Here is a 144179-nt window from a genome sequence, read left to right as displayed (position 1 = left end):
AACACTTACCACTCCTCTTACTGACGTGGAAGCTAAGCCACAAAGAAGTGACATAATTTGCAGGCTGGGACTGGAGTTCAGCTTCTACCTCAGGCATCAACCTCTGAATCAAATGATAGGTCTGCCCGAGAAAAGTACGCCCGAATGCCAAGTGTCCCTCAGTGGTGTGGGTCACCTCTGCTATGCCCACCCAATTCCACACTAACAAGACCTAGATGGACCTCATTAAAACAGTAAGAACAGTGTATATTTTCTGTGATTATTTCTACTTTTGAATGAAAATGATCAAGGGCCTAACTGAACATTTAACTTTTGCTTTCTTTCTTGTGTTATTATTTTGAGATTAATTGACATATAATCATTTTCGGTTTGATTCGGCAAAGACTTTTTGCAAGAATAAGCGTGTTGAGCTCAGATCGAGGTCCTGGAAACATCAAATCGATGACAAAAAAAAAAAATACCTCCAATCTTGAGACGCTCACTCTCTAAAACTTGGGAAGACAGGTAAATTATTTAAAGAGAAATAGTTTTCATTGTTGGTGACACAGAGTGCCGAAGCTGGATACTGAACTGGAAAGACCACACCAGGGACTCTCAGCAGGGGTCGGCAAACTCCTCCTGCAAAGGTCCAGATAGTAAATATTTTAGACTCCGTGGGCCATACCGTCCCTGTCACAACTATCCAACTTTGCTGTTGTAGTGCGAAAGCAACTGTAGACAATACATAAACAAATGAGCATGGCTGTGTTCCAATAAAACTTTATTTATGGACACCGAAATGTGAATTTAATATAGTTTTTACAGAGGAGGAGATATTAATCTTCTCTTTTTCACCAACCAATTAGAAACCTAAAAACCATTCTTAGCTCATGGGTCGTATAAAGCAGGAGGCAGGTCAGATCTGGTCTGTGGGCTGGAATCTGCTGGCCTCCGTCTTCCAGGCTAACCTGCTCAAGGACCCGGGTTAGGAATAAGGGAAATGAGGCGAAAGCTGGGACCCGGGAGAGTCAAGGAGCCTTGAAGGGTGGTGACTGGATGTTCTTGTCCTGCAGAGGATGGTTCCTGATTGTGGGCTTGGGTTGTAAGCCTCGATATAGGTCTCAGTGGGTACACATTATTTCATTTCATATTTATTATTGGAGCAAATCCAACTTCCTTTCATCACTTATATTCAGAAATTCTGTAACATTTGGGGCCCTTTCATATGCAAGTGACAAAAATTTAATGCAAATTGGCTCAAGGGAGGAAAGAGGAATTGATTAGCTCACATAAGTGGAAAGTGTGGATGTGCGTGTATGGCTTCAGATTGAGCTGGATATAGGTACTAAAACAACATCTTCGGGGATCAGTTTCCGGTCCTCTCCATCTCTTGGCTCTCCTCTTCTCCATCCCGGCCAGGCTTCTTACCATCTCTGGACTTATAGCATCCTCCTTGTTAACAACCACAGCAGAAAGAGGCAGCTTGTTCTCGGTGGGACCACACGAGTCCACACTGTGTGCTCATTGGCGTAGCTCAGGTGGCAGGTATATCTCTGGGCCAATCACATTAGGGCCATCAGAGATGAAATCCTGGCTCCATGTCTGCATCTCTAACTCTGCCGTGGGAGGGGGAGGAGGAAGGAAAATCTTCCCCAGAGGTATGGACTGAGGGCAGGGAAGGGTTGGACAACACACGAATATGAGGGCATGCTCTCCAAAGAAAAAGTGGGGGTGACTGTTGGACGGGTAAAAAGCAAACAGCAGACAAATGCTTTCTTGGGAGGGAGTGTGATACAGTGACAAAAGAGGCTGAAGTGGGCATGATGTGAAGTTTATCCGAGCAGGCGGGAGGAACCATGTGTGCAGACTTCATTTTGTTGCTCTTAACAACAGCCCATGGACTGCTGAATGTGATACCCCGGCGCATCATCAAAGGGACTCCAGGCACCCCGTACAGGAGAATCCTGGTTCCTTTTGGCAAGTAAAAGCCAGAAAAATAACACACTCTCATCAGGTAATGCTACCATCCATAGCACAAATACTCCTTTCCCACCCTGAGGTACTCTCTGAATAAAGAAGGGCTCGTCCCAAGGAAGGACGGTTGGCAGCTGTCGCAGAGTGGTTCCCTAAGAAGCAGGCTCTGAGGTGTGGCTTACCGTGCAGGATAGTTACTAGGGAATGCACTTGGGAGCCAGGCCTGTGGGCAAGGGATCAGGTGGGTTGGTCCGCAGGAGGGGTCGGGCTGCATGCAGCCCAAGGTCTCACCCAATGTGTAGGAGGTTCTGGGTTTCAGGGAACTGGGTAAGGCCTAGGCTAGTCAACTGTCTCCAACAGAAGCAGTCCCTAAAGAAACCTGGGAATGGAAGACTGTTGGCCAACAACCTTCCCCAACACCTAGGGGAACTCGCTCCTTGTCCCTGAAGGGGCTGTGGAGCACAGCTTCTGGATAACATTTGTGTGGGTGCTTGAAGCAAAGTTCACACACACACACACCCTGTGTTCCCCCCATCACTTTGATCACGTCCTTCCAGCATCTACCAACCCTTCAGGTTAGCCGTACTTCATCTGTCCTTTGGGAACCCACACTTCCCCCACCTTACTCCATGGGCTTGGGGTGCACCTGGCTCGAACCCCTGGCTCCTGGGGGGCCTGCAACCCAAGCCTGGCCAATCTGTGCCACTTCATGTCCACCTGACCCTGCCTCCTTTGCCGGGTGGATTGGGCGTGGACGTGTGACCAAAGTCACTCTGCAGAAAGTTGATTCCTGGGCCACTGGAGAAGAGGCTTCTTCTTCCCCTGGCACTGTTGACCTGGTGGGCATCCGCCGGGAGCCACGGATGGCCCCCTGGCCACCACACGGGGAGCGTCCACTAAGTGTGCAGCAGAACTCAAATCTGGAGAAAACAGAGTTTCCTTCTTCCCTTTTGATGATTGTTCTGGAGATACTTTAATTGTGGTATAATTTGTGTGTGGAAACGTGCACCAATTTTAATTGTGCAGCTCCATGCAATGTCACATGATTCTACACCTGCGAACCACCACCCAGACTAAGTTACAGAACATTTCAGCACTCCAGAAGTGTCTCCTTCCACCGATAATGGGCCCAAGGATAACTGCTGTTTTTGAACTTCATACAAATAAAATCGCTCAGATGATGCACGCACTCTTTGTGCCTGTCCTTCGCTCACACGCTGTGCTGCGAGACTCCTCCGGTTCGGGTGTATTTTTCTGGTGACGTTGTCTTCTGCATAGTATTTCCTTCTGTGACTGTGTTCCACCTTCCCTGGTCTACTGGAATGGGCATTCGGGTTGTCTTTGGTTTGGGCTAGTAGAATGAAGACAACTGCCAGTGTTTTCTTGTTGATATCGCATTCCTATCTTCCAGTGGACATAAGCATTGTTATCGTTATTGGGTCAAACTGAAACATGGAGTTGCTTTGGATGGAATATGTGTTTCTTCAGTTCCTGCAGGTAACCACCCAGAAATTCTGCAAAGTGACTGTGCTCAGTTGTGCTCCCTGCAGCAATGCACGAGAATCCCTCTGCCCTCCCCCCCCCCCCGGCCCACAGTGGGCATTGCCAGGACTGCATGGCTGTTGGGTGAGACCACTGGCACTCCTGCATCAAGTTGTACTTGAGACTAAATGAGCCCTGGATTTTCTTCAGTTAGCTCAGCCAATAGATCTCTTTACCCCCTTTCACCAGATTGCACTGGGCTTCCATTTCTTAAAATTGCAAGTGTCCTGACTCACACAACCAGTGATACCTTCAATGAAGACGGACCCAGATCTGGTGTTTGGGACGCACTGGTGCAGAAGGAGGGTGGCTTTTTAGTGGTGTGGGACAGAGATGCCCTTCGTGCGGGGGAAGATGGGAGATGCGGAACGTTGGGAAGGTCAGCCATCTCTATGAGCTTGAGAGTCTAGATGTGTGGCTGTTGTACGTGGCTTGTCTCCAGCTGGATTTAAAGCATGAAGGGCTTTCACAGTCAAATGGAAGTTTCTTACCGAGAGGTAAGAGGGTTGGCCAAGGGGCTGCCCTTGGGGTAATCAGTCAACTGAAAGGCGCAGCGTTGACCAGATGTAAGGCATGCCAAGGAAGGAAGGGCAAACTGGTTATCTGTGGGGTGCTCTCTGTTGGGCCAGGATCCCCAGCAAGGTCACTTAGGGTAGAGTCACCTAAAGTGTGGGGAGCAGGCGGGGGACAGGCTGTCAAGACAGATTCATCAACACAGCAATGTGTGGTGACTAGGGGGGTTTGTGTCATTGAGGAAGATGGGATGAGGAAAGCCAGCCCAGATGGCCAGGAATGCCCCAGGTCTGCTCCTAAATGAACAGGACGGGGTGATCCCAGGGCACGAGAGTTTCCTTCCACCCCTGGCCCAACCTTGCAGGGAGTTAAAGGCACAGGTGAGAAGCACTAGGAGGCTCTGAGTCAACTGAGGCACCTGGTGGCTGTCTGCTCCCCTGGGAGCCCAGTGACTCACATCTCGAGGCTGGGAGCCCTGTGGGGGCAGAAGAGACCCCTTGCCCGCAGGTTCCCTGGCTTTTCCGAGGGGCTGGTGAGCTCAAGCTGAAGGGAGTGACAGTATGGGTGAGGAATGAAATCGCAGCGGCCGTGCGATGCTATAAATATTCGGTTTGAAACAGCAGAGACATTTGAGATAAAAGTTGAATAGAAATAAAAGCAGTCAGATGTTTATTATATGTTGCCATAAAATTCAAGAGCAGCCTAAAAAGGCAGATCAGGATTTGTTTAACAAATAAGAGGGGAGAAGGGAGGAGGCAGAGGTTTGACACGAGGAGGTTGTATGTGCTTGAATTTGGACAGTGACAGAGACAGAGTGGGAGCGATCCAGCCCGCAGACCCACAGGTGGCTGTTACTGGGCGGCCAAGAGCCCGCCGGATGGTTCTCTGGTCTTAAGGCCTTCCAGAGACCTGCAAGTCCCCTGGCTCTCTGCCCTGCCTCCCTGCCCACAGGACAGGGCCAGGCCCAAGGGGAAGGCGGGTGGGATCCTTAGGGGACAGTCCCTAGAGGAAGCACAGAGCACACCGGGGCTTCTGGAGGAGGGGCAATGGCCACATCATGAGGCCAAAAGCACAGAATTCCAGTTTCACCACCTCTTCCATGGCCAGTCCTGCCAAGTGTCATTGGGTATAGAAGTCTCAGAACACCATGGCTGGAAGGGACCTCAGAGGGCCTAGGCTTGTCCAGGAGCAGCAGACTTTGTCTGTAAAGGGCCAGATAGCCAATGTTTTTGGGTTTGTGGGCCATTCTATCCCTCATACAATGACTCTGCCTCTGTAGCTTGAAAGCATTGTAGATGATCATAAATGGATGAGCAGGGCTGTGTTCAATAAAGCTTTATTGACAAGAACAGCCTGTGGGTCAGATTTGGCCTTGGCTATAGTCTGCTAACCTTGTTTCCCGTCTAATCTTCATTTCATGGTCAGAGAGACTCAAGTTCAGAGAGGCAAAGAAGGTTTTCCATAATGTTGCAGCTAGTGAACGATGGAGTTGGGAACCCAGGACTCCCAGGAACGTGTTTGTTGTTATTCCCATCACGTCCAGGAAGTATGGTGTCCAATGAGCTTTTGGCCAACCCTCTGTCCCAAGACCAGCTTGGACCTGGCTAGTTATGAGGCTGAAAGTTCAAAGGGATGGGATGGACGGACAGACATGTGGGACCTGACAGGGTTTGTCCATTTCTAAAATTCAAATTGGAGACCTATTCCTTTTGCTCTACTGAGTTGCTCTTTGCTGTACTTCTGATGGAAAAACCATGCAATGTGACACTCTAGAGGCCCCAATCCCTGGTAATATTCTAAGGATGTTAAAGAATGTTGGGAGGGAGGAACCTATGGCTGGTGACATAGCGATCACAATATCCTTTGAATGTCAATGCTCAGGAAAGTGCAGTACCCCCCAGCAACTCACCAGGTAGGCCTTGGTCATGGTTTTCCTCCTGGAATCTGGTTACTGATTGACATTTTTGGAAGACACAATTTTAGAAGAAATAACATAAAAAGAATCGTGAAAGTTTGAATCATGCTCCCCCCCAAAAAGATGGGTTTGTAACCCAGAACCCATGGACGTTCTTCAGAAAAAGGGTCATTGTGGATATAATTAAGTGAAGGATCTTGGGATGAAGTCATCTTGGACTATCTACATGGGTCTTAGATGCAATGACACTGTCTTGTAAAAGAAGCGAAGATACCCAGGCAGAAGAGGTAAAGCCCATGAAGGACGGAGGCAGATTGTCACAAGCCAAGGGACCAGGGATGCAGGTGCCTGAAGAGGCAGAAGGTCTCCCTCCCTAGAACATTTACAGGGAACCCAGCCCTACAGAAAACATGGTTTCAGACTCCTGGCCTCCTGAACCATGAGAAAATATATTTTGTTGTTGAAAGTCCCCAAATTTGGGGCAGTTGGGTAGCTCAGTGGGGAAAGCCTCTGCCTTGGGCTCAGGTCATGATCTCAGGGTCCTGGGATGGAGCCCCGCATCAGGCCCTCTGCTCAGCAGGGAGGCTGCTTCCCCCTCTCTCTGCCTGCTTCTCTGCCTACTTGTGATCTCTGTCAATTTAATAAATAAAATCTTAAAAAAAGAAAAAGAAAAGAAGCAATGGTGGTGATGCTCCAGCCAGGCCAAGGAAGCCAAAGCGGCCGTCTGATGGGAGGAGAGCCATGGAACGTCCCCAGCCAGAAAGAGCTGGGTCTGAAAAATGGAGGTTCTCCCTGCCCAGCCTTAAGCAGAGGTCAAGGACAAAGGCAGGCCTGCAGTGTGCTGCTTCCAGAACCGGCAGGGTTTTCAATTCCAGAGAGAAGAATACAGAAGACCAGAGAATGCAGAGCCACATGCCCTGGATCCTGGATATCACGGCTTGTCGGTTCCCAGCCTCCAGAACTGGTCCAAACCTGGCAGTGGGTCCACTCCAGCCACACAGCTATCTCAGCGCAGAAACAGTTTCCACTGTTAAATGCAGGACTCTGGACGGTAGTGTTTCTGCCTACGGCAAGAGAGTCTGAAGCTCCATGGGAGAAAGGAGGGCAGAGGAGAAATCAGGGACCCCGGGCATGCCCATGCAGGCTAGGGGAGCCCGTTGCAGGGAACAACAGCAGAGCCAGTCAAAATGTAGTCAAAGCGTGTCCTCAGCATCTGGAGAGCAACAGCCTCCCCCTTGGCCCAGGGCATGTCTTCCATGTTTCACCCCTTCTCTTCCGACCCTGTTTTCCCTCCCTCTTTCCCACCATGTCCTGTGGGAATGCCTCTTTGCTCCAAACCAGATTAGAAGCTCCTGAGAGCACGGTTCGAGACACAAGTACATTTCCATCCTCCTCAAACATAGCCGAGGGTGGGACATGTAAAGCCTGCATTCATATCTCAGTCGTTCGTCCACAAACGGTTACGGAACACCTTCATCCCTACTCTGCTCCGGGGCTGGGTGATAGAACTAGACAAGAAAGTCCCCTGCCCTCAAGGAGATGATGGAAATACGGTTTCAGCACTTGATCATTTCAGCTCTTGGAAGGAAGGAAGGGAGGAAGCAAGGGCAGCAGAATGTGGTAGGGCAAGCAGGCTCGGGGCTGGACATCACGGCTTTGAGTGAGCAACCTGCACTCGGAGGCCCGCAGTTGGGGAAAAGGGCTGCCTTGCAGGTTTGAGGATAAGGAATGTTCCAGGTGGATGCAAAGCCTGGAAAAGGGAGGTGCTTGGTGGGTCCTGGGTCCGGTAGGAGGCCGACAGTGACAGCCCAGAGACCCAGGAAAGCAGGATTGGATGAAACAGGAACGGAGAGCGAGGCACAGCTGCAGGAAGTGGCTGGGTTCACTCTCACAATTTGGGGCTGGGGGGTGGGGGGTGGTGGTGGTCGGATCTGCAGTTTGAAGGGATCCTGGCTGCTATAGGGAAGAATGCATAGCCCAAGGCCAGCAAGGGCACAGCAGAAGCCTCCTGATGGCAGATACCGGAGGCGTGGCTTAGGGGGGTGGCCATGGCGGGGTAGAGGATGGATTTAGGGTACATATTTACGGGTTGATTTTCATAAACTCCTTTTGAGCAGGTCAGTTGGGGCATTTACCCCCATCCTTCTGTCCCGCACCCCCTCCTGGCTGGGTCTTGTATAATTGTCACTCCTCCTTAAAAGGAAAGCCCAGGTTTTCCTTCCCTAACTGGGAGGGAAGGTTCTTCCATCTTGGAACCGTCACCAGGAGGCCTTACCATCGGGAGGTCAGCGCGGCTAGTCCAAGGCTGCTGGCCCCAGCTGGCAGGACATCCTCACCTTTCCTGCTGCGGCTGTCTGGGGGGTACCTGTAGGATCCTGAATGTGAGCAAACATAGGTGATTACCCATTTGGCGAATATTTAGAAAGCACACGTGTGGCAGCGTGGTGCCGGGACTGGGGGCCGAGCAGTCAGAGAGAGAACCTGCCACCAGACCCAGCTTCAAGCCTTGGTTGATGCTCATTTGCCATGTGTACTGGAGCAAAATATTTGACCTTCTCTGCCCTCAATGTCTTCCTATGTCGGATGGGCGCAGAAAACCCTAGTTGGCCAGGTTCTTGTAACGAATCAGGGAGGAACACAGACAGCTGCACCGACGACAAGCAGTAAGTGTGGCTGAGGCGGGGGTGCCCATGGTCCAGTCCTGGGTTTTAGGGTTCTGTGTGTTTGCTCACTCTGTTCCCGCAGCCAGCCCGGGTGCGGGACTGCCGTCCTACAGACCAGACGCCCAGAGATGAAGTTCCTCATCTGAGATCACGGGACCCGTATGTGTCAGAGCTGGGATCCGAAGCTATGCCTTTGGTCCTGGATCTGTGTTCTTGACCACCATGGCCACTGCCGCCTAATCTGGGCATTTACCAAGAGCCCCGCACCTGCTCGCTGAATGGGAACCCGGGAGCTCCAGGCGGGTCGGGATGAAGCTGCCTAAGAGAGGCCCCTCTGTATCTGAAATGTATCCTCTTGTGTAATGAAGGTAAGACGTGCCCCACACTCTATCCAAACTCAGGGCAACTAATGGAGAGAGGAGCATGCCTGCAGGGGTGCAGGAGGAAAGAGAGGAGAGGAGAGAAGCACAGCAGGGGCTGTGACCCCCAACCTCCAGCTAAGAGTTCCCCGCGGCCAGTCGAATCCAGCTGAATGACAAGTGGCCTGGGCCGTCTTCCCAGTTCTCGCCGCCTGCCTGGATGCCCCTTTGGAGCCCTGTGTTCTCAGAACACCGCCGGGGTGAGGCACTGAGGAATCACAGAGCTGTCACCAAGAAATGTCTGTGGGTCTGGGGTCAGGAGAGTGAAGAGAGGCCCGCCTCAGGGGGTGATTGACAGGAGACACTGCCAGGGCTGGAGACTGGCATTTGGGGACAGGGTGGGGGGAGGTGCAGTCGGGGTAGAGGAGCCTGGAGGAGGAAGAAGGGGAGGGAGAGGAGAGCCATGGACAAACAGCTGGGGAGAAAGCTCTGCGAGGTCCAGTAGGAAGGGGAGCTGGCCAGAGAGGACATTAATTTTAGGAACAGCTTCATGCGTAACCAACAGCCGGAACCCCTGGCAGCCCCACACAGCACATCCTGGAGATGGTCACCAGTGGCCACGTGCTGTCCCGCAGCCCACCTCTGGCCGGCTGGTCAGCTGCCACCCCATCACAGAATCGTTAAAGACACACACAGAGCAGTAATTTGAATTTTCCTCTGGCATGCCAGAGCTCAGATAGAAACACAGGGACCTGCATCTGGTAATTAGGGACAGACCCAACCCACGTGTGTCATCCGCCAAGCTTGGGGACCCTTCCTTGAGCACTGGGTCGCTCCAGCTGTAAGAAGTTCTCACTTTAATCAAAAGATGCTTTCTCCCTTGTAGAACACGGACACGACACAAACTTGACATTTAAGGAGAAAACACCTTTTTCCCTTCGGATAGATTAATTAATTCAGATAAGGTGTCTGATTCAAATATCTAACAGATCGCTCATAAATCAGACTTCTGTGGGAAGCCTGTGATTTTGAAGTGGTCTCAAACTCTTTCCTAGGGAGGCTCTGAATAAAACCGGGAATAGATGTGGGGTTGGGGTCAGGAACCTGTGGGCCTTCCTCCTTACACTTCGATCACAGCTTGCCTGCCTTTGATCGAGCATCGGCCCCACTCACCTGCTCCCCCAGGATCTCTGCGGGCTCCCCTCTGCACGGAAACAGCCAGAATGAGGTCTTGAATCTGCAGGGCCCTGTTAGGGTCGCATCTGCTCCCTGAGCCTGCTGTTCCACGGTGTCATCGGAGTCTCCAGGGTCCCCGTTGGAGCAGCCATTGACCGGCCACAGGGCTGGCTTCTACTCCATTCATAGGGACTTGCACAGTCCCGAGCCTGGTCATTCAGTGGGGCTGTCCTTCTCGGGTCCAGGTGGAGAACAGGAGGCGTAATGGAGGGCAGAAGACCTTGGAGAGAACCGGCGTGGCTCTTGCTCCTTTCCCAGCTCCTTCTCCCCAGGTTTGGAGCCAAAGAGCCAAACAATCATGTCTGCTCTTTCTTCAGGAGCACCCAGTGAAATTTTGGTGATGTCACCGGCTGCTTTGGAGAACCAGGGACTTCTCACCAGCTAAGCAAAATGAACAAATTGTAACAATGAATAACCACAACTTCAAAGGCCAATTCAAAGGAATGTAAAAAATGAAATCCTACAGAGAATCTAACAAAATTTCTAGAGTGAACTTTCCTTGCTTTCCTTTCTTATTGAGGTATGTAATTGACATATAAAATTATATTAATTTCAAGTGTGCAGCAGAATGATTCGATATATGTATATATCATGAAATAATCACCATGATAAGTTTAGTTAGCATTCCTCAACATCCATAGTTACAAAACTCTTTTCTTAAGATGAGGACTTTAAAATGGACTCTCTTAGCAACTTTCAAATAGTCACCATACTGTGCATGTCCCATGAATTATTTATTTTATCATTTATAATTATAATAATTATATATAATTATAATATAAAAGTTTGTACCTTTTGACCCCCTTGATCTGTTTCACCGACTCCCCCACCCCAGCGTTCACCTCTGCAGCCACCAATCTGTTCTCTGTATCTCTGAGCTTAGCTTTTGTTCTGTTTTTTAGATTCCACATATAAGCGAGATTACATGGTGTCTGTCTTTCTCTGCCTGACTTATCTCACTTAGCCAAAGGCCCTCAAGGTCTATCCATGTTGTTGCTAATGCCAAGATTTTCTTTTTATTTTTATGGCTGAGTAATAGTCCATTACCACGTTTATTCCATAAACTATGTTTTCTTTATTCATTTATCCATCAATGGACATTTAGGTTGTCTTGGCTATCGTACATAATGCTGCTGTGAACATGGGCATTCAGTGAACCTTCTTATATAATTCCCTCTTATAGGAGCCATTTATTAGTGCTCAAGGGTGACTTGACTCCCTCTGCCCAGTACTGTCCCCCTCTGGGGTCACCTGAACCCCTCCCCCATCTGTATGTTGCCCACAGAAGCTGCCATGTTAGGCCCATGTGATGCATGCCCTGCTCACAGTTTATTGGTACAGCGAGAGACACATGCCCAAGCTGGGCCAATCAGGTTTTTCCTTGAGACTCCTAGAAATAAGGCAGGAAGAAGGAGGATAGTATTTTCTTTTTGAGCTGTGGGGCTGTGTAATTTAGAAACTGCTGGTGATTCTAAATTACCAGGGGCTGGGAAGGGACCTACAGATGTGAGCAGAGAGAGACAGGGGCTCCCAGTCTTGGTTGAATCTCCAGTTGTAGTTACTCTTGAAGTCCAGCAGGACTGTTGTCAGTGGTTCATAGAGACATTCTAGTGTTCTAATATAGCTCCCCTTCTTTTCTTATCCTCATTTGCATTGGATTTCTGTCATTTGCAAGCCAAAAGGGCTTCCATCCCTGAGAAACCCCAATGTCCTGGCCATCTTGTCTTAAGCTGGGCCTTGCTCCTCTCTAAGCTCCTGCTCCCTGATGTCTACAGAACATCAGAGTCACAGAAAGGAATGACACAGTCACATTGAAGGATGTCAGACTCGTCAATGCCATAAGGTATCTCTGGTCACACTTCAGAATAAAGAGAGAGCCTTAAAAGTAACTCATACTTCCTGGTCACCAGCCTCGCTTTACCTGTCCTGCCAAGGGAAGGGTGAGGGAGGGGGCCCCCTGCACTAGGAGGGTTGGCCAGGGAGGTCCTAGCACAATAAAGCTGTTAGGGCTCTGGCTGTCCTCGGGTAACAGAAACATGCTGCCTCTAACTTTGAGGGTTCTGAACTTTGCGTGGTGTGACAGAGTGTCTTCTCTACCTTAAACCGTATGGCAGAGAGAAGAGAAAAATGTGTGTGTGTGGTCCTGTACCTGCAAAACTGGCAGCCCCTCTGGGAAGTCCTCCTTTTAACCACATCCCTTGCTGTCTAGAGCGCCCATCCGGTCTCAGAGAGAGCGGACCCCTCCCCACTGACCCCCCCTCCCCATGCTGTTGTCCACTGTTCCCTGCATGGCTGCGGACCCTACAGAGCTCTCCCTACACTAACCATCGCCCTCACCCTCGGGACTTGCTTCAATTCCCAAGTCACCGCCTGGAAGAAAACAAAAGCCTCATTTGAAGTCTCTCCTGCCTGTTTTTCTTCGAAAGCTGTCCCGCAATGCCTCCGTGAGGACTGGCAGCCCGGTTGAATAGCCCCTGCCGGACAACTGTCAGACTGCTTGAAGGACATTAGGGGGAAGTTGACCGTGTGTCAACGCTCCCCAGCTCCCACTCACATCAAGGAAGTGATACAGCTGTCACTGGGGCTGACGAGGCGGCTGGCAGCACCGACCACAGTCACCAGCCCTGCTGTCCAATTAGATGCAAGGCCCCGACCCTCAGGTGTGCATGAGGCAGGGGATGAGGGCCGAGGTGGACACCCGCGCCCTGTCTCGGTGGCCTTCTGAGAGTCCCGGGCTGCAGCAGAGCCTTCCCTGGGTGCGGAAAGTATCGGGGAAAGCTAACTCTCTCCCATCGGCTCTTCCTTACTGTCCTCCCCCTTCCCTGCCTCCTTCTCTCCTCCTTAGCTCCTTCCCTTCCTCTTGGCCTCCCTCCCTCTTAAGGTGGATTAGGTGACAAAAAAATACCAGAGGAGGACCTAGAACTCATTTTGGCAGACAGGACGAAATATATAAGGTTTGATGAACCACGGAAATGAAAAGCCAGAGGACGGCAAAGAACGCTTAATTGTTCAATTTCAAAGGCTTTTAAGAACACTAGGGTGGTGCCTGGTTAAGTAACATCATTGATTTGGAAACTCTGTTCAGTGTAATAATAAGGGAGACTTGTTGACAGTCCCTGCTCTTCTGATGGAAACGAGGTCTTTCTCCTAAATAAACAAATAAATACACGTGTTTTCCTTGAGTTGGAAGCTGAGCCTTTTCTTTGGGTATTTTGCAGAAACAAAGAAACAGGAGGTGAGGTGGTGGCAGGGACTGGGATTTAGCTGGATGTTACCTTTGAGGGCCCTTGCGCGGGCTCTGCCGGTTCACTTGTAGACAGTGCAGAGTAATTGAAATGCTGTCCAGAGACCTTCCCCTTCTTTGTTCAGAAGACTCTTGAAAGGGACATAAGGATATCTATCATTCTCATCATGCCTTGAGTTTGCTGAAGTCTTTCCAACCCCTGAACTCCTTTTGCTCCTCCCTGGAACCCTGTTGAGTGGTTGCTAGGCTTCCCATTCTGCGGTAAAGAGAAAGTAGTCCCAATGGTAGGGCGCCTTCCCCAGGTGTGTGCAGCCAGTGAGTGCCAACAGGGGCACTTGAACTCAGAACTCTCTCTCTCTCTCTTTTTTTTTTTTTTTTTTTTTAAGATTTTATTTATTTATTTGGCAGAGAGAGACAGGGAGAGGGGGAATGCGAGCAGGGGGAGTGGGAGAGGGAGAAGCAGATTCCCTGCAAGCAGGAAGCCCGATGCGGGGCTCGATCTCAGGACTCTGGGATCATGACCTGAGCCGAAGGCAGACGCTTAACTGACTGAACCACCCAGGCGCTAGAACTCTTAATTCCTTTTCTACTGGTTTTAAGCCCTGAAGGATTTCAGTGTGTTGAGCCAGACTTTAGTGAAAGTTCTAGCTTCCGCTGGTCTTCTATGTTTTTGTTTCTTTGTTTCTGTCACCACCCCCAGGCCGCTGTGTGACTGGCAGTTGTCCAGAGCTCCAAAGTAATAGCCCCTACAAAACCCTACCTAAGAGTTGCCCTGGGGCTTGGGGGAAAGGTGGGGAAAGAGGTTTTCCTAAATTCATCCTTATAGATGCTTGTTGGGAGATCTCATTCAAATCTTGGGAGATCATCAGGTGTTCTGGATGGGAAACCTGAAGGGTGTTTCTTTGTTTGGGAAGCTCTGTATCTCCACCACAATCATGGACTGTCCATTCTCGGATGCACCAGGGCTTATCCTTGGGGCCCCATCTTACCTCCCCAAGAATGCAGTCCTGAGCATCGGTTTCTGAAGACCGCACATTGCAAACCTGTCCTACAGCTGGATTACCATGTCAGTTAGATCATCGTCAAGACTTTGGCCCTTTTCTCCCTTATACACACTCTTCTCCAGCCAAATGGGATCACATGTTTGCCCCTTGCTCATTTTCACCCCCAGGATATGCTCTTGAGGAATTCTCCTGGAAGATCCGTCTCTCCAGCTGTTAGCCCTGTGATCCCCTCCACCTCGCCTTCCATCCAGCCAAAATCGCCTCTTTTCTCTGAGCTTTGGTAACATTTAATTCATACTTCCCTTTGGGTAATTTCCACTTTTCCCCTAAGGCCACCACCATCCACTGAGGGCAAGTCCTGTCTTTGTCTCTTTACAGTGAATAACACCAAGTTTCAGATTTATGTATTACCAATGGCTACTTACAAGTAAGCCATTAGGAGAGTTATTCAGGGTTAATATAATTAAGGATCTATGAATGGAAATTAATAAACATCCTGAAGTTTGAGGTGGACTTTTCTTCCAAGTCTGGCTGACAGCACTGCAGAGTTTCTGGTACACCTCCTGCCCCGGCCCCATGTAGAGCACTGTGCAATTTTCCAGAAGGATCCTCCACGAACCAGTCTCTTGAGTTGATCATAACATCAAAACCTGCCGATCTTGCTTTTTAAATTTATGAATTATATGAAACTTTGTTTTGTTACTAGTTTGCTGTAGGTTTTTCCTCTCCCCTGCAGTATATAGAAGTACATGTTCCAGGTACAGAATTATTGACCTCTAAAAGAAAATTTTTTATTTAAGTCAAAGACATTTTACATTGTGGTTTGAATATGAATTATCCTTGCCCCTAATGCTAAAACCGATTTATACATTATCCAAAAAGTGTTGTGCTTGTATAGTCATACTTCATGGGTGATGGTCTGCCAGTGAATTTGTTCTGTTTAAATGGCTTGCAACATATTATCAAGGTAAATGTAATAAAATTGCTGGGCTAGTGTTTAGTTTATGAGGCATTGTTTTATAAAATAAAACCAAGTGCCTATATACTCATATTCATCGCTTATAGAGTAAACAATACACAATTTATGTGTGTTGCTAGCAACTTGCTTATTTAGTTACTCTTCAATTGTTTCTTCTTACCGACTCTTCCCCCGCAGAAACATACCAGTGGCTGAGGTGAGCCAATAGCTGAGTCCAAATGAGTGACCGTCAGAAAATTTTGAGAAACTTGCCTTCCATTTTTTAAAAAAATATTTTATTTATTTATTTAACAGACAGAGATCACAGGTAGGCAGAGAAGCAGGCAGAGAGAGAGGAAGGGAAACAGGCTCCCTGTTGAGCAGAGAGCCAGATGTGGGGCTGGATCCCAGGACCCTGAGATCATGACCTGAGCCAAAGGCAGAGGCTTTAACCCACTGAGCCACCCAGGCGCCCCTTTGCCTTCCATTTTTTCCACGGCTGATCTCTCTGTTTCGTGATTTCCTCCTTGCCCCCTTAACGCAAGGTGTCTGGTGGGGCCATCTCCCTGTCTCCATCTCTGCTTCTACTCCGAGCCTGCATCAGCTTGCAAATCTCAACCTCAAGATATAATAGGAGCTGAATGAACGAGCCCCATGCTCAGGGACCACCCACAATGTTTGAAGCCCAACCATGAAAATCGTCATAAACGTAGCCTGTATTTATCTAGCACTTTACTTCCTGAGAACTTCCAGAAGGGTTTTGCTTCTTGATCTCACTTCACCTCCCTCAGCCCTACCTGGGAAATTGAATGTGGGATCTCCCCCACTTGCGGGGGATGCCTTTAGAAAGTACACCCCATTGTAGAGCTAGTCCACCTTCGGACAGGTCAGGCTTCCTGCTCCCACCCTCATCAGGACGATGGATGCAGTCTCTAATGACAGAGAAACACAGGTCAAAATCAAGGGTATGAATGCAAACAAGGAAAAAAGAACAAGAGAGAGGGAGAGAGAGATTTTTGTCTTGGAAGCAGGATCTCTTGGAAGAAGAATGGGGCAAAGAAAGATTCCTAGGCATTAAGAATGCTTAATTGGCTTAATTTACTTGCTGTTCCTCTAAAATATGCTTGTTCTGGCCTTGACACCGCTTCTTGATGTCCCGCCCGGACCTTGCATCAAATGCAGCTCACAAACAGGGGGGCTGTATTTTAAAGTGATGGTTTGAAAAATTAACTGTTCTCCTTTTGCCCTGTCAACTCCCAGATGGACAATCCCACCCCGATTAGCCGATTGATTTACTCAAAACACAAACACGAACTTCCACTCTTCTCGCCCCTTCGCCCAACTTGTGCCGAGAGAGGAGAGCAGGTAGATCTCGAATCCGGGCGCCCTTTCCGCCCTCCTCCCTTCCCCCTGGGGATCCTAACCAGGTGAAAGAGGTGCTTGGCTGTCCGGAGGGCGGTGTCCTTTGGGATGCTCAGTAGTAATCAGGAGAACAACCCCAGGCTTTCTGTTAACAACTGGACCCGTGTCACCGTTTTCCCCTCCTCACAAGAGCCATAGCTATTGTCTTGCAGGTGCATCCATTCTGCTGAGCCGCACCGAGCAGGTGCAGGTGTGCAAGTGTCCAGCAGCAGGCTCAGAGCAGGGCAGGGACGCCTCGTTCACACCAGCATCGGAGGAGGTGGTGGACTGGGCTGTGAAGGATGAACTATCCAGCTGCTGGAGAAGTGCTTTGGTTTAGGTTTTTTCCGATGTCCTCCAGCTGAGTGTCTGGTTAGTGAGTTCAGATGTTCTGGGGACCACTGGCATCTAGAATTACTGCTGACAGGAGGACCATGGGAGACAAGCAAAATGAAACAACCCTCCGCTTTGGAGGTTGGTGGGAGATCCCTCTGGGAAGGGTCTGGAGACCTGGTTCTTGTCATTCGCAGCTCTCTGTGGACTTGCCCTCTGGCCTCTGCCAGCACTCCCCCCTGGCTGGGCTCCAGCAGGCTTGATCTGTGGACACAGCACTCTCCTGGGCACAGGTCTGGGCCACCTCCGGGCGTTCCCCACACATCCTACTTTCCAAAAACAGCTGTCCCAGGAACAGGGAGAATGGGCATCCCAAGGAGACAGTGTTAGGGAAACAATGACACCTACAAAATCCTCTTATCTTATAGGGTCTTCCTAAGACCCTTTCAATACACCCCCTTATTTTCTTGGCAGGCAATGTGCTTACTTTAAGAAGTGTATATGTATATAATGTTTTTGTTTGTTTAAACAAATGTATAGATATACAATGATATGTTATTCTTGGCTTGTACATTACCCACAGTGGCTGCCCCCACCCCAGTGAGGTGTGTGAGTTCACAACCCCACAGTATGTCCATGTCAGCTCTGTGATTTAGGGGTGATGGGGGGTGGCTGGTTCTGGCAGTTGGGGGGTCCAGCATCCTGGAGTGCATTCTCCAGCCCCCTGCACAGTGAAACTGAACAGGGACCATCCATCCGGGTGGGGCCGGCACCAAGGTGAGGCAGGGAGGTAGGTGCCAGGAGCCAAGGTTAGGATGGCCATCACTCCCTGCTGAACACTGCACTGGCATGACTCTGAGAGGGAAGGCCTCCTGAGCTTTTGCACCTGAGCCCCTGGCTTGCCTCTTCTGGTCCTGGTCCTGTCCCGTAAACCCTCCAAAAGGGACTCGACTCCCCCCACAGGTTCCCACGGTCCCCTTCCCAGCACTTGCCCCAACCGGAGATGAGAATTCTTTGGTGCCTTTATTTGTTCTGTGTCTTGGTCTTCCCACTGTCCTATGGCACAGTGGAGCCTGGGGTCAGGTCTGTTCTCTTCTGCGCATTTTCCCCGCCCCCTTCCATACATAGCACTGCACAGACATCCCAGGACTTCATTCCCATGAATGCCAAGGCAGAGCTGGGTCCTGGGTCCCTGGGGGAGCACAGTAAACCTGTCTCTCACAAGGGCCAGAGCTGGGTTTGAGAGCTTCAGAGACCCGGGGAGAGGCTGCTTCTGTGGGTTACTCTGTTCAACCTCCCCTAATAAGGGTCAAGCGTGACCACGACCTAGGACTGTGGTATAGCAAAGCAAGATGACAACAGGATGGCTTAGGATGGACTTCAGGAAGGGAAAGGAGAACTTGAGTCACCCCACGGGCTGCAGGGTGGGTCGGGGAATCCAGAATCCATGCCTGATTCTGAGGGCCCCATGCTGCCAGCACTCCTCGAGCAGAGCCCTGGTTCATTTACGGTGTCCCATAAGTACATATAACCATGCTCCTTGTTGAAAGCTCATAGATTCCTCCCCAGTCCCCCGCTGCCTGCACAGGAGACACCAGGGGCAGCCTGCAGATCCCCACCAGCTGGCCCTTCGGGGACACATCTGTCCTTCTGGAGCCGCCCCCAGGTTCCCCGGCGTGCCACCCCAGCCCCACAGCTCAGCCTGAACCACTCCCCCTAACTTGTCTGTATTATGTTCATTTGCTGGGTGGCAATAAATATTAGAATTAAATAAACCAAAGATGGCCGGTGAGGGCTCTGTTAGCTGTCTTTCCAGCTTCCACCGCTGCTGAATGACAGCTCAGCCCGGGAGCCGGCAGTCTCTTTCCACCGAGTAAATTCAGCCTTGGGAAAGATGCACATCAGCTGACTCCTGAGCTATGATGGTCGGCGCCAGTCAGTAAATCAGTCAGATTTTAATTACTGGACGGATGACAGGGTGCGGTGACAGGTTGCAGTCCACGGGAGAGCATTCCTTCAAAGCTGCTTTAAGAAGCGAGAGCACGTCGAGAGGAAAAAGCTGGTGGGCACAAGGGAGCCCCAGCACGAGCAGGGTGGGCCCCTGTCTCATCTCCTTGCCCTCTTCCCGCCCCTGTGCAGGCAGGGGCGGGGGGAGGGGGGCTGCTGAGCGAGCTGGGAAGTTTGCTTCCTCCACTCTCTCTTTCAGATCGGCCCCTTCCCCTTCTTGCCTTTCAGGCCTGTGATTTTTAATAGGTTCCTACAGCTCTTTGCCTAAGCAGCTGTTTCGTGCCAAGAAAGCCACGGCAGATTTGTAAAGTGGCAAACCCTGCTAATTAGTTAGATGAAGTTGCTTTTCTGACAGTGGCCCTGGCTTTGAAGAAGGCAGCATACCTTAAAGTGACTGCACCGGGGAGGCCTCTCCCATCGTTGTCCTCGAGCTCTTCCCTCCTTATTACTGATTCCGTGATAATTACCCTTCCTGGGAAATCCCACCCCAGAGCTGTTCGTTCCAGGCTGGGCTCCCAGCAGAAAGTTTTCTGCCTGTTAGGATCACCCCGGAGACCCCATGATCTCCTCTGGGGGTGCCGTGCTTTCCCCCCAGCGCTGGGGAAGAGGCAGCTGCGGAGTTCGGGAGGTGTGTGTCCAGGGCATGGGAGCAGGGACAAACTAGGAGGCACTCTGGGGACACTGGGATGTGCTGCCTCTGTGTGTCCCTTGGGCCTGCCTGTTTGCAAAGCAACTCTGGGGCTCCGGTGGACTGCAAGCTGCCTACGGACCACGACCACTTCCTCGTGCACGTGACAGAAGTTATGCCTCCCATGAGATAGATGACATTCTGTCTCCTGTTCCACTGCATCTCTTCCCCTGACAGGTTATAAACCCCCCGCCCCAACCCTGACCATCTACTACAACTTCCTCATCTTTTCAATAAGAAAATAGGGACCAGAGAGGGACAGAGATACATGTAAGGTCACCCAGCTAGATGAGGCAGAGCGACGGGTTCCCTGACTCCCACGTCACTCACTCCTATCTAGTCCCGTGTTAATTATCTACCCCCATGATGCTTTGTAACAAACAGCCCTCCAACTTCAATGGCTCAGGACAATAAACATGCATTTCTCTCCCTGGGCCCAGGGCTTGGATATAGCACTTTGCTACAGGCTGGAGGTCAGATTTGGGTGTCTCCATGTGTCCCTCCTCCCAGGGCCCAGGCTGAAGGAATAGTGGCTCCCTGGGGCATGCTTCTCTCATGGCAGACTGCAGGAGTGGGAGAGGCCAAGTGAAATGGTTGCGAACACATACGGAGCCTGAGGTCACGTCATGTGTGATCAACATTCGTTGGCCAAAGCAGTCATGTGACCATGTCCAACGGTAAGAGGTCACCTACACTACCCAGTGGGGGGGGGGCAGGGGGGGAATGGCACATCACCAAAGTCACATCACCAAAGGTGTTATAGCGAGGGCAAAAGGATGGAAAACAGCAATACGAATGGGCGTGTGTTCATCATTTCCCATCACGACGGACTGAGCTTTCCAAAGGCAACCTGGATGGAACAGATTCTTCTCTTCTTGAACGTTATCAGTAGCTACCTATTACCTCCAGAATAATCTCTCTGTCTAGTTGGGGGCCCCATCCGTTGGCCCCTGCCTGTGTTTTTAGCTTTGCTTAACCATTCCTTGAATACCTCCCAAGTTGTACAAAGTTTGACCTAGAGAGCCCTTGAGTGGCCGGAGCTGGGGGTTCCTTCTGGAAGAGTCTCTGACTGAGACCCGCAGCATCCTGAGTGCTCAAAGCTGGGGGTTCATTGGTTGAGCTGAATGTTTACCAGGGATCAGATGAGTTTGTTCTCAAACCTGCTTACACTTGGTTTACTTGTAATTATCCTCACGTAATTTAGTAAGTTGTGTAAATTGATTACATGGGAGTGAAAAAATAGATTTTGTTTTTAAACTAATGAAAACTAAGTTGAATACTTTGGAAAGATGCAACAGATACGGAGTACTGATAAAAATTCCCGTGAGGGAGAATAGAGCATTTGTCTGAGGAAAGACATCATGAAGATAGAGATTCTGCATCTCATTGGTTGTGAAAGTGTCTCCGCTGTGCAGATCCCGAAGCTGGAAGTTGTAACAGTGCATCTGAGGGGCCGCATATGCAAGACTGATGGTGTAGGACCCACTCAAGGCCCCTTCTCCCCAGGCTCTGCCTCGGAAGATCGGCGTTTTCCATTTTTACATCCTTCTACACAAACACCTCCATTTCTACCCCAGCTCACAGAGAGAGACCTTCTAGCTGCATGAACAGTGGGCAGTGGGTTTCTCTAGCATTAACAAATGCTGTAGCAGGATCCAGTAGATTCTACTTGTGGCCTTCAAGGTGCTATGCATTGGAGAGGCCCTTCAGAACATATGAATGGTTAGATCCACCCAGGGTGCAGGACAACCCCACCTCGACTGTTGAGCTTCAACTGTGGTCCAGTCTCACCACGCCATCCCCAAAGCACCAGTCACAGATGGACTCTGCTTCCTGTGTCTACCCAGATATCACGCCTCAGCCTTAGGGAAACCCCACCGTGGTACCATCCGTGGGGTGCCCCGTGGCCCTGTGAGAACCAGCATATGATAAACACATTTTCCATCAAGGATACCACCCCATGTCCGCAAATGATTTCCTCCTCCCAGGAGGGAGCCCTGCCATGCACTTGAACTCTGATTTGCTTTTAGCACTTTACACCCAGCTTCAAAAATTATTTTAATATCAAGACTTCTATTGGGAGAACGTTATAATGGAAATACAGTATTTTACAAGGATTAAACAAAACAACCCACAGTGAACAGGCTGGGGGCGGGGGACGGTTCTCTCTGGTCTCTGCACAATTGTAAATATAATTTTTAATGAAATAAGGTATAATACAAATGATTATTTATGCCTCTTTCCCCTATTCTGAGCAGAGAAAAACCTACCCAGTGTTTCTGCTTTTCTCATTTCCTAATTCCTAAAGTAATTTAACAAAAACAAACAAGTAAACTGAAGGGAATGGTAAAATAATCGGTAACTCTCGAAAGAGAACCAGTTTCTCAGCTTTCAGATGAATTCATTTTGTTCAATGCAGATGTGTTAAATCTATTCATATCCACATATTCGAGATGAGTTATTTTACTACATTGTTGTGCTGTATAAAATGAGTTATTTTGGTGAATTAAATGCTGGGGTGTAATTTTCAAAGGAAACAGAGATTTGTAAATGCAGCGCAATTTATGTCAGTGTTTCAATGTTATTATTAAATATTATAGGAAATCCGTCTCATGTTCCTTACCTTTCTCCTTTTGTCTTTTGTTACGTGTCTGTAAGTTGCAGTGCAGCTGGATGTCCCATCTCCAAAAGTGTCACGGAAAAGGCAACTGTTGCCATTCATGGAATTGTATCAGCCTTCAAAGGACACATACATTCCCTTTGCTAATTATCTTCCCAGTAACTCACATGAGCGCCCAGCTAGCATCCTGGGGTCCTTTACAAACCGCAGCGAGACTGGGCAGGGAGGGACACAGTTAAGTCCCTAGAAGGAACTAGTCCCATAGAGCCTTCAATTTGCCAAGATGGTGGCTCGGAGAAAGTTAAATTAGTTGACTCATGTATTCCGTAAGGAATTATTGAGTGTTCCTTGACTTCTCAAATACTTTGCAACTGAAAATTGGTCTCAGGATTCTGGCTCAGGAAGGCAGCACACGGAGACATTCTTTGTCATTTGGGTCTGCGGCCAACACCACTGCTTCCCGTGAACATAACCTTTCCCACTCAGCCCACACGTGGCCACAGTTCTCCTGAATCCAGCAAACCAGGCCACTAGTACCCATCCAGCTCCTGTGTCGTGCAGATGATCTCTCTCTCTCTCTCTCTCTCTTTTTTCCCTTGTCCTGAGCAACCCCGGTGTGATCCCACTATGGAGAGGCATTTACTCCAATCTGGAAACCCTGAAACTCCTGCCGCTGCTCAGAATAGGTATTGTTTCCTGCTGGGCCAGTTGCAGTTAAGAAAATACACCCCACCTTGCTCCTCGTAATCCTGTGAGGGCAAAGCCACAAATATCAGGGAGAGCTAAGAGAACGGAGTCCACACCCCGTGGGGGGAAAGAGAGCTGGGGGTTTTGTACAGCTGTGCACTGGCTCACGGCTCCCTCCTCGTAGGATGCAGAGGCTTTGCCCCTACGTGAGTGACTCTGAAGGCGTATGAGGTTTCAAATCAAACACGCCCAGTGCAGCACAAACGTCTTCTCAAATTTCAGGTCAGAAAAAACAAATGCTGAAAAAATATTCCATTCCCGAATAATCTCAAAGAAAGCCCTTGATTTTCCCATTTCTTTTGCATCCGACTCGGGGTTGAACGCAGCAAGGAAAGGAGGTGAGGGAGAGCAGAGCGAACATGGAGGGAGAGAAAGGGAACTGGTGGCGTGTCTATTCCAAGGAAAATATCCTAATGCTCTCATCAGGCAGACGAAACAAAAATTAAACAAAGGAAGCCGGAGAGTTAGAGCTAAGGAGAAGTTTCACTCCCCAAACCGAAGACCCAGATCACTGTTGGGGAGCAGAAGGCCCCCTGACCTGCAGCCAAGGGGCTCCCCTTCCCTTTCTGCACCGGCTCCTCAGGGAATCAACAGGGAGGTGGGGAGGCCCGGGCAGCCCCACCTTGTTTCTCTTCTCTCTCCTCTAAGTGGGAGCTTGAGTGATTTGGCGGCTGGATCTGGGAACCTGCCTGCCAAACTCCACCTGCTAAAGGGACCTGCTCCAGCTGTTTCCAAGAGCTCCTCTTCGGCAAGGGTTTATCAGGGAAAAGAGAGCTAATAAAAAAACATGATGAATCAGGAAGCGGAGAAGAGCAGAGCAGCTCGTGGTGATAAGTCTCTGCTCTCCCCTACCCCGGCGGGTGCCGCAGCTCTGCCCAGGGGCCCTCCTGGATGGAGCCAGCTGAGGGGCCAGCACCGGCAGGACTGCACCAGGAAGCCTCCCCCTTGGCTCCTTGGTGCTCCTCTGAGCCTCTAATGCTTCCCTTGCCACCCCCCAGAGAGCAGAGACACCAGCAATGGCAGGCCGGGCAATGCGGCTTAGGGGTACCCCTCAGTAGTTCTCCATCACCCTCCCGTGGTGTGAGCACCTCACTGTCCTCCCCAATTCAGTGTCCAGGCCGCTGTTACCAATAGTGCGACTTTACAAGTGAAAGACCTATTTATACAACATGGTTCCCAAAGAGAGCAAACTTGCCCATCAGCGCCCCATCCCCCTGAGGCAGTGGTACACTCTTGCACTGGAGGGAAAAATGGCTTGCACAACTGACCAGGAGGCCCCTGGGGGTCCCCAACATGATGCTGTCTGGAGGGATTTTCAGCAAGACCTTCCTTACATGCTCTCTTTAGCCTGTACCTCCAGGTATGTCTGGTATGGGCTCAGAAGATGGGGACAACACTGTCTGACTCCTAAGATCAGTGCTTCAGGGCACAAGGCCCCCGAGCCCTCTCACTCATTCATTTGCAAATGTGTTCTGGGCATCTATGAGTCAAGCCTGCACTGGAGGACAAAACGATAGGCCTGCCCTCGAGATACTAGTATTCAGAAATTCACTGCTGCCCCAGAAGTAAAGGAAGGTTGACTTAATAAATATCTTCCATGACATTATTCCCCCAATCCAAGTCTTGCTTCAAATTCCCCTTTAATAACCTCACTATGCACTTGACTCATATATACACATCTTATGTACCCCGTACCCTCTGCAAATCTGTTAACTTCTGGGACGAGAGGCATCAGGGACCCTAGCTTGAGTCATGATATTATAGAACCAGGAGGAAAGCTTTCTGTTGTCCCCACCGCACATGCAAAATAGGAGTCTGGATGAGACAGCTTGTCCATTTGTTCAACAAATGCTTATTGAACACCTATCTTGCCCAGCACTATACTTGATCAGGGGGATGGCAAGGTGAGGGTTATCTACCTTGTCTGCAAGGGGCTCATGTTCAGAGGAGACAGATGCAAAAACCATCCTTGGGAAACTGTATTTAGTGGTTTGCTGAGGAACATGCAGGAAAGAGGGACAGGAATGCATCCTGAGGAAATCAGGGGAGGCTTCCTGGAGGAGGTGAAGTTCTCACCACTGAGCTTTATTACAATTGTCTTTTCATGTATCTGGAGTTCCCTCTCTCTATGTGAGCTCTGGGAGGATAGGGTCAAGGTTAGTGGGGTTCTGCTTGGTATTCCCAACCCTCCATACTGATTCCTTGCTGAGATTTGGGGAAAGGAGGGGTAGAAGAAAGGGCATTTCAGCCAAAATACACATATATGTGTACACACACACACACACACACACACACAAAGCAGAGGCCCAGCAGTCAGACAGTGCAGATTTACTTGGGATCGAGATGGGGAGAGCACTCAGGGACCAGGAACGGATGCCAGACTCCTTCTACAAGCAGCCACTCTGGATTTGTTCAGCAGCAGCACATAGTTTAAAAACTCTGGAGTGTCACACCTGGCCCATTCCCACTTCTCCCAAAACCCACAGGGCGAAAGGCCCCTTGGCACAACCGCGTCTGAGCAGGTGGCATTGTGTCCTTCCCAAGGACCAAGAACTTTGCATGTTTCCGAGGGAGGCCTGTGGCTTCTCACAAGCTGCCTCCCACACCTCTTGAACCACTGGCTTGTTTGACTTGCTTGCTGTTTTCCTCCTGTGAGCACCCTCCCTCCATCTGAAACGCACCACAAGGGGCACCTTCAGAAGACAAGGAGGAGCTTTCCCGTGTCCCCTGCGAAGCCCGGGCAGACCTGGGCCTGGCACAGCACCGCCTCGCCTTCCCCACGTCTCTTTGGCAGGTTTCAGGATTTTCAAACATGGGTAAAACAGGTATTTCCCAAGACGGCTTCTACATATGTGGCAGGGATCTCTTTTTAATAAGGGCTTTCAAAAGCAACCTTCTGCTTCTGAGCTTTGCAAAACGCTGCTCTATAAAAAGTTAGCGGCAAGCCTCGTTAGCTCCCCTCACCATCCGCTTCCTGTTAATTCCGTGATTAAACATTTTGCCCCCAACTACACACGGCATTAGATGGGAATGGAGCGATCCTGCCATGAAACTGTGGGTATCGGGAAAGAGGATTTTTTTTCCTGTTCCCCCTTCTTTCTGCTCACAAATAGGAGATTTACAGTAATTAATGCCATTTCGTTTAATCTATAAATGTTTGAGGAAGTGATGCTATTTGTTCTAAGTGCTACTCTCAGCGAGAAAATGCAGAGTCCCCTCCAATTTCTGACTTTATGCTTAAGAGCTAATGAACTGAATTCTCAGTCAACATTGGCAAAAGATGCAAATGAACAGAGAGAGCCTCTGAAGGCAGAGGGACACGGGAGAAAGAGCTAATTTTACACAATTGACTCGGTAACCTTTTTGGATCAGTGGAATTAGAGACTGATTAATCAGCCATGATTAGCATTTATTGAAGCTTTGACACGGGTGCATTGTTTGCTGTCGTTGTCTTTTTCTCTTTTCTTGAAAATTTTTCTTTCCTTCCTTCCTACTTTCTTTTCCCCCTATCTTGTCTCCTGGGGTTAACAGCTTTTAATACGTTTAACGGCCAGTCTATCATCCTGGATGGGTCAGAGCTGGTCTTTACGGACTTTTAAAATTAATACCAGATAGTTCTCTTGTGAGATGCCCTTGCTTCTGCTGCTGCGCTTGGCTGTTTAATTGTGGAGGTGGCCTCTTGTGGCCACATGCTCCCAATGTTTAGCAAGGGTTGGAAATATGGATGTTAGGAGAAAAACTGGCAGATGGCTGACAAGGCATTTTTACTCATAACACACCAGTAAAACTTTAACTCGGAAGATTTAGTGCGAAAGCGTTCCAGCCAGCAAGCTGCAGCCATATGCAGATTTTTTTTTTCAAACTTCTAAACTGATGGTTTTGCAAAGTGTGCATAAGCAGGCTTTATTGATTATGATGTTAAAAATTGAAAGCGTCAGTATCATTTAGCTCGAGACAGTTTTAAAGGAAAAATGAACATTCGTTTTCATTATGAACTACGAAAAGGCCAGGGGCTGGTGAGGTCCACATTCATTACTTCTTAAATTCCAGAGAGGAATTCTCTCAACTAGGTGTCTCTTTGGAAAAAAAAAAAAAAAAGTGTGCACTTGAAGGATATGAGTCAAAACGGGGCTCACTTATTCAAGGTGAGGTTGTGTGCAGCTCGCAGGAGCAACTGGTTGGCTGGTGTGTGGTACAAGCCCCTGGACGGCACATCGGGGATGGTATTTATAATACGCTCAATGTGTATTGATCTCACCCAAAACTATGCTAAATAACTCAGGCTCTGGCAGGAGCTCACAGAACTAGGGCAGGCCAGCTCAGGGCCTCCGGAACCCACCCTAATTCATCCCACGGACAAGGACGGCTGCCCTGGAAGAGCCAACCACCTTCACCTCCAAGACATCTTTCCTTCTTTGTCTGTCTGCATCCTGCTAAGGAGGAAGCCGCGTCCGGGCCTGGGTGCCCCGGCGACATGGACATGCATTTCTCGGAGGACGGCTTAGCACCAGACGACGTGACATTTCCATCCTCTCCTGATTCAATGTTAAAAATGCCCAAAGGCATTTGTTTCTATTACAGTTTAATGGCTTTGTATTTTTTTTTTTCCCTTAAAATGGGAAACCATCGCATCGCATCGCATCGGAGAGAAAAGAACAACCACCACAACAAAAATAAGAGAATAAGGCCTCGCGGGAGGTCACTGTCTTTTTGCCTCAGGAATCAAAGGAAGGCTTGCTGGCATCTGGTCTGTCCCCTTCCCTCCACGGACTGTGCCTCTCTGTCTGCAAATCCCGGGGAAATCAGGAGCTGGGAGGAGGACTCTAGGGCAAAAGGACTCTTCTCTCCATGTTGCGGAGAAAGTACAAGGGGCTCAGCAAGCCTGGCTTGTGTACAAGGGGCTCAGCAAGCCTGGCTTGTGTGGGCCTGCAGGAGCAGGAGGGCCCATCCCGGCAAAGGCTCTCCCCGGCGGAGACCATCCTGATATTGTTGCCGCTCAGGCTTGGCGTTAGGAGCTGGGACGACTTGCCGCTCCTGGGTTACCTAATCTCAGCAGCCATCTTCCAGCTCCATGTGACGGATGAAAGAGTTTATTTTTAGGAGCACCAGGCCGTTTGATTGCCTTTGGGCATGTAACTTGTCCAAAGACTCCCTCTCCGTCAGTAAAGGGGCGAAATCCTTCTGGGAGCTCCCCTCCGTCCAGGGAGACAGGACACACTGACTCGCGGCGCGGGATTGCACATAATCCAGTTTACGTTACCAGGGTCCGACATCATCCTTCAAGGAACAAACAAGCCTGTTTCTTTGTTCCCTCACCTCGGGGGCCCCCAGGGTTGAAGGGCCTGTCTTCCTAAACCCCCCCCCCCCCAGAGGTAAGTTGTGTGAATTTCCATATCAAGCCTGCAGCCTTGAGGGCAGAGTTCTCCGAGTACCAAGAGATTAAACAGATACTCTTTTCAGGACAATCATGGGTCACCTCTGTTCTAAAGAAAAATGACACTGGCTTATGAGTTTTCTGGAACTCCTGGATGAGTATTAAATACTTAGGTAATTGAAGCAGAAAGAGTCAGGTTATGGCTAGAACCATCCTCCCCCCATCACGAGACAATTCCCTCCTGGGCAGCCGTCTCAGGTAAATCCATTATTCCAAAGCTAGAGAGCATCATAGGGACATTTTACAAGCTTAATTACCGGAGAGTTTAATAGAGAGTCCTCACCCAGTGCCCTGACAAGTGATGAAGTAACTGGGCCAGCATCAGTCGGGTTTTATTTTCTGTAGGGTTGGGCCGTTTGACTGCCAACCAGTGAGCGCTGCGGAGAAGCTGGCTCGGTTCCTGGCTGGGGGGGCGGGGGTCTAAGGCAGGTGGGGCATTAGCACCATCGCCCATGCAGAGCATTGACTTTTTTTGTAGAAACTTAGTCTGGAGAGATGCTCGACCAGAAGCAGCTGTTTATGCCTTATTTGGGCCCCTCGGAGTCCCGGTGAGATGGGAAGCCAAAAGCCTCCTTCCAATGCCTGTATCTTCCAGGTCTGGAAGAGTGGCCCGGATGGGGCATGACTTGGGACTTTTTCTCTGGGCTCCAGATGCTAAACTGAGCCCATTTCCATCCAGTTGGGGAACCAGAAAGTTTTCTAGCTTAAGGGACGACATCAGAACCGGGAGGAACCGGAAGGACCATACAACATCAGAAGGTCCCTCCATGCCCGTCTCCAGGCAACTAGAGAGGTGGGAGGGCACATCTTTATTGGTCCAAAGTCTACATTAACTAATGCTTATTGGATGGTGAATTATAACAGAAACTCTGTTAATGTGTGGGAGAGCTACATGAATATCAAACAAATTCATTCTGATCGGTGCTATTACAGTGAATACCAAATGAGTTCATAATGATGGAACAATGAAACTGTTACCGATAGATTTTATTTCTGTAACAAATCCTCCATGTAAAAGCCCCTCCTGTAGTGTTAATTCTAATATAAGTTTGCATTTGAATATTAGCCTCATCAAGTAAATTATGTTTTTCAATCGCCCACACAGTCACACTCTGGGCAGTGTTCTGTTTGGTTTGGCTTTCCTGCCATGAGGACAAGCCCTGCACCCCACAATTTCCAGTCTGCCTATTGAGTTGGATGACTGCTCTAAAGGGGTCGCATTTTCCTTGGAGTGTCCAATCATTAGAAATTCATTTAGTATTCAATGTAATAACACTAATGCGGCAGGACAGGATGAGTCCGAAATTCATCTTGCATTCATAGAGATGTGATGTACTTTGGAAAAGAGTTCCACTCTAATTCAACATGAGTTAGCCCTAGTTAATGGACACTTTAAAAATAAAGCATTACTAGAGATGAAGGCTCAATTTCTCCTGATGGACGCTTGGAATTTCCTGGAGTCACAGTGATCATGTCGGAGTTTTTCCAGCTCAGTCTAAAGCCACATGGAGTGTGGACACCGGGGCTTCTCTGGGCCAAGGCTTGGGAAGCGGATGCAATTGATCTGAAATGCATTGATAAGGCACACTTATCAATAAGGTATGGAGATAAGGTATGGAGAGTTTGCTGTCCCCCAGATTCTGTGCTAAATGCAGTTCGGGTATCCCTTTAAGTCAGGGAGCTAGGTGCCTTTCCAGCTGATTTACAGCAGAAGAAGTGGGCATTTTTAGAGAGGTTCAGTGACTTGGTTCAGTGTTTTGTAAAGCAACACGTGGCAAGGCCAGGAGTCACACGTGTGGTCCACCTCCACGGCTGCCTCTCGGAACTGTGGCTTACCTCCCAGCATCCAGCCGAGTTCAGGCTCTCCATACATATTCGAATGAATGCACTGTAGAAAGGTGTCCTCTCCGCCAAAGCAATGGCAAATACAGGAAGTCCTTCCCCTGTATTTCAAGCTCAGGTGTGACGTCTCCTGGGTATTTTTATTAGCTATTTCCTGGGACCAAACGTTGGATTCCAGAAAATAACGAGATTTCAATGTCTTTGCACCCTCCTGCCTCCCAGTCCTGCCATGCCACCTACTCATCCCACACACAGGTAAAGAAGAAACTGGGATGCACCAAGGAAGAGCAAACAATCCTATCTGACCCTTTGCATCAGAACTCCCTTCCCACGAGGTAGTTCGCCCAGAAAAGGACCCGGCCATTGCCTGTCATTTCTGGTCTCGGAAAAGACACACCCAAACACCGTATGCAGGACCCAGCACCTTCTCAGTCAAGTCCTCATTAAAATGCACACATGTGCATGTCCAGTCACACCGTCAGAGCATCCTGGATGGAACGTGTGCGAGCGCATGCACACACACATGCACACGCACACACATATGCACATGCACACGCACACACACACACCATCTTAAACCGAAACCCAGACTGGCTGATTCCCAGGCTTACAGTTAGCTCCCTATCAAGAATTAATGCATTATCATGCACACACCATTACTGAAAAATTCTACGCTGTTTTTTGCCAAGTGTTCCTATATAACAGTTTTATCACAAGTCTGACAGCCTCCATAAAAATCCCAGGCATTCTATATCAACAGCCCTCTTTGTACTAAGTTATTAAACATTAAATTTTTATTCGTCATTTGTATTCTGTTATGCAAAATAAGCTCCTTGATAAGATGTGTCTTCTTAATTGGGCCCTTGATGCTTCTTGGATCGGAGTTGTCAGATTAGCTGGAAGAAGAGGCTCTGCGTTGAGCCAGCTAGCTACCAGGAGACCAATAGCTTTGTAACAACGATATTAAGTTAGAGAGGCCAAATGGAGGGCAGCACCAGGCTCAGGTGAGGCTTTGCATCTGTGCATGTCTTATGCTCGGGCTCTTTTCTCCTGGCATCAGCAGGGCTGATGGAAATAGATTTGTTTGTTGTTTACAGCATGCAGCTGTGGGCAATGCTGCATGGGAGTTGTATAAGATTGAAGCAAATTTGTACTGAGACTAAAATATTGAGCTTTGCTCCCGTCAGCAGTCTCTGGAATCTTATTGTCGAAAACTTTATCTAGTTGTAACCTTCCCCAGGGTGATTTTCATTTGCAGCTGCCCTGTTCTGTCCCTCATCTCCTGTCCCCCACCGCCGCCACGGCGTCAGTACTTAGCAGAAGCCAGCCCGGGCCGGAGTGCTAGCTCCTTCCTGACAGGGCCACACGGAAAGGCCTGGCGACGGGGCGGCCATTTTCTTTCCCCGAGCCCTGCCCGGCTGCCTCTCCGCCTGCCATCCTGGGCCCGGCTGGACCGGCCCTGGGGAGGATGCCCCTCGTCCCCCACCACCCCCAGCCTGATGTGGGCTGCCCGAGGCCCTTCAGATACCTGGGGCGGTGGATTGGGGGGGAGAAGGCAACTGACAGCAAATGATTTGTTCTGTATCAGAGTGCATTTGTGTACCTGTCCAGAGATATTGCTAATTTTGCCCTATGAGGCCTGTTTAGGATACTTCAAGTTCCTCTTTGTCCTCAGATACTGCTCAGAGGGAAAGATAAAAGGAAAAAACAAAACAAAACAAAACAAAAAACTTTTCAGGGATCCCAGGGTAATGGCAATTATTCAACAGAGGTTACGTGCCTCCATTGTGAGGTTCAGTTGGCCTAGCTGCCAGGTTGAGTGAATTTTCCCTGGTGGATGCTCTTATGTCTTTGAAAAGTGGTGCGTGTGCCTGTGTCTCTCTGTGTGTGTGTGTGTGTGTGTGTGTGTGTGTAGGGGGGGGACATTGGATCTCTGAGGCACAGGGCGCTAGTCTCCGGTCCTATGCAGCTGTTGACCACTGTACCGGTTAGGAAGCGTTGGCTCTCAGATGAGGGTGGGGAAGGGAATACGGTCCGCACTTGCTGGTCAATTCTGAATCTCCTTGGCCCAGCAGAAGAAACCCCCTCTGGGATGGATTTGCCTCCTGCGCTGAGGAAAGGCCTGCTATCCTGGACCCCCAGGAGGAGGGCGGGCACTCAGATATCTCTGCCTTCGGGGACAGTGGAAGGGCTGCTGTCTACTTCCTCATGGAGACAACGCCCCCAAGAGGGAATGGGAAGAGGTCCCAGATCCTGGGCTGGAGTCTAGGGCCTCCCTGGAGTAGGTCCTCCCTGTTGCTGGGTTTGCACCTAGAACAGGCTCTACCTTCTGGGTCATCCCAAACTGACACGTCTGTGGGGACTGGAGCTTGGCAGGAGCACCGGGGAGATCCTGAACCTTCCAGGAGCCATATCTTCAGTCATGTAGCTCCACTTGAGTTTTCGGCTTTGGTAGTCATTGGTTGGTCTCCTAGAGGGCCTTCTCCAAGGGCCAGTGTCAGAGCCACACTGCAGGGGTAGTGGCTGTGTCTTGGCACCTGTTGACTGGTGTCTGAGGTCCTAGAGAGATACCATGAAAGAGGAGAGCTTGTAAGTTGCCTAGAACAAGGTTCAGGTGCAGCCGTCACTACGGGGGCAAGATTTCCACCCACTGTCCTGTCATCTGATCAAGGGACAAGTGGGAGGGCCACCCTCAAAAATCACTATGGTAGGAACAGATCTACAAGCCAGACCCATGTTTGCCATTATATAAGTCATTATATAAATCATGGGTTTCAAGATACAGAAGTCAACTCAAGCTCATTTGAGCTAACAGATGAAACAAAACATATCACCTCCCAGTGTGAAATCTGGAGCGGGGACATTGGCTTCAGACCTGGCTGAAATCGGGTGCCAAGTAATGCTATTATATCCTGGTCTTTCTCCATCCTTCTCCTCCTTGTCCCTCCCTGTTAACATCACCCATAGGCAGGCTCTCTCCTAGCAGTGCTAAGATGACCTCCAGCAGTGCTAAAGTTATATTTTTGTCTGCTTATAAATCCCAGTGGAAATAGTGTGCCTTGTTCATGAAAGCACCAACCCCCAAATCACAGGGCTGATTCTCATTGGCCCAACCAATCACTCTGACCGGGGGACTAAGTACTCTCAAAAGTGGCTGTTAACTAGACATGTTACCATGATCATTCCACAATAGATACAAATATCAAATCGTCATGCTTACCCCTGAGGCCAATGCTGTGTTCTATGTTAGTTACATCTCAATTAAAAAAAAATAGGGGTATCTGGGTGGCTCAGTGGGTTAAGCCGCTGCCTTCAGCTCAGGTCATGATCCCAGAGTCCTGGGATCGAGCCCCGCATCAGGCTCTCTGCTCAGCAGGGAGTCTGCTTCCCCCTCTCTCTCTGCCTGCCTCTCTGCCTGCTTGTGCTCTCTCTTTTTCTGTCAAATTAAAATAAATAAATAAATAAATAAATAAATAAATGGCCAGAACCAGCTCACGTGTCTGTCCTTAGAACCCAGGGGTGGGTTCAGCCCCAGCACGGATGAAGAGTTGGGGAGCCTAGCTCATCAGTTATCTGGAAAAATGACAGAGGTAGAAGGAGCTGCCACTCCTGCTGTCCCAGTCCTCAGGCTTTGGGGGGCAGGACCCAGCTCCATTTGGTTTAAGCTTTTCATAGGAGGGCCTTTGTTCATGTAGGTCCCTCTGGATGTAAAACCTGCTCATCCATGACCTTACTCCCATTCTAGTTCAAGCCCGGTAAGCTGTCCTGCTCATCCATTGAGGCCCGACTCAAGATAGATTGTTCTCTGAATAGCCTTCTCCTACCTTAATCTGCTAGATAGGCATCCCACGCTTTGCTTCCCCATGTTCATGAAGACAGTGAAACACGTAGCCTGGTATTTTCCTCTGTACACTGCAAACTCCTGGAGTGTTTAATTTACCTTTACATCAAGCACCCATATAGCGAAAGGCCCAGACTACGAGCTCAACGGAGTTGTCAGGTTAGTTCATAACTAGCTAGCACTATGAGCTCGAAGCCTTATAGCCCAGGTGGAAAAGAAATAGAAGAGAAGGGATCCACAGAAGATAACAATTCAAATTCTAGAATCAAGTGTCCTCCACCTTTAGCCTCTCTGATAACATAACAAGATCTAAGAGGTTATAACAGCTACAAAATTAAGGCCCCAAATTTCCACCCGAGGACAAAGAGATTCGATGCTGACTTAGTCCTCAAACAGGCCCAGATTCACTGGGGAAGGGCTGAGCCCTCCATCCCTCTGTCTCCCCACACACAGCTATGAGAATGATAAAAGACAGACATTATCTACATTCTAAATACATATAGGTTAATGAAAAGATCACTATTTTCTGGTAATCCATAATTCTCCCAAGATAAAGGACTCCTTCCTGGACATTCAAGAGCCAATAGCCACTTGGACTGGAGTGGCCTTGGTTTCAGCTCCCGGCTGTGTTTTGACACTTCAAATTTGTAGAGGTCATGTGTGCAGCAGGAATGGCTTGCTAGAACACTGATGATAATATTCCTGGCAGGCTCAGGCGCTGGAAATTCCGGTTTCAAGATATCTCATTATCTGCAGGTGCCATAATGGGAAGCTGAATGCAGAGCTGTCAATCACAGAGGAACATTTGGAAACGCAGCAACCACAAAAAAGCTTTCCCTGACTTACCCCCTCTGCTCAACGGAGGAGAGAAGGAAACTCAAAGACATCGTCTTGAGAGCAGCTCAGTGGCATCCAATGAAACACTGGTGGGCTTGGCCATCTCAGGTATACACCACCCACTTACCACTGGCTGTGAGAAGAGCCTCGGAGAGCACCTGCCTGTCTCCAGAACTGAGGCTCGGGGAGGCATTCCCGACGGCGGTGGTGTGGGTTCTCCCGTTCCTGACCCCTGGAGTTTCACCAGGAAGACCATGCCATTAGGGTGCAGTCACACACCTGTTCCTGGAGTTAGATGCTGCTCTGGGTTCCCTAAACACTGGCCTTCACAGCTCCTCACAGGGGTCAGCAGGTGAGGGCTGGAGGTGCGTAGACAACCCCAGAGAGCTTCATCTACTCGTGTGGAAGGCACTGACCAGGGCAAGGGCCTCGAGGGGACTGGGAGCCTGAGGACCATGGTTCTATGGTTGTTGTCGTTTGGCTTTGCCTTGGAGTTCGTCTTCAAAGAGCCTCAACAATTCTCCAAACGGAACTCGATGTGCTATGACTTATGAAAAGTTAAAAACTCCCACCTGAAAAATAAACATTTGAAAATGGAACCAATACGCGGAGGGGGAACCAATACGCCCTGTCATTTAGCATGGTTTTTCTAACTGCCATGCTCCTGGTCTTCCCTGCTGATTCCCAGAACCCTGGAGGACAAGTAGAATCGAGGGGCTTCTGACTGGGACCTTCTTCTAAAGACCCATGAGCCAAAGCGAATGAATGAATGAATGAACAAATGAATGAATAGTTCTCTCTCTCCTCTCTCTCACATACATTTGTGAGAGAGGAGGCATGAAGGCAGACCCCTCCTGAGTAGCCGGGAGCTACACCGCATGTGGGCAGTTGGGCTCCACCACCACGTGGCTGGCTCCCCAGCTGTCCAGCTTCTAAAGCTGTGGCCACTACTCAGCTCGGACTAGCTCTTGCCAGGAAGAAATGGTTGGCCAGGGATCTTCCAAAGGCTTCAAAGGAAGTTGGAAATTCAATTTTTTACTTAATTTTATTTAAGTTCCTGGCAACTGATTCAGATTTTAAGAACAATTAAAATGAATATTAGGCTTTGTACCTTTTATTTACTGCTTCTGTACTATGAACTTGGATCATTCCTAAATGGTAGAAACCAAGAGTATCACTAGATCATCTCTATAATCACCCATAATTACATCCCAAATCCTTTTAGTCATTCCTAAAAAGAAGTAACTTCAGTTATATGAATGGTTTTCCTTTCCTATAGGTTACACGATTTTTATCCTTAATTGAGTCCTTCCTTCCTTCCTTCCTTCTTTCCTGCTTTCCATCCTTCCACAAAGAGCTGTCTATCTTTGGCTGTGTACCTGAGCCTTAATAGGTGTTGCTAGAACAACGATAAATGAAGCCTTCCTTAAGGAATTCGGGGTCCGGTTGGCAAGGGAAAACAGGCACAGGAGGATATTTGCTGGATGAAATATATGTGCCAAAGACCATGCCCAGGCCTAGTGGGAAGAGGTCACTCCTGCTGGGCTCTAAGAAGGGGTGTGGTTGTCTGAGGGCTGGCCCTCTGGCCCCTGAGAAGATCCCTCTGCTCCTTCTGAGGACACTGTAGGCAGGAGGTAACCACTATGGAAAATGCACAAATGGTGTTTGTTTACTCAAACAGTGATGTTCACAGAGGGCTACAGGTCACTTAGAGTGTGTTTAAGAAAAGGTGGCTGGGTTTGGGGAATGCAGCATATAGCTTGGAAAAGATGAGGCTCTAGGGAAGGCCGGTGGGTAGAGCAGGAACAGGGAGGTGGGAGCTGGGCACATCTTCCCACCGGGCTTCTAGGGTGTGATGGTTAATTTTACGTCAACTTGACTGGGCTAAGGGGGTGCCCAGAGAGCTGGCAGAACATTCTGAGTGGGTCCTGAGGGTGTCCCTCAAAGAAACTGCCATCTAAACCAGTAGACCGAATAAATCAGGTTTCCCTCCCCAACACGGGTTGGCATCATCCAATCCACTGAGGGTGAGAATAGAACAAAAACGCAGACGAAGGGCGAATTTGCTCTCTGAGCTGGGACGACCGTCTCCTCTTGCCCTTGGACATTGGTGCTTCTCTCCAGGCTTTCAGACTCAGACCAGGACTTACGTTGATCCTCTGATCTTCAGACTCAAACCGAATTATACTACAGATTTTCCTGGTTCTCCAGCTAACAGACAGCGGGCTCTATAGCCATGTGAGACAAATCCTATAGTATGTGTATGTATTTCTGTTGGTTCTATTTCTCTGGAGAAGCCTGACTAACACATATGGGAAGGGAAATTAACATTGACCAATGATGAATGGGTAAAAATGCAAGCTAACTGTTCAAGAGTGAGAATTTGGAAGTCAGCTAATGTAGGATAAAGTCCCAACCTGACTACTTACTAACAGTGGGATCTTTAGCAAAGGGTCTCTCTGAGCCCCAGGGTCTTCATCTGTAATATAATCCCTACCCCACAAGACTATTGATGTAATTGAAAGAGATAATATGGGGGCGCCTGGGTGGCTCAGTTGGTGGAGCAACTGCCTTCAGCTCAGGTCATGACCTTGGAGTCCTGGGATCAAGTCCCACATTGGGCTTCCTGCTCAGCAAGGGGTCTGCTTCTCCCTCTGCCCCCCCCCCCCCGCTTCTGCTCTCTCTTTCTCTCTCTCTCTCTCTCAAATAAATAAATAATAAATAAGTTAAATATTTTATTTATTTATTTGACAGACAGAGATCACAAATAGGCAGAGAGGCAGGCAGAGACAGAGAGTAGCCACCCGGGCACCCCTAAATAATAAATAATTTAAAAAAAGAGATAACATGTCAGAGGGTTTAGTCTAGAACCTGGAATGTCACGAGAATTCAGTAAATGTTTTTATGGGCAAACAGAAAGTTCCTCTTTATGTTAAGTCAAGAAAACAAACACAAATACAAAAACAAAACAGAATAAAAAAAACTCAGTCAATTGCCTAGATAGGAAACAGGCACTAAGTAGTGAGTTCTCCATTATTAGACGTGATCAAGTAGACACAAGGTGGCAGAAACTTTTCTCTTTACATATGGCTTGAAGAATGTTATTATAGAACTTCAAGTTCCTTTTTAATTTCCAGGATGCTTAGAAGAGAATCAGGTACTATACAAATGTAATCTGTTGTGTATGCATGTGTAGTAACACATAAGACATGAGCCTGGGTAGCTCAGATGGTTAGGTGTCTGCCTTTGGCTCTGGTTGTGATCTCAAGGTCCTAGGATCGAGCCTCATGTCATGCTTCTGGCTTTGGTTCCTGCTTCACCCTCTCCCTCTGCCCCCCCACTGCTTGTGCTCTCTCTGTCTCTTTCTCTCTCGCAAATGAATTAAAAAAAAAAAATTCTTTAAAAAAAAGTCTTTAAAACACACACACACACACACACACACACACGACAACTGATGGGAATTTTAGCTATTATGACAATTTAAAAAATGAATGAATAAAAAAATGAATGGATAAATGAATGATTAAAATAATTTTAATTCACTTTATTATAGTAAATATTAAATGTATATATAAATAAATATTTTTTATTTTTATTTATTTATACATATTTATAAATAAACTTAAATATCACGGGCTGTCTCCACTACAACCCCGTCCCAATTCCCCAAACAAGGAGATACTGTGTCACATCCTCGTGTGCTCCAAAGAGGGGATCTTCCAACTGCAAAGACTTGGGACCACTTGGACACCCAGCAGTGCCAGCAGAAGGGGACACCTGTCTGGAGATGGCAGCATGAGGGGCCAGGAGGACATGTCCATGCCTTCCCGGTTGCTCTGTAGACATTTCCCTGTATGTTAGTCCCTGAAGACAATTGGCCTGGGTGCCGTATTGGAATGTCTCATGATAAGCCACAAAGAAAGTAATTTAATTAAAAAAAATTTTTTTTGGCTCCCTAGTTCCCACTCCTTGAGCCCTTTGATGCCCTGTCTCTTCCTTCATTTCCATTTTGTGGAAGTAAGAGTAAGCCTACTCTCCTAATTTGAGAAACTCACTGACACTTGGGTGTAATTTGTTGCCACAGGTGTTTGCATGTGCACAAAAGTAAAATCCTAGGCCAAAATCAACTCCAGTGGTTGAATTTCTGGCCAGCCGGGGGCAGAGGGGTGTAAGGAAATCCACTGTGAGAGAAACAGAGCAGGGGACTTTTTAAGTGAAATTTCCCCGTGTGTGTAGGCATCTGTCTGGTTTGCTAACACGCAAAGATTTAAGTTCCTGGGAGACAGATATGAGAAGAAACCATTTAGGGGTTTTCACTCCATCGGTTGCATTTTATTCTGAAGTTTTGAGAAATTGTTCTTCAACTCAGTCTATAATTTGGTCTTGAGTTCATTAACTAGCTTTCACTCACAGGGTGCCATTCGGAAGCTTCCTTGGCCATGGAGCTGGGCCAGAAGGGCACTGGCTGAACCCACAGGCCACGAGATCCCATCTGCCCATCCACCTCTCCAGGTGCATCTTCAGCACGAGCCTCCGTGCCTCTCACCCCAAACTTGCCTTTGAGGGTGGCTCTGCTCTATCCCGTTCCACCTGGAAAGACGTCTTGTGCTGAAGAATGTGCTTCCCTTGCATTTTATCATCTTTATTACTTCTTTTTTGCCTTTTTGAAACATGGGATCAGAGAGTGGGCTCCAAGGTTCCTGCCTTTTACCTACCTGCACATCCTTAAGCAAGTTACTAACATCCTGAACAGCAAAATGAAGGTAATAGTAAGTAGCCTGGGGGGCCACCATAAGATCAAGTGACACTGATATGCTGGAAAGGCCCCAAATACCCCCAAAATGCAAATGATGGCGGTACTTGCCTCCTCTTCTTCCTCCCACCCTTCCTTCCTTCCTTTCTCTCTGTCCATCTTCTTGTGAAGAAGAGTCCGTGGTGGAAAATCCAATGACAGCCAGAAAACAAGCCCAAATGAGTAATTTCCTGCTCCATAACTGATGAAGAGCCTGGACCCAGGGCATCTCTTTCTATGAGTGTGAGACAGGCAACAGCCGGAAAGGGACGCAAAGTGTTCTCATGCAGGCTCAGCACCTCCCGCTCCTGGACCCCTGGCTTCCCCCCCTTCCCTTCCCCGGGAGCAGCCAAGCCCCAGCAGCACAGCTGCATGGGGCCTCCCGCTCAAGACCAGGAAGGGACCCTGTGCATTATGAAAACCTCACAGTGCAGACTGACGACGCACATTTTACTTCTAGATGTTTAAGTGGATTGATTCGTTCTGACAACATTTTCTTAAAGGCTTTTTTACCCTCCTAATGAATGTGAGCATTTGCGAAAGGCCCGTGATTGACAGAGCCACAGACTGACAGCTTCCAGCTTTTCCGGAGACTTTAGGGTAAACCCTTAACGGCCGCCAGTCTGGGCCCAGGTGAGCAAGTGAGGGAAGGGAGGAAGAGAGCCAGGCCCTTTGCTTTCATTTCAGAAGATACCCTGGATTCCCTTGCCAAGGGCTGGGGCATTGTAGCTTTTTCCTGTCTATGTTGCCCAAATAATCTCTTCAGAGTTTTGTGATTTCAAGGAACATTTCTTGAGTCTCCGGGATTTGCATGCCGGATGACGACAAGATGCAAACTAAGTTGAAATGGTCCCTACCCTCAAGGACCTCAGTCGTGCCAAGTAACTAACCTAGAGAAAGCCAGCTGCGGAAGAAGTTTCCCCTGCAGGGCAGCGGTCGCTGGGCTGAGACGGTATGGATGTGCACTGCTCACGGGCAGCTGAGTCTTGAAAAACCAAAACCATGACGAGTGAACAACAATGGCAGGGAAAGGCAATTCACCTTCCTCTCTGCCTTTGCCCGGGTGGGCCCCTCAAGTTCAATGAGCACAGCTCCTCCAAGGGTGAGTTGTCTCTCGTGACTGGGGTTTCAGGTCTTCGAAGGAGTACCACAGCATCACGACTGAACGTTACCAGGTCAGAGTATCTGGGAAAGTCCTGGAAGGGTGCATTAAAATGTCTGGGATTTATAGCACAGCCAGAGAGTTAGCAAGCCTTTCTAAGGAAGAGGGTGCTGTGTGCCCGCCCATGTTTAGAAAGACCTCTCTGCTCCTGGCACGGAGGGCAGATGGGAGAGGGAGTAAATTAGAGGCAGGGCTACCAGAGGCCCTTGGGTGTGCGTAATGGCTCTGTGGACTTGCAGTTTCCTCGTTTTGGGGTGCCCAGGGAAAGGCGGGAACTCAGGGACGATGTCCTAGCTCCTCTCTCCCCACAACCAGGCAGAAGTCAATGAGTTTGGTCATGACCCTGTTGACTGAAGAATTGACAGAGGCACCCAGGAGATGCATCTCCCAAAAGTTTGAGTTTGGTATTTAAGAGAACGATTGGGGCAATAAGGACTTAGATTCTGCTTAGTAGTAGTTGAGTCAGTTATTCAGAACAGAGCTCCCTAACCCAGATCGGGCACATGGGGACAGACGGGTGGTTAGACTCTAGATTGACCCCCTAACGCACCACCACCTCACCCTTCTGTTCTCGTGCCGTTCCGCTATCCAATTGTCTGACCAAGGGGACCAGTCATTTGTGTCTGCCCAGGGTGACTCTGTGTGGGTCACATGGGTTTCCCACCTGCCCTCCTCAGAGCCTGGAACACACAGGTGTGGGGAGGAAGGACTGTTTCCAGCCCCAGTGGTTTACCAGCATCCTCAGCGAAAGGTCTGTAATACTTATTAGAAAGGATCTGCTGCTTTCCCCACGTTTTGGGGTGACTTGTTCTGTGCTGTTTGATCTGAAGTCTGAAATCACCCAGTGCCGGTTTTTAATTTAGAATATTTAATTATGCATTTCATTTGCAGCAATTAAAAAAAAAAGTAACCCACACACTGCCTTAGGTTAGCTCCGGTGACCGAATTGGTATCGAAAAATAAAAACTAAAGAAGGACGGGCAGGCACCCTCTTTGTGAGTCCTCCAAAATGCTTTTGGAATTCGCTCTGCTTACTCCTGACACTCCCCAGTTGTCTCTTTCTTCCTGACGGATGGATGCTCCTGCCACCTTATCATGGTTTAAAATAAGATGGGGTAAACAGCAGTCCCCGCTCCAGACCTTGTGCCTTCATGGGATTTCACGCAGAAAAAAAAGGCATACAAAATCAGGAAGGTGCCAAAGACCCCTTCTACTTTCCCAGGAGAAATCTGAAACCAGAGAAAATGGGTGGGAAGGTCCCCAGCAGAATACCCTGATGGGAAAGTGGCCTTCAGAAGATTCCAAAGGAAACTCCTCCAAGATCCCGAGTGGGTCATAGCCTGTCTCCCAGGCAATACTTCAGAGAGTGACATGACAGAGCCAGTAAATTACAGATGCTTCCAGGAATGGTGCCAGAGAACTTGACATTTCACATTCACTCACACATTGGCAGCTGTCACCATGGGTAACAAAATGCAGGCACTACCTATGGCTCAATAGGTAGCCCGTCCCCCAGAATTTAGAAGAACCCATCTTACTCCCTGACAGCCCAATGGCCAGGGACATGTCTCCAGGTGCAGTGCTGATGAGACATTACAACGTCACTGCACGCATGGAACAGGAACAGGTTTTGTGAGCGTGCAAGTTGAGCTTAGCATAAAAACTAGAAAGCAGACGGCTTTGGACCATGTCGGTTTGGCTCCAGATATTTTCGCCTTCTTCTGTGTGAGTTTTCTCATTACTTTAAAATAGAGCATTGTTGTTGCGGATAACAGAGAAAATTCAGATGAATGAGACAAGGAAAAATTTGCAGGCATCTATAACTCCCTACCCAAATATATATATATTTTTGTAAAACCTTTGAGATACATATTATACAAAGTATGGAGTGGGGCATGCTGTTCCTATACCTAGATAGATAGCTAGATAACTCATATCTGCATGGTAGAAGATAATATAATATATAATATATATAATATGTAATTAATAATAATATAGTATAAGTAATTTGTAATTAATAAATGTATAATACAATGTATACTTCATAAACACGTGCGCACACATATATATATACATCTTCTAAATTTAAGGACCATTGGTCATAAGAAATAGCAGAGTTTTTGGTTAGAGAGGGGATAGCAATATAGTAAATGAACAGAAAAATAGTTTCTACTCAGCAATGAAATTTTTGTTTATCCATTCAATTTCATTCTAGCTTATTCTTCTAAATTACAATTAAAATTATCACAGTTTGAATCTGCTTTCTTCATGTTCAATTTGGCTGTAAATGGTAATGCCCGGCTTCATGGGAATGCTGCTTTTTCAAAACCCACATTGGCAATCTTGATTCTGGTATCTTCAAACACTTTTCTGATTGACTCCCTATCTTTGAAGCACATCAACAGTTATTAGGGTTTGGTCTGCATTTCCAACTTGGTGAAACTTTTAAATAAACTTTTTCTCCCTGAATTCAGACATGCATTCTTCTTGAAGGCAAGGGTTTTCTCTTGAAAGTCATTGGAAGCTTTCAGCCGATAGATGTTCTGTGCTGAGTCAGTCCTCCGTGAGTTAGACAATGGGACTTCTCGCAACCATGAAATGCCTTTGCCTATCACTAGGGACCTGGGGGTTTCCACCCCTATTAATTGCCTTGTCAGGCGTGTGACAGTCAGTCTTCTTTATCCAAGCTAACATACTGGTTTTATCCTTAATCATGGTACCACCTTTCTAAAGACATTTCAATTGGCAACCAAGAGTCCACATTCTGGTTAGCCTTCTCTTTGCAACACTGTTTCAATGCTAATGACTCAGAGCAGCAGTGAGATTTGGACAAACAGATACAATTCCATCCTACAGAGCTAAGTTTGTGTAGGCATGCATAATGACACAGTCCCCCACCGTACTCACCGGGAGTCAGCCAGTTGCTCTTAAGACATCCTGCATGAGTCGGAGGACTTGTTTGAATCCTGGCTTGCCCCTTGCCAGCCCAGGACCTTTGGAAACTGTCAACACCCGTTTATGGTGTTGGTGAGGGTGTCTGTGAGGGTGACATGAGCACAATCATGACGGCTTGGCCTGGAGCCTGCGTATCGCTCAGGAGAACCCCTTCCTCCTCCTCTACCACCACCACCACCACTGCCACTGGCACTCATTTTATGATGCACCTACATGGGCCAGGCTTTGCTCCAAGTGGTTTACCTGTATTAACTTACTAAATCCTCACTCCTGTCTGATAAAGTAGGTACGGTCATATTATCCATGATGAAACCCAGGCGTGGTAGTAAGTAATTTAGCCTGTATTCCTTTTTTTTTTTTTAATTTTTTTTTTAAGATTTTTATTTATTTGTCAGAGAGAGAGGGAGAGAGAGCGAGCACAGGCAGACAGAATGGCAGGCAGAGGCAGAGGGAGAAGCAGGCTCCTGCTGAGCAAGGAGCTTGATGCGGGACTCGATCCCAGGACGCTGGGATCATGACCTGAGCCGAAGGCAGCTGCTTAACCAACTGAGCCACCCAGGCGTCCCTAGCCTGTATTCTTTAGCTAGTAAGTAGGGAACACAGGATTTAACGGTCTAGTTCAGCCCCAGAGCCCTAAGTATGATGCCTAGTTTACTTATATAGAATGTGTGTATTTACATGAATCTGCATCCTATATGCTCATGCATTACACATCCCCCTCCCTCTGCCCACTCGCCCCATGTTCCCGTAGCACATTCACAGTCACGGTAGCCGTGCAGCCTACTGTATGCAAACCGATGACAGTTCTTAGCTGCTTCCTTATTGCTGGGTGCTTAGCTCATATGCAATGCTTCAGTATTAGAACTAATCCTCTGGCAAAATCTCGGTGGCCAAATCTTAAAACGCATCTGTGATTATTAGTGCAAACTGCTAGAAGTGGTATCGGAGAGTCGGGTGGGTGACCATCCACCCTGGTGTCATTTGGACTGAGGAGTTTTCTGGGAAATGGGGACTTCCAGTGTTAATCTGGGACGGTTCTGGGCAAGCTGGAATGGTTGGGTCATAAGACATTTTTGCATCTATGTTATTTGCTAAAATGTTCTGATGCCTGTAGCCTCCTTCCCATTGGTTTGCTATAAAAATGAGGAAGAGGAGGGATTCTGTCCAGATGGTCTTTGGAGAGTTGTCTGTGGGATTACCATGGTGACTCTGGATGACAGGAGGCATTGACTAGAGGCCTGGAGAGGGGACACAGTGAGTCATAGGGACCAGTGAATACAATACGAGGACAGCCTGGACCCTGAGACACATAGTGTCAAAGGGATCGGGACTGGGAGACAGCAGGGGCAACATGGCCAATTCTCAAAGCCAGACCAATGTGGCCAAGGATGAGCTGATGTCAAGACCTGTGTCAGTTTTGAAACCTATGCAGTGGACTTATTCACACTGGATCCCTGTTCATCAGTGCAGTTCAGCAGACACCCCCCGAGCACCTCCTCTATGCCTGCTGCAGATCAAGGGGAACGTTAAGTGTCTCTTAGGAGATCCTTTCCAGGATCCTTGGTGCCCCTCCTGACCAGACACCCAGATCCTCCCCTTATCTTCCTTTAGTCATTCATTAAGCAAATATTTACTGGTACCTGGCATAAGGCAGCTTCATGGGATTTATAGGGTTCCTTGTTCCTGGCTACAAACATTCCTGGGGGAGGGTGGAAAATCTGATCTCTGTTTTGATGAATAAGCCCTTTTGAAACTTAATATCACTTTTAAATATCTCATCTTAAAACATACCTCTCCCTATTAATGGGGCTTCGAAATCAGGCAGCAGGTAGGGGAAATCTGGGGAGATGAAGGACCTTCTCATCCAAGCTGCCACCGTACAGAAGCCAGCCGGCTGTGAGAATAGCCCCATAGCCCCTGTAAGGAAAACGCAGATCTGCTCCTTCCTGCGTCTGAGAAGGGAGGGCTCCAGGTGAGGAAAGACGCTTAGGGTGCCAGCTTCAGGGAGCAGCGAGCAGCTTGTCGAGGGCTGGACCAATACTTCTGCGGCGTCTCAGCATTATGCCTCACCTTCACCCTCCAGAGCCCTCCCTAACACTATGCAATCAAAGACCAGACCAAGAACATCATTTCCAAAGAGCAAATTTCTGATCTTATGATTACAGAAAAGACATTTTATCCTGGTGGAAGCTGCTATTTATTGAGCATCTATCATGACCCAGGAACTGTGTTTAAAGCTGTTCTGCATCAGGAAGGCAGTTGTGGAAATACCTGATTTCAGGAAGCTCTACAAGATAAGTATGGATATGTCAATTTCTACAGCATAGGGATGAATGCCCCTCAGGTCCCCACCATAAGGTAATCGCAGTCTAACCTCGAAGGACTGGTTTCATTTGGCAAATTGGCTTCCTGACTTCCTTCTTCAGGTCTCGTGGTCCCTGAGACCAGGGGACTGCAGCTGCCATTTTGCTTTCCTCTGGCTACCACAGTCCATCTCATCTTGGCCCCAAAGAGCACAGAGATCCCTTCCTTATTACAACTTGTCTAGTGCACAGCAAGTCTCGGGGTTGGATTCTCCACCTCTCACCCGGGAGGGCTGGACTCTGGGCAGAGACTTGGGAAATCCCAGTCTCTCCATCCTCATGGCGTGGATTCTGCCCTCTTGGGGAACACTGAGTGCTACTCAGGTGAGCTCTCTGTTGGCCCTTGAGGATGGGGCTTTTTTACAGACAGGTCATAATCAAAAGTGACTCCTAAGATCCACATGCAGACACTCTGAGGAGGGTTGTGTACACTCCACATCATACCCATCAGCATTCCCAGCACCCTACACCTTTGACTTCAAGGCCACCTAATGCCAGGTGCTGAGTGTGCCTCCTATGGACTGTTGCCCGCCTGTGCCCATCTTAGAAGACTTCAGAGACCATCTCCTCCCAGGCATGGAGGCAGAAGGCTGAGGGTATTAGCATCTCTGAATGCAGCCACAGCGGCTAGAGCCCCTGCAGGAAGTGTAGGGCTGAGTACTGCTTTCCAGTGTCGAGCAGGGGACGAATGACCACGAGCCTGCCACCCGGTATCAACTCATGCACTGTCCTGAGCAGTCAGGGAATTGTGGCACCTCGGTAGGCAGTCACGAAAGTCATTGAGATCCTACTGCATGCAGCATTCTGTTAGTGGTTGCTTATCATCCCTAAAGGGTACAAAGCATTGTTCTATTTTTGGCAGGGAACTGAGACCCATGGAGGTAAAGTCACTTGTTCAAGGTCTCATGGCTAATCAGGGACAGATCCAGGATGCCAGACCCAGGTGTGTGACCACCGTGCCATCCTGCCTTTCTTCAACTTAACGCCAGGCCCCGAAAAGCCTGGCTAATGGCAGAGATCTTGAATCACTTAATTGTGTGTGTGTGTGTGTGTGTGTGTGTGTGTGTGTGTGTGTGTGTTTTAGAATGAGCTATAAATGGCTGGCATTTGAAAATCAAAATCGACATCATCGAAGTATAAAAATAATGAGGTGGGTGGTAAACGGCACATTGGCGTGTGTGAGCAATTTGCACAACGGAGGAATGGGGGCCATTTAGAGAGCCAACAAAGAAATGGCTTCTCTGTAGTCACAGATAAAACGCGATCTCCGGTGTGAGGGGAAGGCAGCTTTTAAGCTTCCTTTTGGATTACGGCAAATAAGTTTTCCTCAAGTAGGAGACTTTCTTACACAAAGGAGAAAGGGTGAATACAATGAGCTTGGCATTCTGGCGCAAATGGTCTTTTCGGGGGGCCCATCCCGGGTACAAGGCGCGTGCTCTCCTTCTGCGCGTTTCCCTGGGTTGGGAAGAGCCTTTTATGGAGTGGGGTCTCCGAGGCTGACCATCGAGGCGGCTTATTATCTCCCAGAAGCACATAATGTCTTGCACCAAGTGACTGCCTTACAGCAAGCCCCTAAATTGTATTTGGACAAAGAATAATTGAACGCTGGACAGAATAACAAATGCCCCGGTCAACTTTGCTTCATGGGTTTATCGTGTTGTATTAACATGATAGAAATATGAATACTTAAATCTTATCTCAGGTATAGTTTATAACTGCATTAATCATTTACTGTATTATATATTTTTCATGTCAGTAAGATTGTGAGGAAAAGATTCAATTTTCCCAGCATAGTCGGAGAGTGTGTTTTAGATAAGTAGGAGGCCAGGATGAAACCACAGCAACGTGGCTTTCCACTGCAGACCCTATAAAGGAAAGGTTAGCATATATCAAGCAACATTAAGGAAGATCCTTTCGGCTTCGGAAAAATAAATCACCAAGTCATCTGATGCCATCACCGTGTTCGCCCAAATCAGATAAACACTTACAGACTTTTTACTTATGTGTGATCTAGCCAAACCCGGCTGGCGAGCCTGCCGTTCGGCCGAGGCGGCGGCTGCTCTGTCCTTCTCCGGGTTGATTGCTGACTTCCGGCGCGTGTCCTGGCAGGTGCGCAGGGCCAGGCAAACGCCGCGGTGGCTGCAGTGGCATTTTCGACTTGGCTCTGGGAGAAGTCAGCACAGTGTGAGACGTGCCTTCCTTCTGAATGGAACGGTTCTTCCAGAAAAGCCATTCTCGTCTGAGCGTGTCGCTGGGGCTATTGCCTCCAGAACTTTGGAGTGTGTTTGCCCAGATAGCTGGGTGGGGAGGGGGCTGTCGTGTCCCCTCTCCAAGTGACAGAGGTGTCAGCGCTTCCCACCTGGCTGCGTCCTTGAGAACTGTGTCAGCATCACATCACATCGACACAGACATTCTTGCTGGGAGACAGACGTATTTCCAAACCGCCGTCTTCGATCCGTTCCGAGGAGGGGCTGCGATAGATGGAAGAACTTTGCTTTTTTATGTAAACTTCCTGAAATGTCAGTGCTCCCCAGCTCCCGGGCAACGTCTTTCTAAAAAGCCTATCAGAGGTTCGTCATGGCTGTTTGTGTCCTTTAAGCCTTTGTGTTTGCCCAGCAAAGTGAAGCAGAGGTCACGACACAGAGTAACTTTTCCTCAAAGTTTGGGGAAAAAAAATCAAAACAGCAGGCCGTAGAATAGAAAGGTGAGATGCAAAGACACAAATCACTTCCCAGTCACAAAAATTGCCAAAAAATAGCAGCTCGCAGCTGTGCACAGCAGGGACAGAAAACATTAAACACATGTTAAATAACAAATAGGAGACTTAAATATAGCTAAAAATGGACCTTATTCTGAATAAATCATGCAAGCTGCATCTTAACCGTCCTGAGAAATGTAATGGATCATGTGAAATCTGCCAAATTTGTATTTAAAAAAAAATCAATAGCGTGTGCCTCTGCTTTTAAAATGACACGATGCTCGGTTCAGGGAAGATGCTCTGTGCTTCCGCTGTCCCCCCCTCCCACGCCCCCCGCCGCCCATAAGACTACAGCTGGATTTAAGAAATTTCACTTTAGTTAAAGACAAGCAAGACATGCATTTGAATAAGTCTATTTTTTTTTTGGTGGATAAAAACTATTTAACATTCACTTTGCACTGCCTTAGCATTTCACAAGATTGTTCCCTCTTTCTTTTGAACATGTGAAGGAGTTGGCTCATCTATTCTGAACCGTTTTTTTTTTTTTTTGAAAACCACAGAAGTTCATTTCTCCGATACTTCTCATCCATTTTTAGCCTCTACTAAGACATAGCCATTGCCACACGGGCAAAAAGGTTTTTATCCCCTCTTCTTCACTGTCTGTGGGAGGGGGGGGGACATTCGCCTTTTATGACGATAAGGCAAAATAAATCTCCAGGCAGAGTATTCAAATCAATCCTGCTGGCAAGTCTCCTTCTCTTGAAATGTTTGCTGCCTATATATTTCTGTCTTCAGATTATTTTCAAGTCCTTTGGCTTGCCTTCAGCACTTAGGGCCATATTTTGGTGTATCCCATGTGTGTCTCTCTTTGGAGATTAACGCACCTCTAATAACAGGAGTGTGAATGGATGAAAGACTCCTTAACTTTGCCTTGATTTTGTCATCGTGGCACATTTTTGCTCCCACCTACACACACAGACACACGCGCGCGTGCTCATGTATGTGCTCACACATGCACACACTTGTACACTTTTTGGTATGACAGTCTGTTTCTTGACGGGAAGGTAGTCTGTGGTCCTGTGCTTTCCACAGCAGTAGAATTCCATTGTTTTCTATATTTTTTGTCATTAGTAATTAGTTGCCAAGGAATTTAAAGTGAGGGGCTGGGTGGGGGGTGCATCCAGGGGGAAGCTGGGGGAGAAAGGGAGGAGCCAGCTCTGACACTAGCCTTTGTGCCTTGCATTCTCTCCCTGGGTTCTATTTTCATTCAGAATATTCATAATACGCTCCTAGCATGAGCAGCAAATATGTGGCTTTGAGGGCAAAAATGTATGTGTGTGTGTGTGTATGTGTGTGTGTGTGTGTAAAGAAGGGAAAAATCTAAGAAATAAGGAGCAAGTAGATCCCTGATGGGGAGCCTCTGTGAGTATGCTTCGCATACCTCCCAGGCTCCTCGCTGTCCCAGTGTCCTGCTTTGGCTTGTACATAGAGCATCTCCCCAGAGCAGAGTGTGCTCAGATGGGGGCTCTCCAAAGTCAGTAAATGCTCTAATGTACTGAGAAGTCATAAATATGGAATACACTGCACCGCTGCTTCCATTTCTTGTATTTCAAGGATATGGGTGAAATTACAGATGGTCGTACAAGTAGTGATTAAAAAAAAGGGGGGGGAGGAAGAAAGGAATTCTGGTTAAAAAGGGGAAAAGAGGAACAGAAAAGGGATGGGGAGGGCAAAGAGAGAAAAAGGAGAGAGGGAAGGAAGAAGGGAGGGAAGGAAGAAAAGAGGGAGGAAGAGAGAAAGGGAGGAAGGGAAGAGGGAGAGGAAGAAGGGGGGTCAGGAGGAAAGAAGGGGGGGGAGGGAAGAAGGGAGGCAGGGAAGACTCACTTTGGTTTAGAACTCACTTAGCTTCTAGTTGCACCAGAAACATTGTTTCTGGGAGAAGGACCAATGGAGGAGCCCCACCTTTCCTACCCATTGGCAGTAGGAAAGAGAGGACATGGGTTTATCTGGCCAGTGCTCTCACCTCCTCAGAGAAAGGTCTGGTCTTCCATGGCTGTGGGAAATCAATTAGGTTTGTTCCTTCGGTAACCTTCCCCCACAAAGAGTTCCCAAGCTGCCAACTACCCCTCACATGTTCCCCAAAGGCAAATTGTTTCTGAATTTTCCAGTGGAGGATTAGCTCAAGAGGCAGCAGCAGAAAACTATTATTTGCAAGGTTGGTGGCCCACCTCAGCACAGCCCTATTTGGAGACTGTTAAAAAAGAGAAAGAAAGAAAGAGAGAAAGAAAGAGAGAGAGAAAGAAAGAGAGAGAGAAAGAAAGAAAGAAAAAAAAAAAAAGGAGTGTGTTTGCAGCAGAAAGCCCCCCAAAGCTGGGTAGGGTAATGAAATAACATTTGAAACGTGGCTTTATTAGGACTCTGTTTCCGACTCACCCCCTCTCCCCCATGTGTGAATCTCCACTAATGCCCTTTTCACTTTTATGCTTTCATTTGGCTTTAATGGTCCTGGGGATTTGGGGGTTTATCTTTTGCTTTGTGTGCTTTTTTTTTTAATCTGTTCCTTTCTCTTATAATATTCCTCCTCTAACTTGCCCATTGTGATTCATTCCTTTAAGATCTTGTTTTATTTTTAAGTCATCAATTACTCAAAGTTGTGGGCCTATCTATCCTCAACCATCTGGACCCCATACCCTATTTTAAAGCATGTTCAAATAATGACAACCTTCTTTTCTCAATTAATTTATGGGCTGTGGGGACCATTTTTCATTTGTTATCATGCACTTCCATTTGATCTTTCATATCTTTCTTCTGCATCTGCAACCATGCAGTATAAATCTTCCCCTCCAGCTTTGTCATGGTGTCCAAGATATATAGGTATAACTCCCTATTAGTTCCACAAAACTGACCTTAATTTCTAAAAATGGTATCAGATGTGAATAAAGTTTGGTAAGATGATTTGTTTTGATTTACTTTGTACCACTTATCTTCGAGTTTTCTTCCTACTTTTCTTTTATCTAATTTAGACAGGAGAGTCTTGCAAGCCGGGTTATGGTGTATCCATTACCTCCCCGCCAAGGCTGCTCCTCCGAGAGATAGGGCTGTGAGATTTTTGGCTGCGGATAATAATAATGTGGCCTGTGGACACGCTGGAGGTTGGTTCGTGTTGTTTCCGATTTTATTCCCGCTGGCCGCCAAGCTTCAATATTTTTCCGTTTCGGAGATGTGCGTGTTTTCAAACAGCGTGAGGAGATCAGGTTATTAGGAATTGGGTCTGACTGTTGCATAATAAAATTAAGCATGCAGATCCAAGGAGCTTGTCTCTTCCCACTGCTCAGTTGACAAATAAGGGTATTGGAAAGACCCAAGCCTCTCCCCGACCATTAGGGGAGGCTGCTCTTGGATTTCTGAGGACTCGTGGTCTACAAAACAGAATGTGTGTGTGTGTGTGCGCGCGCGCGTGTGTTTTGTTTTACATAAACAGACTCTGTCCAAACTAAGGAATGCTAATTAAGCAAAAACCATGGCCAGATGTTTATTAACACTTCTCAGGTTCATGGGATTTGGAGAGTGTGCAGTTTTCATGGACTAATTTAAAAAGGGAAACACCTTTATTGGAATAATGGCCAATTATAATTGCCGACTTTGCCCATTCTTTTCTGTCTGGTGGAGCCGGGGCGGGGGGAGGGGCGGCGTGAGGAGATGAAGGACCAGGCACATCCTGACGCAGCTGGCTGGGGCCTGCACCTAGGTCTGGGCGTGGCCTTGCAGCCCCACATTCGTGCGGGCGGTTGTGGATGCATGAAACACGCCCACGCAGACACGCGAAAGGAACCCTGGGCAGTTGGCGACGCAGTGCCTGTTTTGTTTGGTTGTTTGGCTTTGAATTGCATGGTGGGTTTACCTCGTGCTCTCCTGCCTGCACCGGTACCTATTAGTGTGCCGACAGTCAGAGGGAACCCTTGGCCAGAAAGGGGAAGGTTTCTGGAACGCCGGTGAGCAGGGAGACAGGAAGAGCGGCTGTCAGGCCTCAGCATGGTGACTTCACTCTGGGCCCCAGATTCAAACTGTGGAGTAATAAAACTGAATAGCACCATATAAAACTCTGCGTTTCATAAGACAAATATTGCTCTATGCATTCGTGTCCCTTGCACTATGTTAACTGTAGGAAGAAATGGAAACAGTTTTAGTGACCCCCTGGGACCTATAAAGGCTATTTCTGAGTCTGAATCTTGCTGTTTAATTTAATCATTTATTATATTAATATTCAAATAGGCTGCATCTTATTAGCTACCGCAAAGATGTTAGTATGTCTGAAATAAATACCTAATTATGCTTTTGAAGAGAGGAGTTCTAAAGACTTTGGTATGTTTGTGCTAATAGAACAGTTCATTTGCAGATTTTTCTGCAGAAATCAGCAGTTTGAGGCTTTTTTTTCTTCTCTCTTTTAAGAAAATAAAAACAAGGATTGAAAATACACGCAGAGGTTTCAACAGCAGGTTCTGGTTCTGCCGGCTCCCCGGCAGCCTTGGAATTAGGGGTTTTATTCTCTGCACCCGGGGACCATCCACCTAGGAATGACCAGCACTCTCGGCTCAATAACACATTAATACAATTAACTGTTTTAATCAAACGACCATGAAATTAAATATGTTCCTGTTCAAAGGGGAAAAAATAGATCTCTCCTTGAAGACATAGTTTTTGAACCCAACATACTAATATTTTTAACATGACCAGTTCATTATGTTCTATCTGCATCTCAGTACCCGCCCCCCTCCCCCCCACCCCGCCTTTCTCTCTCTCTCTCTCTCAATTCCCGGTGCAAAATCAAAATCTTATGTAGGTCATTGATTTTTACATCCACAGACAATGGACACCAGCAACTCGCAGAAATCAGACCGTGCTATTTGGAGATGCTGCCCAGAGCATGGATTCACAAGCACTCAGGGTGGGGGCATGGGGGGCACCAACCCACAGCGTCTGGTGGGGTGTGTCTGAGGCCAGAGGCTGGCAGGACCCATATGGAGTCCATTTTCCTAATGCCAAGCATTAGCTTCATGAGGATGGATTATACCGCTGGCGTAATATACACAAACGGCGATGATAAATTCTGAGCTAAATGTATACACTGCATTTGGAGCAGTGGAGAAATTAGTGGTTAAGTGCACAAGTTACAGTCTGAGAAACTGGGAACTACACGTTACTATCTTTCTAAAGTAACTGCCACCGGATTTGTAATCACTCTTGTTTTTATTTTCTGAGATTACTGAAATGGTATGTCTACTAATATCCAATTATCTGCTTCACAATTTTTTTTTTCCCCAGATGAATGTGAGAGCCAAAGGTGAAAGTCCTGAGCCCGTGACCAGGAGACTGCTCCCATTGTCGGGGGCTGTCTCCACCCCCCCCCCCCACTGACCTCCGTTTAACCTTTAAATTGACCTAGAACGAGTTTATTTTCCTGCGCCTCACATGGATGGCTGTCCCTGGAGAGGGGACCCCTCTTTTCCAGGTTGGATAATTACATTGTGGATGAAATTTGCTTTCAACTGCACAGTGCTCCGTGTCATTCCTTGTTGTGGTGACAAGTCTCCTGCAGGCTCCCTTGCACACAGCCTGGATTCCTGCTGCCCTGGGACCATGTCCTTCCTGCTACCCATCACCCATCCCGATCTCGCCAGATGCACACCTGCCAGATATCCAGCCCCGGCAGGCTGGTGGGTGCTGGGTGTTGTGGTGCCCTGGAAAATATGGCGGGTGCTAAGGTGCTGTCCTCAGGAAGCTTCCTCTCTGGCATGAAGATCACGATTGTTGAATTGTGTCTGGTGCCTGTTGCAACAGGGAACCAGTGTCTGCTGGGGGAGAGGGTCACCCTGTAGATGGGAGAGGGACCGCTGTGTGTGTCTAACACCTCGGGGTGTCACGCTCTCTGCCTTTCGCTGAGGAGGCCAGGCTGAGGCTTAAGTGGTAGAAACCCAGGTGTGGGGGTGTGCACAAGGTAGAGAGCCTCCAAATTGAGGGTGAAGCCACAAGTAATTGGCACAACACCCCACTCCTCTCCAGGGACTTGGACAGAAAGCCAGCCTTAGGGTAGAAGAATTCACACCTGACTTACCAGGTGTCGAGGAGGCTGCCCTGAAGGCACTGACAAGCCCATAGGAGCACTTAGGGAGTGACAAGAAGTGGGACTGGTGTCGTCAGTAGATGAGGGAACACACGGGACCTGCTTGGCCTTTGTCCGAACATCAGGCCGAGGGCACAGCACTGGCTCCATCGAAAAGTGCCAAGGATGCCCCTAGGAGTGGGGACTCCTCAGAGCGGCCAGTCTTGACAAAGTTCTCTGTGGGACTCCCCGCCTTTCCCATGGAGCTTTCAGGACAAATGGAGCAAGACTTAAGCGACCAGGAAACAAGGAAGCCTGATCAAAGAGGCTCCTCCCTGCTGCTCCCAGTGGTGCTGACGCCAGGAACGGAGGTGACAGGAACCCCCTTCTTATCCTCCCGATTTCCCCATAGGTTTGGAGAGGGACCAAGTCTCCATCCTCCCACACATCTGGACCCTAACGGAAAAGTGAGCTTATATAAATAGTGGGGTTGGCTGGTGTATCTCCTGTTGGTGGCTGCGCCCACCCCCTGCCACCTGCAGGAAGTGCCTTCCCTCTAGCCTTCCTCGATGTCCCTGTCTCTGGTAACCCCCTCCCACTCCCTGTCTCACCACTATGACCCATCCCAACGTCTTGTTAATTTATTTGTTTGCTTGTTTATTTCCTCTTTCCTGCACCTTGTAAGCCCTTGACTGTTTTGGAATTTTACAAAATGAGAATGCAAGGTGCCTTGTTCACGAATCCTTGAGAATTTCAAGATGGTGACATCAGACCATTCAACCAGTGAGGGGTCCTTCTGCCCCGGGTTGGGGGGGCCTCTGTGTGACAACACAAGTCCTTGTGGCCCCCCGGGAATGACCCTGCCTGGCACACAACCAATGCTCCAAGCAGACTCAGGAAGGGATGTCTCGCACCCCGCGGCCTGGCTGATGGCTTGCTGGGATGAGGAGGCAGAGTAGCCAGCCTAGGGGAGAAGCTCCTGAGGGTAGACTGCCTTGTGAAGTCTCTCCTCACATTGGATTACCCAGCACCAGGCAGAGGGCCTTCTACTAATGAATGAATGAATGAATGAATAAACTAAATATCCAGAGGGTTAAAAGACTCCAAGAAAGGAATGATGACTTTCACTGTGGGGGACGAGAAGGGTCTTCAGGGGAGAGGGGAGCTGTATTTGTAATACTAAGTAGATTGCGTTAGGAGAGAGGTGGACGCTTTGGCTGACGTGCGGGCTGCCGAGCTCCCCCTGCCTTCAGGAGACCAGTGGGGAGCACCCCGCATGGGACTGCGGTGGAAAGCCCAGAGTTCGGAGCCTGCTCCTGCCCTCCTCCCCAGCATGAGCTCAGGCTCCATTGGGGGGTCCTTCTCCAACAGCAGTGCAAGGAGTGGTTACGCCCAGGGTTGGAACGAGGCCGCTCCAGCAGCTCCCTCGGACGGCAAGCTTCTAGAGGCAAGCCCCGGGGTTCCTGTGCATCTTGGCTTCCCCAGAACCAGCAATGAGCTGAGCACTGACTGTGGGCATTTGGAGGCCCCGGCATACCCTGCCTAGAAGCGGGGCAGGTGTGCTAAGGGTTGGAGTGGGATAAGCCAGGAACTGAGGTTGAACATCTCCAAGTTTGCCAGACGCACCTTTGGAGACATGAAAATTGTGACTGGTTGTCATGAAGTCCTGGGTGGTGAAGGGGCAGGTGTCCCCAAATCAACCACGCAGGTCCGCTCTCATTAGCAAGAAGGTGCTACTGGAAAAAAACTTCAGAGTTCTAATTACGTTCATCATGCTAGGGGCAGGGCATGGGGTAGCTTTAATTTATTATTGGATTTATATTTTAAATAAAATCCCTGAGGACACCATCCGATGTGAGTGCCTTTTAGTCCCCTGCACATGGCTCTGGCTTGCAAAGGCCCCTCCAGGCTCACTCCCTGACACTTGTCTGTTTCTTTTTCAGAGGTCAGCTTCCTTGGATGAGCCCATAGTGGATGCTCCCTGTTGGCACCAAAGTGGAACTGTGGAAGCCGGAGGGAGCAGGGTTAGAATCTGGTAGGAGGCAACGGATCACCCTTGGCCCCAGGACGCTGTCGTGTTGTCTCTGACATCCTGGGGTCTCAGGATGCTGCGATCCTGTTGAGTTTGTCTGGTCCACCCTTGGCTGCTATGACCCCATCACTCATTCATCCATTACTCATGGAGTGACCAGGTTACGATGAAGCCCATACTATGTGTAAGATATCGTAATGGCTTTGAAAGAGTTAATGCGCTGTGTTTGCAACCGGGGAAGCTGCTGTGCCCCAGGGTGGGTGACCACTAGAAGGACTATAAGGATGACCATGGACAAGTAGCATATGCGTACGAGGCTGAAGGCAGGCTACAGAGCTGCAGAGGAGTAGGGCCTGAAGGGGGCAATCAGGGAAGGCTTCCTGCATGTGAAAGATGGAACCAGGTGCAGAGATTGCGCTCCGTGTCTGAGCCAGAGGTATCTGTGCCTGGTTCCCCCGGCCCCTGGGTCCAGTCTGGGGTGTACTGGGTGAGAGTAGATGTACTAGGTCCAGTACACCTACTCTCCAAATGGACCCTTCCCACCTTTCACATCACAGTGCTCCTCTCCCCAGGGCTGGGTCCCAAACCCAGAAACCCTTTATGTCAGGGGGCATATTAGACACGGATCGAGGAAGCAATCCTGCTTGGGGCAGGAGGGGGCCTGACCGCTGGGGGCATTGGAAGAGCTGCCCCCGGACCCAACGAACCTCTTACCCAACAGAAATTAGCTCCGATTTTTACAGGTCTCTGTGGCCGGATTCTCTGCATTTAGGTTTATCATCACCGCCCGTCTTTCTGCTACCCACCCCCCACCGCCCCGTCTCTGCAAGACTAGATTAGATTCTCATCAAAAGTCTGGGGGTGGGGCAGAGCATTTATGCAGATCAGTCCACGTTAGGGCAGCGACAGTTAACCCGGTAATATACGCTCCCATTACCCTCCGTGGAGCCCTGGGAGGATCAATGGAAGGGTTTAACTACCACACAACGAAAAAGCATATATTCCTACCGTCTTCGAGCAGCCATCGGGAGGCTGTGTATATGTTTCCCTCATTATTTGGATGTGCCGTTTGAATGTTGTGATCAGTGATTCAGGGCACATGATTCATCAGGAAGACATTTGCTCGGCAGACATGTGAGGAGCTGTCTGCCTCTTCAATCTCACTGACAGGGCAAAAATGCTGATTTATAGTAAATCATTAAAATCTGCTTATTATGGCTCGGCTTGTTCCTCTTCCCCACTTCAAGCCCGCAACTTGATCTGCATCGTGTGTCTTACAATTTTATACCACAGCAAGCAGTTATTTAAACAAGAGAGGAAGGATCCTTAGTCTTTATTAGCGCATATGAAAGGATATTTTGTTTAAAGAAGACTAATTAAGAAGGCAGACTATTTTCTTGCTCGGTTTAAGTGGGGGGGAGGAAAAAAAAATAAAGATTTAAAACGTCTGAGCAGAACGAAGAATTACGGTACTAAAACAATACTTAAAAATGATGATTTGGTACATATTTTAAATCGTCGTAAAATATCAGTTCACACGTTGCCAGAATTATCGGAGGCAGGGGCTTGGGGCCTGTGGCCTCCTGGTTTGAATTGGAGGGAGGCCATGTGGATCTCTCTGTAAATGAATAGCAGGAAGAGGATAATGGTATTATTGTGTTCAACTCCAATATTGTGACAATGGTTACATTGCCTTAAAAATCATTTGGAAAGTTTTGTTCTTTAAAGGGAGAGATGTAAGATTGGGTGGAAACATAATATGGGAATGTGTTGCTTGCTAGGTAAACAAAGAAATAACACAAAGAGGTCTATATTTCGTGTGTGTTACTTACAGTAAAAAAAAAAATTAATTTGATGCCTGGGGACAAAAATCCTTGCCACTGAATTACAAAGAAGTGAATAAACTGACTCAAAATTAATCCATACAGATCTGTCCCCTTAATAAGACTAATTCCAGAGAACAAAGCAGAGCATAATGCATTTTAAATTAAGTTGGAAAATGCATAATTTATATTTGTTTTATTTCTTCATATTTTAACACAGGTGCATTCCAGCATGCTAAGAACCAGAAGAGAAGGGCATGCTTCTGTCCACGGCTTTTTCTTTCTTTTTTTTTTTTTTTACTTTTATAAACCAAACTCACATTTCTTCCCTTGTCCCAAAAGGGAGGGAAGAATTGGCCAGAAAAGATGAGCACAGAATTGGGAAAGTGAATCTTTGTGGTTAGCTTTCATTTTAAGGAAACCCTCCTTCCTAACACAGCTTCCAGAAATCGGAAATAAAATATGGCATTAAGTGCAGATGAAAATCATATTGTCTTTTGTCTCCTGTGGCAGTTTTAGGAGAATCTGGGGAGGGTGGGGAGCGCAGGTGGGGATATGGCTCCCTGTGGGGTGGGTAAGGGGAAGCCTTTTGAGCTCCTCTGCGCCCAGGGAGTCCAGGTGGCCTCGGAGATCACCGGGGGAGGCAGAGAAATGGCTACATTCCCTTGCAGCATTTGGCTGGATGGAAGGCCTGCCTTCCTTCTTTCCTTTTCTCCCAGTATGCCTTCCCTTCTCTCCATGCCACCCCATTCCAGTGGACGTCACCTTGGCTCCCTCCCCTTATCATTATCAAGGGCAAAATGCATCAATGCAGCTTCTTTAGGCTTTCTGCTTCATTCCTTAACTCACTTGAGCTTCCCTTTCTTCTGTTGTGTTTTTTGTGGCTGTCTTTTTACAGCACAAACAAGGCACAGCTTAGAAAGGACAACTGAAACCAAATTACATGTCTTAAAATTGGTCTTTAAGATAAAGGGCTCCTAGGAGAGACCTTTGCGAATGATTCCATTGTTAGAAACATCGAGGTGACCAGAGAACCAGTACCTGCTTAGTCGTCGAGCACCTGCTAGGAAAGAGGCCCCAGACCGCACGGTCTGCATACAGCATCTCGTCCGAGTATCACTCCCTCAAGCTGCGTCTCACCAAGGCCAGCTGTCGGAGACCGGGGCACGGGGCCAAGCCCCAGAACTGAAATTTGACATAGGTCCTTCTGAGTCTGTATTTGTGCCCATCATTCATGATGGGCTCAAAAGACTGACTCGAAACTAAGTCTGCCACAATTTCACATGTGTCTGGTTGGTTTGAAACCACTTGGCATTTCTTATTTCTCAGGACTTTGTAAAGCAGACCCCACATTGTCACAGGACGGGGCCACCAACTGTCAGACAAGGATACGATTCTGGTGATTGTTGAGTGAATCTGGCTTTGGGGGCTTGGCTCTAACCTTTTCCTCCTTGAGATAGCTCAGTACTTCTTTCAAAGCAAACAGAGAAGAAACTGTGGTGCTGAATTCGGGTCCTACTGAGGCAGCACGCTTTGCTTCTGGAAGCTTGTGTGGGACGCTCCTGAAAGCAGGAAACTTCGGCAGGTTAGATTTCGGGCTCAAGTGTATGAGAGTGAATGATAAACTGGGTGAATCTGTATTTGTGTCAAATGTCAAATATTGATATTTGATATCTTTGTTTGGATCAAGTCCTAATTTTCTTTCCTTTTTTTTTTTTTTTTTTTTTGGTGATTCATGCCAATTGTATTTTTGCTTGGATGAAGATGGCCTGGCACCTTCTTGGCTCGCAGTCACTCCTCTGTTCCTATGTCAGCTCTCCTCCACGTCTCTTTTGCAGCACATATTCACGAAGCTTGCAAGTTCTTGTCCACTGTCTGACCTCCCACCACTTTCTTCCCTGGCTCCGCTGTCTTTTCAACACGGTTAATTGCAGGAAAGGGGAAGGAAGGTAGAGCATCTTCAAGCATGGAAGACAGTGATCACGTACTGGGGAGTTCTCCAGAGTCTGGCGGCTGGATTTCTGCTGCGGTCAGAGTTTCCGTTTTGTGTCCACCTTCCACACTTCAGTCTCTTTTATTTCCTGTCCTCACACAATGAATCTTCCTATGTCGTGGCGACCAGGGCATTTTTGGTCTGGGTCTATGCGGGAAGGGTACACATGAGGAGTGGCTTCTGCTAAGCCAAGGATGGTAGTGTTCCTGTCTTCATGTGAATTCTGCTCCTCAACTCATGTGCTCTCCAGACAGGTGTGTGTATCCAGGCCCTGGCACTGCGCACCTTTGCCCGGACCTCCTACCGGGCCTACTTCAGGCAAGTGTCCTGCCCTCCAGAGAAGGCTGATGACTTGCTGGCATCCGCCCAGTGGCTCCACCAGGCCATCAAAAGACAGATGAGATCAAGACGTGGGTGTCATTACTGCAAGTCTCATCTAAGCAAAACTCTAGTGGGCATGGTGTCTTTCCATTTTCTGGACAATTCCTCTGCTTTATCCGAGGCATCTGGTCCATTCAGCTTTCTGCCAAAGGTCAGGAGAGACATCTGATGGTGGACCCTCTCACTTCCATTGCACTGCCCCTTCCTGGGGTGCTTGCACCCTGGAGAGTGACCCTGAGAAAGGCCAGAGCTGACACTGTGGGAAGGGATCCGTGGAGGAATTTTAGCCCAAAGTTGCAGTTGTGCAAAGCTGAGATTTTAAGTCATGGCCACAGAGACTCTTTGGCAATTTGAAGAAATATTATGCACTGAGAAGGATGCTCCAAAGAGGGACAGACTGAAGTCAGTCTCCACTCTGTGCTCAATGGCCTGAGTGAACTTGGCACATTTCTTTACTTCCCTGAGCCTCAGTCTCCATATTTCAGACAAAGATGGAAAAATGTCATGTTTCTTGCAACATTCTTGGCCCCCTGGCTTTTCCATCAATATTTTCTCTCTTTCCACCAGCCCACCTCCTGTCCCACAGGCCTGGCTTCCTGAATGAGCTGGGTCCATCGGCACACCTCTCAGTCACTCCCTACAGGGTCTGGGCCACCGGAGGAGGCCCCTGGCCCTGACCTGGCCTGGAGACACCTCAAACACTGTCCCCTCTCCTCCTCTCCTACTCCTCCAGGGATCTTGACCATTTGCTCCCTCCCTTCCCCGCCACCCACAGCACCTGCCTGTCTCCCTACTTCTGGGGCTGGTGCTCACTCTATTACCTTCTCAATCTGCACACAGAACTGTTTGTCTATAACACCATTCACTCTTGTGGGCTTAACCTATCCTCTCGCTCAATCGCTGTTGGCATATTGAAGATTCCTCGGAAAAATAGGATCCAAGCTGGGGGCCCTTCCTTCAGAAAAAGGCACCATATTTTCCACCATTTTCAGGGGATTCATGGACTCCTGAGAAGGCCACAATAATATATGATATATATGATATATATATATGATATATATGATATATATATGATAATAATATGAGCGATGACATCAACGATAACGGTAAAAATAAGCCAACGCTAACTCCCCATACAACAACAGTGATGGCAGTAATAGTAACTCGCTCTTCCTCATGAGGGTGGGAGCACACAGCAGAGAAAGATAGGGCTGCTGCATAGACCGTTGGCTCACATGGACCCCATGCCCATGTGGCTGATGAGATTTCTTCCGAGGGTCCTTAAAAATAGTTGGTTAATAAGCCATGTTTCCAGGCTGTTTTGATTTTCTTCCCTGTCTCCGTGAATATTTTCAGGCATATTCCAAGGGAGGCCGGGGGATTGGGCACAACTCGCTAGTTGCCATTTGAACCTGAGGATATCTCATGGATGCCTTTCTGCTTTTACTCTGATGACAATGTAGAAATAGTTACTGTAATTGCCCCCTCCAACCCCAACACCATCTGACATAGTAAGATGGAGACTCAGTGGCTATTGTAATTAAGATTTTCAAAAACAGACCTCAGGGAGATGGATGATGGCACTTCTTCTGGGATGTGATCCCAGGGGAGATGGGGAAGGGAAGAATCCATAGGGCGTGTGTTAACAAGGGTTACTTACCACTCAGGCTGCTGGGAGCAAGGCTGAATGGCTTGGAGTGCCAATCTCATCCCCCTCTTCCCCACCAGACCTACTAGATCAGACTGTTTGAGGGGTGCCCAGGAATCTGGGTTTTAACAAAGGCTAAACTCTGAGAAGCACTAGCCTAGGACACACTATGGCAAGGCACCCCAAGGGGCCAGGAAGCTGGGTAGTGAGCCAGCAGCATCCCTCCCTCCCCTCCCAGCACTTTTAGCTTGCTCTGTGCCAACGTCAGGCAGTGCCCAAGGCCAGAGACAATCTCCAGCAGAGAGACACAGGTGCAGATGGGGTGGCGGGGGGTCCATGCAAAAGCTAATGTGAGTGGCCTTGGGAACACTGGTGGGGCACTGATCATGTCCCCTTTAGAACTCCTCATCTATGGCAGCTTCTATGTTTGGGTCCCTCCTTAATTTCAAAGTCTGGATCCACGCACTTGGATGCTCCATCAAGATACCCCCAAACGTAGTCAATGTAGCCATCCCACACTCATCCACTGCTCCATGACTATCTTTCAGCCCAGGACCTTGCATATGCCTCCCAAACCCCCAGTCCTTCCATCAGACCAGCCATGGAGGACTGCCCACTTCACCTTCTTAATATCTGGTGGGTCCTCCACCACGTCTCCCTCTTCACCACGACCCTTTATTTTGACCCTGGGTCACTTCCGCATGGATTTCTCCACTGGTCTCTGTGTGGTCAGTATTTGGCCTATCAACCTGTTTCCTACATAACTGTCACTATGGCGTCTCCTAAGCACAGGTGTGATCATGAAGCTCTTCTGCTGAAATCTCTCCATGACTCCCATTGTCCAAGGATGAGGGCATTATCCTGACCCACCTAGAACACCGTCAATGGCACCCACACCAGTCCCTACAATGCTCAAGAGTCAGGCTCCTCAACACCCCAGGTCTTCATGCCTGCTTCTCCTCTGCCTGGCTTACTGTTTTTGTCATTCCCCATGCTCAGTCTCCTCCCTGGCATCTTACATATCTTGTACTACATGACTATCCTGGCAGTGTTCAGATTCCTCCTAGGGTATTCCGAAGAAATCCATGTAGTCTCCTCTCTTACCATATATCACACTATAGTGTACTGAGTTGGCTCCCTGTCTGCCTTCCATACTGGATTATAAGCTCCCCAAGGGAATGGACCAGATCCCATTAATTTTCAATGGACAGCACCAAGAACAGTACATAGTGTGTAGTAAGAAAGCAGCAATTCATTGAAATGGATGAATAAATAGATGAGCAAATGAAATGTGGTTCAATAGGTGTTCAACCAAAGTTAGTTTCCTCCTCCTTATGTTCCTCTCTAGTCTTGCCATGTTAGGCAACTAAACAGGCCATCTTTCCGAAGTCTGCTTTGAATACTAGATCATGCTATACTACAGCCTGGTCTGTTGTCACCGGCTCTGTCCTGTCCCCCACTTCCTATATCAACAGGCCTTTATGGTACAAATTTGCATTTGAGTTATTTCAATTTATTTCAAAGTTTATATTTTTCATACTTGTTTGTGCAAAATAACTGTCTTTTACTACGATTGATTGTCTATTTTTAAAAATATTTTATTTATTTGACAGAGAGAGACATAGTGAGAGAAAGAACACAAGCAAGGGGAGTGGGAGTGGGAGAAGAAGGCTTCCTGCCAAGCAGAGAACCCAATGTGGGGCTCAATCCCAGGACCCTGGAATCACGACCTGAACTGAAGGCAGACATTTAACAACTGAGCACGCAAGCGCCCCAGGATTGTCTATGTTTAGATGCTGGCATTTCCCCTTGACTGTGTCTGTTTGTCATGACGGTCCTCTCCCAGGATCATAGAACATGTGAACCAGATGGCCACCTTTGCCCTCCTGACTTCAGGAGACCCATGAAACCATTTTCCTTCTTCTTTAAGGAAGCCATGAAGTCTAGCTTGGTGATGTCTTCAAGAGTAGATGAAAGAAGATGTACACAGGCTTCACATTATAATATATATTACATGACCAGAGCACCTGGGTGGCTTAGTTGGTTAAGCATCTGACCCTTGATTTTGGCTCAGGTCGTGATCTCAGAGTTGTGAGATTGAGCCCATATCAGGTTCTGTGCTCAGCGGGGTATCTGCTTGAGCTTCTCTCTCTCCCTCTGCCCCTCCTCCTGCATGCTTTCTCTAAAATAAATAAATAAGTCTTTAAAAAGTATATATACATGACCAATGGCAAAAGTTGCAATGCTTTCCCCCAGGCCAGTATTGGCCTCTTTCTATTCTAAAAAAAAAAAAAAAAAGCATCCTTACAAAGATGCATTTAAATTGATACAGTGAACCCCAAGCTGCCAACTTCCATATTTTCAATGAGTAGTTGGGGTTTACATCTGAATTAATAAAAATAATCTACAGAACACTCCTTTTTTAATATCTAAGTGAAAACATAATGAGGGCTTCTGGTTTCAGCTCTGATATGGAGCGGAAGAACTTGAATGTCATCGTTCTTGTCCCAACAACAATAACAGTTTGGACACACTGGAAATCAACAACTTTTCTGGGACGCATCAGAGAAACACAGTAGCAGGGCAAAGCCACTCTCTAACCTAGAGAGACAGGTCCACCCAGAGAGACAGAGCAACAGAAAACTACTAAGTTGAGCTGAAGCCATGGGAACGATAAGCTGGCAGGATCTGTTAAATGATAACTGAAGAATTGCTGGAAGCTGAATTTGGGCTCATGAAAGAATGAAAAACTTCTGGGACCAAAATCTTATAGAGGCCCTCACAGCTTCATGACCTTTACCTCCAGGACCCCAAGCAGAGTCTCACAGTGACCAGAGAGGAAGATTTCCTCATAGCTCTGGCAGTGGGAGAGGGAGTGTGCTGATTGAGTAATGCTCCCAAAGCCTTCTCCACACCACAATCCTACTCTCAAGGGAAGTAGATTTGCTAGAGTGAAATTCTGAAATACTACCGCACTCAGTGGAAGGGCATTCATCCCCACTGAAGGCCCTTCCAGACTTCCTGACATGCATAAAAGGTGATTCAGGATGGGAACATAGTCAACAAGAATAGGACTTCCAGGAAATTATTTGGGAATGCTACAGCCAGAGAAGGTAGTAGCAGGGGGCAAACTATACCAGCTGACATATGCTTATGAGAGTCATATCACTGAAAAACACTTAAATAATGAGATTTAATCAGAATATCACAGAACAGTCCTCTCCCCAATCCTGCCCTACAGCACCCCACTGCCCATATAGCGAGAGTGGATCACAGCTGAGTGTGTTGCCAGATGTGGACTCTATCTGAGGAGGGGTTCATAAGGAAGCCGAAGGTCAAGAGGGGAGACAGAAACACAGACACAAGAAATTTGAAGCTGCTGGTACTTAGACTCAGAACGTAATGTAAATCCACACGGTAAAGGCTTATTTAATTCAATGCTAATTGCCCATCACCTGTTTAATTGTCAAGAAAACATTGCAAGGCACACCAAATGGCAAGACTGAAGAGACAAAACAAGTGTTAGAAACAGACTTAGGAATGACACAGATTTTGGAAATATCAGACAAGGAATTTAAAACAATTATGAAACAATACCCAGTTATGTTTTCAAATGTTTACCACCACACTTAACTTTCTGTTCCTCTACTTTAAGAGAATACCACCAGAATTAATTCCTTGATGTTTAAATTTAAAATAATTAAAGGAAACATATGAAAAGGACACATGACTCAGAAAGCATAAAACAAGCAAACAGAAGAAACCGCCGAGGGAGGAACGTACCATTGAGCAATTTGGCAATGATGATAAAACAAATGAATTAATCTCCCCTGGGAAGGATGATATTATTATTATTGTTGTTGTTGTTATTTTAGTTTAAAACTTGTAACTACTTAAAAAAATAAAAGCTTTAAAAGTTGACAAGGAAGAGCTAAAGCTATAAGGATGGTGAAGGAAGGCAGCCTTTCCCATTCCATGTTCCCTCTGAGCATAGACCTGCCTGTCCTTCACTCAGGGGAGGTGCCCTGACCGCTGTGGGGATCGTGCTGGCTGTCAGTGCACAAATAAGACATCTGTGCTTTCTGTGAGCGCACAGAGGTCTGCTGCTTAGCCTAGAATCACTTCTCTCCCTAGCTGACCCACAGCCTTGCTTTGTCCGTGTCTCTTGTCGCTTGGCTGTTTGTGAGCTGGTCCGGCACTAAAAGGTCTGTGAACAAGTCCTTTCCATCTGTCAAGGAGTATAACGTTCCCATACCCTCTGAAGCACTGCCGACCTCAGCAAATGAGAGTAGGTATGTGTGGTTTGTGTGTTGTCTACTTAGCACTGCTGCACTTGCATTTCCCAGAACAGCTGGAGTGTGGGAAGGAGGGACAGGTCATGATCAGAGGGTAAGGCAGGCAGAGGGGCTATCCTCCCTCCACTCTTACCCTGTGTCCAGTTCCTCTTCCCACCACACCCCTAAGACCACCTCCACTGCTTGTCTGGAGCCCACAGAGGCACGGTTCCCCCAGAGGGGCTTCTCAGTGAGCTCCCCCTGCAGCTCAGTGCAGTTGCTCATGGCATTCCAATCTTCCCACAAGCTCTAACTTTTCCAGCAACAAGCATCCTTCAGCGTGCCCCTCACCCGCCCTTCACTTCCCCAGATCCTCTCTCCCCTTAACATTTCTCATTCTTACTCTGTTAATGCATGTGGCAGTTCTGTGTTCCTGAGTCCTGGCAGACACAGCAGACTTCTGAAGGAGTTTCACATGTCAGCTTTACTTTTTCCTACCAAACCCAGCAAAAATGGCTGAGAATCTACAGACCCATTTCCTATTGGAACATGAGATAGAAGAACAAATGAAATTACTAATGAAAGAAATTTAGCAGTATCTTTAAAGAATTATAAATTATGACCAAATGAGATTTATTCCAGGAATGCAAAGTGGTTTAACATATAAAGATTATATTAACATATTATATGATTAACCATATTAGTTAATTAACCATCTACTAATATGGTTTATTATATCAACACGTGAATGTGATCTTTACATGTTAAACCATGTTGCATTATTTATATCTACTAATAGTTAATTTGCATTAATTATATTAACATGTTAATATTAAAATAAAATATTGATATTAATAATATGGTAAATGGTAAAACAATAATATTACCAGTAAAAATAAATACATAATTGTAAAAGGTATGATTCTAAGATTATCCCCAATAAATTTATATAATCCCTGCCTCCTCACTGTAGGAATTTATATAATCCCTTCCTCCTGGGGAGTGGTGACTTAGTCTAACCAACAGAATATGACAAAGGTAAGGGTTTTGTAGATGGAGTGTTCTTCATGAGTTGAGGCTGAGTTATTAAAAGGAAGGGTATCCTGGGTGGGCCTGACCTAATCAGGTGATCTATTTGACGTGTTTAGAGCAGTGACTCTCACCCTCCCCTCAAGTAAATTTCCTTGTGACCCATGGCGCAGTGGAGAGGGCCACATGGCAAAGACCTGAACTCCCCAGGTGCTGAGAGCAGTCACTTGGCTCTATATGGCTCTACCCTTAGAGCCAGCTCTGTCCCGGTATCTCTCTTATTTTTTGCAGCAGAAGGTTAGTATGGAACATGCTTTTCTAGTGGTGATAGCAGAATTTTGCATGAGATGGGACTGCCAACCACATGGGCCCATTTTTAGCTCCTGCTCACATGTAGTCAGCTAACACCCAGTTGACAGGAAGAAGTCACAGACCTGTGCCCAGTAGGCAGAGGAATCGGCTCTTTCTCTCTGGGGGGAACCCCAGCTCTCATGGGAAAGTGTGTGAAAACAGGGAGGGCTGAAGAACAGGGAGGAATGACTCCTTCTACCACAATAACCTAAATGGTATTTACCAGAATTCAACACTAATTACTGATATTAAGGAGAGAAAATAAAATAAAAATCCAGAGAAGGTCCTTATCAGGCAAAGATTTTCTACTATTTTATTTTATTTATTTTGGTGGGAGGGCAGAGGGAGAGGAAGAGAGAGAATCTGAAGCAGACTCCCTGCTGAGCACGGAGCCCGACTTGGGGCTCCATTTCTCAATCCTGAGAGATCATGACCTGAGTCAAAATCAAGAGTGGGTTCCTTAATCGGCTGAGTCCCCAAAGATTTTCTATCTGAAATTAACATTTAACATTTCTCCAAAAGGTAAAACTCTGGAGAAAAAAAAGTCCCTAATCAGGTTTTAGGAACTCTGGTGATGTGTAGAGAAATTCTGAGTCTGGGTGTGAGCACACATTTGCTTTTATCTGGAGGACAATGCCCATCTTTCAGCAGATTTTCAAAAGGACCACAACCTTCCCCACATTGAAAAAAAGTTAAGTAATTAAAAACTACAGCACTAGAGGCCTTCTCATTAAAATCAAGAGCAACATCACTAATATTAGCCAGTAAAATAATACATAAGAGATAAAAAAGCAGAGAAGCTGAGAAAACAGATAATACTGTAATTATGTATCAATAATATGGTTCTTCTGCTCATAAAATCCAAGTCTCTTCATTCTGAAATGCAGGAGATTTTAACCCTCAGAATGCATCTTACAAACAATGCATTTATTGGACATGGCAGTGTTTCTTTGATTTTCCTAAAGAATTTACATTTAAAATTTTGATCCAAAAGTGGATGGTACCTTAAAATCATATACATACAGTTTGAGATTGATTAAGAAAGTTCAGAAAGGTGGCTATTTACAAAAACAAAATACAGAAATCATTAGCTATACTGTATGCTGAAAGTAACCAAAAAAAATCAGCGAAAGCAGAAATCTGTTCTCAGTGGCATTAAAATATATAACTAGGAAAAAATGTCATTAACCAGAAATATGAAAAACCCGATATGAATAAAATTTTAATGACACAAAAGATAAAAGTCTCTAAAATAATAAAAAATGTTAAACTTTGATTAGGAATTATATTAGCTTCAGAATACTGTAAAGGTATCAATTCTTCCTATATTTATTCATAGGATTAATAAAGATCCAATAAAGATTCCAGCAGAGGTTTTTTTTTTAATTATTCATTTATTGATGTGGATAGTGTGTGAGAACTTGAAACATTAATTCTAACGTTAATCTGGGATGGGAAACAGTAGTCAGGAACATTTTGGAAAGAAAGAATGATGAGGAAGAAATTGTCCTACCAGATATTGAAACAAAATGATTTCAAAACACCACCATTATTGGTATAATTGAGGAGAGGCAGAAAAGTAACCCAGAAACTGAACTGATGTGTTACATGTGACCCCTGATATAGCATATTTCCTTGAAGTTAAAATATAATACTGATTGTAAGACATATATTACTCTATGTACCAGTAACAGAGTAAGTTCCAGATCAAGTCCATCAGGGACACTGTTGTGGCACCAAAGGATACATTCTTGGTGTAAATGTCCACTAGAAAGAAACCCATCATGCAGAACAGGACAACAAAGACTTGTCTGTGCCTTAACCTTGGCATTGAGTGGAGGGAAGAAAGTAAATCTCCCCCGAGGACTGGAATTAGAGGCAGAGCCCACCCAGGATTGAGGTCCTCTGAATTTCAGAGATGTTAACATGGGGAATACACATTTTGGAAGCAGTGGAGTGTGACAGCTGTGACAACACCCATGGCCCAAGTTAAGGATCTTTCAATAGAAGGTGTTGGAAACACTGTTCAACAGTGTTTAATTAAAAAAGTATATTTTATTTATTTATTTGAGAGAGAGAGCGAGCACACGCATAAACAGGGGGAGCAGCAGGCAGAGGGAGAAGCACTGAGCAGAGAGCCTGATGCTGGGCTCAATCCCAGGACCTCGGGATCATGACCTGAGCCGAAGGCAGATTCTTAACAACTGAACCACCCAGGCGCCCTTCAGCAGTGTTTCATTAATTGGGAAATTAAATAAATACCAGCTAGACTAAAGGCAAAAGTGAAAACATAAGTTCCTCAAAGAACTAGAAGGAAAACATCAGTCTGCAAGTGGGAATTGCCTTCCCAGCCATAGAAGAACAGACAGGATGGAGAAGCACGGGTCTATTGGACTCAAGCGAAATGTAAAATCTCTATACATCAAGATGAGCTTGAATAAATTAAAATAAAACTGGGGGAAAAATAGTCACAACTTTTATGGCAAAAAAAAAAAAAGGATAGTAACCTTAACACATTCTAACACTCCAATATGTGCAAGAATTTTCTCCTTGGCAATTTTTATACTAGTGAAAAGATTAGAAACAATTAAAAAGGGGGAATGTGAATAAATTATGACTCATCTATACTAGAAAACATGTTTTTGAAGAAATTTATTGGCACAGGAAATTCTTTTAAAACCTTAAATGAAATAAAACAAGATATACATTATATCAAATGTAAACAATGTACTTATATTTCTCTTTCTCTTCCTCGCTGCCTGAATCCATATAGAAAAATCTGAAAAAATGTAATTTAGTAGTGGGTATCTCCAGGTAGTATCACTGTGGCCGATCATTTAGACTGTGGTGTGGAAATTTTCTCGGGGAGGTAGTGTATTTGTTTTCTGGGGGGGCTGTAGCCAAATCACCATCGATTGAGTAGCTGAAGTAACACAAATTTATTATCAGACAGTCACGCAGGTGTCACGGGGCCAAAATCAAGGTCTGGGCAAGGATGTGTCCCTTCCAGAGTCTCTTTACCTCTCTCTGCTCCTAGTGGCCCCAAAGAGTTCCTCGCCTTTCTTGGCTTCTTCCCGTCTTCCAAGCCAGCCCCAGAGGGTCAAGTCTGTGTCACTCAGACTCTCTTTGACCCGGCCAAGAGTGGTTCTCTACTTTTAGGGACCCACGTGGTTAAATTGGATCCACTGAGATAATCAAGGATAATCTCCCCAGTGTAAGGTGACAGTCCTACTCATGTATGCAAGTCCTCTTTGCAGGCTCGGCAAGCAAGTCACAATTTCTGAGGGTCAGGGCACGTGCATCCCTAGGGGTGGGGGGAATTATATGGCCTATGGCCAGTTGGCATAATTTTAAGATTTAAGAAACGTATACATACGCCTTATGTGAGAGGAGGCAAAGAGGCATTTTACCTTCCTCATCATTACCATCATCTGAATGTTTATCACCTTTATCACAATCACTAATTAAGTCTTTGGAAACAAGCTCCCTTCAGTCCAGGAGTCTGCCGACTCCGGCCCACAGGCCCAGAGCAGCCACAGCCTGATTGGTAAATAGTGTTTCTCGAAACCCACCTACTTCGTTTGTCATGCATTGTCTATGGCTGTTTCGTGTGTTCAATAGCAAAGTTAAATAATTATGGTAGAGACAGTCAGAGTTGAAAATATTTACTATCTGATTCTTTGCAAAAAAAAGAAAAAAAATTGCTGACTCTTGCTTTAGATCGTGGCTTCAAAATCTCAAGTTATATCAGAATATAGGGTCAGAAGACCTATTGTCCCTTACAGAACTAGCAGGGTCCCCAGGCCCATCTCTCCATCTCACCTTTCCCTGAAAAAACACCGAGACCCAAAGAGGGAAGAGGGCTTCCAGGGATGCCTCCAGGGCTGTAGACTGAACCCGCAGAAGGCAACTGATTGGGGTGGGGGGGGGGAAGGCAAATAGAAAATACAAAATGTTTATGGGGCGCCTGGGTGGTTCAGTGGTTTAAGCCTCTGCTTTCGGCTCAGGTGGTGATTTCAGGGTCCTGGGATCAAGTCCCGCATCAGGCTCTCTGCTCAGTGGGGAGCCTGCTTCCCACCCCGTCTCTGCCTGCTGCTCTGCCTACTTGTGATCTCTCTCTGCCAAATAAACAAATAAAATATTTTTTAAAAAATTTATAAATGTGGTATCTATTGTGATGGTTAAGTTTAGTATCAACTTGACTGGCCATCCTGGGTGTGTCTATCAGGGTGTTTCTGGATTAGATTAACATCTAAATTAGTAGATGGGGCAAAGATGATCTGGCCCTTCTTAATGTGGGTGGGCCTCCGCCAATCTGTTGAAGGCATGAAGAGAACAAGAAAGGTGGTCTTACCCCAAGCAAGGGGGTGGGGGGGGTTCTTTCTGCCTGACTGCCTTTGGACTTGCACTGAGACATCAACTCTGCCTGGGTGCATGCTTGCTAACCATCAGGTGGAAAACAGGCTTCACTCTCCTGGTTCTCGGACCTTTGGACTCAGGCTGTAAGTAGACCATCAGCTTTTCTGGGTCTCCAACTTGCCAACTCACCCTGTAGATCTTAGGACCTGCCCACCTCCATAATCAAGTTAATCAGGTCCTTATAATACACACCTATCACCTGCCTGCCTATCTATTTACGTATCTGTTTCTCAGCTAAGTATCTATCATCTATGTATTGAAAGTTATACAATTGCTTCTGTTTCTGTGAAGAACCCTGCCTAATACACCTGCAGCTAAATTAAACTCCCCGTGAATGGTCCTGATGGAGGGGCTTAATGTCCTTGTGGACCAGGGATCCTTGCTGAGATTTGCGGCCCGTGTCATTATACCTGTCATTGCAGAAGGTGTCCATGGGGAGAAGAACCCTGAGAGACACTCTGGAAGCACAGATGCTTGTAAGGCATATTTCTCCTCCAGACTCTAAGTTTTTTTTTTTTTTTTTAATTTATAAACATATATTTTTCCAGACTCTAAGTTTTAACTGGACAAGAACCAGGAGGGTCCAGCTCATCCCCAAGCAGAAAGAACCAGACTGAGAAGGACCTCCATCATGATTTGCCTTTAGTCCCTGCAGTCCTGTTACTCCATCCGTGGTCTCATTTTCCAGGCTATGGCTCTGGGTCGGAGAGGCTGTCATTCAACAAATATTACAATTTTATTAACAAATTTATACAAGTTATTAAGGAGAATTAAAAAAAACACTGATAAAAAATTAAAAAGGGGGGGTGCCTGGTGGCTCAACCATTAAGCATTTGCCTTTGGCTCAGGTCATGATCCCAGGGTCCTGGGATTGAGCCCCACATTGGGCTCCCTGCTCACTGGGAAGTCTGCTTCTCCCTCTCCCACTCTCCCTGCTTGTGTTCCTACTCTCACTGTCTTCCTCTCTGTAGAATAAATATATAAAAATTAATTAGTTAATTAACTAATGATTTGGGACATATTCACTCATAAAAATATACCCATGGCCCGTAGTCCATCACCACTGATACACTCTAAGTGATGCTATCCCATCCCACTCAGCATTTAGAAAGATAAAATATTCACTAATATAAACACAGCAAATGTCCTTGTCATTAAATCATCACTCTTTTCCTGATGGGAGTGGGGTTTTCAGTTCGAGAAAGATACACATGTGCATGCTTTGGGTGCACAAAGATGGACTGTCCCGCATAGAGACCACCTATGCCTGCTTCCTCTGGCAAAGCGAGCCTCTCTCAGAAAAGTGATGGCTTCTAGCATGGAGGATGGGCTCAGGGCACATCTACAACACTATTTTAAGTGCACAGGGATTCTGGAAAACTTCACATGCATTTTTAAAAATGAGTAAACCGAATAAAGTAATTTGCCCCAAATTATACAAGTAGAGACCTGAAATACACACAAGAAGTAGAAACTGCCTGGAGGGTCACTTTAAGGCCTTGACTGTCCTCAGCAACACCCCCGCCCCCCCCACCACATCAGACATATTAAAATGTACGCACACCCAACATAATTTATTCATAACGTATTGTAAGCGTTCATTTGCAGTTGCTTGGCTGACATAAAGAATGTGACATTGCGGATACATTTAAATATTTATTGACTTCAATTTTGTGGGGTGTGCAGGTGTGGGCCTGTTTGTCCTCGGATCCGTTCCCCACCCTGTGCCCTCTGCTGATGCCCGCAGCCCACTTTCCCAGGTCCTGCGACAGCTTGGCCAGTGGGAGACCTAGGCGGGAGGGGGGAAGGAGAAATGAGGAGGCTGTCTCCTTTGCTTGGGCTCTGGTTGTGTTTCCTCTGGGACCAACTCCCACTGGTCCAGCCCACTGTGGGCCTAGCTGCTTCCCAGTTGGTTCTGCCTCCTCTGCTTGATCATGTGGAGCTCTCCTTTCCCCACGCTGGCCTGGTGGGGGAGGGGAAGGGGCTTCTTGCGGTTGTTCATCTCTGGGTTGCTTCTCTCTCCTCAGTTGGCTTCTCGGCCTTTCCAATGTCTGGGGGAAATGAATTCCCCCACTTTCTGGTTTGCAGGTCGAACCCTGGCAAATACATAAGGTCTGGTTGCTCTCCTTGCTCTGTTTTGATACGGGAGAACAGATATCCTCAAATAATGATATAATTTTGATAACTTTGAACATTTTGTAGTCCCTAAATATATACTTTGTAGACCCTATATATAGCTGTGCATATAGCATCAGATTATAAGGGTTCTCTAAATGTCCTTCCTGAGGAAGGATGGCAACTGGATGCTCTCAGGGGTGCTATACTCCCCCACTCTTCCGGTTATCTACCCACTCACCTATGTACAGAGTTCCATCTAGTCAACCATCTATCACTCCTCTATCTACCCACCCCACCACCCAATCACCAACTGACTTCATCTATCCATCCATCTCTCATCTATCCATCCACCCATCCATCCATCCATCCATCCATCCGTACGTCGGTCCATTCATCCATCCATCCATCCATCCATTCATCCATCCACCCATCCTTCTATCCATCCATCCTTCCATCCATCTATCTACCCTTTCTCTATCTATTTATCCACCCCCCATTTATTTATCCATTCATCTGTCCTCCTAACCATCCATCAATCTATCCAGCCCTCCCTTCTTTCCTTCAATAAACTTGTCTTTCTCATGTACCAACCGCCAGGTTGGAATCTGGGGTAAGAGAATACATCAGGCACAGTTCCTGCTCTGCTATGGCCTGTAGTCCAGTAGGAGAGATGGCCAGGTAAAGAGTCAGTTGCTTCAGAAGTGTTCAATAACATAGTAGTAGGTACTCAATAAAATATTTTTTGCATGAAGAAACGAAGAAGTACTGTCATGGAAGCAGCCAAGGGATGTCTTGGGTGTTAATAGGTGGTAGCTACTTACATGGCTCAGAAGGACATGAAGGTCACTGAAGAAGAGACAACTTGAGGTGGTCTGGGAATGATTAGGAATGAACCAGATCTGGAAATGAAGGGAATAGCAGCTTCCGGAGAAAGAATAGTGTATACAGAAGAAGGATGTGTAGAAGATCACCATCTTTGTAACGATTAAAAATCTATAGCATTGCGCATGATTTCAAATAATGTGTCTTTATTTGTATGTGTATGTTATGGTCTGGTTAGCCATTCACTTACATATTCACTTACATACAGATGTTTCGGTTATTCCTGGAATGTCACCACTGAAAACATTAATGAATGCCATTGTGTTCCTATTCATATCTGCTCGGCACTGACCCCCTCACAATAAATCCCTGAGAGTATAATCGCTGGGTCAAAGACATGGCTCCTTCGCAACAGCCACCACAACAACAGAAGTTGATTTCAGTTGGCAAACTCCACTCCAGAAAGAAATACCGATTTTCATTCCCTGCAACAGTGCATAAGAGTCTCAATTGTCCCACATCCCAGCTATTTTGGGGTTTTGCCAGGCTTTTAACCCTTTCTAATATGATGGGTGAAGAAAGATGAATCATTTTCACCTTTAACAGCACTTTTGATTACTGATGAGGCAAAACACACTTTAACATGTATTGACAATTTGTACAGTGTACATTTTATTTTGTCATTTGCCTCTTTGTGTTTATTTCTCCATTTTTCTACTGAATATTTGCCTTGCCACTTTTGGTTTATAAACTCTCTCTCTCTTTCTCTTTCTCTCTCTCTCCCTCTTTCTCTTTCTGTGCAAATTAGGGTTCTTGACCATTTTTCTGTACTATGTGTGGCAACTTTATCTTTTGCACAGTTCATGATTGAGTGTCACTTTTAAGCAGTCAGATCCTCATATTTCTACTTCATATAAAGTTTCTGTTTTTCTTAGAAAGCCTAGAAGTGCTGACTCCACCACATTATAGATTAGTCAGTCCTGTTTCAAGGGTTTCTGTTGAAAGAAGTGAATTCAAGATCATACTTAATCATCAGTTACACCAACACTCCTGGTACATTTTCCTTCAGTGTTTTTTTTTTTTTTTTTTTTTTTTTTAATTTTATTTGACACGGAGAGAGAGAGATCACAAGTAGGCAGAGAGGCAGGAAGTGAGAAAGAGGGAAGCAGACTCCCTGCTGAGCAGAGAGCCTGATGCAGGGCTCGATCCCAGGATCCTGAGATCATGACCTGAGCTGAAGGCAGAGGCTTAACACACTGAGCCACCCAGATGCCCCTCCTCCAGTGTTTTGATGCCACTTTTATTACCTATGAAATTCCTCTGTGTACTTCGAGGTATCTTGGGACCCTTTCCCACCAGTGGTTTAGAAACTTCAGTATGTGTTGTGCACCTTTCTTTCCATTCTGTTAATCCAGTGATTCTCACCACTTGTGCACATTAAAATCACCTAACAAACATTTACGAACCAGGAAGCTCTCAGGTCATACCCTGTCTCAACCAGTGAGATCAGCATGTCTGCATTTTTTTTTCCTTAAACTCCAAGATGATGCCACAGCACAGTCAAAACCATTATTTTAATATGTGACCTCATATCTGCACTGGTGTGACCCTGGGTTAGTTACTGAAGCTTTGTTGTGTATTTTATGAGCTGGGAGAACAAGCTTCTTATCACTCTTTTTTGTTTGTTCTGTTATTATTATATGTTTGATTAGTCTTGTAATCACCATAGCTTTTCTGATGTTTGTTCTCGCAAAGAATGTTTACAATTACCAGTTTCCTGAGGGAAAGTAAAACTCCCATTTGGATTGCACGGAGTTTATATATTAAAGTTTAACTTCCTGACTTAGGCAGGTTTCCTAAACTCCCTGACTCAGCCTCTTCCTCCGTTAATTAGGGATGCCACTGCTCCCCGGAACCTTCGATCTGGCATTGCCCCTCATCCAGCGGGAGACTCAGGGAGCCCTAGACAATATCTCTGTAATAAGGTTCTGTCACCCCACCATGATTTTGGGCAAGGCCTGTACCTGAAGTTCCTTCATGTCATAGGAGAGAAATTTACCCTGGAAACAATGCTCCCTCCACCACTGAGATAGACACCTGTGGTTGGCGGGGTTTGGAGAGAGAACTTGGAAGTTTGGGAAGCTTCCAGAGGAATCCATAACTCGGAACGCACATTTGTAGGAAGTGCCTTATGAAAGGGGGGTGTGTGTGTGTGTGTGTGTGTTTGGATAACATCACTCTTGCCCTTACCACAGCAGACTTGGGCACGAGAGAAGTCTCCTCAGACACGATCCCAGAGCTCTCACTTGTCTTCTCTTTTCTCCATTATGTCTGTTCGGTGTGTGAAGGGACTGGGCTGGTTGGACACCCTGTCAGAACAAAGTCAGTTCCGGCTCGTGACGCCCTCTCTTTCGCCCCTCAGGTGTGGAGAACACAGGCAAAGCCTGTGCTGCCTCGATGAGGCCCCCTTGCATCTCCTCCGCACCAGACTTCCTGAGCCAGCCACTTGCTACCACTCTCTAATTTGCTGGATTAATGTAGGACCTGGAGTGTCACGAGATAGAGCTTTCTGAGACACTGGGACTGGTCTGCCCCATGGATGACCCACCACCGGCTTCCTTGGGGCTTGACCACTGAGCTAAAGAGGCCGAATTGCATCCTAGACTCTGGGGTGGGGGGAGAGTGTCCCTGCAGATTTTTTCAAGGAAAGAATGCAATCTGGGTGGAGCTGAGAGCAGGTGCTTGTAAAGGCTGGGATAGAGCTGGGAGGGAGCTGGGCAAGGCTGGAGGTCAGGCGGAGGAGGAGGCAGTGGGGATGCTGATGGGGGCAAGGACATCGATCCAGGTAAGCAGTGGTGAGGTTTGGACCTGGAAGGACAGCCATGCGGAGATGGGAGGTGACCTGGAGCAACACTGTGGAGGTTGAGCCCGCTGGCCCTGCCTCTGTCTGGGGCACCATTGCCCTGCACCTGCTCCTGCTCTTAGGAGTAGTCTGGGAGTGTTAGAACAACAAGGTCAAGGTGAGGTCATGGGCATGTGTCTTGGGCTCTGATCATCCATTCTGGAACCAGGTCTTACCTCTCCACCAAATTACATGCTCGCCTTCTCCTTGGGGCTGCCCTTGTCTGCCTGGGAGCCCGGGCTTCTGTGTCCTGGGCTCCTCTTCACTGCTCTGATCATATAAACCTGCAAATGTTGGTCTAGTCTTCATGGGCCCATCGTGGGGTCACTCTCGGACACTTTCAGGGACCAGGCAGGTGAGACTTGATGAGCGGGAGAGCAAAATGCCATGCATAAAAGGCTCAGCCACTGTGCAGCTCCAGCCACGTGGGAAGGGGAAGCCACGTGGCAAGGACTTCAGAGTCCACCACACAGCGACAGTGACAACACTATCTAAGACTGTAAGTATTATATGAAATCACTCGATTTTTTAATTTTGTCTCATGCATTGGTTTTGTTATTTTATTTTATTTTTTTAAGATTTTACTTATTTATTTAACACACACACACAGAGAGAGAGAGAATGAGTAGACAGAGAGGCAGACAGAGGGACAGGGAGAAACAGGCTCTCTGCTGAGCAAGGAGCCCAATTCGGAGCTCCATCCAAGAACCCTGGGATCATGACCGGAACCAAAGGCAGACGCTTAACCAACTGAGCCACAAGGTACTCCTGGTTTTGTTTTTTTTAAGTACAGACACAGGCACACACAGAAAGACAGACATAGACACACATCCATATACATGCTTGCGGAGGTGTGTACACACACACACACACACACACACACACACACACAGAGGACTTTCACGGCAGGAAGCAGCTCTGCTCTGGAGGGAGCCCTTGACGTCCTACAGACCCTCCAACCTCAGGGCCCATAGCTCCCGGTGGGTAAGTGGTGCCAAGAAGTGGGGTCCGGACCCTGGGCTTTCCCCAGTGTGTCCTAAGAACAGCTGTTTCTGGTTCCAAGGACAGGGGACCAGGCGCATGTCGATGGCACCTGGGCAACCTTCCTAATGTCTCCTCCCATGGCTAAACCTCACTGGTCTCTCTCTGGGTCATTGTCTTTCCTTTACACCTCACGGTCCTGTCCGCTCCAAAAGGACTGACCTTTGCCTTCTCCACAGGAGATCTTCACTTTGTCACTTCCCCTGCCCTGATTGACATCCCTCCACGGCTTCCTGGTTTTCCCTAAGAGCACTCAATCCCTACCTCAGAATCCCTACCTCAGGCTCTGCTTCTGGGTGCCTGACCTAAGGCAACAAGGGGAGTTTATGATTCCCTCCTTCTTTGACTTTTGTATGTCTTAGTTTAGAACTTGGACTTGAATCCTCACAAAGCCTTACCACTCATACCCTCCAGTCTACCTTGGACTACTCACCAGAGGTGTCATGGGGAAGGGGTACGTCCTTTCTCCTGGCTGAACAACGGGACCCTTGAACTGGACAAACAGACTCTGAGCAGATAGGACTGGAGGCTGAACACCCAAACAGCATAGCCCTGTACACGTATCTGACCCTAGAACTTGCCCTGGCTGTGGGCTTTAGGGTAAGTCTTGGGGCATCTCACCTGGCATGGAAGAGAGACAGCCTCTGGAGCTTGTTCTATAGGACTTGGCACGAGCTGGGTCCCTCTTCAGGCTCAGAAGGTTTATGGGAAATTTCTGATTTAGGGATTTTACAGAAGTGGTGTTCTCAGATGAGCCACCAAGTTTCCCCCAGAAGGTCCCTTGGAGTCTCCATCAAACACAGGCTGCTGTGCCGTCATAGATTCAAGCAGTGACGTTTTTGACCTTGCTGAGGTTCCTGATGAGAAGAATGGGGGCAAAAAAATGGGGGGTGTCCAACCCATGCCACTGGGGGACTTTCACAACAAGGAGTGAGTTTTCCGCATTTGCAGCCAGGTTTGACTATGAAATCATTTCCCTGCAGGATCCAACGGCTGGCCAAGACAATGTTACTCTCCATTGTTGACTTGATAACCCTCTTTTATGTTGTGGTAACTTGTTAAAGTCAAAGAGACTCTGAACAACACAAAACACTTGACCTAGTGACTAGGAAAATGCCAGACTAAGAGGAAATACCCACATGTACATGCATCATTTTTGAAAATATGCCTCTGTTTTTCATTGAGAAGAGGCAGGTCACCTTGGCAAAGGACGTTCTAGAATCTCTCCAGAAGAATGGACTGCTTTTTTTATGGGCATGTTTCTTTGGCTATTTTGATTTGCATATTTGAAAACAACTGAAAAAGCAATTAATTCAAATCTAAATAACTTCCATGCTCAGAATTATGTTTATGGTCTTCCAGCAGACAAATTTATGGGGACGTCTGGGGACCAGGCCTCTGACACAGAATAGGCATCAATCTCTCCTGGAGACTGGTTGCGGGTTTATTTCTCAAACTTGTGCGGAGTGAGGGAGCAAATCTACAGTGTTAAAGACCTACTGATAATCACACACTGTAAGGCATTTAAATCATGATGTTGCAGGAGGCGGCAACCTTGGCTTTTCTTAGAGTTCTAAACAGGACCGTTCCCAGAGGATGAGCCTCCTTCAGAGAAAATAAGACACTGACTTGGTTACAATCCCAAGGAGGATTTCTGCACTGGAAGGAATTTTTTTTTAATACAATTTACACAGAAGGGGCTGGCTGCCAATGTGATAATTGAGAAACACCTGGTGAAAATGTCTCTCTATTAATTGACAATGGCTTTCTCCTCCCCAACCACCCTCCTTTGGAAAGAAAAAAAAATAATAAAGTATGAAAGGAAAAAGAAAAGGAAAAAGAGAAGGGAAAAAAAAAAAAGGAGCCACCAAGAGAGCTTGTGATGAACTATATCACCCTCAAGGCTATAAGGAAATAAGGCAGGAGCTGGATGGGTGAACATGGCCATGTTTGAGCAGTAGGAGTGGTTCTGAGGACAGATGTGTCCCCCAAACCCCCACCCCCAGGAAAGATTTCTCTTGGGAAAGCAGAAAAAGCAAGGGAATCAATCACCATTTTTAAAGTCAATTCTCTGAATCTGTGATCATCTTTCTAGGCAAATTTGAGATTTCAGAAAAATGGCTGTTCTTCCTTGGATACAGAAATGAATGGGTTTCTTGAATCCCCAAGTCTACTGCAGTGAGCCATCCACCTGTCCTGGGGGGTTGGCCACATCTCCCAACATCACACAGTGGCCATCTGGGAGCATTAAGACCTGTGTGGGGCAGAGCCAGGCTGTCTGTCATGATGGAACCCCTATATTGTTGACATTGTAGTCAAGATGGGCCTGTGCAATCAGCATGCGCTCACTCTTGCAAAAGATAGCTAAACACAGTGTGAACTTGAGTCTTCAAAAGAAAGCTCTTGGGAAGCCAGATTCATGGCTGTCTTTTTATTGCTCCAGTAGCTAGCTTAATGTCATGCATATAGTTGATGCTGAAAACATAATCTAAGTGAGAGAGATGAATGGGAAATTATTCATTCTCTCCTTCAACGTATTTTGGGTTTTCGTTGTTGTTTGTATGCTGGCCTTATATAATTCTGGTTAAAACCCTGGAACTGAAACAATTGAATCTGACCTGGAAATTCACATCCTCTGGCTCTCATTTTTCCTCAAATTCAATGTAATTGAGGTAACTGGGCTGCTGGTTTGGACTGAGATCTTTGGAAGCTCAGTGGTTCCTCAGAGATGCCTCCCCTCAGGTGCAGAAGAATCCATAGCTTGTGCCTGCCCCCCCTCCTTACTTAACTATCTCTTTGATGGCGTTGATGATGATGATGATGATGGTGATATTTGTGGTCTCAGGACAGCCCTGCATTTCACATTCACTTGCTACTCATGTACTTATACTTTTATTTTATTTTATCTTATTTTATTATTGTTATTGCTATTTTGATTGCAACATCTGGGCTATGATTAGTCATGAAAGGACTCAGTAACCTAGACACCAGTGTGGAATAAATGAGACCACTGTGAAGCCAGTCCTCCCTCCCACCCTGAAAGATGAATGGCAGACATGAAGGTCGCTTTGTTCCCTAGCAAAGATGGAAGACTAGAGACAAAACAGTAGATTATTTGCCTCTTCCATACCCAGCCAAGGTTTTCCCTTTTCTCTCCCATCAGGTTTCTCCTTCTGTTTCCGATGTTCGGTTCTCTATTATGGTCTCTGCCAATTCTCTTCTCCTCAATCTCTAGCTTTATTTCTGAATTCTCATTTTTCATCCTGGATTTAACCTTCCTTTCACACTTTTTGGCCTCTGTCCTGAAAATAATCTCTACTTTACTTATTGAAAAATATTTTTCCCATCTTATTCTTTCATTTTAACCATATATATATATATATATATATATATATATAGTATAATTTATATACAATAAAATTCACCAATACCAAGTGTACAGTCTAAAATTTTTTGACAAATGTATATGATTTATAACTATGACCACCATCAATATGAGAATATTTTCATCATGCTAGGAGTTTCTTCAGGCTTCTTTACAGCAAATCTCCTCCTACCACAGCCACAGAAAGCAACCACCTTCATTAGTTTTTTTGGTTTTGTTTTCTTGATTTAACTACAACATAAAAACAATTCTATAATATAAAGTTTTATGTCTACCTTATTTCACTTAGCACAATCCATTTGAGATTCTTCCTTATTATTGAGTAGTTAATTCCGTTTTTATCGCCAAATCATGTTCCTTGTATGGATATACTACAATTTGTTTATTCACCAGTGGTTCACCATTTAGATTATTTCCAGTGTGGGGCCATTATGAATAAAATTGCTATGAACATGCATGAAAAAGTCTTTGTATACATATTTATTTTAATTTATCTTGTGTAAATACCTAGAAGAAGAATTTCTCAGTTATATGGTAATTTTGTGTTTAGCTTTATAAGAAACTGACAAACTGTGTTTCTACCATTTTGCACTGGCAACAACACTGTATGAGAGTTCCAGTAGCTACATCTTGGTCAGCACTTGGTATTTTCAGGCTTTCTTAATTTTAGCCATTCTTCTAGGCATGTAGTTATACCACATTGTGATTTTAAATTGCATTTCTCCAGACAGCAGAATGGTAGTTGCCCGGGGTTGGTTGTGGGGGAGATGGAGAGATGCCCAGACAAAAGGTACAAACTTTCAGTTATAAGATAAGTTCCAAGATCAAATGTACAGAGAAGAGGTAAGAGAGAATAGGGCGTAAAAAATATTTAAAGAGAGAATGGTCAAGATTAAAAAAAAAAAAAATAGTGATGAACACCAAACCAAAGATCCAGGAAACTCGAACACCCAGGTCAGGTTAGATAGCTGTGAAACCACAGAAAACCAAAGAAAAACAAAAGGAAAATCTTGAAAGCAGCAGGAAGAAAAGGACTCATTTCACAGGGCAACAGAAAAGAAGTCTGCTAGAGCAGCATTCTTGCCAGAAACTACCGAGCTAGAAGACCACTGAGTGGTGTCTTTAAAACCCTTAACTCACAATTCTATCCAGATAAGATGACTTTCACAAATGAGGGTGAAAGAAAGGCTTTTAGGCAAATAAATTCACAACAAACCTCGGGAGAACTCACCATGAACCCCCTGGAGATATGAGAAATACTGAAGACCTGAAGGCGGAAAGAATATGACATCAGACAGGAACTTGGATTTGCATAAAGAAATGAAGATCTCTAGAAATAGCAACAAAGTAAATATAAAAATGTCTCCTTTCCTTATTTTTAATCACTAAGTATATCCGGCAAAGTTGGGAGACTTAAGAAGAAAAAAAACATGTGGAGGGGCTCAGCAGGAGAGATGAAGGGTCTGTGAGGAGGGTTCCAGGGTAAATTTCTTTATCTGTGAAGTAATATACAAATTATTCGAACGCAATAAATTAAAGATATGTATTGAAACCATATGGCAGCCACTAAAATTTGTTTCAGAATATGTATAACTAATATAGCCAATAGTGAAGATAAAATAGAATCATAAAAATACTCAATCTAAAAGTAGGCATGATGAGGGAAAAGGAATACGATAGCAGATGAAATCAAGAACATGACAAGAAAAATGATACATTTAAATCCAATCATAATTGCATTAAATATGATTGATCTAAAACCTCAATTAAAAAGCAAAAGAGAAAAAAAAAGAGAGAGAGAAAAAAAGAGAGAGAGAAAAAAAAGCAAAAGAGAGTGTCAGATCAGATAAAAAGTCAAATCCAACTATACACTGTCTGTAAGAAAGCCACTTTAAATATAAAGAAACACAGAGGTTAAAAAAAAAAAGATGGGGGAAAAGATTCAATATGCCTATATTAATCTTAAAAAATAGAATGATATTAGTAATATCTGACAAAGTAGACTTTAAAACAAGGAGTATTCTCAGTCATAAAGAAGTACGTTGCAAAATAATAAAGGAGTGAATTCACCAGAAAGACAAAACAATTCTATATGTGTCTGTACATAGCAAAAGAGCTTTAAGATTGAGAATGGAGAATTCAAAAATTGACCGACACATATATGGTAAATTAGTTTTTGACAAGGTGCTAAGGTAATACAATGGGGAGAGGATAGTATTTTCAAAAATGATAGTTTTTTTCAGCAAGAAAAATTCAGCTAGAACAACTGGGAAAATTTTCCCAACAATATGAGAAAAAAAAATTTTTTTTTAAACCCTCTGTGCTTTCCTCACACCACACACTCAAAATCGGCCATAAACCTCAATGTAAGAGAAAAACTCAGTGACTTCAAATTAGGTAAAGATTTATTAGATAGGACACAAATGTCATAAGATAAAAAAAGGAAAGTGAATAAATTCGACTTAATCAGATGACAATATTTTGCTTTTCAAAAGACATGGTTAAGAATGTGGGAGAAAAAAGAGATAGTGAGTGAAAAAGACAAATTCCTAATGCAATTGTAATTCCAATGTCCAGACTCAAATCTATCCCTAAGACTTTAATGACAGTTAAGAATGCCAACCAATAATAGAAGATGTGGTGTGTGTGTGTGTGTGTGTGTGTGTGTGTGTGTGAGAGAGAGAGAGAGAGAGAGAATATGGCTACGTGAGGTACAATCTGTCAAATCATACCATCAGGTGTATGGATAATACATCTTTTTTCTTTAAGTTTGGTTTGAGTTAAACTCTAATTTTGGGAACTATAAAAGAAACTAAACAGGATGCAGAGTTTGTGGGGAAAAAGAATGTAAAAAAAAAAAAAGAGCCATACACTAGGAGAAAATATATAGAAAACATATATTTATGTCCAGAATATATAAAAAAGTCTTGCTGTAATAAAGAATACAACATATATATTTTTAAAGGAAAAAATGTTTTAAATGACACTTTATCAAAGAAGATATGTAAGTAAGTAAACACATGAGAAGATACTAACCTAACTTGTCACAGAAAGCAATTTAAAATCACAAAAAGTGGGGCACCTGGATGGCTCAGTTGGTTAAGCATCTGCCTTTTGCTCACATCATGATCTCAGCGTCCTGGGATCGAGCCCCACATCAGCCTCTTTTTTCTGCAGGGAGCCTTCTTCTCCTCTTTCTCCCCTATTCCTTGCTGACCCCGCCCCCTGCTTGTGCTCTTTCTCTCACTATCTCTCTCTCGTTCTCTGTCTCTCTCTGCCAAGTAAATAAATAAAATCTTAAAAAATAAAATCACAAAAAGATATTACTATATACTCCCTAGAATAGCTAAAATTAAAAAGCTTACAAGTGCGGTGTGTTGCCAAGGATGTGGAAAAACTGTAACCATCAGATACTGCTAGTGGGGATGGAAAGAGGTACATTTGTGTTGGAAACAAGTTTGTCATTTCTTAAAAATGTTAAACATGACCTGCTACGAAGCCTGCCATTCTCCTTCTATGTGTTTTTGCAAGACACATGAAAACATATGTCTACACAAAGTCCTATAAGTATATATATGTTTATAGCACTTTATTCATAATACCCCTAAACTGGGAACAACCAGAATGTCTATCAAAGAATGAAAAAATTGTGCTTTATCTGCACAGTGGAATGCTACTCGGTAATGAAAAGGGATGGACCACTGATAAAGGCAATGTTATGGGTGAATTTCAAAACCGTTCTGCTAATAAAAGAAGCCAGGTGCACAAAGACCACATTCTTTATGGGTTTATTTATATAATTTTTAAAAGATTTTATGTATTTATTTGACAGTGAGAGAGATCACAAGTAGGCACATTGGCAGGCAGAGACAGAGGGAGAAGCAGGCTCCCTGCTGAGCAGGACCCAGGACCCTGAGACCAGGACCTGAGCCAAAGACAGAGGGTTAACCACTGAGCCACCCAGGCACTCCATACAATGTTTTAAAGAAACAAAACTGTAGGTACAGAAAACCATTGAGTCGTTTTCAGGGGCTGGGTTACAGGAGGAAGAGATTGGCTGCCAAAGGCAGGGAGAAATTTGGGGATTAATAAAGTGTTCTATATCTTGATTGTGCAGTGATTACGCAGCTGTATCTGTATATGTGGTGTATTGCCATGAACTGTATACTTAACAATGATGACTTTTATAGGATGTGAATTATTATGCCTGAATAAACAGCAATAGAAAAATGTATGTAAATATAAAAGAATGCCAATTTCAATAAGAATTTAAACAGCCGTGGTCAGTATTTTGAAACGTGATGCAAAAATGAGGGAGACAAACCATAAGTGACTCTTAATCTCACAAAACAAACTGAGGGTTGATGGGGGGAGGGTGGTTGGGAGAGTGGGGGTGGGGTTATGGATATTGGGGAGGGTATGTGCTATGGTGAGTGCTGTGAAGTGTGTAAACCTGGCGATTCGCAGACCTGTACCCCTGGGGATAAAAATATATGTTTATAAAAAATAAAAAAATAATAATAACCCTGTCAAACCATTCTCTAATGCAGAGAGACGCCATATATGCCACAGTACTTGGCAGGTGTTAGACGTTTGTTCAATGAACAAATGAATGAATGAATCATTGCTCTATAAAACGGGAACCAACAATATAAAAACACATAAAACTGGGGCCATATCATGGTATCCACCGCGAGGCACCTGTAGAGAGAGGTGGGGACATATGTTACTACCAGTGAACCACTGCAGAGGCATTTGGCAGACCAGTCTAGGCTCCGCATAGTCCTTGTTGCTGTCCTTCATGTTGTCAAATAATCAGCTTTTGGATTCACTGATAAGGTGCGCTTTTTTTATATTGCTGTTCTACTTCATTACTTTTTGTTTGTTTGTTTTTTGACTTTCTGGGATTTTATTTTTCTGCTATTTACTTCCTTGTTTATGTCTATGTTTTCATTTAAGATATTTTTGTTTTGTCTTTTAAGAATGTATTTATGACTAATTTTTTTTTCCTTCGGAGTGCTACTTTCATCATATTTCACCTATTTTCAAGTGGACCGTATTTCCTGTTGTTCATTTAAAATTTGTTCATGATTTGAGATTTTGTCCTTTAAATCAAGAATTATTCAAATGATTTTTCCCAAGTAGTCCATCGCTTGTTCTCCAAACCATGCCTTATGCACTTAAGTTGATATTATTTAATTTATTTTTTAATTTTTAAAGATTTTATTTATTTGTTTGACAGAGAGAGACACAGCGAGAGAGGGAACGAAAGCAGGGGGAGTGGGAGAGGGAGAAGCAGGCTCCCTGCTGAGCAGAGAGCCCGATGCAGAACTCGATCCCAGGACCCTGAGATCATGACCTGAGCCGAAGGCAGAGCTTTAACCCACTGAGCCACCCAGGCACCCCTTGATATTAATTTCTTATTCAATTTCATTATACTGAGAGAATAAGGGCCTGAATTATTTCTGCTTTTTCGTAACATATCAGATTTTTTTTTTTTTTTTGGTTTGATACACAACACGACTCTGTAAATGTTCCAGGGTGTTAGAAAGTCTGGGGACATGCATGTGTGACTAAGGCTTATTCGTGCTGATCACACTTTCCAGATTTTGCATATTTCAGTTGACTTGATCTGTACTTTCTCAGAGTTGTGTTACAGTCCCCCTTTATAATCATGGTTTTTTCCATTTCTCTATTTGTTTTGACATCAATATTGCTGTATCTGGGGTGCATATGTGCGTGTGTGTGCGTGTGCGTGTGTGTGTGTGTGTGTGTGTGCTCCCATGCCTGTGTTTTGTTGGTGGTGTTTAGCACTCTTATCGGCTTTACTTGCTTATTTTGTAAACCCCTACCTTATGCACTTTTCCCATGCCTTTATTTTTAGCTTTTCCCTTTCATTTCATTTTGCTGTATCTCTGAGGACAGCTACATATTGGATCTTATTGGATTTCTGAATCTGGGAGCTCTGTCTTCTGGTGGATCAGTTGGATACCCCAGCTGGATCTAATCTCCAACACAGAGATAAGATATGCACCCAATTTCCCATTGGGAGACTGCGGATAGAGAATAGAGGGTCAAAAGCAAAAGGAACCAGGAAGGGATTTTAAATAGTAAAGCAGGTCTGATCCCTGTAAAAGCAGAGAGGGAGGAAGAAGGACTGGGGAGGGAGAGTCAGAAAGTTCCAGCCTGGCGATATGAGACCTGGAGCTAAAGTTGCCTGTTCCATGGATTCCCAAGCCCTGTAGAAATGGCCTGAGTGTGCACCCCTAAGGAGTTGCCCAGGACAGGCGACGCCTTGGAGGGAACATGGTGGTGAGCCCAGAGAGGCCAGAGGCAGGGCTGTCAGCCACCATGTGTCCCATCACAGGAGATCTGAGTGAGCCCCTTAGCCCACAGAGGCCATCACTGTTACTTAAATGCTTAGTAATTCCTGTCACCTTATTTTATGTTTTCCATTTATTACGCTTTTTTGTTTGTATTTTTTGTTTCATTTTATTGGATTACATTTTCCTTGTTCAATTTCACCACAAAAATATTTACAAGTTAGACATTTATATTATTCATCTGTCTAAATATTTTTGATGAAAAAAAAATTGTCAAAGCAAAGCATGCCCATAGCTGAAGAATTGAATGGTTCAGAAGACCTTACCATTCTAAGCCAGAGCTCCAGCCCCTGCCCTCCCAAACCCCAGACCAGCTTTCCAGAAGCAAAGCCTTTATCTCAGTCAATCTTACTGCCATATCTGTATCAGCAATTCACCATTTTTCATTTATTCAATGTAGATGTTCTCCACCAACTTCTTGCTACATTCAAATGGAGTTTTTGCTCAATTATATCACCTCTTATTTTTCTGTACTTTTCTTTCCAATGGACTTTAGCCATTCTCATCAATTTCTCTGTTGTTCTTTTCTGAGTTTGTAGCAAACATGAATGTAATATTTACTCTGTGCCAGGCACTATTCTAAATGTTTGAGACAGATTAACTCATGGAAGATGGCTACTATTAATGCTCCCATTTTACAGATGTGACACTTGAGGCATAGAAGTTATGTAATGGGTCCAAGCTCACACAGCTTATAAGTGGTGGAGCTGGGACTTAAACCTAGAGAGTCAGGCTTCAGAGTCCATGCTCTAAACCACTATATCATAGTCCCTCTCTCTATTTCTTATTCAGTAGATTATAGCTTAAATGTTCGAATTAAATTTCTTGAATTCTAACTTTGTAAATGAGGATGATAGTACTCTGAATCTCCCTGTTGTCACCTCCTCATCTCTTTCAAATATACTTTTATTTTGCCAAGATCCATAACATTTACATTTGCCATGTTGTAAAACCTGAATCTTCTGTAATCCATCAATGGGGTAATTCTACAAGTCAAAGGCTAATGAATAGTGTTCATTTTATTATGATTATACAAATGCTGCTTACAGCAGAACAAAGTAAAATATTAAGATTCATTCCTTTCACCAGGAGACCAACATCATGACCACAAAGCCACTCAAAGAAGAATGTGCCCAGAGTCATATAAATTCATTCTCAAAAGAAACCTCTTCACAATTGTCTTTAGCATATCTCACCATTTTTCCCACGTCTCAATCATTCACCATAATCTTCCTATTGTCCTTTTATTTTCTAGAGCCATCCTCCTACCTTGATCTGGATAGGTTGCTCCCTGGGCAGGAATTCTGAAGTAAGGCATTGTTATTTCTCATTTTGGATCCACTGTTTTCTGGATCCCACATCTTTTTCTTCCCTGGTTCTGGGTTTATGCTATTTTGCTAGAGTCATCGAATAACTTCCAAAGAAAAAGTGTATTTGAGGTAAGTTTTCAGAATTTCTGTAGTCTGAAATTATCTTAATTCTTCCCTTTCATTGGATTCATAATTTGCTGGGTGATAGGCTTCGAGTTTGGAGATTGTTTCCCAGCTCACCCCCAAGAACGTTGATGGTCTTGATCCATGGATTCTTCTAACATCTAGGATAGAGGGTTAGGCATATAAGGCCGGTCTAATGGTTGCTCCTTTGCAGAGGACATCTTACTTCTCTTATTTCTATGCTGATATGGCCTGTCGAGGTGTGGGTATATTTTCAGTTATCATACAAAATACTTCAAACTGAAGATTCCACTCTGAGAAATTTATTATCATGTTTTAATATAATATCATTTCCCCTATTTTCTTAATTTTCTGTTTCTAGAATTTTTCAGCTTCAGGATGAATCCACTACTTTCTTTCCTTTTCATGTTTTAATTCATAGAATTAAAGTTGAGTAAAATTGACTTTTTGATTTCTAAAAAAGTTAACGCAGGTATAGAGTCATGTAATCACCACCAGAATACATACACAGAAGAGTTCCGTCCCACAAAAACTTGTTCTCTTTGCAGTCAGATCTATCTCTAGCTACCACAGATCTCTCCTCCACCAGTATAGTTCTGCCTTTTGGAGAATGCGACTTAAATGGAATCATATAATATTGTCATATTTTGAGCCTGGTTTCTTTCATTCACCATAAGACCTTTGAAAGCCATCTAAGGTTTTATGTGAGTTAATAGTGTATTCCTTTTTATTGCTAAGTAGCATTCCACTATACAAATGTACCATGATTTGTTCATTTACATGAACATTTGAGTAACACGTTGAGTAACGTTTAGTTTGTTTGGCAGTTATGAATAAAGTTGGTGTGAACATCTATTAAGTTTTTGTGTGAATTAAAGCTGTTAATTTTTTAATGGTAAGTATTTTGGCATGGGATTGACAGGTCATAGTTTAAGTATAAACTTTTATTATATATAGTCTATTACATATAGTCTAAATGTATAATAAATTGCTGAGCATTTTCAGAGAGGCTGAATCATTTGGGAGACCTACCCACAATGGACAGAAGTTTCACTTGCTTCCTGTCTTTATCAGTACTTGGTACTTATCTAAACTATTCTAAAAGATGTATAGTACTACATGGCTATGGCCACTTCCCTCATGGCCAATGACACTGAACAACATTTTGTGTGTTTATTGCTATCCATATGTTATATTTGGTGTTATATTTGGTGACATTCATTTTCAGGATTTCTGCCCATTTAAAAAATTGCGTTGTTTCTTTTCTTATTGTCCAATATTCAAGGTTATTTATATATTCTGGATATAAATAATATATTGGATATGTGATTTTCAAATATTTTCTCCCATTCTGTCACTTATCTCTTCATTTGCTTAACAATATCTTTCTTAGAGTAGAAGTTTTAAGTTTGATGCCATTTTAAATGGATCGTGCATAAGGTTTCTTGTCTATGAACTCTTTGTCTAACCCTGGGTTATTAAGGATTTCTTCTTCTTCTTCTTCTTCTTCTTTTTAAGATTTATTTACTGGAGCACCTGCGTGGCTCAGTAGGTTAAACATCCAACTCTTGGTTTTATCTCAGGTCATGATTTCAACAGTTGTGAGACTAACCCCTACATCAGGCTCTGCGCCCAACATGGAGTCTGCTTCAGATTCTCTTTCTCTCTCTCTCCAACTCACTGTCTCTCTCTCTCTCACTCTCAAATAAACAAATAATCTTAAAAAATAATAAAGATTTATTTATTTATTTGGTGGGGGAAAGAGAGAGTGAGGGAGGGAGGGGCAAAGGACGAGGCAGAAAATCTCCAGCAAACTCTAGGCTGAGCATGGAGACCAATGTGGGGCTCAGTCTCATGATCCTGAGATCAGGACCTGAGCCAAAATCAAGAGTCAGATGCTTAACTGACTGCACAACCCATGCACCCCTGAAGACTTTCTTCTACGTTGCCTGAACAAATTTCACATAAACAATGTCAAATGACAACATTTTAAAAAAGATTTTATTTATTTATTTGACAGACAGAGATCACAAGTAGGCAGAGAGGCAGGCAGAGAGAGAGGGGGAAGCAGACTCCCTGCTAAGCAGAGAGCCCGATGCGGGGCTTGATCCCAGGACCCTGAGATCATGACCTGAGCCGAAGGCAGAGTCTTTCCCCACTGAGCCACCCAGGCGCCCCAAATGACAACATCTTAATTGGCCCTTCCCCATGGAATGGTTGGCTGGTTGGATACACATTTTTAGCTTCAAATTTTTTTTTTTTTTCTACAGTACCTGTGGACCTTGCTTCTGTGGTATTACAGACTGTTTAGAGTGTCCTGGCCAATGGTGTGAAGGTGTGAAGGGGATTCTAGTGACTCCAGTTCCCTTGGTCCTCTACTACCTAATCCAAGCTATCAGCTTCTCCTAAATCACAGGGCTGTTGCAGCCTACAAGAGTCGACTTGGTGGAATGAGTCTTAAGAATTTGGTGGACCTGGCAGGGAGCACAGGTGCTGAACAAATGACCAAACATCAGTGATGAAGTTCAAGAGAAGGATAAGAGTATAATGTGACCTGGGCAGAGCTGGTCTATGGACATTCTTGAAAGACAACTAGTAAGCTAGATGGGCAAACTGAGATTTCTCTGATCCTGGAGCCACTGATGTGGGCACATCGAAAAGCAAGAGGTGGCTCCAGCTTCCTTCGTGGGTGGTGACTCCTGCTTTTACTCGACAGGTTCTTGGGCCGAGGGATTATCCCATCAATACGACCTCTACTGTTTAAAATACTCCAACAACTCTGGCTAAGTCAAATCTATAAACACAGAAAGAATACTAATATTCCAGTGAAAAGAGCCCAGAAACTTAATGAGGAATGTTAGACAGTACAATCAGTATGCAAACCCAGTGAAAGAGACTGCTAGAGGAGGCTGCTGAATATCTCCATACAAAAATTAATAGGAGATTTGAGAAAATTAATATGCATGAAAAAATACTGGATGGGCATTAAAATATAATTTTAAAGTAAATAAGTAAATAAGTTAAAGAAGAACTTTATCACTCTTAAAATTGAATTAATGCTGCCACAATCATGAGCAAGAGGTATTTGAAAGAATACAAGAAAAAAAATTAGAGAGATGATCAACTTGATGGAAAAGATGCATAAATACATAAATTCCACAAACAGAGATAAGTCTGCAGATTAAACAAGTTGGGATAAATTGTCAAGAAAACACTTATACACACAAACATATATCTAGACCCACTTGGTAAGATTCTTGAATCTTACAGAAAAATTAAAATTGTACATGGTTCCAAGTAGAAAGTACAAGTTAGTGACATCAGATTTTTGTCTGCAATACTAGAAACTAGAGGACAGTAGAACTTTGTCTACCTGAGTAAAGAAAGGTCTATTTCTAAACACTGTGAAATATCATAAATCCGGAAGTGTGAGAGTAATGTATCCAAAGGCATAAGGAGTGCACCAACCAAGTACCCAATCTGAGGAGAACACTTGTGAAATGACTCTACTGAAAGAGGAAACATGAGGGAAGATAAAAGAAAGAAGAAAGAGCGGTGAACAATGAATATGGCCAACATATGAAATATCAAATATGTAGCATATACATGCATGTATATGACAAGTTTAATTCTATTTATAGAAGCACAAAAATAGGGGAAATTCTAATAAGTAAAACATGTCAATAAAATCTACAGGTAAGGGTGATAGAGAAAAGGAAGGAAAGAGAAAATCAGAGATCATTTAAGAAGCAAGAAGAAAGCATGGGAAGATCGAGGAAGTAAAATTAGTCTATATCTCTCATCGTATTAAGGAATTCTGAGATGGGGAAAATTAGGGCTTGATGGGGAAATAATTGGTAATTTACTTTCAAGTAATGGTAGGGTGTTATTTGTAGAAATTAAAGAGCAGGGGAAGGGAAATTAGCCATGAATGTAAAGAAAGAAGTACAATAAAACTTCTTAATAGCAGAGGCAAAGTAGAATGAATGGCACCATGCTCAAAACAGCAAAATGAGGAAAAGGAAACAGAGGACACCACGGTGGGCTACAAGTAAAGAACAACAAAATCCACAAAGGAACTAAACCAAGCATGTCACTGACTGCCCTAATCGGAAGTGACTGAACTCCAGCGGTCGCTGGGGTACTGGTGAAGGGGCACTGCTCTCGGTGTTAACAACCAAAATCCACCTGCACTGGGTTTGCCAAATTATACTTAGAGTAATAGGGGCACTTGGGTGGCTGAGTCATTAACCATCTCCCTTCAGCTCAGGTCATGATCCCAGGGTCCTGGGATCGAGCCCTGCATCAGACTCCCTGCTCGGCGGGAAGCCTGTTTCTCTCTCTCCCACTCCCCCTGCTTGTATTCCCTCTCTCGCTCTCTCTCTCTCTCTGCCAAATAAATAAATAAATAAAAATCTTAATGACAATAACAACAACAAAACCAAAGTAATAACATCTAAACAGTAGGCATAATGTTTGTGATTTTGAAAAATCAGTATGTTTAAAGTGTCACTCCCCACCCCCATTTGATCTTGTGGAATTCGACAAGATGATATGAAATTACATGGAGAAATAGAGTGCCAAGCAAGGCCAGACACTCATGAAGGAGGACATTGTGAGGAGACTGGACATAATTACAGACTTGTGGTCAATATCACATTGGCCTTATAAAGTCTTTGATATCCAGAAGATCAACACAATAAAATGAAAATATCAATAGAGGTATTGCTATGGAGAATTCAGGAAGAATGTTTAAGTAAGTAAATGTTTCTGGAACAAAATTTATTCATATGAAAACAAAAATTGGAATTAATTCCCTACCTCACACTACCCTCAAAAATCAACTTTAGGTGGATTAGAGAGCTAATTATGAAAGGCAAAACTAGAAAACTCATGGAAAATAATATGGTAGCATTTGTTCATGATCTCTGGCATAGGAAAAGCTTTCTTGAGTAGCATCCTTTATACTAATGACAAAATATACTAATGACAAAAGGTAGAGATGGATAAATCTTACCACTCCAAAATTAGGAAATTAAACATGTCCCATGGAGCTTAGAAGAGAAGACAGAGTGGGAGGTCACATTTGCACAAGATCAAGTGATTTTTATCCAGAATATGTAAAGAAATCTTTCAAATATATACATGAAAGAGAGCCTAATAGAAAAACCAGGAGAACATCTGAACAGAGACATTATAGAGAAATCAGCCTCCCTCTGCCATTTCCATGAGCCCTTACCAAGCCGATACCGGGGGGTTCCCTTTCTTTGGAGAATTCAGCTGCTGGGTGCTCAGGGTACAGGTGTGTAGGGGGTGGGCTCCGGTGTGGGGAACCAACCTCCTGGCACCTGCTGTGAATGTGTAAATTCTGGCTTCAAAGTCAGTTCTGTCCCAGCCTGGACTTCGGGGTTTCTCCGGATTTGTTTTTATCTTCAGAGTAATCGTGGGTTGCGTGAAATTTTTTGGCTACAGATATGTCTACTCTTGTCACTCCAGCCCCATCTGGTTTCTGTCTTCTAGGAATTCCCCACATGTTCTGGTCTGCTAAGGCACATTTTCCTTTTTTACAGTACCAATATGTACTTAGTTGCTGTTGATTTTTTTAAATTATTATTTATATTTTAAGGGAATTTAGGCAAGGTGGACTGTTCTTACTGTGTTATCTTAATTTATATGTGCACAAGGCCTCAATCATGGGATACATGAGTTTTTGTAATACTCTGATTCTTATTATTTTTCTGCTATGGTCATTTTCATAATTTTGTTCATATTTTATAGACTTTTTAAAAAAAGGTGTATTTATGTACTATCATAAGGAAACACAGTAGGCTTTGGTTTAAAATGATGCACATATGTTTTTATTTATGTTATATATTAAATTATACTTATTTTAATCCTTTCGGAGGCTTATCTATGGAAGAACATCTCTTTCACAAGTAATTCTTTAACCAAGATCAGGTTGGAGGTTACTTCCAAAGCAATAAATATTGTTGTTCTCCTGGTGGCCACAGGAAAGAGAAGGGATCTTGTTCACTGGATCTTCGAGCAGTGATGGGAGAAAAGGAGAGGACAGCTTAGACATGTGTTGGGCCAAAGAAAAGGCTGCAGGCAGAAGAGGTCTTTGCATGGGACCTACAACAACCTTCTCTTCACTTGAGAATGGGGACTGGCTCATCTCACACAAGCAGGAGGGCTTCATATATCTATTAGGTGGGATTGATGTGTTAGAGGAATTGCCCTTGTATGTATGTACGTTCTCTGCAACTGGCCCCTCTAGAGAAATGGGTCATGATTCTCCATGCATCTGGCTGGGTAAGGAATCCCAAATTCTAAATTTGGAAGGGGAGTGCCAGAATGCTGGCTTTGGCTGTAGATGCAAGATTTTCTCTCCAGTAATTTAACTGGTACCTACTTACTTCGTTGATTCTCACTTGACTTAAAACTTGCAGAAAGGAAGGGTATGACTGAGCTCTCCTTGCACACTCCAAGTGTGCCCTAAAATACATCATGCCTTTGAACTTGTACAGCTGTGATCCCTGAAATGCACTTTGAGGTTGTTCCTGGCTCCAATCAGTGGCCGCCTTCCATTACCACCAAAACTGTCATAAAATTCTATGACCTACAAATGCCTTGAGCAAGGAAATAAATGAGGAAAGAAGAAATGCCCATCGGAGCTGGTGGGGAAAGAGCAGTGCAGAGGTGCCTGGGGTGAGAGGGCGGGATAGCTAGCTGAAGGGGGTAACGTGGGCATCTGGGCATCTCCTGCTCATCTTCTGGAGATCCACAAAACGTCCCAGGGAAGGCACTGGACTTCTTGCCAGTGAAGTCAGTACCCAGCCAATTGGGTACCTTTAAAAAAATACTTCTTTTGTTCAAGGAAAGATGACTTTAGAAAGTCAAAGGGCTTCAGGCATTTAGACAGCATCATTAAATAAAAAGAAACAGAGCTGCCATCAAAATTATTCATGGGGTGTGTCATGTCCATGAGAAATAGTAGATAACAGTACATAGTAAACAAATGAGCAATAAAATGACTGAAATGAGTGAGTGAATGAATGTCATGCATAGAAATGCCAAACAAGGTAATGCACCAGAAGGACGCATGTGGTCCTCAGTGTTTCTCGATGAAGAGGGGACTCTAGAGGTCATTTGTAAATGTGCGTGGTGTGGGTAGAGGGATTGCTTGGCAGAATTTCCAGTGTTGAGGGTGCACGAGCCACAGAGTCAAACATCCTGCTGGGCATACAGCAGTCTCCAACAAGACAGCTCTGTCTCACAAATGCTGCTGACCTTCTTGGTGAAAAACGAGTTTAGATGCCCCCCCCCACAACTCTATTTTCCCAAATGATCATCACAAGTCTATTCCCTTTATGCACAAACAATAAAATGCGGCTATTCCATAATTTGAAAATGTAAAAAGAAGTGATAAAATACAGACAAAGCAAAGAGAAAAAGAATCACGTATAGGCTCATGGTCAAGACAGAAATACTGGTCCCATCTTGGACAGTGTCCCTGTAGAAGTTGTGATAGGTGGGTTGCATGCATGGTCCAATGCTTCTCTTCCTTCTCCCTCCTGTCTCCATACATTCTGCCCTGTGACTCTGGAGTGCCTCTTATGAAAGTCAGAATGAATTTCCCCACTCCATGTGACTTGCTATGGCCCAAAATCAAGGCAAAAGTGGGGCCCCAGCAATTTTGAGCCTCAGCCTCAAGAAGACTTGCACACTTTGGCTTGTACTCTTTCTCCTCTGCCTTCACCATGAGCAGGGGTCCTGGTTAGTCTGCTGGAGGAAGAGAGGCATGTGAGACAGAGCTAAGTCACCCCAGGACCCCTGTTCCACAAGGCTGAAGGGGTGCTTCGTAAGGGGAAAGAGTAGATGGTGATTCTTCCCAGAAGCCCTACCAAAAGGAAGCTTCTGGGAAATGGGCTTCTGGGTCAGGAAGAAGACGGCTGGTGTGGAGTCAGCTTCTTTTCAAGCTTCTTTGGTTTATGTAGATCATTGCTTGTTGCCTGCAGTGTGGGGGAGAGGGGCATGCAACCTCTGTTTTCATGGAAGCAGCAACCTATCAGATCCTACACTCAGGGATCTGAAAACCACATGGAGAACAGGGCTGCTGTGTCCACTGCAGAATTTCCAGGGAGCCTGGCGTATAGTTGATCTGGTAGATTTGCACGTTATTACAACACTTGCCAACAAATGAGGAGAAAAACATCTTTAGGAAGAGCCCCTTTTCCTGATCTGCACCTCCGTGGTACATGGACAGGCACCAGACACAATAATAAAGAGTTTGAAACCAATGGTGCTGTTTGCTCTGTAGGCACCGAGGCAGTACCTGGGGCAGGAGAAATGGGGAATCTGGTTGAAATGAGCTTCAGTCCAGATTCGTCAAAGAGCGGCTGGCCTTGGAGTAGCCGGGGTGTCTCTGTGTGGTCTGCTATGGTAGCCACTAGCTATAACTGGATACCAGCACTTAAATGTAAAAATTACATAAAAGAAGGACCCAGCTCTTGAGTCTCGCTGGCCATGCTTTCAAGCACTCAACAGCACCAGGGGCTAGTGGCAACACTACCCTGCCCAGCGCCTCTGTTACAGCAGAACATGCTCCTGGACAGTGTTATTTTACAATAATGACCAGGCAGAACTCCCTCTCCAGCCCGGAGGCAAGGGAGTGAACTTGAAACATCCCTCTCACCATCAGTCCTAAAGGAGCAAAATCAAGGGAACGCCCTTTCCTGCGTCGCACTCTCCACACGGAAACAGAGACACCGGGAAACTGGTCCCACACTTGAGCGTCTTTGACAACATTATTTTACACATGGGCTCCACTGAGCTCCACTATTATCCCATGTCACCCACCGAAATCCAGAGCGAACGTCTTGCCGTTCGGAAAAATTAGACACAAGTGAGCCCCAGATGTAGGCGCAGGGCTCCTGTGAAATCCAGTCTTAGTACATTGAGTTTAATCCAAATGCATTTCGAAAACAGTGTTTTCAATTGTTGTAAACTACAGAACACATGGAGAATCCCTGGAGAAACAGATGTTAGATCTTCTGATAGCAGTAAAACATCCCCCCCCCCCAAAATTCTTGTAAATATGAGCAAACTTGACTAATAGAGTATTTGGCAGTGAAAGAGATAGGAATGCATGGTGGGTGTCATTTGGCTTTATAAAATAGTGGCATGAGTGTCATTAAAAAAGAAATATTCTTTTAAATGTCTGTTATTTAGTTTTAAAATGAAAAATATTGAATAGTTAAACTTTATTAAGTGTAAAATTGGTTTTTAGAGTGCTTTGGAATGTTAGCTACCAGGAAGCAAAACTTGAGAAGTCATTGAAAGCAGCTGCTCTTTAAAAAGGAAAAAAAAAAAAAAAATTCAAAAGGCTAATTTTTAGAACCAGGTCCAAGGTGGAGCATGTGGGTTCCTTTAAGAGGCTGTTGTTGGTGAGGGCCTCACATCCCAGGGAGTCCCCCCGCTGTGGGCAGGCCCAAGCTGGGCCCCAAGGACCTCTGTCTTTTAAGGAGGTCAAGCTAGATGCGGGGAAGTTAGGGGCCTGAACCATTGGCTCCGCCAGCCCCCTTCCAAATCTCTCTCCCTGCCCCACCCTTTGCTTTTTTAAGTTACAGGAATCTGTTCCTGGAAAGAAAGGAGGAAGAGGAAGGCACGTGATGAAGTGGTGGGCACCGCAAACATTACAGGAGACCAAGGGTTTCCGAGGTAGGGAAGGTATAATTGCTCTTTATCCTAAGTTTTATAGATATGGTACTTTTGCTATTGTAAAGACATTGGAAGATACGGAGTTTACTGCACATACTGGTAGGACTTGGGGTTCATTTCCACTGGATTCTAGGGGAAGCGTGTCTATAACTGGGTTCCTGATTTTCAAGTGGACATGTAAAGCTGATGCAATCGTTGTAACTCACATCATTCTACCTCCACCCGTGTTCCCTTGCACCGGGCTTCACCTGGTAAACCGAGGACCAACTCGTGGGACAGAACCCTAAGGTCTTTAAAGCCCTCTTCTTTTCCTCGCCCACAGTGATCAGTTCAGTCTTTGGGCTCATCCTGAATAACACTGTTAAATGTGTGGTTCCTTTGCCTGGGGCTGGGTTATCCCTAAGTCTCGGGTCTCTAGGGGACAGACAGGGTTATATAACATTCTTTGCCTCCAGCACCTAGTGCCCTCCCCTCCTGCAGTGGATTCTATCTGAATATATGAATGAATGAATGAATGAATGAATGAATGAATGAATGAAATATCATTACAGATACATTTCCCCAGACTGAGAAGCCAGATAGGGGAGTTATTATTGTTTAGTCCGCTTAGAGGGTTTTCTTATGATGTTCTGCAGTATTTCCCATCAGTCCTGCAAATTCCTCTTTGTAAATGATTCTGCTCGAGATGCTGCCAAATTAAAGGTGTGATCAAGTGACTACAGGCTTTCCTTTGTCATCTGGCACTGACGCTGTACCCATAACTGTGGTGTAAATTTCGTGGGAGTGACATTGGCCCCGCCTGGGGGATGTCTGGACAAAGCCGGTGCTCAGCGGTCTTCCCAAACCAATACACATTCGTCAATGTATTTTTACTGATCATCTGTCGTATGCCAAGAGTTTGCTACTTCCCACCCGCTCATCCCGATAGAGGCTAAGTTTTCCAAAATCCAAAGAGCCAGGATTCCCAAAGAGAAGCTGGCTATCTTTTTCTGGGGACACAAAATTTCTATGAACTTATTATTTAGCTACTTGCACATTTTAATGAATAGTTATAGTAATAATTACTGAATTTCTGTATTAAAGAAAAACGAGTCAGCACTTTATACTGTAAATACTGAATTGTGCCATTATCAGCACATGTGCCGGTTTTCTGTAAATACGGAGATTTGATATTTCTCACTAAAGCTATTCACTGCAATAGAAAGAAGACAAATAATGGATGGTAATGCCACTTGTTCATTAAAATTCCACAAAAGCAAAATATACACAAGTTACGGCTTTCGCGAATGTGGCTACTGCGTTCCACATTTACTCCTAGTTAGCTGTGAACTTGGTCCACGCTACCCACAGCCTGGATCAGAGCTCAGGGATGTTCCTCTTCTCTGTCACCCTTTCTGGGTAGAAGAGGTGAGAGTCCAGGAGCCGAGGTCCCTTGAATGCAGGCTGGGCCCGGAAGTGCTCGATTCACACTGGACCGTGCTGATGCGGGGCTGCGTGCTCATGTCTTGCTGATGGAGTTGTAGCTCCTGGCCTTTGCCACCTGCACACCACCTCCCGTTCACCTGGTTCCAGCCTATTCATCTGGACGGGTGTTGGTGTGTCCTCAAAAGTGAGGCTAGTAGACGACCACATCAAGACCTGCTCAGGCCATTCCGGAAGCCACCTAAAGATGCTGCCAGTGTGATCCTAGCCTCCCTCCTGGGGGTGTTCTCGAGCTTGGGAGGCATGCTAGGGGAGGGAGGACCAGAGAGCTAGGAGTTTGCAGCCCCTCGACCAAAGAGTGACGGGAGCTAGTGGATACACCACAGCTGCTGGGCTCTCAATGGGGCCACCCAAGGTATACTCTACAGGGTAGACCAGGAGTCCCGATGTTACTGAGCCCCCATTGCCCACAGCACTGACCTTGTCATTGACAACATCTTTTTGGATTTCCTTCCAGCTTCTGTTCACCCTCACTGTGCTTCATGGGGTCTCCTCCCATCTATACCACTTGTCCCCCAAAGCCTTCTCTAGGTGTCTGTTTAAGGGGAGCCCCAAACCAAGGCTCCTGCCCTTTGACTAGTGCTGGCATGTGGCTGAGGAAACTCTGTGGCCGCTTTGCCTATGCTGCCCCACCAGAAGTATTTTGCCCTGCCTGCTCCTTTGGGAGTGGAAGTCGTGCTGGCCCTGTCCTCTGCTCCCTCCTCAGGGTCTCACATGCAGTGCCTGACACCTGGGAGGCCCCACCCGGGATCCCAAGGCCCCACGGGCGGTGGCACCTGTGATCTCTCACAGCTCCCACATGGTGGGTACCCCAGGGAGCAGAGAGGGCTGGCGTCCATTAATCAGGACAAGCAGCAAGGCTTGGACCCTTTTCTGCTGACAGTGATGATTAAAACAAAAAGCAGACGATGGGAGTCTGTCCTAGTTCATGAAAATTTCCCCAAAAACTGCTTCTCACATTTTTTTTGTAGTGTGCCCCATTAAAGGGGCCTCTCTAGAAATGCTTGCTGACAAAGACACTATTCTAGAGTCAGCAACCCTGACCTGGGGTCCCGAGGCCAGCTTTGGATCTTTGTCTACCTTCCCTACTCAGTGTTACACACCTATCCTCCCTTCCCTTTCCTCCTCTCTCCTTTCCTTCCCTCCTCACTTCCCCCCTTCTCCCTTCCCTCTTTCCCTCCCTCCTTACTTCTTTCTCTATCTCTCTTGCCTCCTCCTCCCTTCCCTCTTTCCTTCTCTCCTCCTTCCCCTCTTTCTTCCTTCCTTTCCTCCTCCCTTCCCTCTCACTGCTCCCTCCTCCCCCTGTCCTTTCTCCCTCTCTCTTCCCTTTCTCTCCCCCTCCCACCTTCCTCCCATTTTCCTCCTCCCCTCCCTCCCTCTCTCCCTCCCTTTCTCCCTCCCTCCCTTCCTTGCCTTCCTCTTGCTCTATTTCCCTTTCTTTCTCTAGTGCATTCTCCTGTCCTTAGGACCTCTGTCTGCCTTCCCTCTTTCTATATCAGAAACTTGGGGTTCTGAAGACTGTCATGGAAGGAATCCCATCCTAACACTAGTAAAGAGGGGGAAATCTCCCCAGAGTGTGTGCCACGTCTCTTGTGTGACACCAAATGGTTATTTTTCAGGGGAAAGGAAAGAGGTGGCGAGGGTATGACCAGGGCCCTGTGGAGAGATGACCGTAGAGACCCCGGGGGACAGGTGTTGTTGGTTAGAGACCCTGGGGGCTGTTCCCAGAGACCTGCAGGGACCTTCTTCCTCGTAAGGTGAGGCCCTGGAGCAGTGCCCTGACTTCCCCTGCTACCCTGCCCCTCCCTCTGGGGCTCTCCTGTCCCTCCACCCTCCCTCTAAGAAGGTCGAGGCCCCCGCAGTAGCCAGCTCTCTACAGATTTAATGTGCAGATGAGTGTGAGCCTGATGGGAGAGCCAGAGAGAAAGGGTAACTTCACTTCAAATTCGCTAAACATCTTAAACCACTCCAGGGGGCTGAGGAAACCCGGGTTGTATTTTGCCAAGCACGTTTCCCCTTCATTTTCATACCCAAGTGTATTCTGAAGGAAATGAAATCCACATGTTTCTGATCATTTATACTTAAATCATCAAAATATTGCCTTTTAGGGGCTTTGTGTGTCAGGAAACCCTTTGAACCTTTGCAGCAGCGTCGGCTTCCTGGTGGAAAGATCCACAGGAAGTGGCCATCTGTAGAGGCCAGCGGGGCTGACCCCGGGTGGGTGCCGGGAGCACAGGTCAGACCCTTATGGGTGGGGTGGGCAGAGGTCCAGGGGCGGGGTGTGGGAGGCCGAAGGCCCGGCATCTGGGCTCCATTCCTGGCCTACGTCCTGGACATATTCTGAGACATTGCGCACACCCAGTAAACCTAGGGCCTCAGTTTCCTCCTAAGTCAATGGGAACTGTGGGAGAACTATTTGATGAAAACAATGTCTAGGATGGGAAACACAAGGATGAAAAGACACTTCGGAGGCTTGTGCACCAAACACAGTGTGTGGACTTTTTGAGACCCCAATTCAAACAAACTGGAGTTTGCCTGACTATATTTTGTAAGGTTTTATTTATTTATTTATTTATTTTTAAAGATTTTATTTATTTATTTGACAGATAGAGATCACAAGTAGGCAGAGAGGCATCCAGAGAGAGAGGAGGAAGCAGGCTCCCTGCTGAGCAGAGAGCCCAATGTGGGGCTCAATCCCAGGACCCTGGGATCATGACCTGAGCCAAAGGCAGAGGCTTTAACCCACTGAGCCACCCAGGTGCTCCCTGTAGGGTTATATTTAGTGTGCATATGCGTGTGGGCATGCTGAATCTTCGAAGATAAGTATGAAATTGTCATTTGCTTATCTTTAAATATTTTTATTTTTTTTTTAAGATTCCTTTTATTTTAGAAACACACGCTGACTGATTTTCCAATAACCCGATGATCTAGGAGTTGTTTTACGATATTTGGGATGGGGAAGCTGGACATGGGTGGAGTGGAGACAAGGTAAGACCCTACAAGGTAAGACTCTACAAGGTGAGAACTGTTGAAGCTCAGAGGGGCAGGTGAGCCATCAAGATGTTCTTCTCCCTACAATTGTGAATGGCTTTCACTTTTTAATGTGAAAAACGAAAAGTAAAGCCTATGTTTCCTTGATCATGGGGGGCCACAGATTAGGAAATATCTTTTTTTTTTTAATTTTATTTTTTATAAACATATATTTTTATCCCCAGGGGTACAGGTCTGCGAATTGCCAGGTTTACACACTTCACAGCACTCACCATAGCACATACCCTCCCCAATATCCATAACCCCACCCCCCTCTCCCAACCCCCCTCCCCCCATCAACCCTCAGTTTGTTTTGTGAGATTAAGAGTCACTTATGGTTTGTCTCCCTCCCAATCCCATCTTGTTACATTTATTCTTCTCCTACCCCCTTAACCCCCCATGTTGCATCTCCTCTCCCTCATATCAGGGAGATCATATGATAGTTGTCTTTCTCCGATTGACAGATTAGGAAATATCTTGAACAGACAGAATCAGTGTATCCCAGTATGTCAAGTTCAGAGTGCTTCTTGGTTGGTCATCGACCCCAATAAAGGGAGACACATTAATTTAGATTGGCCCGTAAGCAATTACAGTTTTTGTGGGTTAAAAAAGATCAGTTAACAGCAACTTCAAATGGTTCAGCCTACATAGAATAGCTCTGTTCAACCATGGTTACTGAGCTCTGCAGGGCTCATGGGGCCCTGTGGTCAACAGGGGAATACAGCACCAGTGTCCGGGAACCTCAGGAGCCAGGGCTGAGGGGACAGGGAATCAAGACTCTCACACCAGGTGGCTGGAACCTGAGCCAGAGGAGCTCGAACTGAGAGTGTCACAAAGGAAAGTCATTTTCTGTCTGAAGAAGTTGCCTCGGGACATTGGTCTACAAAGATGCGTTGGGTTTCAGCTCAGTGGGGATGAGATCAGGATGTTCCCAAGGGGATGACCTTGACAAAGGCACACAAGATGGCAAGGCAAAAGGATATTTGGTGCTCAAGAAAGCATGAGTGAACTAATTATTTAATACCTAAATGCATCTTAGAATTCTATTTGGAAAGAACTTGAGCAGAACCCTGATCCAATATCAGAACCCATTAGCTGTATGACCTTGAATGTGTCACTTAACCTCTCCTACATCTCAGTTTTCTCACCCAGAAAGTGGGGAAAAGAAACCTGCCTAGGGGGTTTCTCATAAAAATCCAATGAAGTGATGTGAACAGACCACCTGGTACATGGTAGGCGTGGGGATGTCAAGCCCAGACATAGACCCAATGCTAAAACTTGATGTAGAACATGAGAGTAGTCCAGACCCAGGGCTAAAAAAATAATATTGTGGAATCAGCTTGTGTGGAAGACATAGTCAGGGTATACAAGAACTTTTTATTTGACTGTTCGATATCAAATCCAGCTTCTTGTAAAAGTGCATGGGTGTGTCTTTGGAAATGACCTCCTCTCCCATACTTGCAGTCTTGCAGACTGCACCCTGATGTGTCTGGCCTCCATCAGCCAAGTGGCAGGACGTGGTCCATGCTAGGCCAGCGAGACTGGCACAACCTCTTGACAAAAGCCACTGACACTTGGGGGTCAGTCTTAGTGATTGTATACTTGAGACAATGACTCCTACTTGCCTCTTTCCAAGTTACCAGCAGACCCACTGAGAAAGGATACAGACATACCTTGTTCTTATAAAAATACATCCAAGAGAGGTCACAGCACAATGATGGAAACCACTTATAGTGGCTTCTGGGAGCATGATGTGGCAAAGGATCCCAGGGCTGAACCTGGGCTCCTCAAGAAGGAAGACTTCTGGTCAACGGTGTTATGTGTCCTGGGCTTAGAAAAGTGGAGTTGTGGCTTGCCTTGCATATGTTTGATATCCTTTCTGGGTCTTCTCCCTCCTTTGTGGGCCATACAGATGCTTTATTTCCTATGGGAAGCCAACCCCCTTCAGGGAAACATGTTGCCTCTAGAGCTCATGCCATAGGACATGAGGTTGGTGAACTGATTTAAATGGGACATCTCCTAAATGGCATGCTTCCTGGAAAAGGAAAAGCTCATCTCTGTTGGGCAACAAAGTGTCTCCTTCTGTATGTAATAGCTTACCTAATTCTGAGGGTCGTTGGGAGTATTGTATGAGTTAATAAGCATGCAGTGCTTAGAACAGGGCTCCACCCATAACAAGAGCTAAATAATAAGTATCAGCTGCTATAAGATCTTACTGTCTGGGATGTAGCTCCTGCAGCTAGCTGCCTCGGGCTTCTTCTCTAGGATCACGTAGAGGTTAAACCATGAAGCCCCACATCAGCCTCTACTGATACCAGGCTGGCTATGTCCACAGGGAGCACAGGAGCCTTTGGCTCCAAGGTCCTCCTGCCAGCTCAGAGTCTTTCCTATAGGAGGCAGAGCCTGCCTCCTATGCTAAATGGGCCCCTGGGTTACCATGTGGAAAGAGCTAAAAGTCCAGTCCTGCTGATGGCATTGCCCCACAGAGAGACCACGGCCCCATCTGGTCCCACCCCTTCATGGTGGGCATTGTCTTTTCTGGCTCATCTGGCCTGGTGGGGATATGCTTAAGAGAGGAATGTGACACAATTCAGACTCCAGATGGGGGTTGGAGGATATGACCCAGATACCTTCATCCCCACAGGATACGACCAGAGACTCATCATTTCTTCCATAGAAAAGCTGTCAACTAATGGTTGTCTGAGCCATTTGGCCTCTGGTTCCACAGTAAGCTCTGCCAGATACAGAACACTGTTGTTTGTGGGCACTGGGAGGGGTGACACATGACACTTCCCAGCCTGGCAAACCATGGCGGTGCCTTAGGTCATCATGCTTTTTGGTGTTTATAACAATCCCTGGAGGTAGAGTTTCTTGTGCCCAGGGGTGGACAAGCTGAGTCTCAGAGGTATTAAGGTACTTGATGGAAGTCTTGCTTTCCATTCATGGCAGGGTCTAGGACTCTGATGTTTCTCCTGCCTGAGCTCTTTGGTCTCTCCCATTGGAGTGGAGAGAGACACAGGCAAGTGGGTCATAGTGGGGGACACAGGGGCAGGGAAAGAAGAGCATTAGTGGAGGCACAAAGGTGCAGGCGTCCAAACTGTCCTTTACCAATGTCATAGTCTTTGCCTGGGACACTGTTTTAAGGTCCGAAGGAAGCCAGACTCCTTTTATCCTCCTCAAAAACAATACACTTTTCCAAAAAAAGAGAGCAGAAAGAAAGAGAGGAGAAAAGCAAGAGAGAGAGACCAAGGAGTGCAGAATCCTAAATCTGGGCTTGTTTTAGGACATTAGGTCGTATAATTTAAGGCAGACCCAAAGAGTCTGCTCGCTAGACAACGTCTGTCTCGGCTCCAGCTCAACAATTTTAACATAAACCATAGAGTCCTTAATCTATTTATTCGTTTCTGTTGTTTTTATCTGGGATGGCAAAGCCCAACCCATCTGGGCTTCAACTAAAATGAGCACCTCTTGGGTTCTGGCCCAGTGTACACAGGACATGGTGCCTTCCAGGGGCTCAGAGTTAGAGCACAGGCAGTCCTAAGGGATCTCAGCCCTGGCCTGGTTTTCAGAGCAAGAATGGCCTTTTGGGTACATGCTTCCCTTCTTACCAGTGACACTCATGGGAAAGGGGCTTCCGTTGTTTTTTCTTAATTCATTCATTCATTCATTCATTCAATGTGTAGTTGACGCACAATTGTTACATTCATTGCAGGTGTGAGACATAATGATCTGACAAGTCTATACGTTGTGTGTTGTACTCACTCACCATCAGTGTAGCTACCATTTGTCACCACACAATGCTGTTACAATGGCCTTGACTATGTCATCCCTATGCTGTGCCTTCGTCTCCCTGGCTGATCATCCCATAGCTGAACGCTGGTACCCCCACTCACCGTTACCCATGTTGCCCGTCCCCCACCAGCATTTTAAATGTTTAACTCATAGTGACTTCAAGGAACTGTGATGCAGGCAGCAAAGGGCTTGCAAGGCCAGAAATGGTTACAAAATAACAGAGCAAATCTTCTTCTCCACTCATGCTCCCCAATATTGCAAAACAAAGGGATCCTCAGGGGAGGGATGAGAGAGTTCTGTGTCAGATCCGCATGGTACCATACTGGAGGACTCCCAATTTTCCAAACTGTCACAGCTGAGTTTACAGGGCCAGATGAAATAGATATATGCAAATCGTTCTGTTAATTGGAACAGCAAATTTCCTTGCACTTCTTGGTTGGCCCCTCCCTCTTCCCACTGTGTGTTAGTGTTGGTGGTGAGATCCTGAGCGTGGGTCCCTTGGGCAGGCACCGCCTCCCTATCCTCTGTGGCAACTTCCATGTCTCAGAAGCTCGGCCGGAGTATGCCCATCACATAAATGGGTAAGCAGATAAACCACGGGGCTAAATCCTTTCAAAGACGGAGCCAATTTTTAATTCTGTTTTGTATCAAAAGCCATAATCACTGTTGTGGGATGTTTCTTATCAATGATTATACAGCTTTTGACCACTGCATGGTATGAAATTGTATAAAAAGATTGTGTGTGTGTCTGTGTGTGTGTGTCTGTCTGTCTGTCTGTCTGCTTGCCACCTGAGGGACTTGGAAAGAGGACCTGGAGTCGGCGGTTTGCTTCACTCCATCCATCAGGGTTGTGGAAATTCCCACTGCCCGGGTGTGGTCCTGAGGACAATGTGAGAATCTCTGAGCTCTGCGCTTTACTAATTCTGAGTGCCAAGGAGTGCTAACGGCAGCAATATTTCTATGAGTCGCACGCCTGAGGTGGCTGTGGTCTGTGTGGTGGGAGGTCTGTCAAGGAGAGGGGACGGCAGGATGAACGCTCCTCCTGCAGGAGCCCACCTTCAGCGTGTGGAGCAGAGGCTTCCAGGAACCAGTAAGGTGAGGAATGAGCTCTGGGCCTGGGCCCTGCTGGGCTCCTCCCAAGGGTTGGGCACTGGGTCCCAGATCTCACCTATATCTGAGGAAAAATCAGTTTTGTGGAGTAGGGCTGACAATCGGAACGTTCAGCATTATGGATTCTTCCTCCAGTTATGGAGAACCAAATCATAAAATCTGGGCTGTTCCAAGGTGCTGAATTCACCCAAAGAAGTGTGGATTCTGGTGGCATAGGGAGCAAATTGGAAATCACAGATTTTAAACAACAAAACCCATAGTCTTCTTCAGAATCAATTGCTTAGCAGAATTCAGAATACCCATTTTCAGTGATTATTGTTTCAGTACGTCCAGTAAAAGAACCCTCCAAAATAATACAGAAAATCATAGTTTGTGGATCGACGAGGCTAGGTGGGAAGCTGTTGCTACTGTTTCTTACTGTTTCATAACTACCTGACATCCTGGTTTCTTATGCACTCTGCCCGAACGTGCTATATCCTGGGGGATTCCAAGGGACCATAAGAATTTGTGTTTGTAGATGTCCCATGTGCACAGACACTTGTACCATGACGACCACAGAGCCCAGTGGAACCCATTGCCCCAAGCGGCCCTGTGAGCATGCTTGAACTATGGAGCCATGGGCCAGAGCTCTGACTATCAGATCAGGGTCCATACCTAGAGTTCTTATAGTTTCCAAACCTTTATGGGGATGCCATTCCCAAAGGACCCTTCCTGTGAGGTGCCATAGTTTTCTTCATCTGTAGGGCAGATTCATCCTGATCAAGAAGAAAGTCCAGACCAAGACTTCTGATCAGGACTGACATAGTCATACTTACCTATTAGTCATGGGCTTCAATCTGAAATTGACATTCAGTTTTAGTCTAGAACCTGAATTAAAACAACATCAACAAATCATCTTGAGGACAATTCTCCTCCCTCCCCCAACCCCAACACATACATGGGAATTCTAGAATCTTGGGATTATCAGCAAATCTGGAGAGTTTCAAATTTTAGCAGTAGAATTTATCTAAAAAGAAAATTTTTCTGTCAAATCTTAATATGTGAGATAATTAAAATTAGGCCCACTCTGATTAAAGCAGGGAAAGAGATTAGGAAGTCAAACCTCTCACCTCTGCCTCTTTCTTCCCAGAAGTGTCCTCTGGGGCTCTGAGATTCTCTGACTTCATGTTTTCTTAGATTTCGTGCCTTCTCTCCCTCTTCCCCGACCCCATCCCTGTGGCTGGATGTGAAAGTTTCCAAGATGGTAAAAACAAAATGTAGAAGGAACCTGTATCCTAGAGTCACTGTTTGGAATAAGACTCCCACCAGTGCCCCTAACTCAAACTGGATTTTGAGCAAGAAATAAACTTTAGTTAATGTCTATCTTCCCAACTGGTTGGCCACTTCCTTGAAGTCAGGAAGTTTGTCTATGCTGCATAGTACTTTTATTAGTCATATATGCTATATATGCTAGCTTCTATGACAAACAACCCTCAAGTCAATGGCTAAATACAATGAGAGAATCATTCCCAACTGCCACCACCTTAGTGCACAGCATCATTGTTTCTTTTTTTTTTTTTATCAGCCTAAAACAGCACACATTTATTATTGTACAGATTTACCGGACCAAGGGGTCCGGGCAGGACTTAGCTTGCTTCTCTGCTCTATTCAGGGTCTCTGAAGGCTGCAGCGAAGGTGTCATCCAGGGCTGGGATCTCATCTGAGATTTGGGGACCTCTTCCAAGCTCACGTGATTACTTGCACAATTCATTTCATTGGAGCTGTAGACTCATGGTAGCTTGGTTCAAGGCCCACCCACATGATAGACAGTCTGATTTCTAGACCCTCTGAGAAGGAGCTCACCTGACTGCGTCAAACTCGCTCATGGTAATCTCTCTCTTGATTAACATGATTAGAGATCTTCATTATATCTGCAAAATTCCCTCACTATTGCCATAGAGTGTAACATTGTAGAAGCAAAACCCTATTACCTTTGCCACCATCTACTGATTAGATGTAATCACAGGTCCCACCCACACTGACATAAGTCATCAGAGGTCATCTGATAATCCTGCCAAGCATCATTGTTTCTTACATGGATTATCTTGATGACCTCCCAACTAGTGTTCTCAACACTGGTGCCACATGATCGATCCCTTGAAGCCTGATGCAAGACCATAGCACTTCTCTGTCAAAACCCTCCATGGCTCCCATCTCATTCAGAGCAGAATCCTATGTGGCCCCAAATTCCCTGGACTGCAGACACCTCTCCCTCAGCATCCACCTACTGGCCTCTTTGCTCCTTCTGAAACATGCCCAAAGAATCCCATCTCAAGGCTTGTGTATTTTCTCTTCCGTCTGGCCAGAATATTCCTTCCCCAGATACCCTCATAATGCACATCCTCAGGCCTCTGTTGCAAAGTCACCTTGTCAGAGAGGCCTGTGCTGAACATTCTATATAAAAGAGCACTTTCTTCCTTGGCCCTCCTACCCACTCACCCTCCGCCAGTCCCACTCTGGGTGCTTGTAGCTTCTATCTTCACCCTTCTCTCCATTACAAGCTCCAAGAGGGCAGTGACTTTATCTTATAGTTCATTGTTCTTTGGGACAAGTAATAAGTCCTCAATAAATATTGTTGAATGAAAGGTGAAATACAGAATAGATAATCTTTTTATTTTATTTTATTTTTTTTTTAAATTTTAAATTTTTTTTATTTTTTCAGCATAACAGTATTCATTATTTTTGCACCACACCCAGTGCTCCATGCAATCCGTGCCCTCTACAATACCCACCACCTGGTGCCCCCAACCTCCCACCCCCCACCCCTTCAAAATTCTCAGATCGTTTTTCAGAGTCCATAGTCTCTCATGGTTCACCTCCCCTTCCAATTTCCCTCAACTCCCTTCTCCTCTCCATCTCCCCTTGTCCTCCATGCTATTTGTTATGCTCCACAAATAAGTGTAACCATATGATAATTGACTCTCTCTGCTTGACTTATTTCACTCAGCATAATCTCTTCCAGTCCCGTCCATGTTGCTACAAAACTTGGGTATTCATCCTTTCTTTCTTTTTTTTTTTTTTACAGCTTTATAAACATATATTTTTATCCCCAGGGGTACAGGTCTGTGAATCGCCAGGTTTACACACTTCACAACACTCACCATAGCACATACCCTCCCCAATATCCATAACCCCACCCCCTCTCCCAACCCCCTCCCCCCATCAACCCTCAGTTTGTTTTGTGAGATTAAGAGTCACTTATGGTTTGTCTCCCTCCCAATCCCATCTTGTTCATCCTGCCGTCCCCTCTCCTTGACAGACCTCCCACCACACAGACCACAGCACATGCACCCGAATGTTTATAGCAGCCATGTCTACAATAGCCAAACTATGGAAAGAACCTAGATGTCCATCTACAGACAAATGGATAAAGAAGATGTGGTATATATACACAATGGAATACTATGCAGCCATCAAAAGAAATGAAATCTTGCCATTTGCGACAACGTGGATGGAACTAGAGGGTATCATGCTTAGCGAAATAAGTCAATCGGAGAAAGACAACTATCATATGATCTCCCTGATATGAGGGAGAGGAGATGCAACATGGGGGGTTGAGGGGGTAGGAGAAGAGTAACAGAATAGATAATCTTTTTAAAGAAGGATTGTGGTATAAGACTGTTTATGATACAAAAAAAATAAAACCTGTGTGGAGTTGGGGTCAGAGCAAGTTTCACTGGGGTATCTGACCTTGTGGTCACCATTTTGACCTTGACAAATGGCTTCAGAGAGCTGCTGTGTACACAGGAGAGGTGACCCTCCTAGACACAGAAGCAGGGGCAGGATTGCAGAGCCGCACTCTGCGTGCGGCTGAGTTTACAGCATGTAGTGGCACTTCTCTTCAAGCCTTTATGAAGGAGTATCATCTTTCTTCTTGGGAAACAGATAAATGTTAAGGAAAGGGCTTGCAGCTGAGCCAGAGAGAGCCCCCTGCGTCCTCAGTATGCCCTTCCTGCATGGCTCCCCTGCAGAATCAGAGCTCCCAGGGAGACAGCCTCTTTCGTCCCACGAACTCCACCCCTTGCTGAGCCTGGCTGAGGGAACTGGAGGGGGCCTCTCGTTGCGTGAGGTGAGCCAATCTGATTTTCTGCCTTGGGAATATCAAGTCAAAAACATGAAAATTGCTGAGTGTGTAGAATTATTCAGAAAGAGGATTCTGAGGTGGAATAGATTATAAAGCAGTTTTCACTGTTAATTATAATTGAAAGCAATGCCTTCAGGGGAATAGGCACAGGTCCTGAAAGACTGCAGAGAGATAGAGGAAGAGATGAGGAAGCGGAAGTTGCGCCATGTGTGTTCTCCTGCTGCCAGAGCAATGGGGGATCCAAGGGCACACCTGTGGGAGACCAAGACAGCACGACAGGACACAAGAGCCTGACTGTGACAAAAACCATGTGTGAATGACTGTACCCCTTGGTCTACCTGTGAGGAGGTCCGAGGAGAGCTTGGGAAGTCTTGGGAGACACTCTGGACATGAGGATATTGAGACTTTGAGGATAAATAAAAATGTTCAATGAAGGCTTCGTCCCTAAGACAGGTCCCCTGGCCCCTTGATCAATCTCCTGATTATCACTGTCCTAGATGGAGCTGTGTCTGGCAGGCTGCTGGTTTCTCTGTTTAGGCTCTGGATAAGTTGGCCTGGGGGAAAGTTCTCTAGGCCCTTTCTCTCCCTGGGCTGCTGAGCCCTGCAAGGAGGAGCAGGGAGGACATGGAACAAGAAGAATCAGATTCTTGGTCGTGGAGAACCTAAAACCCAGAGAGCTCCAAGGATGAGCTGGAATCCCAGCAAACCAAGGGTAAGCTGCCCTTAAAAGAGAAGGATAAAAACACAGACCAGAGGGTTGAACCCATTTGATGATGATGATGATGATGATGATGACGACGATGATGATTTTAGCAACATTAGATAATTAACACATTGTGTTCTGATTCCTGGCTGCATGGCTCCAAATTTCTTTCTCTTTCTACATTGGATTGCTTCGCAGTTTGGAGAAAGGGAAAAAGAAGCAGGTATGACGAAAATCATACCAATTCTACTAGTTACAGCTAATGGTCTGTGAGTGGTCACCATGTGGCAGGCTGTCTCCTTGGTGTTTTACACAGTGACTTCTGCCAGCAGTCCCGGTGTAGGCAGTGCTCTTATTATAACCCCCATTTTGCAGATAAGGATCGTAGGGGGAAAAAGGGGAAAGAAAGAAAGAAAAAAGGATGGAGGATGTAAATTTAAAAAGGAAAGGTGGGAGGGAAAAAAGAAGGAAGAGAAGGAAGGGAGGGAGGAAGGAGAGTAAGTATTCAGTACTTCCTAACACAGCTAATAAAGGAATTGAAAGTCAAGCATACAAATGGCCAACAGACACATGAAAAAGTACTCACCATCACTCAGCATCAAGGAAATGTAAATCAAAACCACAATGAGATACCACGTCACACTGGTCAGAATGGCTAAAATTAACAACACAGGATACAACAGATGTTGGCGAGGATACGGAGAAAGAGGAACCCTCTTACACTGTTGGTGGGAATGCAAACTGGTGCAGCCACTCTGGAAAAAAGTATGGAGTTTCCTCAAAATATTAAAATTAGAGATACCCTATGGCCCAGCAACTGCACTACTGGGTATTTATCCAAAGGATACAAACATAGTGATTTGAAGGAGCACATGCATCCCAATGTTCATAGCAGCAGTGTCTACAACAGCCAAACTGTGGAAAGAAACCAGATGTCCATCAACAGATGAATGGATTAAGAAGATGTGGTATACTTATTTGTGGAGCATAACAAATAGCATGGAGGACAAGGGGAGATGGAGAGGAGAAGGGAGTTGAGGGAAATTGGAAGGGGAGGTGAACCATGAGAGACTATGGACTCTGAAAAACGATCTGAAAATTTTGAAGGGGTGGGGGGTGGGAGGTTGGGGGCACCAGGTGGTGGGTATTGTAGAGGGCACGGATTGCATGGAGCACTGGGTGTGGTGCAAAAATAATGAATACTGTTATGCTGAAAAAATAAAAAAATAAAAAAAAAGAAGATGTGGTATATATATATATATATATATATATATATATATACACACAATGGAATATTACTCAGCCATCAGAAAGAGAAATCTTGCCATTTGCAATGACATGGATGGAACTAGAGGGTATTATGCTGAGTGAAATAAGTCAATCAGAGAAAAACTATTATCCTATGATCTCACTCATATGTGGAGTTTAAGAAATAAAACAGATGAATATAGAGGAAGGGAAGGAAAAATAAAATAAGATGAAAATTGAGAGGGAGGCAGACTGAAAGAGACACTCAACTCCGGGAAACAAACTGAGGGTTGCTGGAGGGGAGGTGGGAGAGGGGATGGGGTAACTGGGGGATGGGCATTAAGGAAGGCACTTGATGTAATGAGCACTGGGTGTTATACGCAACTGATGAGTCAGTGGATTCCACCTCTGAAACTAATAAGAAAGAAAGGAAGGGAAGGGAAGGAAAGGAAGTGGAGGGGAGAGGTGGGGAGGGAAGGGGAGGGGAGAGGAAGAAAAGAGAGAAGTTAAAAGAAAAGAAGAGAGGAGAAAAGGAAAGAAGTGAAAGAAAAAGAAAAGAGACAAGAAAAGAAAAGAAAAGAAAAGAAAAGAAAAGAAAAGAAAAGAAAAGAAAAGAAAAGGAAAAAGGAAAGGAAAGGAAAGGGAAAAGAGTCTAGCAGCTGAATCCTGAGACCACATTCTGCACGGTATGAACGTGCCAGGATGTGGCTTTTCTGGGTCACAATAACAGCACTTCTCCATGGCTCAGCTTAGTGCTATGCAGCTAACTGGGACTAACCGTAGAGCCAAACCCCAGACTCCTCCTGCTAAGGCCTGTGGGTCTCCGATCCTGTGTTTTTCTGGGCTATCCTCTGACCCCTCACAAGTCCCTGTACAGATCGGAATCTGCAGCTCCAGGGTCGGTGGTACCTGAAAGTACGCATTTCTCAATATTATTCTAATGAGAGATGCTTGGCCCTTCATTTATGACCACTTCGTTCAGTAGAAGGGCACCATTCCAGGCGCTTTATACATATATGTGCTACTTAACCCACCACCTCCTGGTCAGATGTTACCCAGAGCAAAACGTCCCAGGCAGGAGCCTGCTCTCTTTTCTCCACAACATCTAACCCTAAGACATCTGGGACCCGCCTCTACATAATGACTTGATGTCTGTAACCGCAGTTGCTTCCCTTGGCCCATTGCCAAGGCTGGGCACACAGATGTGTCCGCACCATGTGGACCATGAAGCCATTCCCTTCCGAAGTCTTACCAGCTCCAGGCACTGCCAACGGGCAAGGGGGTTGCACCTCCCGCACATGAGGGCCACCAACTGCTGTCCTTTCTCCAGGCTAGAGGACACTCTCTCTCCCTAGCTGCTTTCCAAGGTCTCCTCCCTCTGAGACCACTCCTGCCCCAGGCACAATCCTCCAGCCTTGGGCTTGCATAGAACAAAGAAAGAGGGATTACCCTCAGCCTTTGCTTTAAGTCCTGCACATGCACTAGATAAGAGGAAGCACAGACTACCCAGTTCCTTTCTTTCTTTTTCTTTTCTTTTCTTTTCTTTTTTTTTTTTTTTAAGATTTTATTTATTTATTTGACAGAGAGATCAGAAGCAGGCAGGGAGAAGGGAAGCAGGCTCCCTGCCAAGCAGAAAGCCCAATTCGGGACCCGATCCCAGGACCCTGAGATCATGACCTGAGCCGAAGGCAGAGGCTCTAACCCACTGAGCCACCCAGGCGCCCCTTAAAGTGAGGTGCCATAGGGAGAGAAGAGGACAAAGCACAGAAGTCAGTCCTCATCCCAAAAAGTTTCCTTTCCTGGCGCTTGTTGTTTTTCAGGGGTTGGGGGAGATTCTCTTCATTGCAATGAAAAGCACCGAACTTCTAAAACTTGAGGGAAGTGTAGTTCTAGGGACTCCTCCCTTCTCTGGAACTTTCCTCCAGCTTCCTCTTGCTGGATCTCCAAGACATCCCACGGCCTTCATTCAGCTGATGGGGGAACCCATGAGTCCCCTCTCACAAGCACGACTGCATGTCGTGGCCCCAGCGCACAAGGCTGTGTTTATTTTACACACATATTTAATTGCAATGACTTACCCAGCTTGGGGTACCTGAGGCAAGAGAAGGCTGGGTGTCAGATTTCCCTTTTTACTTCTTCAGATTACATCAGAACATTGTTTCTGTCCTTTTAAAGAGGGGGGAAAAAAAGTCCTGGAGAATTTTCTTCTCTTTGCCCAAACCAATAAAAAGGCAGATGACACTCTCTGCTGCAAGTGTGACTCGAGACCTGCCTGGTATCTCCTTTGGTGTGGAGGCATCGTGACCTTGCTGGGCTCTTGGCTTCTGGCACCCTCCCAAACCTGGATGCACTGTGCAACCCTAAATAACCCGTTTCTGTGCTGTCTGACAGAGAGAGCATTTCCCTGATGAATTACCCATGCACAGATAATCAAATAAATCTTTGTCTTACTACCTGCAGCCGGATGCCCCTGCAAACTGTCCCAGGTCACAGCACAGATCAAATTAAGGGCCAGAATCATGGGTGGGATGGACAACTCAGGCATGGCTCTCCAGGGCCACACTGGCACACACAACCAGTTCTCCCGGCCAGAATGAGGTTTCGGGAGGACATAACCATCACCAGTTCTAGTATCTAGGTAAGCTTCAAGGCAGTGGCAAAGCACAAAGGGGTGGGGAGAGAAAAAATGAGACAATAAATCAGCTTCCTCTGGCAGAAGGAAAGGTTTCACTTACCCCAAATCCCGCCCTCAGAAAAGGGTAGAATTAGGGGCTCTCAGGTGTCTGCCCCGCCCCCAAGATAGCCGTGGAGGCTTCTTCCCCCTTTCCTGACAGAGAGTGCTATCACAAGGCGGGGACCAGATGGCTGCCTTTATATTTCTTTTTTCTTTCTTCTTCTTCTTCCTTTTTTTCCCCCTTTACTGCAATACTAAAGTCACCATAAAAAAGCGAAGTTGAACAGACAGAGCTAATAATATAATCATTCAAAACACCTGCAAACAGTGCAGATGGGCAATTTCTGTCTGCAGAGTCATCGGTGAAAGCCCGCCTCCCCATATGGGCAGTTCCAGAAGCTCAGCGTTGCCCAGGCTCTGTCCCTTACCTTAAGAAAACCTGCACAGAGCATATGCATGCTTTTTATAGTCGAGCTGAAGAATTGGTGGCTGATTATTTATGTCCTTCTGGTATGTCTTGGAGTCAGGCAACCTGCAAAGGGCCTGTCCACTGCGGTTCCCCAGGTGGAGAGGCACCCAGGAAGCCAAAGACCAGGGCTGCAGCCACACATTTGCAGTTTGAACACAAACAATGGCTATTGTCTGACGATGGACCCATCACCAACAGCATCATCTTCCCTCTCCCTGGAAATAAACAATCCTCAAAAGCCAGCATTCCTCGCTGAGAGCACAAAATGGGAATTTGTAGAGAAAGAAAAGATTTTACTGTACAAGCCTCATTTTGTTCTTTCTCAGAGCAGGTTCCTCACTCTGCTTCTTCTGGTTCCCTGCATTGGAAGTCAATTCCCAGGAGGAAAGGGAACCGTTGGGAGCTTGTGCAGAAAGCAGGCTGTCCCTCAACCACAGGGTCCATTCTTGAAATCAGGCACTCGTCCATCACCCCTGTTTTACACAGGGAGAAACTGAGGCACAGAATGGCAAGGACATTTTCCCAGGTGGCAGAGGCAGAGCTGGACTCTCCATTTGGAACCAGGCAAGGAGGGCCGGGTCCTTCCTCACTCTCCCACCCCTGCAGTGAGCTGGCTCCATGCCTGTGTCAGGTTCCCTGTGGGTGAGCACAGATGGATGGGTGGGTGGGAGAGCTAAAGGTAAAGCTCGCCTGCCAACCAGAGAGAAGGAACTGTAGAACCTGTTTTCTCTCAGGCAAGCGAGGCGTTCAGCTCTGTACACATTGGTGAATGGCCCCTGTGTGTCAGGCACTGCCTGGACACTCATGGGAGGGAGAAATGGTCAGTCTGGGTCTCAGTCCTCAGAGAGCTCACAGGTCACTGGGGCGGAGTGTTTGAACAACACAAGACAGAACCGGCCCTAAGAGAAGGCCGTATAAGCATCATTCGAGAGCTTGGAGAATGGAGAATTTAAAATCAGGATTTTTTTTGAGAAAATCAGGGAAGGCTTTCTGGAAGAGGCAACATAGATTTTTTTTTTCTTCTTCTTCTTAAATATATGTGAATCCATTCACTTCTCTCTCTCACTGCTTCTGCTACCAGGGTCCTACATGTCCTTATCTTTCACCCCTCCTGTGGGCCATTTCTATTGGTTCCTTATTCTCTTTTCTTGCTTTCTCCCCAATCCCTTCTTCACAGAGTCAGCAGAGTGATCATTCTAGACCACAGCCTGAGCATGTCAACCCCGTCCCTTGCTTAACATTTATCAGTGACTTCTCATTGGTTGAATCAAATAAATAATCAAATCCTAATTATGGGAAATTATTTAGGATGCTTTGGGCAGCAAGTAACAGAATCAACTTAAAATTACTTAAACCGTAAGACACTTTCTGATCTTATACACAAGTCCAGAGGTGAGAAATATTCAGATTTGGCTGACTTGCTGCTTCAATAACAGTATCAAGGATGGAGCGTCATGGTAGCTTTCCTGGTATCCTGAATAATGGCTTTTCCCTCTGGACTGAGACCTCAGGGATGAAGATGTCTGCAGGAACTCCAAGGATTACATTTGCAGAATGCAGTAACCCAAGCCAGAAGGCAGAATGCCCCTCCTCTCTGTCCTTTTATAAAGTCTAGGAAATGTTTCCAAAAGCTCCTCCATGCCTTCCACTCCTCCGCTGGCACATAACTGTCACCTGCAATTGGCCAGAATTGTACAACCTACCATCCTTTAAACCAATAGAGACCAGGAGGTTGGCACTTCCATTGGTCAGACTAACAAAGACTCATCTTTTGGGTTTGAGGTAGGGCCTGACTTTCCCTGAAACTCAGGGTTGTCTTCTACCTGAACAAAATAAGGACCTCATGAGCAAGAAGGAAGGGACATCAGGGGCAACATGACTCTTCAATAGACAACCAACAATGTCTTCCATGTTTGGTTCCAGGACTTCCCACTTATGGCCCGGGCTGCCCTCCGGTCTCGCTCTGCCCCACACTCTCCCTCCCCTGGTGATGGTCCATGAATCTTCCTACCTCACAGCCAGCCAACACACCAAGGTGCAGATGACTCCTGATCCTGCCATGGTGGAAGGTGTCCCCATCCTGTGGTATCACCAAGACTGAGGACATCATTCCCTAGAACGCTGGTGGTGTAGGCCTGTTTGTTTGCTAGTTGTGTGTATGTATGTGTCTGTATATGTGTGTGTGTGGATACCTAACCACTAATTTGCTTTCCTTCTATTTTACTCGGCCAGTTTTTAAGATATTTTTATTGAGGTATAATTTATATATTGTGAAATGCATGGTTCTTAAGTATATAATTTGATGAGTTTTGACAAGTGCTTATACCCACACAACCCATATCCCCATGAAGATATAGGATATTTCCATCACTCCAGAAAAATCCTTTATGAATCCTTTCAGCCAATGCTCCTCACTATCTCCCCAGACAACCAATGCTATTATTTCTTTCATCATAAATTAGTTTTGCCTCTTCTAGAACATCATTTAAACGAAATCATATGTTTGTATTATTTTGTGTCTGGCTTCTTTGACTCAAAATAATTTTTGTTGAGGTTTATCCATGTTACCAGTGTATCAGTAGTTTATTCTCTAATACCAGGTGGTGTTGCATTGTATAAATATACACAATTTTTTTTATCTATTCCCCTATTGATGAATATTTAGACTTAGGTTGTTTGGGGCTATTGTAGTATTTCTACTATAAACACTAGTGTATAACTCTTTGGGTAACTATCTCAAGTAGAGTTGCTTAGTCTTATGGACATGATTAGCTTTCTTAAAAAAACTGCCAAAGGGTTTTCTGAAGTGATTTATCATTTTACATTCCACCAGCAATTATGAGACTTCTGGTTTTTCCATATCCTTGCCAGGATCTGGTGCTTTGAGAATTTTAATTTTAGCCATTCTTCTGTATATAAAATGGTATTTCATTGTAGTATTGATTTGCATTTAATAAAAGATTACTTTGATATTGAGAATTTTACATGTGGATATTGGCAACTATATCTTTCTATGTGAAGTGTCTTTTTAAATCTTTTGCTTGATTTTTTAAAAATTAGGTTATCTTGTTATTTAATAATAGTTGTAAGAGTTACTCATACATCCTTTACACCAGTCCTTTGACAGATATATAGATAGATATAAATATAGATATCTAGCTATATGGATGGAAGGAAGGAAGACTGCATGGTTGGAGGGATGGATAGATGGATGACAGATAGATAGATTGATAGGTATAGATAACAATAGATCTAAATAGATAGGACTCTGTCAAAGGACTGTGTAAGGAAGGTGTAAATAATTGTTACAACTGTTATTAAATAAGAAGACAACTTAATAAAAAATAAAGCAAGAGATTTGAACAAATAGAGTTGTAGATATAGATATACAGTGGAGTTTTTCTCCCATCTTGAGTCAGTTTTAAGAAACCATTTTTTCCTACAAAATGGGTTTTTTTTTCTTCCAGTTTCCAAATGTAGAGCCATAAAATGTCCAAATACTCTCTACCTTTTACATCTCTACAATATCTGTAGTTATGTCTCCCTTTTCAGTCCTAAAATTATTTGTATCTGAACTTCTGTGCCTTGCTCTGTCTTGCTAGGAGTTTGTACATTTTTAGTCTTTACAGAAAAAAAAAAAACAGATAAGGTTTGACCTTCTTTATTGTTTCTTTGTTTTCTGTTTCATTAATCTTTTCTCTCACCTTTACTGTTTCTTCTTTTTATATTCTTTAATTTACTTTACTATCTGCTTTTTAGCTTTCTCAGTGAGGCATTCATCTCACCAGCTTTCAGGCTTTTCTCTCTACCACAGGTATTTAAAAGTCTGTATTTTTTTTTTCTGTCTTGATCTGTGGCATTTTCATTTTGTTAAATTTTGTACATTTTCAAATTTCCTTTGACTCGTTATTTAAAAACATATTTTTTTCCTAAAACCATGGGGGCTTCTAAACATTATTTTTGTTATTGATTTTTTAAACTAATTGCCTTATAGTCAGAGAATACTCTATATCCTTAATATCCTTTGTTGCTGGGTTTTTGTTTTTTTTTTTTTTTTGCCATAAGGGGTAGTCGAATTAAACAACTTACTATAGTTACATATTTATGAACCTCTCGTAAACAATTGTTTGTGTACTTACTTTGTATTGTTTAGAGCAGTTTCTCGGATATTTTGGCTGCCCAGCTGTCTCATGGCCCATTTGGGCCATGAGAAGTTGAGCTTGGATGCAGCCCTTCTTGCTAGAAGTAGGTCATTCCAGTACCAGGTGGATCATTAGTAGGCAACCAGGTCATTAGACTAGCTTTTTGGTCTCTATGCATTGCTTGCATTTAAATATACACTTAGCCATGTGATTATTTGATTTGTAATTCTTTGGCTAGCTCAGTACCTGGCACATAATAGATTTAAGTTTCTGTCTCTATCTCTTTCTCTACCTATACCTGCATCTATACCTATACCTATAATTGTAACTATACCTATACCTATATATCTGTATATCTATTCCTCTGGGCATGGGAGGGGGGCATGGAGAATGAAGAAAAAATGAATTAAATGAATTTTAAAGGCAGGAGAGCATGTCCATAGGCAAAGAGAACAGTGGTTTGATTAACACATAGACTGCATCTTTGCTTATACAGAGTTACTTGCGCATCTGACAGCAGCATTCCATTTTCTCTGGAGATGTCTCTTCTTTTATTCCTGATCCATTTGGTTTGAGTGTGGCTGACTCCATCTTTTCCCCTAGGAATGGACACAAACCCAGTCCTGTGCAACGAGACCACAGCCCCCTTGACTACAGTGGCTGGTGCTGGAAAGGTACATGACCTGAGCCAGGCCAAGGTGACTTACCCTTTGTATTTGGTTGGAATTAATGAGAAAAATATTCTTCCAGTTAGGGCTGATGGACTTGTAGCATCTAGTTCTTGACTTGCCAGGGAACACCACAGGAGGACGTCCTGCTTATGAAAGAAGCTCATACCTAAGAAACAGAACTAAGAGAGGAAGAGGGGCTGGTTGCCAGTGACTTTGCTTATGAGTCTGCCTAGAGCACCCTTGGAACTTTCCAATGGAATGCACCAATAGATTCCCTTTTCTTTTAGCTGAGATTGGGTTAAGGCTCTGCTTATAAAAGAGCCCAGGTGAATACCAAGAGTGGCTCCTCAGGGAGTCTCTTTTATTAAGAGACTTGAAAGACCTGTGTTCCCACTTGTCTCCATCCCCACTCCAGTGACAGGGACACAGTACTTGGGCTTGTTTCAGTTATGGTCTTTTCCTGTCTATGCCTAAATATGGCCCCAGACCAACAGTGGCCAACTACAGAGGAGTGACATGGATATATTTGTATTCCCTTGGTCAATTCTACAAAATTATATGGAGCCCTCATTCTGTTCCTGGCCCCAGGCAAAATGCAGAGGGGTGAGGAAGGGGACCTTGGTAAGAAATGTTTCCTTTCCCTAGAGGCTCAAAGTTTGTTGCAAAGTATGCTCATCTCAGCAATTGAAACTACATTATATTTTAAATCCATTGAAAAGCCAGCTGGTTAAGGGGACTACTGAGAGAAAATAGATCATCTCCTTGGCAGATGGCATATCCCCTCAGCACTTCTAGTTTCCAAACATGGTTAGGGCTTTCCACTGTCAGCCTTGCGACTCTGCATGAAGACTTTCACTGGTCACAGGAACATGGCAGGACCCACAAAAACAAGTGTCGTGTACTAGGCAAGGTGTGTCTAGCCTGTCTCAACAAAGGGCAAATGGTAGTTTAGGATGAACACCCCAGTTTCCTTGCCCCTCAGATGGGACAGCACAGAGGAGTGTTTTAGAGTCTCCTAGAGTCTTCGGTTGCCTGAAATTCTATTTTGCATATTGACACACTCTGCATTGGCTTCCCTGTCTCACTTCCTCTTTCCACTGCTGGTGCTTCCTGGGATCAATTCACAAATAAATGATTTGCACTCAGATCTTTATTTTGGGATCTACTTTTGAGGGGACCCAAACTAAAAATAATTGCCCAATTTCTTTGCATATGACCATTCGTTTTTTAGATTGGTACATTTCCTTACCCTGACACTACCTCTTCTTTGGCTCCTTGGAAAGTATAATTCTCAAATTTATGAATAACTCCTGCTCCTCTCTCCCCTTCTACTTCACTTGTTGTCTGGCTGCCTTGGATCAGTGGGAAACTGAGGTGTGAAAACTCCAAGCACACAATTCCCCACAACAAAAGCAGGTAATTCAAGTTCCTCTTTCATATCAGCCCCACCCCAACCCCCCACTTATATTAGCTGCTAAGATTTGGGTCATTTATTCTTTTTCCTTACTAACTTTTAGACTACAAGTGTGATTTGTACATTATAGAAATTTTAACAAATATATATAAGCAATACAAGAAAAAAATACTAAAAATCAGCAATATCAAATTTAATGGTGAATGGTGAAATGTTTTCTCTGCTAAGATCAAAAATAAGGAGAAGAAGATGGGGGAAGAGGAGGACAGGGGAAGGAGAAGGAGAAGTAGAAGCGGAAGCAGAGGCAGAGGAAGAAGAAGGAGAAGAAGAAGAGGAAGAAGAAAAGAAAATGACAAGGGTGTTTTGTTTTGCCACTTCCACATAACATGTTCTACTCAGATTCTAGAAAGCACAATTAGGTATCAATCAATCAGTCAATCCCAGATTGTAGAAGAAGAAATATAGCTGTAATTTCATCTATAGAAATTCTTGAGGAACACACATAGGCTATGAGGATTAATTTGTGTCAGATATAAGATCAATATGCAAAAAACAATTTAATTTCTATACATTAGCAATAAATAATCTAAAAATAAAATTTTAAAAATTTCATTTGCAATAATACCAAATAAGAATAAAGAATAAAATACTTAAAAATAAATTTAACAAAAGTGTAAAACTTGTATAGTGAAAAACTACAAAACATTGTTGAAAAAAATTAAAGATGATCAAAATAAATAAAAAGATATCCCATGGTCATAGATAAGAAGACTTAATATTGTTAATGTGGCAATATTGTCCAAACTGACCTTCAAATTCAGTACACTTCCTATCAAAATCCAACTGCATTTTTGTAGAAATTACAGAAATTTTCCATCAGAAATAATTTTAAAAAATAAAATGGTAGTGCAAGGTCTAGAATAGCCAGAACAATCTTAGAAAATAACTCACACTTCTCAAAACTTATTACATAGTTATCTATTTTATAACTTATTGCAAAGTTATAGTAATTAAAGTAGTGTGGTATAAAGTACTGGTATAAGGAATACAATTGAAATTCTAATCAATATACCATTATGTATAAATTCTGGGGTCAACTGAGTTTTGACAAGAGGGCCAAGACCTTTCAATGAGGAAAGAAGTCTTTTCAGTAAATGATGCTGAAATAACTGGATAACTACACGTAGAAGAAGGAAGTTGGATCTGTACCTCACATAATAGACAAAAATTAACATGGGTAACACATTTAAATATAAGAACTAAAACTATAAAATCCTTAGAAGAAAACATAAGAATAGATCTTTGTGATTTGTGTTAGAAAATATAACATCAAAAGAATAAAAGACAAAAGAAAAAAGTAGATAAATTAGATTTCACCAAAATTTCAAAATTTTATACTGCAAATTACAAAATCAAGAAAGTGAAAAGACAACCTGAAGAGCATGGGAGAAAGTATTTGAAAATCATATATCTTATTGACATATCAAGAATATAGAAAGAATATACACAACTGAATAAAAAATGATGAATAACCCAATTAGAAATTGGACACAGAATCTGAAAAGACGATTTTCTAAAGAAGATATATAAATGGCCAATAAGCACATGTAAGGATGTTCAGTATAATTAATCTTTAAGGAAATACAAACTCAAACTCTAAAATATCACTTCACATACATGATAGTGGTTATTTTTAAAATGAAAGGCAAAAGCAAGTTTTGATGAGAATGTGAAGAAATTGAAACCCTTATCCATTTGAGGTGGGAATATAAAATGGTGTAGTCATTTTATAAAATACTGCAGTAGTTCCTGGAAAAATTGAGCAAGGAGTTATATGATCCCATAATTTCACTTCCAGGTATATATGCAAGAATTGAAAATATATGGCTCAACCCAAACCTGTACACAAACAAGTGTCCTTACCAGCATTATACAGAATAGCCACAAAATGGAAACAATTCACATGTCTATCAAATGATGAACGAAGAAATAAGATGTGGCTTATTCAGACAATGTAACATTATAATTTAGCAGTAAAAAAGGAATAAAGTACTTGATAGATGCTACAATATGGATGAACCTTAGAAACATTTCACTAAGTGAAAGAACCCAGTCACAAGAGGTCACATCTTGTATAGTTCCATTTATATGAAATGTCGAGAACTATAAAGACAGAAGGTGGGTTAGTCGGTGCCAGGAGCTGGAAAAAGGGTATAATAGGATGTAATATTGATTGCCTTGGGGGTTTTTTTTGTGGTGAAGAAAGTTTTCTCAAATTAGATTTGCTAAGTGTACAACTCTGTAAATGTACAAAAAAATGGAATTATACACCTAAAATGGGAGAATTCCCTGGTATGTGAAGATGCCTCAATAAAGTTGTTTTAAAAAATCCCCATGGGGGGGCACCTGGGTGGCTCAGTGGGTTTAAGCCTCTGCCTTCCGCTCAGGTCATGATCTTGGGGTCCTCGGAGCGAGTCCAGCATCGGGCTCTCTGCTCAGCAGGGAGCCTGCTTCTCCCTCTCTCTCTGCCTGCCTCTCTGCCTACTTGTGATCTCTCTCTGTCAAATAAATGAATAAAATCTTTTAAAAAAATCCCTATGGATGCAAAAATTTTCAACAAGATCCTAGGAAATTGAATCCAACAGTACATTAACGGAATTATTCACCATGATCAAATGGGATTTATTCCTGTCTGCAAGTGTGATTCAATATTTGCAAATCAGTCAATGTGATATACCACATTAATAAAAGAAAGGAGAACCATATGATCCTCTCAATAGATGCAGAAAGAATGTTTGACAAAATAGCATCCATTCTTGATAAAAATCCTCAGCAAAGTAAGGATAGAGGGAACACCCCTCAAAATCATAAAGGTCATATGCGAAAGCTAATATCATCCTTAATGGGGAAAAACTGAGAGCTTTTCCTCTATGCTCAGGAACAAGACAAGGATATCCACTCTCACCATTGTTACTTAACATAGTATTGGAAGTCCTAGCCTCAGCAATCAGACAACAAAAAGAAATAAAAGACATCAACACCAGGAAGAAAGTAGTCAAACTTTCACTATTCACAGATGACATGATACATTATGTAGAAAACCCAAGAGATTCCACCAAAAAGTTGCTAGAATCAACAAATGAATTCAATATAGTTTCTGGATACAAAATCAATGTACAGAAATCCATTGCATTTCTATACATCAATAATGAAGGAGCAAAAAGAGAAACTGAGGAATTGATCCCATTTTCAATTGCACCAAAAATCATAAGATACCTAGGAATAAACCTAACCAAACAGGTAAAAGATCCATACTCTGAAAACTATAGAATACTTATGAAAGAAATTGAAGAGGACAAAATGAAATGGAAAAAAAATCCATGTTCGTGGATTTTAAGAACAAATATTATTAAAATGTCTATACTACTCAAAGCAATCTACACTTTTAAAACAATCTCTATCAATATACTAACAGCATTTTTCACGAAGCTAGAACAAACAATCCTAATATTTGTATGGAACCACAAAAGACCTTGAATAGTCAAAGTAATCTTGAAAAAGAAAATCAAAGCTGGAAACATCATAATACTGGACATCAAGCTATATTACAAAGCTGTGGTCATCAGAACAGTATGGTATTGGCACACAGGCAGACACATAGATCAATGGAACATAAGAGAAAACCCAGGAATGGACCCACAGCTATATGGTCAGCTAATCTTCAACAAAGCAGGAAAGACTCTCCATTGGAAAAAAGGCAGTCTCTTCAACAAATGGTGTTGTGAAAACTGGCAGTATCATGCAAAAGAGTGAAGCAGGACCACTTTCTTATGCCATACACAAAAATAAATTCAAAGTGGATGAAAGATGTAATTGTGAGACAGGAAACTGTTGAAATCCTAAAGGATAACACAGGCCACACTGTATTTGAGCTCAGCTGTAACAACTTCTTACTAGACATGTCTTTGGAGGCAAGGGGAACAAAAGCAGAAACGAACTTTTGGGACTTCGTCAAGATAAAAAGTTCTTGCACAATGAAGGAAACCATCATCAAAACTAAAAGGCAGCCTATGGAATGGGAGAAGATATTTGCAAATGACATATCTGATAAAGGGTTAGTATCCAAAATCTATAAAGAAGTTATCAAGTGCAACACTCAAAACCCAAATAATCCAGTTTAAAAAATAAGCAGAAGACATGAATAGACATTTTTTTCCAGAGAAGACATGCAAATGGCCAACAGCTACATGAAAAGATGCTCCGTATCACTCCTTATCAGGGAAATACAAATCCAAACTATGATGAGATACCACCTCACACCTGTCAGAATGGCTAAAACTTACACCACAGGAAATAATAGATGTTGGCAAGGGTGTGGAAAAAGGGGAACACTCTTACACTGTTGATAGGAATGGAAACTGGTGTAGCCACTCTGGAAAACAGTATGGAGGTTCCTCAGAAAGTTAAAAATAGAACTACCTTAGACACAGCAATTGTAGTACTAGATATTTATCCAAAGGATGAAAAAACTCTGATTTAAAGGGACATATGCACCATAATGTTTTTAGCAGCATTATCAACAGTAACCAAACTATGGACAGAGCACAAATGTCTATCAACCAATGAACAGATAAAGAAGATGTGGCATGTATTGGTCATCAAAAAGAATGAAATCTTGCCATTAACAATGTGGATGGAGTTAGAGCATATTATGCTAAGTGAAATATCAGTCAGAGAAAGACAAATACCATCTGATTTCACTTGTGTGGAATTTAAGAAACAAAACAGATGAACATAGGGGGAAGGAAAAAAAAGGAGGGGGGGAAGCAAACCATAAGAGACTCTTAACTATAGAGAACAAACTGAGGATTGATGGGTGGACTGGGTGGGGGATGGGCTAAATGGATGACAGGTATTAAGAAGGGCACTTGTTACAATGAGCACTGGGTGTTATATGTAAGTGATGAATCACTAAATCCCACTCCTGAATCTAATATTATACCATGTATTAATTAACTAAAACTTAAATAAAAACTTGAAACACTAAAAAAATTTAAACCTAAAATAAATAAATAATAAGCAAACAAATAAAAGAGTAAACTTAAAAAATATACCCACTTCCCAGAGATAACCACCATCAATATATTTAATAAAAATAACTTTCAACATATAAATATACATAAACAAAAACAAATTATACTGTCATAACTGTGTATAAAGTTCTTTCTTTGTAGTAGTATTACATAACCATTTGTGTCATTAAATATTCTTGTACAATATTATTTTAAAATCTATGTATTAATTTTATGTTCTATGTGTGTATATGTTTATATGTATGTTTATATGTATATAATTTTCCCAAACAGCAATCTTGGCTAAATACTATGTTGCTTTCAATTTGTTGTTATAGTAAACCCTGTGCTGAGCATATTTTAGCTACCTAGGTCTATAAGTATGCATATTTTGATGACATGAACTACAAATTCCCTGATAACCAGGAAAGGTTCATCAGTTCAATCTCCCAACAGCCGTTCAATGACATACCCATTTCCCCCATCCTTATTTTAGCAGATATTAACCATTTAAGAAGTTTTTGCCAATTTTATTTGGGTTATTCTTTCTGATGATGAATGATCATCTATGTGCCTCAAGTTGAGTCTGCATAATGCCAAAAAAAAAGCAGAAAAAAATAAAGTATTAGATACTTGATGAACAGTAGCTTTTACAAATGTTTTTCAGTAATTTGTTTGACTGATTCACCCAATAAACTTACTTGTCCTTATCAGAGCATACTGGTGAAAAGAATCCTGCTACTCACCATATCCTGAGGCAGTCGCCCATGGGGCTTAGCTGGATAGGCCAACTGATCTGTCGCCAAACCTCATGCATCGTGTTTAGAAGATCTCAGGACAAGAACCTATGCATATAGTTGTCTCCCAAACTCATGTGCTTCTAGACAGAGGAGGCCATGAATTATTCTGTGACTCATAATCACACCCAACCAATACCTGGCATAGAGATATCTTTTATATATATATATATATATATATATATATATATATATATGTGTGTGTGTGTGTGTGTGTGTGTGTGTGTGTGTGTGTGTGTGTTTTATTTTTTTTCTGAATGCAGATAGTATCCTGGATTAGATATAAGGACAGAAAAAAGACATTAGTCCACCAGGGAAACCTGGTGAAATCCAAATAAAGTTTGGACTAGTGAATAACAATGAACTGATATTTTCAAAAATATATCATAGTTATATAAGATATAAACATTAAGGGGAACAGAATGAAAGAGATTTGGGACTCTTTTTGCAACTTTTCTACAAACCTAAAATGATTCCAAGATCTTTGAAGAAAACTTCAAAGTAAAAAACAAATAAATAAAAATAATAAATAATAAATAAATGTTTTATGCATAATGGATAAAAGACATTTATCCATTTATTCACCTATCAAGAGGGGTCAGCTAATTCCTAAATTAAGGAATTATAGGGTTTACAAAATAATTAGATAGCCCAGTACACTTGTTTTCAACCTCTTTGTGCCTCAACCTACCAGAAAAATGCAACATATTCCCATTAGTAGGAGGGGGCTCATCTGGGCATATTGGAAAACAGTAATTGGAAAGCAGTCCCATACTGACCCTGTAGCTCTGCTATATATCTGAAGGGTTAGAAAAGAGGGGACCTCAGCCTTCATGTAGAATCCCCTAGAGCTATCCTAATATGTTCATTTTATAGATAGGAAAATGAAGCTCACGGAGAAAATGAAATTGTCTTTGTTCTTTTTCCAGTCACTATTTTAAATGGCCTTATAGTAGTATTTATTCATTATGTGTATCCCAGTGTCTTTCTTCCAACCTAGGTGTTGGCATGCTAGGAGCCAAAGGACACAAGGCAGTGTTTGGCGTGCTTTTGGCTCTGAGTTGATACATTCAGAAGGAAGCTTGGTCCTACCACCACTTGTTTGTCTAATGAGGCCACTGTGTAACTCTCAGGGAGGTTGTTCCCTAATTGGAGATTACAGTTTTTAACAATGTTTGCTGAAAAAGAAAGAAGAGGGTCCTAGAGGCTCTTCAGTGGCTTCCTGCCATGCAGTTGTGTTATTGCTAAGTGTCCTCCTGCCCTCTCAAAGTCTTCTGAAATTTTCTAAAAAGCAACAATAATTTGAATAATTATAAAACTGAAAATAGTTTATTCTCTATGTATTCTGTTTTCCTCTAAGCAAGAGCTGTGCTTTCATCTGGTACATAAAAGAGCAATAGTTTTCTGATGAACTAAGACACATGGAATATCTAATTAACATTAAAATATTGTCTCTCATTATTAGCTTCATTTGCACTGGATATTGCAGTTCTCAAGAAAGTAGTCCAGAGGTGACCTAATCCCACTTAAAAAAAAAAAGCCAAATCAAAGTAAAAAAAAATGTGGTCCCCTTGTAGGACACAGGCTCACTAAGCCCTCTGCTAGGAGATGGCTTTCCTGCTCCAAGACCTTGAACATCTTGAATGTGTCTGCTACCATTCCTATGTGTTTCTATTATCTCTGGGTTTCTACAGGAGGACCCACCAAACCCAGGTGTCTAGAACCATTACATAAAGCTTCATAATTCAAGCCAGTGGCACAGAAACTGGGAACTCATTAGAACAAGAGCATTCTAGATGTCATGTTCAGCTTCATGGAGCTTCCAGATGGTCTCCAGTGAACTACCAAGGGTCACAGAAGACCAAATAAGTGAATTCTAACAGACTCTCCAAAACAGATTAGAACATCTGAATGAATATCTTGTCACCAAGAGAAGTCTAGAAGAATCTGGAATGGTTTTCCTAACAAGTAAGAAGATCTTTAAGATTTTTGGACTTTCTGGGGCACCTGGGTGGCTCAGTCAGTTAAGTGTCTGCCTTCAGTTCAGGTCATGATCCTAGGGTCCTGGGATCAAGTCCTGCATCTGGTTCCCTGTGCAGCAAGAGAGTCTGCTTCTCGCTCTGCTTATTCTCACACTCACGTCCTCTCTCTCTCTGACAAATAAATAAATAAAATCATTAAAAAAAAGATTTGGGATTTTGATGGATTCCTGTCTCATGTTGAGGTCTTTTATCCATTTTGAGTTTATCTTTGTGTATGGTGTAAGAGAATGGTCGAGTTTCATTCTTCTACATATAGCTGCCCAGTTTTCCCAGCACCATTTATTGAAGAGACTGTCTTTTTTCCACTGTATATTTTTTCCTGTTTTGTCGAAGATTAACTGACCATAGAGTTGAGGGTCGATATCTGGGCTCTCTACTCTGTTCCACTGGTCTATGTGTCTGTTTTTATGCCAGTACCATGCTGTCTTGGTGATCACAGCTTTGTAGTAAAGCTTGAAATCAGGTAACGTGATGCCCCCAGTTTTATTTTTGTTTTTCAACATTTCCTTAGCGATTCGGGGTCTCTTCTGGTTCCATACAAATTTTTGGATTATTTGCTCCAGCTCTTTGAAGAATACCTGTAGAATTCTGATTGGAATGGCATTAAAAGTATAGATTGCTCTAGGCAGTATAGACATTTTAACAATGTTTATTCTTCCGATCCAAGAGCATGGAATGGTCTTCCATCTTTTTGTGTCTTCTTCAGTTTCTTTCATGAGTGTTCTGTAGTTCCTCGAGTACAGATCCTTTACCTCTTTGGTTAGGTTTATTCCCAGGTATCTTATGGTTCTTGGTGCTATAGTAAATGGAATCAATTCTCTAATTTTCCTTTCTGTATTTTCACTGTTAGTGTATAAGAAAGCCACTGATTTCTGTACATTGACTTTGTATCCTGCCACGTTACTGAATTGCTGTATGAGTTCTAGTAGTTTGGGGTGGAGTCTTTTGGGTTTTCCATATAAAGAATCATGTCATCTGCGAAGAGAGAGAGTTTGACTTCTTCATTGCCAATTTGGATACCTTTTATTTCTCTTTGTTGTCTGATGGCTGTTGCTAGGACTTCTAATACTATGTTGAACAAGAGTGGTGAGAGTGGGCATCCTTGTCGTGTTCCTGATCTCAACGGGAAGGCGGCAAGCTTTTTCCCATTGAGGATGATATTTGCTGTGGGTTTTTCATAGATAGATTTGATGAAGTTCGGGAATGTTCCCTCTATCCCTATACTTTGAAGCGTTTTAATCAGGAACGGATGCTGGATTTTGTCAAATGCTTTTTCTGCATCAATTGAGAGGACCATGTGGTTCTTCTCTCTTCTCTTATTAATTTGTTCTATCGCAATGATTGATTTGCGAATGTTGAACCATCCTTGTAGCCCAGGGATGAATCCCACCTGGTCATGGTGGATAATCTTTTTAATGTGCTGTTGGATCCTGTTTGCTAGGATCTTGTTGAGAATCTTAGCATCCATATTCATCAGTGATATTGGTCTGAAATTCTCCTTTTTGGTAGGGTCTTTGCCTGGTTTGGGGATCAGGGTAATGCTGGCTTCATAGAAAGAGTCTGGAAGTTTTCCTTCTGCTTCAATTTTTTGAAACAGCTTCAGGAGAATAGGTGTTATTTCTTCTTTGAAAGTTTGGTAGAATTCCCCAGGGAATCCGTCAGGTCTTGGGCTCTTGTTTTTTGGGAGGTTTTGGATCACTGCTTCAATCTCGTTACTAGATATCGGTCTATTTAGGTTGTCGATTTCTTCCTGGTTCAATTTTGGGAGTTTATAGTTTTCCAGGAGTGCATCCTAGAGGAGAACATAGGCAGTAATCTCTTCGATATCAGCCACAGCAACTTCTTTCAAGATATGTCTCCAAAGGCAAAGGAAACAAAAGCCAAAATAAACTTTTGGGACTTCATCAAAATCAAAAGCTTCTGCACAGCAAAGGAAACAGTCAAGAAAACAAAGAGGCAACCCACGGAATGGGAGAAGATATTTGCAAATGACAGTACAGACAAAAGATTGATATCCAGGATCTATAAAGAACTCCTCAAACTCAACACACACAAAACAGATAATCATATCAAAAAATGGGCAGAAGGTAAGAACAGGCACTTCTCCAATGAAGACATACAAATGGCTATCAGACACATGAAAAAATGTTCATCATCACTAGCCATCAGGGAGATTCAAATTAAAACCACATTGAGATATCACCTTACACCAGTTAGAGTGGCCAAAATTAGCAAGACAGGAACAACATGTGTTGGAGGGGATGTGGAGAAAGGGGAACCCTCTTCCACTGTTGGTGGGAATGCAAGTTGGTGCAGCCTCTTTGGAGAACAGTGTGGAGATTCCTCAAGAAATTAAAAATAGAACTTCCCTATGACCCTGCAATTGCACTACTGCGTATTTACCCCAAAGATACAGATGTAGTGAAAAGAAGGGCCATCTGTACCCCAATGTTTCTAGCAGCAATGGCCACGGTTGCCAAACTGTGGAAAGAACCAAGATGCCCTTCAACGGACGAATGGATAAGGAAGATGTGGTCCATATACACTATGGAGTATTATGCCTCCATCAGAAGGGATGAATACCCAACTTTTGTGGCAACATGGATGGGACTGGAAGAGATTATGCTGAGTGAAATAAGTCAAGCAGAGAGAGTCAATTATCATACAGTTTCACTTATTTGTGGAGCATAACAAATAGCATGGAGGACATGGGGAGTTAGGAGAAGGGAGTTGGGGGAAATTGGAAGGGGAGGTGAACAATGAGAGACTATGGACTCTGAAAAACAATCTGAAGGGTTTGAAGAGGTGTGGGGGTGGGAGGTTGGGGGAACCAGGTGGTGGGTATTAGAGAGGGCACGGATTGCATGGAGCACTGGGTGTGGTACAAAAACAATGAATACTGTTATGCTGAAAATAAATTAAAAAATGATTAAAAGAAAAGATTTGGGGACTTTCTGGGGCCAGGATATATAACATCTATGCCCTTTTTGTGTATCTTCCAATAAAGGGATCCTTTGTTGCCTTCCAAATCCAATAATGTCCTCTTTACATCACCTCCAGTTGACTTGATAGTTGACTAAAGACACATTAGTAGACCCAACCAACACCCATTAAACAAAACCATGCAGACAAACCTTAAACTCACAAGAAACTATAAATGACTATTGTTTTAAGCCATGTAATTTGGGAATGGTTATGCCTCAGAAGCAAATGGATACAGAAATCAGTATCTAAAAGTGGGGTGCTGCTGTAAAAAAAACCCGTGAAATCCTGTCATCACCTTCAAGACTGAGTAGAGATTGGGGATTGAAAAGCAGACATGAAACCCTTAACAAAAGCAGGAAAAGTAGTGAGGAGATAATTATAGGAGATAGGAAATGGCAACTTGTGTTATGAAATGGCCAAACAATGATTAAAAATGGATTCCTATAGTGACATGAAAGATAACAATTGACTTCCTAACATTGGAAAGATGATTTCCAGTGAGAGTTCTGAAAGTGCTAGCTGATTACACCTAGCTGTATATGATAAGATCATGAAACACTGGCCCATGTACAATCATAATTTAGATAGAATATAAAGTGTCAAGAACTTCCTGAATTAGAAAATAAAACTGTTTTCCTCTCCAGACTTCATAGCTGAAAAAAGGTTTTCAAAATAAAATGAGGAGGTTCTCATTCTGAATAAAGTGATGTAAGCACACTCCAACTTTTTTCCACTGACTATATGTGTAAAATATATACAAAATGCTCAAGACAGAGCTTTCACAACTCTAAAACCAAATTTATTAGGCACGAAGGGAAATAAGACTAGAGTTCAACATACCATCAACTGGTGAGTACGACTATAACAGAAGGACCAACTTTGGTTTCACTGGAGTCTCTGAAAGAGAGAAAGAAGAGGGAAGTGCTGAAAAAATATTAAGAGAAATAACGGCTGAAAAATTCCCAAATTTGACAACAAACATAAATATATAGGTTCAGAAAGATAGTCCCATATTGGATAAACCCAAAGAAATCTATGCCAAGATACATTATAATTGACTACCTGAAAACTAAAGACAGAGCACAAATTTTGAAAGCAGCTAGAGAGAAACAACGCATTACCTATAGAAGGGGGGAAAACCACCTCGACTGTTAAGAGCTTTCTTATGAGAAATGATGAAGGTCAGAAAAAAAATGTCACAATGTATTTCACATGCTGAAATAAAGTCATTGCTAACCCTGAATTCTATATCCAGTGAAAATATTATTTAGGAATAAAAAAAATGAACATTCTTAAATAAAGAAAAAAAAAACAAGAATTTGCTACCATCAGACCCACCATAAAAGAATGGTTAAAGGAAATTCTTCAAATAGTAAAAATATAATAAAAGAAGGAATCTTAGAACATCAAGAAAGAAGGAAGAACACGGTAAGGCAAAAATATAGGTCAACACCATAGAATTTACTTCTCTTCTTGAGTTCTCTAAATGATGTTTTATGATTTAAGCCAAGAAAAATTTACAGTCTAATGTGACTGTCAATGTACACAGAGGATAATTTAAGAAAATTATAATATAAATTTAAGATAATTATGATATAATCTAAGGTAATTATAATATATATGAAAATGATAAATAAATGTAAAAGGAGGTAAAATTTTTACACTTCATTCAAAATGACTAAAATACAAAAAACAGTAAATTTGAATAAGTATGTAACCAAACATAGCTACAAAAAGGGTTAATCAAAAGTACACTCAACAACCCAATAGATGAAAATGTAATTCTAAAATTTGTCTAACCCCCACAGGAAGACAGGAAAAGAAAACAAAGAAACAGAAAACAGAATTAGCAGAAAAAATAAATAAAAATGCATATTTAAACATAACAGGTCAATACTTCTATTATAAGTAAATGACCTAAATGGTCTAAAGAGACCAGTTAAAAGATAGAGATCAGCAGAATAGATAAAATATCATGATCCAATTATATGCTGTCTAAAATAAACTCAGTTTAAATATAATGATAAATGTAAATTTTGAAACTAAAATGATTGGGAAAAGTTGTGCAATGCAAACATTATTTTTAAAAACTACTGTGGTCATATTAATATCAGACAAAGGGAATTTTAAGATGAAGAAAATTACCAAAGACAGAAAAGGACATTAAATAACTAAATAATGACAAAAGTCACTCTACCAAAAATTCATGGCAAATACTAAATATGTAGATAACAAACAGCAGAACTGCAAAATATCTGAAGCAAAAATTATTAGCACTAGGTAATGACAGAAAAAATGTAGAGTAAGAACCCCTAAAAATTAGGTCCTATGTAAAATCCAACCCTGGTTCCATCCCATTACTCTTCAGTTCAGCAGTTGCCTTGAAAAGTAAAAGCCCACATTTCTGGTACCAGAGGGAGCAAATGATAAAAGAATTGTCATTTGACTTATCTGGTGGCTTCCTCTAAGATCCTACTTGCAAATCTTGTCTTTATTTAACCAGACTTGGAGTTCATCATTGTTAAATAGAGATTTAACTACCAGGGATAGTTTGTAAAACAAAAACAAAAACATACACAGGCAAGTGTTTTAATATTGTGGTCATCTGAGGCAATGGATAATATTTGAGATAAAAAATAAACTCACTTAAAAGGAAAAGCATTAAGGGAAAAGTTGAGAAATGAGATATCCATAGGGACTTTGAGACACTGCAATATATCCCTATGAATCTAGAAAGGCAAGCACATGTATACCACTGTGTATATGCTCAAGAAAGACTAGTGAAGGCTCCAAACTACTTTCTGGTTGTCTTCAAGCCTCTGCACAAGCAGGAAGTGAAAGCTAAAGCAGAATTGTCAACTTTCTGGCTAAATTTTTAAGGGATGCCTCAAATTTCATGCATGCCTCTCAGCAAAAGTGGGGAGATTATTTACTCAAGATGTTTAGGAAATTTCTAATTATTAGCTGATGACTAAGCTAAGAGATTTTAGTGGCCACATATATTAAAAATGTACAAATAATTTAGAAATCACAAACAGCAACAACTACAATAAGCAGGAAAAACACAAAGCCTGGGAAGGACAGAAGAATCTGATTTTTAGAGTTTCCACATTATAATATTTAACGTAATTTTAACATAAATTAGAAGATGTGAGGAAGCAAGAAAGTATGGACAATACACATAAAAATTAATCAATAAAAACACATTCAGGAAACCTAGCATCAAACATACTAGCAAATACTTTAAATTATTTATTGTAAATATTTTTAATTAGCTACAGTAAACCAAGTCTAAGGAACTAAGGAAAAGTATGACAAGATAACTCAACAAACATAAGATATCAATAGAGAGATATAAATTATTTCAAAAAATAACCAAACAGGATTGCTGAAGTTGAGAAGTAAAATAACTGGGGCAGGGGGGTGGGGAGTATTACTGGGAATAGTAAACAGCATATTTGAGCAGGCAGGCAGAAAAAAGACTCAACACACTTGATGATAGGTAAATTTAGATTGTCCAGTCTGAAGGACAGAAAGAAAAAAAGAATGAATAAAAAATGAAGAGAGTATCAGAGAATTGTGGGACAACATCATCATACCAATATATGCATAAGAGGAGTTCAAAATAAGAGAAAAGGAAGAGTTGGGAGAATAAGAAATATCTGAAGAAATAATGGCAAAAAACCCTTCCAAATTTGAGTAAAAAAATAATCTACACACTCAAGAAGCTCAACAAACTCCAAGTAGAATAAACTCAGATTTGTACATCTAGCACAGTATAATCAAAATATTGTAAACCAAAGATAATCTTGCAAGAAGCAGAGAGAAACAACTCATTATGGACAACAGACCCTCAAAAACGTAAGCAGGACATTTCTTATCAAAAACCACAAAGACAAGATAGCATTGGAATGGCAGATTCAAAGTGCTGGGGGGGGGGGGGGAACTGTGAACCAAGAATTTTATATTTAAAACCCATACCATACCATACCATACCATACCATACCGTACCGCACCCTACCGTACCATACCATAGTATATAATACAAAAACTCCAAAAAGGAGAAATTAAAATATTGCCAGATAAATAAGTGAAAGATTCATCACTAGTAGACCTGCTTTACAAGAAATGCTAAAAGAACATTAGACAGTAAATTGAGTATATCTAAAGAATTAAAGGGCACTGGTATGAGTTACATGGGGACAGGCTCTCATATGCCACTCCAAATGACAGCCACATGCCACCTCAACCCAGATCTGAGTGATGAGCTATGTCACCACTGTGGCATCTCCTAGCAACAGGCATTTAGCATGGACTGAGAAGCTGGACCTCTATAGAGGGCAGAAATGAATTCCTGGTTGAGTCCTAGGCAGTCAGTGCAACAAGGAGGAGAGGACTGGGCATCTAGAGCAGGGCTGAGACAAAGCAATTCTGGAGTGTGTTAATCAGCTGGAGCCAAATTATTTTAAAAAGAAGAAGAGGAAAGAAAGAAAGAAAGAAAGAAAGAAAGAAAGAAAGAAAGAAAGAAAGAAAGAAAGAAAGAAAGAGAAAGAAAGAGAAAAGAAAGAATTAAAGAGCTCTGGTAAAGGTACCTACATATATAAATTTAAAATATAATAAATAAATAAATAAATAAAATAATATGGATACTTTGGTTTGATTGTAACTTCTTCCCCCCCCATTTTACTAAAATAACACATGAAGTAATAATTATAAATTTATGTTTATGTGCATACAATTCATTAAAATGTACTTTGTGAGAATAATAGCATAAAAGAGGAGGGAAATAATATTATATTGGGAGCAACACTTTGCACACTAGTGAAGTCAAGTTGGAATATAATCCAAAAAGATTTTAATGGAAATCCCTAAAGAAACTACTAAAAGTAACTGAAAAAAATATGTAGTCAAAAATGACAAGGATATCAAAATGATACACAATAAAATATCTATTTAACACAAAATTAAACAGTACGGATGAAATTAAGAAACAAAAAAGATACAATGTAGAAAACAAACAGCAAAATGACATAATAACTATACTAATTATTACATTTAATGTAAATGGTTAAAATTTCTAATTATAAGGCAGAGATTGGAAGAATGAATTTTTAAAAGCATAACAAAATTATTTAAAAACTTACAGTTAATATCATACTTTATAATGAAAGACTGAATGTTTCCTCTCAAAATTAGAAATAGAGCAAAGATCCCACAATCACCATCTCCATTCAGCATACTACTGAAAGATCTAGACAGGGCAATAAGGCAAGATGTGAAAATAATAGCTATACAGATTAGAAAGGAAGAAATGAAACTAGCTATTTATAGTTGACATAATGGTTTACATGGAAAATAATAAAAAATCTAGGGGAAAGTAATCATATCATTTACCTTCATATTTAGCACTTTGTTAACCCCAGACCATCAAGGCTTTCAGGTCATTTTTTCTCTCTAATGCCGACAATTATATGTATCATCATTTGTGCAGTTATACTTGGTTAATTCAATAATTGGAATTGGTATATTTTTCAGATATTAACTTCTTTTGGTCTAGAAAAAATAAAGAATCCACAAAAATTATCTTAGAAATTATAAGGAGTTCAGCAGATTACAGGATGCTGAGTCAATCTTCAAAAATCAATTGTGGGGGGATTGGGTATTTGGGTGATAGTATTGGGAAGGGCACATGTTATGATGAGCACTGGATGTTGTGTGCAACTAAGGAATCACTGAACACTATATAAAAAAATAATGTGGTACTATACAGTGGCTAACTGAACATAATAAAAATAATTAAAAAATAAACAAAAATCAACTGTATTTTTGGATAAGTGAAAATAAGTAAGAAATACAATATAATTTATAATCATTCAAAAATAAAGTATTTAGGAGTAAATCTAAGAATACCATGGAAAAAACTGCAGAACTAAAAGAAATCAAGAAGATATAAATTAATGAAGAGATATTTCATATTCATGGACTGTAAGACTCTACACAAGAAAGATATCAATTCTCCCCAAATTAAGGTACAGGTTTAACGTAATTCTTACCAAAACCCCAGAAAATTTTTTTCTTGATATATGCAAGATTAATCTAAAATATATATAAAGGTAAAAGAATAGCTAAAATAATTATGATAAAGAAGAATAAAATGGGAAAAATCACTTTGTCCTCTTGCCAGACTTACTATGTCAACACAATAAAACTGTACAGTATTGATAAAGAGAGACTGATCAGTGGAGCAGAATTGAGAATACAAAAATAGCCTTTCACAAGTTTAGCCACCTGATTCGACAAAGGTGCAAATGCAATCAAATGGATAAAGTGAAGTCCTTCTAACAACTACTGGTGGAGCAAAAACGAAATAAAACAAACAAAAAAATCCAGATCTAAACCACACATGTACAAAAATTTACTTAAAGTAATAGATTCAAATATAGAATTATAAACTATTTGGAAAAAATAATGAGGGACTCTTCAGGACCAAAGTCTTGAGGAATAGCTCTTAGACATAACTTGTAAAGCATGATTCACCCCCACGCCCAAAAAAGCCTCAAAACATTGGATTTCATCAACATTTAGAATTTTTTCTTTATGAAAGATCCTGTTATGAGGATGGGAGTTAAAAGCTACATCCTGTAGTTTATTTGTGACCACTTATATTTTTTCCTGGGTAGTTTTCATTTACTTTATTCTTTTAAAAAATTATTTTAGGCCTGGCTGGATGGCTCAGTTGTATAAGTGTCCAACTCTTGATTTCAGCTCAGATCATGAGCTCAGGGTTGTGAGAACTTGCCCCATGTCAGACTCTGGGCTCAGTGTGGAGTCTGATGGAGATTCTCTCTTTCCCTCTCCCTTTGCTCCTATCCCACTCATGCATGCTCTCTCTCAAAAAAATAAAGCTTTTAAAAATATTTTAATTCCAATTAATTAACATACAGTGTTATATTTGTTTCAAGTGTACAACATAGTAATATAATACTTCCATACATCATCTTGTGCTCCTCATGAGAAGTGCACTCCTTAATCCCCATCAACTATTTCATCCATTTCCCCATCCACCTCCCCTCTGATAATCACCAGTTTGTTCTCTAATATTAAGAGTCTGTTTCTTGATTTGTCTCTCTCTCTCTCTCTCTCTCTCTCTCTCTCTTATTTTTTCCCTTTGGTTGTTTGTTTATTAAATTCCACATATGACTGAGATCATAACTCTTGCTTTCATATTTCTCTGACTCTCTTTAGTATTACTCTTTCTAGCTCCATCCATATCATAGCAAATGGCAAGGTTTCATTCTTTATTTATGGTTAAATAATATTCCTGTGTGTGTGCATATGTGTGTGTGTGAATCATCAGTCTTACACAAGTCACAGCACACACCATAGTATACATCCTGCCCAGTGTCCATAACCCAACCACTCTATCCTTTCCCCTCCCACCCC

This window comes from Lutra lutra, chromosome 17 (genome assembly GCF_902655055.1).
Source record: "Lutra lutra chromosome 17, mLutLut1.2, whole genome shotgun sequence".
NCBI classification, from domain to species: Eukaryota; Metazoa; Chordata; class Mammalia; order Carnivora; family Mustelidae; genus Lutra; species Lutra lutra.
This window is presented reverse-complemented; position numbering follows the sequence as displayed.